This window comes from Maylandia zebra, linkage group LG16 (assembly GCF_041146795.1).
Source record: "Maylandia zebra isolate NMK-2024a linkage group LG16, Mzebra_GT3a, whole genome shotgun sequence".
In the NCBI taxonomy this organism is placed as follows: Eukaryota; Metazoa; Chordata; class Actinopteri; order Cichliformes; family Cichlidae; genus Maylandia; species Maylandia zebra.
The window spans coordinates 5,453,165-5,589,227 of NC_135182.1; the positions used below are offsets into that span (position 1 = coordinate 5,453,165).

The following is a 136,063-nucleotide window of genomic DNA, read 5'->3' on the forward strand; positions in this document are numbered from 1 at the left end:
TATTTAAAACGAGATCTGTGTCAAGAAAATGAAAAGCGGATGTTCAGAATGTAGGTCACGCAAATCAGGTTCGTTAGGTAATGGACTAGAAAGCTGTGGCGGTCTTAAACGTTAAGATTCATCAGCCACGCACAGCTCTTCCATGAGGCTCACATGTATCTACAGATACCTGCGTTACTATGCAGTATAGCTTATCTAGATGGGTATTTTATTAAATCCTCATATTTGGTGCAATATCCCCAAAACACACCCACATCTTGCAGGGGTATATTGAATTGATGACAGCTTTATGATATGGGATTTATGGTGTGTACGATTAGGTTGGATGCTTATATAATCATTATACAGCACCACAGCTGAGAAATTCCTCAGAGGGAGTTTTTTGGACATATAATCACTATTAAACAGTATTTTCTGTTGCACAGTTCTTTTCTACACAGCGTTTTACACGTTTGAGTTCATTAACATTTCCACAGTGTCTGATTGTCCTGCAGAATTAGTTTCAGCACAACACTTGCCTCTGAGCGTACCATTTAAGACACATTAGACATGCAGCATGTTAACACTAATGATTTGTCTACTGCTGGGAGGAGATTGGCTTCAAAATAAGTGTCTCTTTGTCTCAGTTCTTCATATAGCAGGAGTGCATTGTGTTTGCTCTTGGTAACAACAGAGTTTTTTTCCCTCTCTTCTTAAGATGTTTTAGTTTTGGTGTTAGCAGAAGCTGCTCTAGAGGGTATGACGATGGTGGACTGCAGCTGTTCTGTTTACCAGCCAGGGGCCGTTCTTATTCAGTAGATGAGGCATTAAATTTGATCGGCTCATTTAGAAACAGTTTCTCATCTCTACAGAAATAAGTTTTGGTCTTTTAGTTATGTTAGAAAACAATGAAAAGCAAATTTTGCATTTTCCATATGAATTAAAATGATTTATTTCAATGAATCATTTTATTCCGCTACTGAAGAAAACTCCCGAGCCTACTTTTGCCAACAATACAGACGTTAATGTTTGTACTTGATGTGCTGCTGAGGTAAAGAGGAATCTTGCTTTGCTCAAACTTGTGCTGAGGATGATAATTTATTGTGCAGATGAGGGGGAGATCCGTCAGGCGACTGCTGCTTGTGGAGGTAGATCAGTTCCTGCTGAGCTGTTGGACAGTGGAGACCTGGAGTGTTCACTCTGCATGAGGTAAGCTCACCCAGTTCAGTTTCAGCATTTGCAGCTTAAGACCTGTTAAATTAGTGTGTGCAAGTTTGTCATGTTGGCATTCTGCTGGGTGCTTTTGCTCATTTGTCGTCCAGATTGTTTTACGAGCCTGTGGCCACTCCCTGTGGTCACACCTTCTGCCTCAAATGTCTGGAACGCTGTCTGGACCACAATCCCAACTGTCCTCTGTGCAAGGAGAATCTGTCTGAGGTACACTTGTTCATAGAGGGTAGTGATGTCAGTGTGACTCCTGTTTAGTGTTTTTCTTTTCTGTGTTCATAATGTTTAATGTAGCATGTGATGGAAGGTGTTTTGAACTGTCGATTAGACAAAAAAAATGCAGGTTTCACTTATTCAGGAAAAGAATGAATGAATAAAATCTTTAATAATAAATTGACGGTAATATTTTTCTTTGTAATGCTCATGTGCAGGAAAATGTGCTATTGTGTATTTTTACAGTATCTAGCTAGCAGGGGCTACAACAAGACCCTGCTGATGGAGGAAGTCCTGCAGCGTTACCTAGGAGATGAGCTGGCAGAGAGGAAGAAAATCCATGAAGAGGAGATGAAGGAGCTTTCCAAGTCAGTTTTACTAACACACCCGTGCACACATTCACGATTGTTTTAGAAAACCTATTGATTATTCAAACACACACACAAAAAGTAACAATTTCTTCACTGTGTCTCTTGCAGTCTAAACCAGGAAGTGCCCATCTTTGTGTGTACCATGGCCTTCCCCACCATCCCCTGCCCTCTGCACGTATTTGAGCCACGCTACCGCCTGATGATTCGCCGCTCAGTGGAAACTGGTACCAAGCAGTTTGGCATGTGCATCGCTGATGAGCTCAAAGGCTTTGCTGACTATGGCTGTATGCTGCAGGTATTTCTTTCTTCACAGATTTTCTTGTGCGTCCCTGTGAGCAGTCAGATAGAAATCATATGAGTGCTGATATGAAATACTGTGTTTCAGGTGCGAGACGTGAAGTTCTTTCCCGACGGCCGTTCAGTGGTTGACACCATTGGCGTGTCACGGTTCAAGGTCCTCAGCCACGGCCAGAGAGATGGTTACAACACTGCTAAGATTGAGTACCTGGAAGACAAGAAGGTGGGCGTGAGGAGCGATGTGCTGATGTTCTGTCAGTAGAACCATTTCAGACACTTTACATCACACTACTGACAATCAGAGTGGCACAAAGCAGAGCTCGGGGGGGTTTTTTGCCTGTCACTGTTCAGCAGTGCAAAGAAAAACAAACCTGAGTCTCTGCTAGTGTGCCACTGGCAAATGTAGTCCTTTCATATGAAAGGAAAAAAAACATGTCATTGTTTGTTTGTTTTTTCTAAAACGCTTATAAAATATGTCTGTCTGATCAGGTGGAGGGGGAAGAGCTAACAGAGCTTCTGAAGCTGCACGACTCCGTGTATGATCAGGCCAACGGCTGGTTCACATCTCTGAAAGACAACATGAAGAGTCAGATACACAGCCACTTTGGACACCTTCCCAGCAAAGACCCGGACCCACAGGTCTGAAAGTGCAGTGTTGACTCACGGATTTTCATTTATAAATAAAGGCGCAGTTTGATAAACACCTTGTGATGGCAGGAAAGAAAGAAAATCAGCAACGTCTCAGGAATAGTCACAGAAAATTCTTTTTGCTCTTGAATGGATGTGTGCATTTCATATTCGGCAAGGTTCCCAGTGTTTGCATGCTTTTTAATACCCTACATGAGTAACTGTTTTGGCTGCAGATGGCAAAATAGAAGAGCTGTGTGTTTTCAAACAAAGAGTTGTCTTCTAAAGTCACATAAAATGACTCTATTAGAAAACTAGGGCTTTGCTAAGTCATGTGACTACTGAAGGTTTTTCTAATCTGTGTAAACTGTTTCTAAATTGAACAAATCTATGTTGTACTACAGGCCAGTCCCAGTGGTCCAGCCTGGTCCTGGTGGCTGCTCGCTGTTCTTCCCTTGGAAAACCGTGCCCAGCTCACAATCCTGGCCATGACCTCCCTCAAGGATCGCCTCATTGCCATCCGAAGAGTCCTCATCTTTGTCACTCGCAAGAGGCCACGGTGATGGAGGAGCTGCTTGGAAGAACCGCTCTGGCATCTATGCAGTTCAGAAACGTGTTCGGTCATTCGTCGGGTCGCTCCTTGACTGATTCACTTTGTACGTGTTTACTCGTTCATTCTCTCCTGCGTCAGTTTATTCTCAGATGCTCATTCCTGTGTCACGTAGCCCTCCCGAACGCCTGTCAGTTCTGCTGAGAGTATCAGGTGGGTCACAGCGCTGGCATGAAGGTGTTCCTGCTTTCTTTCTTTATCCAGCATCTCCCAACCAGCTTCACTACTCATGAGTGAACCCGACCACAACACACTTCTAAACCAGTGATCTTTGATGTGGCGTTCTCAGTCTTGTAGGAGGAAAAATCAATTGAGCTGAGTAGGAATGCTTTCATTATGGTCAACATGGGCTCTTTTTATGAAGGAACAAAAACCTGTTCTCACATAAGCAGTGTGTTCAGGTTCAAGAGGATTTTTTTCCTATACATTTTAAGCAGTGTTTAACAAAATGGGAACAGAGCTGTGCAGTCTTCAGGATTCACGACTGGGAACCAAAAACAAACGAACCCCAGCGATGTGTGAAGAAAGAAAATGCAAAAATACTGCATGATGGCAGCACATGTGAATGTACTGGCCAGGCTGTAGGTTGTAGATATTTTTCCTCCCCCAAGACTACACATACAGAATCAGCTTTTTGTTTTCTTTATATTATACAGATTTCATAAGGCTCACTTGTGACATTTAGGACCGCACTCCTACAATGCAGTATTTATCATGAAAGGTGTAGCTTATTTTCTAAAGAAGACAGCATGGTGGACGAGGAACAACTCGGGCAGACCAACACCCCGAAAAGGCGGCAAAAAAGAGGAGATACAAATCCACACTTCCTGTCAGAGCTTTCAGAATAAAATCAGTGTGCATTACATTTATAATTTGGCCATTTACCCTGGAGTTAAATTACTCTGGAGTCAGATTCAGCGTTGTGATTCCATCCACTCTTCAATAAAAAGACAGATACAGGTGTTTCTGCCAGGTTGCCCGGCCCACTTGGTAAGGATTAAATAAATAAAAAATAAAAAAAAGCGGACAAACAGCTGATGCCTCGCTTGAAATCTTCCTGAGCCGAAACTCTGGTGCATAAGCATCAGTACCTCAGATTGTGTGAAAGGAAGGAATGAATGCCATGAAAGCCTTTGTGTTGAGACTGTGATTTCACTCATGCTAACACTAAAAACCATCACACACTGCGGTGTGTAAGATCAAGTGCAACTCTACATCTGCACTAGTTCTGAAGAGCGATTGAGCGTAAGACTAAAGCTTAAACCTCCATCACTCAAGTCGTGCTAGCTTTTAGGAAAGAGCAGATAACAATGCATCCTGATGATGCTGATCTGGATATTTTATTTTTAATGTCCTAAATGTAGCATATCTTTGGGACTGATGTAGTTATAGGGGCTGATTGTGTATTTTTATGTTTGTTTCTCTCACTCTGCTATGCCCTTAAGTGTATGTATATGTTCAAATTTAATTTGGGTGAATTTCTGTGTATAATTGTAACTCTAAGGCCTTTTTAATGTTTTATTTAAGGAACGTTTCAACAATCTTTCTCTCTCATCCTCTTCCTGTTCATTTACATGCACACTGTAATGGAATTCCTGGATTTTTCTAATGAGCAGTTGGATATGTTGATATGAAATCACCCAAGCACTTTCTATGTATCTCTGATGCCTGACAGACATGTCGATGTGAACAATTGCAAAGAGTTAATTTTTTTTTTCTTCTTTTGTAAACGTTTTTGCTGCTACAGATCTGTTTCTGTTGGCACTTGGCATCAACAGTTGTTGATTTAAAAATCCTAAAATCGGTGCACAATATTGATCCTGTAACCCAAATTTGCATAATGTTTAAAGTTTTTGTTTGTCTTTTTTGGTTTGTCTTGTTTTTAAATTGGCCTTAAATTGGAGTTTCTTTGTACCTGGTAGTTAAATTTGGGTTTCTACCCACAATTTCAAGCTCTCACAGTGTCTGTTAGCAATAACATATGAAGCATGCCAAAAAGGGGGGAAGAAAACAAGAGCAATGGAGGTTTTTAAAAATTCATGACATGATTTTGCACGTGTGGATTTTCTTAGTGAGAAAATGAATGTAAATGAGAAAATTCTACTTAAATGTCTGAAAGGAGATTTCTGTATATTTATCCTACAGATGGAATTCAGCAGTTGTCAATAATAAAGAGCGTCCTGAGTCTCTTTATGCAGACTTTTAAGCAGATTAGGTCATGGCTATAATTACATTGTCAGTGTGCATATAAATGCATATTCTCTCTGTGTTGCCGTTTCCTCTTCAAATGTTTGTGACTCCACTGCAGTCACGTGCTCTCTGCATGGGAGCAGTGTTCACAATGTGCTGCATTTCCCTGGCGTATTTGTAAAGGGAGCTCTTATACCTATTTTTTATTGCAAATAAAGGAAAGCACATTCAGTCGTGTCCACCTGTTTTGTAGCCGTTTCTGAGTTTGTTATCTCGTAAAAGTAAGGTAGATAGGCATGAAGTGTATGTACGCCTACAATGGTGATTTAAAAATAATAATAATAATTTCTGCTTGATATTATCAGTTGTCATATACAGTAATTTCAACTCCTACGAACAAGATCATTTTTGTATTATGCCCTGATATTTAAAACCTTAGAGGGTGTAGTTTATCTATACTTTATCCCAGTAGGTTCCTGAGAATCCCCATTTCTAGTTGTAACAGGGAACGAGGCCTGACACATCCACATCCTCCTCCCTCAGTGAGACTGCAGATTTGGCTCACTCAATCCAAACAACAAGCATCTACCTGTTTCATTCTCCTCTTAGGCTCCACTGGTGTTTTATTTATATAGTCTGTACGATGTGACTGTCACTGGGCAAAATGAATTGTGGATGTGCTTGGCTCTAGCAGCTGTGCGCCACAGGGGGGCAGTGTTTGTTGGAAGATAGCAGGTGAGCTGAATCATGGGTGCATTGAGTTCATACAGGCCTCCAGCTGAGAGGAGGCAGAAGAATATGGTAGCATCATCATCACATCCATGTAGAACATCCATCATGTTCTGACACGTCTTTGATGTAACACAAAGTGCGTTTTGTCAACATTGCAAAAGCATCATGACAGCACTGCCATCTGATAAACAGCATCGTTTACAACCACACAAATAACCACAGTATGCACACAGATTTTGGTATTTTTAAGAGATGTGGATGAACTTCATATTGAGTCTTTCTCTTGTGCCATCTTCAGGACAAAGGGATCAAAAGTGCACATACGAAACATCATACAGAGACTGAACACACACATAGTGATTCCTTTAAAGGAAAAGAAAAGTGCAGCATTTTAGAAGAAAATTAGCTGTTCCCCCTGTTCTCTGTCAGAAAACATAAATATGCTTAGCCTAGTGATATTTGTCCAGATATGTAATTTCTGCCTCCTGTTTTCTAGGTTCAAAGAGCACGAGGTGTTTTTTCTTCCCACCCCGGCCATCTTTTTCATTCATACACCAACAGGCCTTTAGTGGTGGGAAGCCATACTAGCATTGGCAACAGTTACATGTCCTGCTTCAGGTAATCAATGGGACTGAGGCCTAGGCTGAGGTAAAACTAGTTACTGTCAATCCTGCTTTTACCATTGAATGCAACGAAATGGCAAATCTTGCAAATTCAAATTCATCGACATGCTGACATGCAGTTACACATCACGACTTCAACGGCACAGAGGATGAAGGAGGAAGCTGTGGTAGATCAAACACAAGCAGAGTGTTAGCTCAGTGTTCGACCCATCCGGGTTATGGTTAGGTTTAGGGTAGGAGTCAGGGTTAGGCATTCATCTTTGATTATTAGGGTTAGGGTAGGGAAAGCATTATGCCAGTGGGAGGTCCCCACAAAGATAGCAAACCAGACATTTGTGTGTGCCATTATGTACATAAAGTGTAACAGACCAGTTTAAAAATATCAGTGTGATGAGTGGTGTTAAAGATATTTAATAGCTAACGCTCCGTGAATGGACTCGTGGTTATGCCTCACCCTATAATAAAACTTGGAAAACCTGCTTATTACAATTGCAATTTGTTCTTACTCTTATTCTCATCTTATAAACCATTTTTACTTTCTGAACAGTTAAAACTGTTCAGGCTAAAACTTAGATCTTTTAAAAAGCGACATACACACAAAAGGAAAATATCTGGATCAAAGCCTTTTCTGTAATCCAGCTCTTAGTCCCTGTTTGACCTGATTAACAGCCACGGTTGTTGAGTCACTGTGTGTGAGTACCATCCGATGACATTAGAAATACAAACATGAATGTCCAGTGACAAAAGCCACTTCCTCCACCTCCAAGGTGTGGATCAGTGGCAGTGGGTGTGTTTGTCACAGGGATTAAATGGTATTGTTTGTTATTTCAGGTTCAGCCCGGTCGTGCGCGTCATTAGAAACTTCTCCTTCTGACTTCCCCTTCCACGGCGCTGTTTTTGATTTCATCATTATGTTGGGTAGCAAGACATAACTCAGATACAGATGATACAGATGAGTAACCTGACACATGGAAAATTACCTTGTGAGAAGAGATTGCTAAAAAAAAAAAGCCCACAGACACACGTCTTTGATGCGATCTGACAAGCTCTTTGGTGAAGAACCATCTGAGATAAACATGCATTATGAAAATCTAAGAGAGAAAGCCGAAAAGAAAATACTTGCAAATGGGCAAACACTGAGGAGCCGAGCTTCAGCAAACACTGAGCGGTGCCCTCCATGAGTCACTCTGGGCAGGCTCATGAAGAGTCTGAGTATATTTTCCAGGTCTAGAATAAACTAAGCAGCCTAATTTACATGTCCAGCCTGGAATCTCCAAAATATCCCTTCTATAGATAACACATGAAAGCAGGGCACACCCAGCGGTTGATACTTTGATGTCTTTGGGTCATCCCCCTTCATCACCTTCAAAGGAAAGACTCAATCAAGCGGGCAAGACCATAAGTTTTAGGGCACAGTGCAAAATTATTTTTATCCCCAACAGGATGTGAAACAGCAGCTCATATGACCCAATTCTTGCCTTCTGATGTCTTCATACTTTGTCCTTGCTACTCCATTATGTTCCTTCCCATGTAGTCCTTTCCCCCCCAAATGTAATTGTTGTAAAAATCTGTGAATCTCATTTTCTTATAATGATGCAATCAAAGTTGTGTTTTTTGCTTTTTTATTTAAAGTGCCCCTTTTCACAATGGAAAACATGATACTGAAGGTATGTTTGTATATGTTAACTTGTACTCCAGATTCCTGTGGTTTAGTTTCATGTGGGCTAACTGATGTTCTTTTTTTCTTTGTTTTCCTTTTTTTTTTTTTGGTGTACGTGGATTGACAGTTCAAAGTGAGCGAGGCAAAACTTTAGCATCTGGATTACCAGAGAAATGTAAAACTGTAGCATAGGGATGGACATGGATATAGAAAAGAGAACAAAAATAACAAACAAACAGACAAAGTGAATTCGCTGCAGAAAACAGACTGGGGACAAATTGCAGAACAAGAATCAGGAAACTGAACTGACTGACTGAAGAGCTGCTGATGGATAAAAACAACAGATGTAAATAGAGTGCTGCAATTTAAAAATACAAAAAGTTTGAATTGTCTCATCCAAACTTGCAAATAAAAGTGTCATTATTGGGACATTATTGGGTTTTATGGCTCGTGAAGACACAACAGTGCATCTACCAAGTTTTGTCATTAAGTTTCAGCCTACTAGTGTGTTCTTCCAAGTGCTAAATGGTAAACTTATACTTATAATTATTTATCATATATAACTTATAATGAGTGAATGTGTAAATGTGCTGTGTTGGATTGACATCTAGTCATTTTTCAGGCCATTTGACTACAGTGAACTCTCTGCCTTGTTCATGAAATCAGTTAGACCATCTGGGCTTTGTGACATAGCACATTATCCCACTGGACGCAGCCCTCAGAGGAGTACATAGTGGTAAAAAGTGGATGGACATGATCACCAATAATACTCAGACAGGTCATCACCTTTAAACGATGCTCTCCTGGTATTAAGGGGCCAAAAGTGTGCAAAGAGAATATCCTCCACACCATTAGACCATCATCTGCTTCCTTTTCTGATGACCTCAAAGCAGGATGGATCCATGGTTTCATGTTGTTTACACCCACCATCCAAATGTCACAGCAGAAACTAAAACTAACCTGGCTACATTTTTGTTTTGGTGTAGCCTCAGTTTCCTGTTCTTAGCTGGCAAGAGTGGCACCAAGTGCGGCCTTCTGCTGCTGTAGCCCATCTCCTTCAAGGTTTGACGTCTTGTGCATTCAGAGATGCTCTTCTGCATACACTGATTGTGGTGGGTGGTTGTTTGAGTTAATTTTGCTTTACTATTAGCTTGAAGCAGTCCAACCACTCACCACCAGCAGTGCATTTTCACCCAGAGAACTACCACAAACAGGATATTTTTCTCTTTATTGTCTCTAGTGCATTTTTCATGGTAATATCAATTGTTGAGTTGACCCATTTCAGCCTGGACTGAAGCCGTAAACCAGCAGACCTTTACTTCAGACATTAGTATCCACATCACATCCAGCATTAGTCTAGAGGGATGCTGGAGAACAAATTATACAACATGACTTGTAAAAGAGGATGCTGATATCATCGTGATGTGATATGTTATCAGTATGCAGCTAACAAGCGACATGGCTGCTGACAGGTACTGTAAGAGGGATGGCAGCAGGAAATAATGCAGCTCGTCTGCAGAGCAGTGACAGCAGTACTGAAATATTTATCACTGTTTCCATTTCACATGCTCTAATTGTCCTGTATCCCTGTCTGAGAAATGGGAGGATACAAACAAAAGCTGGAAGAAAAGAAGAAAGTAGGAAAACTGTTTGCGTGAAGGCAATAAACTACTAAATGAAACAGGACTTCCCAATAGGTACGCATTTACAATTACTTACATTGTAACTACTGACTAGATTTGTCATTTATCTGATTGCTCTGATTAGTTGTTGCTTTTCACACAAGGGTCCAAAAAGCTATGTTTTGCATGACGGACTACTGGCAGCTAGGACTGTGCCTTAACCCATTATAGTCATTGATGACGTGTTAATATTGGCCCTTTTTATAAACAGTGTCAAAGGGGAGTTAGTAGGTTCTGTGTAACAAACTATCTGGTTGATGCCAGAGAGATAGTTTCCCTTTAAACATCTTACATGGTTAGATTTCAATTATTGCTCAAGTCATGTTACAACTATAACCCCATCTTTGTTGAGAGGACAAAGTAGCCAGAAGCAATATAAATATGCAGGATGGGGCTATGTCTGCTTAAATGGACTTAAATGGACTAACCATGTGTGATTAGTTTGTGTCTACTGACTTGATAGCTGCGCGCTAGCTTCTGCATAGCAATAACGGTTATCAGCCATGCTAGTATCAACTGCATCCTCATTCTAGCAATCTTGAATATACACAAGAGTTATTTTAGTTTTGTATTTTCTAGTTATTTTTATTTAATTTGAATTTTGGTTTTTATTTGGTTGGTATCAGTGAGTTTCCAGAGTAGATTTCTTGCTTAGTTTTTATTGTTTAAAAATGTTTCTGTTTTATTTTGTTTTGTTTTATAACAATTTAAGTATTATTGCATGCAATGCATATGTCAGAAGCTAAACTAACAACTAAAATGTTTTTTCACATCTAGTTTTTTCTCAGGAGGTGCACGTCGGATTTACGAGGAGGCATATGGTGCAAGGTTAAAAGGCATTTCCATTTACGTTGTAAGTCACCACGGCATTTCCTGCAGAGATTTAAATCAGGCAGTGCTCCAGCGCTAATGTTTAATAAGGTGGGCGTGGTGAAGAAGAAATAAGTAATCCTAAGAGGTGGGTTGTGTTTGTAACTGCTATATATTGTTGAACCACTTGTGTGAATGCGCATGTGCAGAAATACTTCGGGGTGGTGAGGAGGGGGTGACTTTGGTTCCAGGCCCCAGAAAATCTAGTGCTGTCCCTGGGATAAAGGGGCGGGGAATGAGGAGAAAGAGAGGCAGAGAGACATAGGGACTGACTGCGAGAGAGAGGGCGGAGAATAGAGAGAGAGAGAGAGAGAGCGAGCGAGCGCAGCAGGCAGCGGTCCGGCACTTGGTCGGTATGTAGCAGCAGCAGCGGAGCTTCTGTCTGGGACTATAGCGAGAAAAAAAACGCGCCTTGGGTTGAAAATATTAGTAAGGGGATTAAAATTAAAACTACCCGAGGATGAGACACACGCCGTCCGCCTGAAGGAGACTAAAACACGCCGTTATTCCGCTAATTTACCACCTTTTTTAAACGAAAATGGCGAACGACTCTCCGGCTAAAAGTCTGGTGGACATAGACCTGGCATCCCTGAGGGTGAGTGTGCTTCACAGTGACATTTTCACGCTCGCGTTTACCCTCTTTCTCCCTCAGATTTTTTTTAACAAAAAAATACAATCACACAGCGAGGCAGTGCTGTTGTTGACACAGCCCTACGGCAGCTTTTCTTTGTCTATATCCGCTGGCATGAGAAGCGAACCGGGCGCAGCCGGCTCCTGCATCGAACGAACCCGCTTGTAATTGCTACGGGGAATCAATTAATCCGCTTCTGCGGTTTGTCTTTTTCTTTTAAATCCAGGATCCTGCTGGGATTTTCGAGCTGGTGGAAGTGGTCGGAAATGGTACATATGGACAAGTCTACAAGGTTGGTCTGAGCCTCCATCTCTCTCAGTGTGTGTGTGTGTGTGTGTGTGTGTGTGTGTTTAAGCACCATCTGAGAACAAACTGGCGGCGGAAACTGGAGCACAAACATGCATTTATGTTTTTTTCCTCTCTCACGGTCTCAGAAACACGTTTTTATAACATTAACCCCTCCCCTCCTTCACTTGGGACCAGTGCGGTCTGGACTGGATTATCTCTGATAGCGTTTTGACCTCTCTCTCTGCTTTACATCCATTTATTTATTTTAATTATTTCATCTTAATGTTATTCAACGATGCTAACACCATCCCGGTAACGTTAGGCCTATTTTGGTCCTGAAGAGATCCGTCCTCCCTCTTCTCCTCCTCTCCTCATCCACACCCCAGTGAAATATTCCTTGCACAGTGCACGCGTTGCCTCGCACTGACAGGGCCGACCCAATCCGTGCATGACAGGCTTCACCACGGTGACCGACTTGTGCGCCATTGGGTGGGCGGTGTTTCATTGCGCATTTGTGCACACCGTTGCCCGGCAGGCCTTTCTGCTGGAGCGGCCCTGTGCTGCATTAATGGGAGGGGGGAGGAGGTAGGCCTGTTCATCCCATCACACTTAGCGGAAAAGGCATTTGACGGAGACCTGGTACTCTTGCAGCCCAGTTTTCCACCTCCATAGCCTGGCAGAGATGAGCAGCAGAGCAGCGACATCACCCTGTTGTTGTTATTTGGCAAAGCTGAGAGCACAGGGGAAAAAAGGAGGAATGGGTTACAGCTGATGGATCTGCCAGAGCTTCTGTTGAGCTGGCTGCTGGAAAATAGCGTCTCACACACATGCAGCTTTGTATCATATAAAGCTTTTGCATTTCTGAATGTTGCTGTGGTTTGTTTTCAAAATATGTCACATGAATATCATGTAAAACACAAAGCAGGTAAGGCTTGGATGGCTGTGACCTGCAGTCATTTGCAACATCTGACACTTGTGTAGCACAAATTGCAAGTCAAATCTGCAATCCACTCTTATGTTCCTGAAGCTAGAAAATAGTCCCCGTATGTGTATGTTTGTGCGTTTTTTTTCCTTCCCCCTTCTGTGATGCATTCTAGCAATGGCATTGGCCCAGCCCAAATCCTTTTGGAATAACTCCAACTGAATTTCACTGAACAACAAACACCTTGACTGAGATTTGTGGTGCACATTTTCTCTCCACCAGGTTTTTTTGTAGGATTAATTGAAACTGACTTTAGGTTTTGTCGAGCTCTTTTCACACGTGAACACACATGACATTGTCTGAAGTTGTTCTTTCTTACATGTCGCACACAGTGGGAGGAGTGCGTGCCGGTGCTGTGTTTTCAGTGCTGCAAGTACACCGTTAATTTAAGTGTGTTACCTCTCTGGTACGTGCAGGAGGCATGACTTTACTTGCTAGCTGTGAACAAACCAGTCTTATCACATGAACTGTTCTTAAATCTGCGCATCTGGACGTCACACAGATTTTAGAGTAGAGAACTAGGAGGTTATAGTCTGATGGGTGAATGTCTGGGAAAAGTTTGGGGCTGCTATGCATAAGGTAAGCTAGGCAGGGGTTTAATACAGTCAGCTAGCTTAATCAGCTCTTACTAAGCATTAAATCGTGATTTAATTTGGATGACAGAATTGTTTTTGGACAGTACACAGAGGGAGGGGGTAATTCCGCCATTTAAGTATGACTGCAGCTGTCAGCCAGTGTTTTTGAACTGGATAGCAGCAAGATCTCAAATGACAAAACTACATTTTTAGTGTTTGCCTTTATTTTGGTGCCCAAAAAGACTTTAAGAAAGAGTTACATCAGCCTCATAATATGTTTAGTACTGTTGTTATGGAGGTTGTAACATGTGCTAGAAATCGTGAAATGAAGAAGATTGAAAATAGATTAAAGTTATACATAAATATGTTCTCCAATCGTAGACAGTATAAAAAATGGAGGTTGCCTCCCTATCGCAAAAATGAAGTCGCTGCGTAAGTGCCTTAAACCTGCAAGGCCCACTATATGGCGATAGCTGTGGTTGCAAAAAAGGACTTCTGGTCCTGTAGATGTCTGCGGGAAAATATCTTTTTACTTGACCTCCATAAATGTTTCTGAATTTATGGGCTCAGTCACTCATTTCAAATTGAATAAGTCTATTTTATAACTCTTGGTCAAGCCTGTGTTTTAAAATTAAGGACTCCCTGCTCATTGGCTATAAGTTGTCAGTCACTAGCCACTCGGCTACTAAGATAAAGAAATGCTTATCTCAAGGCTTCAGTTGGAACCTCAGAATCTAGTGGGTGACATTATTGTAGCCACGTCCATCTTTTATACTGTCCACACCACCTAGTGGTCCTGCAATCCTGAAGTGGACAAGTAGAAAAAAAGAATGGATGGATATATGCTATGTTGTTTATCTCTAGCTGGTTAAGATGCTCCATATGGTAGCAATGGTATGAGATCATGTTAAAGCCTCGATAGAGTCCATCTGGAACAGTTACTGTGGACAAAGATTTGCTTTGGCTCTGCTAATGAATACAGTCCTAAAGTGTGAATCGAGACCCATAATAAAGGTTTCTTAAGCCTGATTTTAATAAAATATAATATTCCCATATATTTATATATTGTCAATTTTCATTTATCGGCCATCATAAATGTCAATAAGGTCACATCAGCAAAAGGCTAATATCACCCAATAATATTGGCTGGGCAGTCTTAGGACTGGCAGTCCAGTCTTATGCAAGATTATTTTGTGAGCTTATGTTCGTCTGACCTCTCGTATTTACACATGTACGTTAGGCATCGGTGTTCACAGTAGAGTACAAGGCTCTACTGCATCTTTGCTTTTGGGGATTACACAAGTCACTGGCAGCACCGAGCGATTCCTCTTATTGAGAGGAGCGTCACTTTGAATTTCTAGTCGTGGATGGCGAGGCCGGCCCTGAGGCGAGCCTCTATAAATGCACGCTCGGTGTGTGCAGCGAAATTTCTCCTTGTAATTATACACAGTGGGTGTGTTTGTTTGGCTGTTTTTGTTTTTTCGGTGCTGCAAGAAAAACAAGACTGAATGAGATCTCGATTTACTTTGAATTATTATTTTTTTGTTTGTTTCTTTGTGGTTGGCGGGGAGTGGAAGGCGACGGTGGCTGTAAACGTTTCATTAGAGCAGGGGACAAGTGGTTTTGGAAATGCTCTGATGCACCGAAGCACAAATTAACCTTGACATTTTGAGTTTAGTTCCTCAGGATTCAATGAATCATAATTACGTGTGCCAACCAGGGTTTGAGTGAAGCTGAGGCTTTTTTTCCCTGTGCTTGTCTGTGCCGCCTGCCTCGCTAACATCTGACCCAAAAACCTATGTGTGTGCCTGTGTGTGTTTGGGTCTGCACATGTGCACTTGATCCTCCACACTTGGCGATTGGTCAGGTTTCCCAGGCTGGCGAGTAGCTGCAGAGCATGACAGAGTGAGGAGTGTTGCAGCTGTGTGCATCGACAACAGCTGTTGGGACAGAGAAATAAAAACAGGAGAGGGAGTAGAGCGGTTGGGGAGAGAAAGACAGAAAAGATGAAATACGCAAGAGAGAAGATTTCACCATTGAGGTACCAGTGTTTTAATTTGCTTGTAGAAAATAAAGACGAGGGCCTCAGTGCATCATTCACACCGCTGTGCAAGCCACGTATTAAATTGAACATTCCAGACGACAAGTTTGCCTCCACGCGACGGGGTTTCGAGTTTAGCGTAATGTGTAGGTTTCACTGGATTTCTTTGAAATGAAAAGCTGAAACATCTGCAAAAAACATGAAAAGAAACAAATGAATATGCAGAGGTCACAGTGTTTCTGTTTCCATTTAAACAGTGGGAGGTGAGGGAAAAGTTCAATCAAAGTTGAAGAGAGGGGCTGGAGGAAATTTTAAAACTCCGGTGTAAGGCTGCACTCAGCATGTGGGGCTGGGAATCCCCCTCTCTCTGAGGAAATGGTTTAACCCATTTATGACTTTCTGAGCTTTGAGTCTCGCTGCGCTTCTTTCCTTTACTCACTGTTTCAGGCTCACCGGCTCACTCCGTATTACAAAGTTGTAACAAAGTATCTGAGTCGAGTAAACGAATAAGCTTTTTGGCTTTACTCCCCAAAGATGAAGCTTGTTACCTCATTTGTAGAGTGAATGGAAATTTGTGAGGAAGCAGTGAAACAGCGGAAGTCATCAGCATAGTGAGGAGAAGTTAATGGCTGTGCTCTGATGGCTAGATTAGAAAAACCACAGCCCTGTTCCTGTTGTTCTGTCATGTATCCACACGATGTATATCAGAGGTTTCAGATTTATAAAAATTCTGCAATAATATGAGATTTAAAGTGGAGTAGGAGACCACACTGTGGATCATGTTCAGCTTATTATCAACATGCTAGAGGGAGTACAAAATATCAGTTGAAATAACATAATTTCCACAAATGTGGAAAGCCTGGAAATATCCAGTTTTTACATGAGCAATTAGAATTTATACTCTTTAAGGCCTTTACACACCCTTAAGTATTTATTAAAAAGTACAGATGGGCCACAAGATTAAAATGCCCGACAGGCACAGTGGGTAACTTGGCTCATCTTGTTATGGTGCCGTGTTCTGCTGGGAAACCTGGCATTCATGCAGGTGCCACCTTAAGTCATAAATCAAAAAGCAAATTAAACACCCCGCCTCAGTGTGCCTCAAAAATACTGCAAAAACTGCAGGAGGTATACACCATGCAAATGGAGCAGGATACGCTGGGACAAGCCTGATCCATGGAAGACCCGCCCAGCATTCCAACCTCAGAGGATCCAGTGCCCATGAGCCTGGTGTCAGCAGACAGCACAGGATGGATCACCACCACCTCGATGGGTCAGAGCTTATTTAAAGGCATTTAGGGGACCTGCACACTGTTGGACAGGTGTGAGTTAAAAAAAAAAGTATTTATTTATTTTTTTTATTTTAATTTTTTATTGTTGTGGCTGATCATTGGAAAATGAGTGAAAACCTAAGGTAATTAGACTTTTATGTTAAAAAAAGACTTGAACTCTAAGTGAATGATTAGAAAGAGATGTGAATAAAATGAAAGCCAGATTGCACAGCAGGCTGTTCTCCTCGTATCAGAGGTGGAATATGTACCGCCTCACCCTGGTGCAGTGTTTTGTAATCATCGTTCTCTAACCTGCCATTTCAGTGGTATGTGAGGATTTTATCTGTAGTGCTTCCAATATATAGTGTACCAGTGGAACTCCAGTGCCAGATATTCTGTGCAGCTAACAAGACCAAGTGTTCCCTGTATTCTGTTTTTGGACGTAGAAGCATCAGCACTACGATTCTCGATTTCACCTGCATCTCATGACCACGTTATGGGGAAAGATGAAACGCATTTAAAGTTATAACATTGATTTATTCCCCAGTAGGAACCATCATGAATGCTGCTACTTGTTTATAATTTGGTTTATTTCACAGGAAGCCAGTGAAAAGAACCAAGTGTAGATGTGATAACACCTTTAGATCTGATTAAATGTTAGGTTGCAACAATTTTAACAGCTGCAAAAATCAATCCTTTTTTTGATTTGTTGCATTTTGATAATAAATCTCTCTGAAGTTTAAGGTAATGCCTGCAAAATGTGCAATACTGTGATATAAAACACTAAATCATCTCACGGCTGAAAGTAAAACAAAAAATCTGTTTAGATAGAACAGATAATAAACCTCCTGTCAAAGCAGTTTCACTTCTTGTGCAAGTCTTCATCCTGACTTTCTAACAGGAAAGATGCTTGTTTTTCTCCTTGCTGATAAAGTGAAGCTGGGTGTGGCTCTCTATCAGCTGCCTGTCATCTGCTGGGTAGAGCACCATTACTGCAAGTGTCTCAGAGGAGATGCACCTCAGCGTATGACTGAATGCATAGCTGATCTGTCAGATACATGGACGTCTAAGTACTCAGGCTCTGTTTCAGGTTTCCTTCAACCTGCTGCAAGTCTACATCAGCATCTGCATCTTCCACGAGGTTCAGTTTGTTTCAATGAAGTGACTGCAGTGCTGTTTTTGAATATTAAATATTGCCCCACTGCTTTTAGTAATGCCCACAGCTGCAGAACAATTGGATTTTCTTTAAATGTTTTTAAAGTAATTGGTAAATGGCCTGTATTTGTATAGCGCTTTTACTAGTCCCTAAGGACCCCAAAGCGCTTTACACGTCCAGTCATCCACCCATTCACACACTGGTGATGGCAAGCTACATTGTAGCCACAGCTGCCCTGGGGCGTACTGACAGAGGCGAGGCTGCCGAACACTGGCACCACCGGGCCCTCTGACCACCACCAGTAGGCAACGGGTAAAGTGTCTTGCCCAAGGACACAACGACTGAGACTGTCCAAGCCGGGGCTCGAACCGGCAACCTTCCGATTACAAGGCGAACTCCCAACTCTTGAGCCACGATCGCCCCAATCATTAAAAACACCCAGTTCATTTGAATCACCATACCTGATAGGTAGCTGGTGTATCTGGCTTTTTCTGTGACTGAAATAATATCATGAATCTTGACTTGTAGTATCCAGTAGTAGGGCTGTGCGATATGACCAAAATCTCATATCCCAATATAAGACATCTATCGTCCGATAACGATATAAATCACAAAAATTCTACATTTTCTGTAAATTCTGTGAATCTCGGGCAGCTCGACTTGCGGGAAGTGTTTCCAGCTGGGCGTCATGTACCTGGAGACGAGTGTTTTAACCGATGCATGAAACGATACATTTTTAGACATAAGTTGTAACCGCCGCCGTTTTCTTTGTGAGTATTTATTACACAGCGTGCTGCGGGGAAAAGCCTGTTCTAACGTTTGGTTAGAACGCTAAGGTTTATTTTTTTTGCTTCTCATCCATAAATACTCGGCATAATCTTTCACGTGATTCAGTTTATTTTGAAAAGTCTCAACAGGATCTTGAGCTTTATCGTGAAAGGTTTATGTGGAAAATAAGCGGACGGCCGATGGTTTTACCGTCGTTGTTGCTAACGACAACGCATAAAAACAGGCGCTTGTCCGTCCATAGTGTGGTTATATTAAATATAAGAGAAAGAGAGAACTTTAAGAAATTAATATAGCCACTACAGTGACCATCAAAATGATGAAAAAATATTGCCGTAAACAGTTTATTTTGCGACACCACGAAACAAACGATAGCGTAAAATGAAACGATAGACGTTTTTATATCGTCAACCGATATATATCGTTATATCGAACAGCCCTATCCAGTAGTGCTACAAACTAGGACTGTGACTAATGAGTATGCACAGTACTTGACCTACAGTAAATCCACAGATTTGACAAACTGAAACCAAAAATAATTGTGAAAACCTTTACACTGAAAGGCGTGGGAGCAGATCCATCAGCGCTTTGGTGCAACTTCTCCATGAGAAGTTGCAAATAAGTCAAATAATTGACTGACAAAATAATTTTTTATCATCTAACAACTCAACATGATGATTAATCCAAGTGGAAACTTCCACTGTTGTGTGTTTTCGTCACTACAATCTTCAATCTTGACAAAAGCCACTTCCTTAACCCTTTAAGACCTACCATAGAACCAAGTCCGCCAGAGCTTATATTATATTTTTACATGCTGTGGAGCCATTTTTGGGAGCATTTCAAGTTGCTATACATCAATACAACCATTATAGCCCAGATTTTAATAATATGTATTCATTAAGTGCATAGTAATTACATAAATTGCAAAAAAGTGCAATAAACTACAAAAAAATTGAAAATCGTTTTTGATTTTTTAACATATATTTGTAGTTAGAGAAATTTAAGAGGCTTATCCCTCAAAACTGTAAATACAAAAAAGTTGCACAAAATAGTTTCCCACCACAGGAAATTTAATTTGAGTGTCTTCATAGTTTTATTTTTGAAATACACCAATTTTTATACACTGCAGGAAAAACGAAAATAAATATTATACTGCAAATTTGCAAAAAAGCAGCATATGCATCAAAATAAACTATTTCCAGCAGTGCAATATGAGTCCTAAGCATCCCAGAAACGACACAGAAAGTCATAAAGTCAAAGATAACTTTTAAAAAGAGCAGTATAGGCCCTGAGGCCCTGATCGCAAAAAAGACTACATTTCCGCGAAAATGACGTCACTTCCGGTTTCGGCCAGGTAATGGCGGAAATGCAAAAGTTCGCGCTGACGTCTATTCCAACGTAGGAAGTGTTTTGAACAGCTGATCGGACCGGCAAAGCGTGTTTCTGGAATATTATGTTTTTGTTCCTGCAAGCGCTTTTTATGCAGTTTTTGCAAAGCTTTATGTGGAAGGAAACCGTGACCTAGGACAAGCTGATGGCACAATATGTAAGTACAACTCCTCCGGTTTCATATGCAAAAAAAATTTTTGCGCTAGCTTACGTGGTTGCAGTGCTACCGGGATTTAAAAATAGTTACGCATAACAGAGCGTTCCCGCTCCGATCGGCTCTAAAGGGTTAATAAAGGCTGGATGTTTAAATGTGTTAAAAAATAAATATCTACATTTCAGTGACTCAGAATATCCACAGAAATAATGGTGTACGAGCTTAAACCTATTAAAAAAAGATTTCATCAGGAGCACGTTATTATTATTATTATTACCCACCTCCTAAATTTCTCTTGTTTTATAACTTGTACGGGTAAAGCTATTTATAGCCGGGGCCCCGGCTCTGTAAAGTGGAGGAACTACAAAGCTGTCAGAAGGAATAGGCTCATGCAAAGCCGGCTCACCGGCCTTCCGGCTATTCAAACTGGAATGTTAGTCTTGTCTGCTGCGACCTTTCTCAGCACAGGAAGTGAAGCAGCAAAAGCCTGCCACCTCTCTATGGGGAACTTTCTTTACCGTCAGAGCTGCGCTTATCTGCTGTGACCTTTCCAGACAGAAGAAGTGGAAGCTCTGCCACTGATAGCAGTAACAGGAACCCAACTGTGTCACCGTGTTTCATGGAGAAGTTGCACTAAAGCGCTGATGGAACTGCTCCCGAGCCTTTCAGTGTAAAGGTTTTCACAAAAGTGCTTCAACACATTGCTCAAGCCTGTAGTGCTCGAATCTTTTATAAGTTGTAGGTGACTTTCTCTTTTAGAAGCACTTTTCTTTTTTTTTTATTCGACTCAAAGGTGACCCTGCTACTGTTGTTAATGAATCTGTTAGCAGTAGCCAACCGTGCCTGCTAGCTAAAGTTAAGCTAAAAATAAGCCACAAGCCTCAGACAGTATCTGGGTCATGTTCTTTGATGCTCGCACTGGTGCGGACTGATGCAGTGACTGTACTGCTTCTGCTGGTGAATCTCCGAGGATCCTTTCATCCATCAGCAGAAAGATTTAGTTTTTTCTTTTGTATTTCAAGAGATTTTGACATGGATGACATTTGCTTCCATTTGTTGCGTTCATTTTTACACCATTGTCACCAGAACAAGATTGGCACTTTTAACTCTGCTGGAGATTGAATCTCTAGTCGCAAGTTTACCTCACTGCTTTTATTGATCTTTATTTTTTTGTGTGTTCTCTTGAGCACAGCATTGATTGCAGTTTAACTGATCATTAAAACCAACAATATAAAAGATGAGATCGCTGCCTGTGCTAAAAAAATTGATTCTTCACAGAATATAAACACAAAGCAATAGATTAAAGTAAAATGCGACCAAAATATAAAAATAAAAGGATTATTTATGTATTTAATGTTATTATATTAATATATATTAAATAGTTTGAAATGTTTTTTCCCTTTCCTCATTTTCTTACATTTATCAGTTGAGAGAACTTCATTGTAAAATATCTAACTAATTTCAGTTCTTTATCATATTAGTTTTTAAAAAAATTTCAAGCACATAACTCATTTGACCTCACAGGATTGGTAACTGCCTTCAGTCAATTTCCTCTTACTTGCTGATACCAGTCAACCATTGTGGCCGATGTGTTGGTTGACCCAAAACTGGAAAACCTTGGCTTGATTACCTCAAGATGGCACGGAGGAGAGAGAGAGAGAATTAGGACTGATCAGGATAAAGAGAAAAAAGTGGCTACACTTGCTGCTGTTCAGCTCTTAGTTACAGTTTTTGAGATGTAATTGTGTATCAGTCCCTTTGTGCTTTTAAGTACATATTTTATGTTTCTGTTAAAATATTTTTCACAAAGCAAAGGTTTCTTTTTTCAGGAATTCACCTGAAATTGCTGAAGTGGTGTTATCAGTTAGTCTGGAAAAAAGGATTGTTTGTGTGTGTGGATGCTTTTTAAATCGAGACAAATACCCATCAAAGATGCAATCTTTTGGCCCACGTGGGTCCACAGTGAGCTGTCCACAGTGGGCCCCTCTACTGGTTTGAAATTTAGAGCACATCTGGGCGCCGCAGTGTTGGGCAGCCCATTGTGTGGGCTGTCCACATTAAGCAGAGCCCCACAATGGAGCCATGTTCACACTCTTGGTGCGGCACTGTGGTGGGGTAAGCTTTGTATCTGTGTTTTGGCTTTTCGTCCACACGTAAACAGCGTTTTGGATCACTGGAAAAAAAAAACCTCCTTCCAACTCCGTTTCTGTGTTTACAGAGATTTCATTTTGCAACATGAAAGGTGTGCAGCTCCAGTAAACATCAGACTCTACCACTTTATTGTTTGTAGGCTTTTGATTGGCCAATATTTCTGCCTGGTTAGGGTCATATTGCCTCCTGTTTCTTTAACTTGCCCTTGACAGTGCTTGATATGGTTTCTTGGCTTTTCATGTGAACAGAGATATTTTTCAAAAAACTTCCATAATTAGGGCATGAGGGGTGTCTACTGGTAAATCCATCATTCCTGAAGTGAGTAACCAAATACACTCAGACTGACATTAATAGACCCATTAGTGGCCTGCCAATGTAAAATATTGCTTTGATTCCTATTTGAATGCCTCTGAGGAGGATTTTTGATATATTAGATGTATTAAACTATATTTAAACTCCCCATTTGTTCCTCTGGCTCAGCTAAATGTCTGAGATGCCACATGTAAATCCAGACAGTAGCATCAGCTGTGTTTGTCTCACTTATGCATGTCTATAAAAACCCATCTTAGTTAACAAATAGCCCTCTTTTATTTTTTTTGTTTTTTGTCTGCTGGCTCCTGGAAAGGTTGTTATATAATACACTCAGCTACAGTGTGTATGCGGTGTTAGGTGGATGGATGCAAGCGTGCAGACAGTGCAAACAGATGGCTTGTCCAGAGCATTAGCTCTGCCTGTGTGCCGTGTCAAACTGTAGATGCTACATTTCCAAAAATGAGCAACAAAAGAAATGAGCCTTTGTATTGTAAATGAGTGCACCGTGGCAGCATTTGGTATGGACCAAAATGTCTGTAGCACTAAAGATTGAAAACTGCCATGTACTGAAATCTGACATGGAGCTACTGGCCAGGCTTAAAGTTCTCTGTAATCACATTTTTATTTTGTAATTAGTTTTGTATAGATATGATAACGTCTCAGAGTGCATCAATTGAAAGTCAGGGTTTGGCAAATCCCCAATTATTATTTTCACTGACGTTCAGCATGGATGAGGACGGACAGTCTCCACGCATGCTATTAACAGGTTGCATCGGGTTCCAGTTAGTACATAAAAAAAATAAATCAAAGCATAATTTGAATATTTAAATATAAAAAGATTCCATGTGGGTATGTAAACTCTGAGCTTCAATCTTTATTTAAATATCTCCACCTGTTTGACACGAGGTTTCATCTTTACTTCCTCTTTTTCTTCCTCTTCCTCTTTTTCTTCCTCCTCTGCTCTCCCTTAGTGTAATATGTTTTATTTGCTGATATATATTGCTGCAGTGTTCTGTTACACCTCTGTCTACAGGGGGTTTGAACTTCTTTACCCCTTCTTTAGTTTGTATTATTTTCAGTCAAACTCGAATTGTTGTTCCAGCCTTAAATAGATAAACATCCACTTAATCTCTTGTATGTGCTTCTCTTGGCCTGTACTGTGTTGTTTCTCTCTCAGCGTTAGAGTCAGTGAGCCTCAGTTTTCCTTACTCTAAGTATCTACGGATGAGAGCGATAAGAAGGCCAAATGTAATTTAAAAGCTGAGGTGGTGCAGTTGTTTGTCAGTGTGAGGAGGCTGTTGTAAGACTTGGAGTGAAGGTGTTTTGCAGTTTATTAGATTGATTAGGTCTCGTTGTGAACAGATATCCCTCTGTGTTTGTTCCTCTGTTCTCAGTTACAGTCACGCTGACACACACGATAGGCACAAGAGTCCATTTTTCTATGATCCAGCCCATAAACTATGTCACATGCCAGGACTGGCAAGTGATGAGATGTTATTAGTAGCCTTGCTTACTTCAGCTTCACCTTGCTTAATGTTTCCTGTGTGTTACATCAGTCATATTTCCCTAACTGCCAGCAATCTTCGTCCTCTAAAACTCAACAACCACAGGGCTAAAGCTAAAATCCAGATGGAAATTCTGCAGGAAAAAAAATCACTTTTAGGAAAATTTATTCCTCGACAAAAGATAACAGCAGATCCATTTTGTTTTATAGAGCAGGCATCAAATGGCATTCTTTGCTTTTCTTCTTTTTTGTTGAAGTTTTTAAGTAAATGACATTATGTTCAAATCCTCTGTCGTTGGGGATTTATAAAAATAGCCATTCTCTAAAATATTCAGTCTCATGGGTAAATGCCAATGTGGTAATAACACTGTTAGAGTTGCCCTGATTCTGGTTTTTCTGTTTGGATACTGATAACTTGGCTTTGGGGGAAATTACCATCATATATTTATCTTAATTATCTCACTTACATGGATTTCAGCTTAACCTCCTAGGACCTGGCGTCCACATATGTGGACATCACATTTTGGGTTGTCTAGACCACAATAATAAATTTTGCTCTACAAAGGCCTGATATCCACTTATGAGGACATTATACTGCCACTGTTTTATCGAAATTTAAAACAAATGTCCTCATAGGTGGATACCCTTGTAAAGCAAAATCAGGTAAAAAGATAATTGTTTGTTTTTATATTCATCAGGTCCCAATCAGCCCGAATTGCAAGGAGAAATTAAAAATGCATGCCATGAAAGAGTTCGGTTCTTAGGAGGTTAATGTGTGAGTCTTGTTGTGTTCTTGTTTTACCATCAAGCCTTAAACTGAACATAATAAGAGTTGGAGTTAAAAAGGCGAGCGAGAGAAAGAGTTGGTGTAGAGCCTTTAAGAGTTTGTGCTTAAGTGAAAAAATATTAAGCAAAAGAAGAAAAGCTGCTATGTTAAAATCCTGCCAAACTGATGTTCGCTTCTTTCATGCAGTATTCGCCCTCTTATGAGTGCTTGTTTACCGCTGCTGACCGATGACATCGCAAACACAGAAAAACATACAAGAGAACAGACTTGGCACCAATATCTGATCAAGCTTTTTGAGCCAGGATCAGACTGATATCTGAGCCAAATACAGGAGTGTTGCAGCTTAGTCACCATTGACTTAATTTACAATTTGCATCAATTCAATTTCCCAGAAATATTTTGATGCTGCTGCAGTTATTCACACTGTTAATATCACAATAGGTGTCGTTTATGTGTGTGTAAAATCAACAGGAGCATTTTTTTCATCACAGTCTTTTAGTTTTCTCCCACCTTCTTCAGATTGGAGCTCAGCTAAACTGTCGTGAGTACGAACACGTACACACAGTCATATTTCCAAGGTCGGAGGATCTGTCACGCGAGTGTAGTGTACTTAGATGGGTTTCATGCCTCTCTTCCCCCTTTCGCTCTCTCTCCCTCTTCCTAGGACTCCACCTTTATTGATTTCCACATAGCACTAGCTTGCATCTTGTACAAAGGCCCCTTCATTATGTTATCTGTGACCTGTTTCTGCCTGATAACTCTGACTAAAAGCCTCTGTTTAGGCTACCATCTAGGTAGTGGAGCATTTGTGGGATTTTTTAGAGTTGTTTTGCAGTATTTTGAAGCTGGTGCATTGCCTCTCAGGTCATACAACCATCTTTACTGATTATTATGAGGTGCTGCTTTATAATGCCAACAAATGAAAGGCTGTTTAAAAGTCGGAGGAGTTGGATATTCACTCAGGTTTTCCACATCTTTGTTGACTATGGACCTGTAATGCTTTTAGATCAGATCTGAGTTTTTGGAATTTTGGTAGATTTTTTTTTTACTTTATTTTATGCATTTGCAAAATAATGTTAATAAACATTTAATATACTAATGTCATAAGGGAAGTCTCTCATAAGGCCTGTCCTGATTTTTATAACTATGTTTTCTGAGAAAGCTACCGTAAACATAAAGACAGTCAAGACAACAGCGTTGCTGTCATTTCAGCTATATTAGTGCATAATATCTGCTTAGAAGGAGAGTTGGATGCTCTAAAAGCCTTAATGTTTTCTCTTTTATACAGTATGCATCTCTGTCAGGGAATCAAACCACAAAAATCAGACCTGTGTATGTGTGTGTTAGTTGAAAAACTTCACTGAACTACTGAACTAGATTCCCTGTTAAATTCACACTTTAACCAGTGGCCCAAAAATTAGCAGAGGACATTAATGAACTTGGGAGCTTGCTCTGACGGTAAATGATGAGCTTCAGTCTACAGACGTTCCTGAAATCTTGTTTGGAGAGGAAGTAATTCAATTTAAAGGCTTGAGATGCGTCCTTGGCTGGGTTTTGACTGGATAAGAAGGGAACTAACTGCACCTCCGGATAAAGCAGAACCCAGTGGCCCTCCTGTTGGCTTATCATAGCCGCCACCCCCCCACGAAACATACGCGCCAGCTAACTCTCAGTGTCTGGTCGAAGCTCTTGATGACAGTTGTTGGACTGTCTGAGCTTCTGTGGTTTAAACGGGTGCACACGGTGAACTCTGTGTGAATGTGTGTGTAATGTTGAGGTGGGGGTTGAGTGTATGAGTGGCCATCTGGAGGGGGGGGGGTGTCAAAGCTTCTCTTGGGTTGGCGGGAGGGGTGTTTGTCCTGGGTTATCAGAATCAGAATCAGAATACTTTATTGATCCCTGGGGGAAATTATTTTTACAAGCTTAAGAGAAGTCTTGGAGGGCAAACTGATGAAGAAGAACTTTAAAAGCGATGTCACCAGCTTTAAACCTGGAAACAAACATGGCAACTGTTCTGCAAGTTATGCAACATTCAATCAACCAAGATCAGCATCTAATTAGACTGGGGGTGCAAAAACGTTGGCGCATTTGCAAAGCCATGCATGTATTTTATTTTATTTTATTTTACCATTTTATTCAATAGTTTTTGCCTGCCTTGCTTGCTTTAAGTGTATCGGTCAGGCTCTTAGCCACACACACACTCGCTTGTTGCCGCAGTTATAATAAACCCTGTTTTTGTTTAATTGAGTTCTGTAGCTCCTTTCAGCCCTGCGCACAGTGAGGCCGCTGGCTGGCCGACTGACAGCAACATTAGCTTTTGTTTTCATCTGCTTCAAAACACTGTGAGCCGGTCTGATCTGTCACCTGACCACAAACTTTGCCTCATGATTGGACCACAGCGCTGAGCTTCAGCCAGCTGACCAGAAGCCAGGCATCTGATTGGGCTAGAGCCTCTCAAAGCACTTCCTCCTGTAGCCGGGCAGACTGCGAGTTCCCATGAGGACTGAAGTGTTTCAAAACACATATACAGACTGCAGTGAAGAGAGACAGTTACTGCAACTATGTAGAGGGAACCTCTGACAGCCATAGAAGAAAACATAGATGCCTTACCGTTAAGTAAAAATATCAGTATATCAGGAGCAACAAAGAGCATCTTTAGTTATGAGCTCAGCCTGAGTGAAAACCTGAAAATGATGTAACCACAGGATACGAATTTTTTTTTTTTTTCATCTCATCGTGCCAGAACCTGGGAAAACAAAAACCTAATTAATGCAGGCGATGTTGTCGTGACTCGAAATCTGTTTGTGTTACTAGGCAGATACAAATAAATGCATTTCTTGCTCACGCGGGGAGGGAGAAACTGCTGGAACAGAGTTTGAACAGCAGATCAATCTCAGTGTCACATTTGTGCATCCACTCCAAGCATAGGACAGCTCAGCTCATTAGTTTTAGTCGGCAGTTTCAGTGGAAATACAGATAGGAAATGAGAGTGAGGGTGGTAGCACATACTCCTCTAATTCTCAAATTGATGACTGATAATCATATTTCCCAAAGTGCTTTGCTCCTAGGAAAAAAAAAAATGTATACGATAAATCACTTTCTGCCCTTAGATTTCATCCTTGGTTCCCCTATAAATACAATTATGTAATCCAACTTTATTGGAGAAAGGAGAAGCAACCCTGCATGCATTTTACACTCATCCCTGTCACCGGCTTTTTCCTGTATTTGTCTTTCTCTTTGTTATCTTGTCATTGGAAACAAACATGTCACTCACAGTTGGCTCTGATGTGTCACACACCATTCTCATCTGAAAGCACTGCGCAGACACACACATTCTCGATTTGATGTCTTAGTGAGGCCATCTAATTGACATAATGCTTTCCATAGCCACTTACCCTAACCCTTAGTCTAAACCCAACCATAACCTAATTGTAACCCGGACACTAAAACCACATTTTGAGTCTTAAAAATGCCTTCAAACTCGTGGAGACAGGCACCTTTGTCCTTATAAGTGACTGTTGGTCCCCACAAGTATAGTAACGTTCCAGTTTTTGGTCCCGACAAAGATGTCTAAACAGGTACACACACAGATACATTTACAAAATGTGTTAAGAAGCTTTTTTTCTGGTTGTTGTGGGAATGTTGGATGATTTTTGTTCAAGGTTCAAGGTTCTTCCTTTGTCACATGCATAGTTATACAAGTATAACACACAGTGAAAGTGAAATGTTGTGCCCTCGCTGTGTTGAGCTGGCACACAGGTTACTGTAGGATCAGCTCTATACTCTGTTTTCCTAGCACCTTTTATGACCCTTACCACACACACACACCTTCATCGTACTATCCTCAGTCAACTAGGTTGCCTTGGAGACGGGTTTGGAAAGTGTTCGGCAGACTGGTGCTTTATGTAAAATGAGGAGGGGGGTATATGGGAAAAATCTATTGCTGTGTGAGATGCTTAAAAGATGTGATTTCTGTGCTGATTTTACATATAAACTAACCAAAATAAAGTGTTAATGAGGAACATTTCTAATGCTTTTTAATGTTCATATTACTACCTTACAGTATTGTTACTTTTTAAGCCATAGATGACGGCAATCCATCTTAACCAAAAGCTCAGGCCTTCAGACTAGCTGTTAGCATAGCTCCACCCACTTTCTGTTTCTCAGACCTTCTGGTTCCAGTGGGCAGCCAATCACAACAAAGCTGGCTTAAATTAAAGGTGGCCTTAAATCAGGGATATCAAACTTATTTTAGATCAGAGGCAACATACAGCCCAGTTTGACCTTAAGTGGGCTGAACCAGTGAAACTCTCTTTTCTATCAGTATGAAGTTTAAATGCACATTTAATGCCTGAGATATCTCCGTAGAAGAAAAATAAATAAAATTTCAGCAGTGTGTCTGAGTTTTTCTACATGATAAAAAAAAAAATGCAGCTTTAGTAAATAAAAGAAAAACTTTTTGTGCTTAAACTGGAAGAAATAAATTGCTCATTGCCCAGACTGTCCTGTAATTATAAAACCAAAAAACTCAGTTTTTCTTTTTGTCTTTTTCTTTTTCTTTTATTTTATATGTTTTTTTTTTTATTTACTGTGACTCAAAAATAGTAGATGATGAAAGAAACATGCACTGTTCTAATTTAATTATTGATGTATTTCTTATTTACTTTGGTGTAGTTTGGATGCTCATGGGAGAGGTCTTGCAAAAGCTACAAAACCTCAAATACTGTTAAAAGTCCAAAGTTTATGCTCACCTTAACATTTTTCAAAATGTCAAGTGTGCCACATTGCTGAAGTGAGATTACTGGAAAGTAATAATATATTTTATGCACTTTGCATGGAGCAATGTTGCCCCCTGGGCCTTATGTTTGACACCGTTGACTTAAATGGAGAAAAGCTATTGTCAGATAAATCTAGCTACTGAGGAATTTAATGTTTTTTGTTACCATTTATTATGCAGTTTTTGTTAAATATGTTGCATTTAACTAGTCTTTCAGTATGTGAAAAGCAAAACTCCAGAGCTTTAAAGCAGCATGGTTTAACAATAGCAGCAGCAGTTTGTAGACATCTGAAAAAACTGTAGCTTTCTTTGAATCATTTAGCTTCTTAATGTATAAGTTAATGATCCTTTTTTATTACATTATTACTGTTGCCATTTAGTTCCCACAGTCTTACACAGTCTGGGATTCATTACAAGCTTGTTGGTTTAGAGTACACTGATTTTAGCTAGTTATACCTAGTAATTATCAAATGAGTGTTTGTTTCAGTGATGTACGTTTTTAATACATTTCTCACTGGTTGCATTGTTTTCTGACATGCTCTTCTGTTATAGAATACTTCCTCAAATCAAAGTGGGTCAATAGGAACTTTCAGGCACATCACCTGTGTAGGCGCAGGTGTGGTTGCAATTTAAAAGTACTTTCATTGTTCAGTGACCTGTAAGAAAGAGTTGGCTTCAGCTACTTAGAAACACATGATCCATAACTAAGACTTTTCGTTCTCATCAAACCTCACTGACACACCACAGGCTTCCAGAACAAGCCTGGACATGTCAGTGGATAGCACAGACTGCTACACCTGCGTGCAGTGTCCCTGCTGCATACTTACCCTTAATTACACCACACATCTATAGTCAGTATAGTTTCTTCTTTTCCTAACACACCCAAAAGCATATATTGTATACTTTACAAAAAGTAAAATAATAATATGCTTTGTGTGGTTTTTATCTGAATGTTTTGTGTTTATGCCCATTATTGTTTTTGAATTTCTGGCATTCCCATCAAGGTTTTATTTTGACCATTTTAAATGATAAGAGCTGCTATTTTACCTGTATTTATGTGTGTATGTTTTGGTTTATTCTGTTCGGTGCCCTTTGGAGAAAATTTCACCCCCTGATCTGTGTTGGTGGATTGCCTATTTTCTCCAAAATATCAGATCTGAGAGTTTCTTTAGTTTCTCTGAGATGATATCTGAAATTTTTCACACAGGTGTTTTAGCACTTTTTTCTAACTGGCATGACTGCAGCATTACTGGCATTGCTGACCTGCACATAAAAATAATTACATAAAAAAGCGCTAAGACTTTGAAGAGTGTGTGATAATTTAGAAAAACAAAGACTTGCAATTATTCACCCCAGTTTCTACCCACTGTCAACAATCCACTGAAACAGATTTGATTAATGTGAAATTAATTTTTGTTAAATGTCATCAGCTTTGACATTTTGAACACTGCTCTCTGTCATGTACTTTCCTCTCTTTGGAGTGGTATTGGTGGAAGGTGCTGATGGGTGTTACAGGCTTCGCTCTGTGTACTCTGCCCCACATAACTTGGCCTACTTCTGACCGGCTGCTGCTGCACAGCAGTTCAAGGGTCCTTCATGCTTAACAGGCGTCATAAAAAGCCATGTAAACACTCAGAGGAACACTCACTGATTACCTGTGTGTGTGTTTTGTTATGAAAGGTAGCACCTTTTATACCACACAGCAAACAGTCTATAGGTTTTTGATACTTATCTACTTCATTTTGTTAGGTGACAAAAAGGCCAGATTGATATAATAGTTAATTTTTTTTCTTATCTAAGTCAAATGTATTAGACTGAGGTGGCTCGTGTTTTTTGGCTCTCTAAATAAGCTTGACTTGAATGTAAAGGAATGATTGTGCATGCGTGTGTGTCTCTGTGCATTTGAAACGTGTGTGTGTGTATGAAAAAATTTACAAGCAACGAAAACATCTGCGTACATCTGGCACTTTTTCAACAATAGAAAGGACAAAATAAATAGAAGATCTGCCTAGCTATAAAACGCTGTTGTCACGTGGACACACACACAGGCACACACATGCACACACACTCGCAGTAAATCTCTCAGTTAAGCCAAAGGGCTTATTGTTTATCTTTTATCATCTTGGCATTGCTCTGCAGTGAAATCACTCTGTAATCACCCTCACTCCTCTCTTTCTCCCACTGTCTCTTGTCTTGTCTAACTGCCACCATCCCCTTCTCCTCCTCTTCCTCTGCCACCATGTGATTAAAACAAACGCTTGATGTCCACCCCTCCGCCCTGATCCTATGGCAACTTGTGGGCCTGGTTTGCTGGTTATTTTTGGCTACTCGTGATGAGTTCTGCAGGCCTCAGAGAAGAATTACTTTATGTGGAGGTGCTAACAGCAAAGTGATGCTGAGCCGCTGTAGAACTTTACATTTTAGTGGTATGACCTATATTACGTTTTATTTGTTTTTATGGCAGTATAGGTTTGGTTGTTGTGGCTCACCTTCTGATCTGATCAAAGGTGTGACCTTTAGTCTGATCCAGGAGTAATTAGTATGTTTGTTTTTTGGTTTAATGAGCCTGGAGCGTGGAGGTAAATGCCTCCACGCTTGTCTACGTATGTTCTATCTATCCATCCTTTTGCTGAAGTTGAACCACTCCCAGACCTACTGGGAGGTAAACTCTCCAATGCGTCCTGAGCCACCTTCTGGATCTCATCCCAGCTGGGTGTGCCTGGTAGACCTCCATCATCTTAACTTGCTCTTCTCATTGCAGCAGAGTAGCAGCTCTAGTCTGAGGTCCTGCTGGAAAGCTAAATTCTACACGTTGTCAAGGAAGAATAAGAAGAGATTGTGTGACGTAAAATGATTAACTACCCTTATCAGGAGACTAATGTTTTCAAAGATGTCCATTTCTGAAAGCCTGTCATGTAGAGTCTGACCAATATGTGACTTGTAATACCAATATTGATGCCAATATTTGGTGATTTAAAAATCTGACATATCGTGCAATATTTTTCTTAATTTTAGGCCTACGAAAACAAACAAATTTCCCAAACATGTGTAGTTATTTGTGCAATGTCAACACTTATAAGATGGTAGAATGGTGTTCTCCTGTCTCTTCTTTACTGTTTTAACATAAATTTGTCAGCTGGTATAAATACCAATACTAATGGTATGGTAAATAGCTACTGATGATATCAGTCCGCTGAGCAATGGGTCGAGTGCTACTCTCAAATTTTCACATATGATTCAGTATTTATCCAACACCCAGCATGAAAATACTCAATTCACCCTTTTAACATCAACTGGGACTTAGTAGGCTGGACAAAGGTTTGGAGTCCTTTGACTTGAAGTTGTATTCAGTTTGGCAGTTTGATTTGTTCAAAAACCAAAATTCAGGAAAAGACAATGAAGTTTGAGTGGAGATGTGACAAGATGCCAGGAGGCATAACGGATCGTTAATGGCTTCTTTCAAACCGACAACCCAGAAATAAACCCTACACGAATCCTGCAGTAATTATGAAACATGAAAAACTGGGATTGTTGCTGCTAGTTACTTCCTGTTGTTTCAGGTGTGTGGGAGCTCGCGTTGTGTTATTTTCTCTTGGAAAAAATGTCTTCAAAAATGCAATACTTTTCTTTTAATTAGCATTTCCTTGGTGTAAATGTTGTTACCAAATTCCTTTTGAAAAAGACAAAAATACTGTGGCACACTTAATGTCTTTGAAGTGTTCATTTTGTATTTGGCCTTCAAGTTTGCAGGGTTTCAGAACAAGCATTTTTAGATTTGCTTTCCCCTGTTTACACCCATGATGACTCAGCCTGTCCTGGGATCACAGTCTAGATGAAAGGCCCTTCGGCAGGGAGCGCGTCTGTTGTTGGACACGACGGTTGTCCTGCTGCCAGCCAGGACGTCCTACTGTCAAATCGTTCTTTCAAGGCAGGAGAATACGAAGCAAGGGGGTGACATCTTTCCTGATGTTAAAACTGAGCCAGAGGCAGATGTAGAACAGATGATGCAAACCTGTGTCAAGCCCACCTGAGTACAAAGACGAAAACCTGATGAGAATTTATTGTCACTCTGTCAGTTTAAGATTCAGGTTCTTGCAGTCTGTCCCATCCTCCTCTCCTCAGGTGTAATCCCAGCTCTCCCCTTACTTGCTAAATAAATCATACTAGGCTTTCCTGTGTTGGACTGGACTGGGCGAGGGTTCATGTTGTCAGATGAGAGGAGCCAGGCTATGGGGATTATCAACCAGAGCAGAACGAAGGGGCTTAACAGTTTTTGCTCTGCTATGGTTGTGTTCACACTGCAGGCCCTAAATCTTATTTGATTCTTCTTTACAAGAGTGGCACAGGAGTCTTTTTCGACGGGGTGAGGTTGCCTTTTTGAGCTGTGAGCTTCAATGTTGTTAACTATGTGGTATTTTTGTAGTTTGGAGTATTAAATTGTATCTGAATTCTGGTGCAGACATTTCAAGGCATGAGTAATATGGAAACCTACCACCTATCGTCTGTTGACTTCACCTCAGAGGCAGCGGCCAGCGTTTTAGCTTGCCCAGAACTTCCTGTTTAGGTACCAGTTATTGTTCACAGAAGCATATTTTACAAAGCTTGGTCTTTGCCACTCAATCACACAATAGCCAGTTTTTTCTTTTTAAAGAGGTTGCATTTTGGCAAATGTCTTTCCTTTTTAATACTTTGCATGGGCTGCTTAAACATGTTCAGTAGTTCAGACTGTAAACAGACTGAAAGAGGGAGGGAAAATTCTACTGGCAGCCATGTGAAACTCACGATTTGTCTCTTTCTAACAGCACATGCTTGGATTGTTACTGGTGAACAGCCCAGTAATGGATTTTAATCAATTTATAAATGGATGATTCTTTTTGATGGACTTTGTATGTGGTGAAAAATATTCTCAAGGGACAATCCAGACAATAAAATGTAACTAAATCAAAATTAAAATGTTGATGTTTCATTAGTTTAAAATTTAAGTGAATTAATCAGCATAATTATTTAATAGATCAGTGATTAATGAGAATATTTAATTAGTTCTGGGCAGCGTTGTTGAATCCCTCTTTGCTTTATGCATCATTTAACCTTGACGCAGACGTTTTCTTTCCCTTTCATGTCGCCGTGCTTTGGGTTGTCCTAGTTTTGACTGTGTGCTTTAGAAGACAGAATGCTCACTGCTCTGTTGGCAAGCCTCTACCCCTCACTGTTGCTGTCTGTCTGCAGTCACCTGTATTATGAAGTGCAAAGGCCACAGAAGCCACATCTCTGACTAATTTGTCTGGGGGAAATAGACTTCTGTGACTTCCTGTGGTTGCTGATTGCTTACAGGTCTTTTCAAACTTGCCGGCACCTCATGTTGTCATCAGATATGAGTTATATCTGCAGGAAGAAGATCTCTGTGCTCATATTTGTTTCTGCCTTCATCCCTCTTTATCTTGCTGCACTGCACTGCCCTTTTATTCCCTCCCTCCCTCCCTCCCTCGCTGTAGGTTAAATCTCTTTCTATTTATAGTGAGCAGCAGCAGCAGTGGAGCTGGATTGTGGGTCAGTATGTTGAGAGGGAGTAGGAGGAGCTGTTTGTGCTGCGTGGTGCATTACAACTTGCTTTATGTCTTGAAAAGAAGAAAAAAGGGGCCCTGTCATGTTATGAATAAGAGGAGAAAAGTCTGTGGAATTTGCCTTTTGACTTTGGACCAATACTTTCCTTAATTGTTTCTGCTCATGCTTTTGCTGTATAATGCACTGTTGTCCATGCACAATTGCGAACTGTATTTGTCAAATAGCTGGTTGCCAGTGTGTTGATGTTGACAGAAGGAAGGAGTTGGGTCGAGCTCAATCCAGGTCAGCAGGCAACTCACTGTTATTAAAGGTGCCACCCACTGACATTGGTCTGCAGAACACAAAGTCAGCACAGTACAGCTTTAAAAACAAATTAGCAAATTATTAAATATCTGGCATGCGTATGGACGTACTACACCTCTACGTAACACCATAAGTTTTATTAGTTATATTTCGAAGGAGGGTATTATTTTGCTGTGTCCCACGGCTTAAAATGTTGTCGTTTCTATAGGCTGTTTTGGACATGTGGGTTTATGATGCTAGCCAAGCCAAATCAGCCTCCCTCCCCTCAGCAGCACAGCTCATCAAGAAGTGAACCAGCTTTTGTTTGGTTACTGTTGACTTTAGGATTTGACTGAATTACTCCTAATTTCTCATAAGCACACAGCTTTGTGCATAACAGCTCTATATTGCTGTGAAGGAACATTTTTACCCACTAAACTGAACCCTTGACAGTTTCAGCTGTGTGGCCTTTTATTGCTCTCAATAGTCAGTCATGTGGTAATAATTCCTTCTTTTCAATGCATAGAGATTTCAAACAACAGAGCCCTGGAAAAGCAGTAATAATGTTTGTGACATAACTGAGAATGGAGCCAGAAAAGTGGCCGTTGTGGATAAGGTTGACACGCTGTATAGGGGAGGGTGTAAAGCTATCTGACTTACAGAAAGTGATGCAGAATGGAGCTTTTAGATCTGCAGGAAAATTAAAAGGATCTGGCATCGGTATTATGTTCTTAATTTAAATCCATCGTTGTTGACAAGTTGGTATGTGGGGGCACTTTGAAGAGAGAAATTACACACCATTATTACTTTGACCTTTGGCGTCTGTATGTTGACCTTCACTAATGTTTGCCACACAGACCACACTGGAGACAGCCTTCTTTGTGTTTCTAAGGAGCTCGGAAAGAAAAGCAACTTCTTTACGTTTCTTGAAGACGTTTGACCTCTCGTCCGAAAAGCTTCTGGGATGGAAGAAGACCACTCGCTTTTCTTTCCAAGCTCCTTAGATTTGTATGACCTGGATGACTGATTACCTACATAAACCTTCTTTGTGTTGATTTGTTCCTTCTTTAATCTTTCAAAGCTAGATTTTTAGACTGCTTCCAGCCAAACAAAATTTTTGTTTTTTATTTTTGATTAATCCGAAGCTTTGATTGGTTCTGCTAACCAAAAATTGTGAAAAGGTAAAATTTGAACCAATTTTTTTTGGGCTGTGTGGTATCTAGATTGTAGACTTATTGAAGTTGTACAAATATCACTGTGGTATCATTAGACACCATTTAGGATGAAGAGCTTGGTCATTTGGAAGGGGCTCAGAATAGAGCTGTGGCTTATTTGTACTGAAGGGAGCCAATTATTAGGCATCTGAACTAGGATGTCTTCTGAATGCCTCCTAGGAGAGGTGTTTCAGGCATGTCCAGTCCAAAGAAGACCCCATGGCAGACTCAAGTTATGTCTCATTGCTGGCTTGAGAAAGCTTTGCTGTCTTCCTGAAAGACCAGGAAGTGGGAGGCTGCCTCAGCTACCCATTTACTCTCTTGGACCTGGACAGTGTAGTGTTTTTTGTTTCTTTCTTTGTTTGTTTGTTTGTTTTTTTTGATAAAATATTGAGTAAGATCTAAACGAAATTAATCTAACGTTGTAGCTAATCTTGTTTTTTTTAAATCTGTGAATCTCCTGAGTGTCAGCTGCAGACCAGGGATTTATGGTAGTGATTGAGATTTTGATGTCATCAGTGGACATTTCAAGTTGAACTTCTCACTTTGAGGTAAATTACTTCCATAAGCCCTTGGAGGATTTTATGGCTCTGTCACGTGCATAAGTGCAGCAGAACTGAAAAACATGGACCGCAGAAGAGACGGATCTCCGATGACAAATATCCAGTGTCGGCCTACCCTCAGTCTAAAATTTCTCCTGTCTCCTGCGGCCGCCACCTCATTTTTATTTTTTTTTCAGCTGTGTGTTTTCACAGGCGGTTAAAACATCTCTGTCTTAATTAAGTGCGCCTCACCCTTCCTTGCACTGGAAAAAAAGAGCCGCTCTCTTTTATTACAGCCCACTGTGAATGAAACCGCCTTCAGACCTCACTCCTCGCTATTGTAAAGCCCTGTATTTAGTAGCGAGGGGAGAGCCAGAGCCCCCCTAGCTTGCCCCCTCCAAGAAAAACCCCTTCATTACTCTTGCAGGCCCTTTGAAGGGGTGATAAAAAATGCCAGGGTAGAAAGTTCCAGTGGTTTGGATATCGCCCTGCCCTTGTGTCTGAAAATGGAGGGTGTAGTTGGCATCAGTGGCTGCAACCTTGAAGTCATTGCAGGAAACACCAAATCTACAGGTTGCACAAAATGCTACTCATGGCACAATTATACAACAAACCACAAATAGCTTCCTGTCTGGAGGCAGGCGATGTCGAAGCTGAGCATGACTAGGAACTGGGCTGAAGGGATGTTTCAGAAGGGAACACGGTCCAGACTTGTGCTTTAAATGACAGAGCAGGAAAAGAAGAAGAAGATTCATGGAGAGGCACGATCGCTCTCTTTGGTCCTGTTTTAAAAAAACTTGGCACACTTTACACTTTCTTCTTTGAAGATACCCTCCCGTCTTTGTTTCTTCCTTCCTTTCCTTCCGCTTGTACGTTCAGAGGATTTTGTTTATATGCCAGCTCTTCCAGCACACTAAACACTGCAGTACCCTATGCACCATCTATCAAAGGGCAGAATCTCCAGGAGAGCCAAGGTTTGGTTTGGACCCGGGCCTAGCTGCTTTGCCCAGTCAGATGCATCTATATATTACACACTGCAGGGACACAGCCCTCCCTTCCTGTCGTTTCCTGTGTCTTGTTGTGTATCATTAGTATCAGGGGTTTTTCCTGGCTCAGAATGGGGCCTTTAGGGATGACGCTGCAATAAGTATGATTATGCTAGCTATAGTAAAGGTGGTGATTTTGTTACCATTTTTGAAAGAAATCTGCATTTCTTGTTATTTCTGTTTGGTAGCAACTTCCTAGGGGGTCTTGAAAATTCCTCTTTGCGGGAAAAAACGAGGTCACCGTTCTAAAATGTTTAGGAAAGACATTCTAATGGTGTGAATCATAGGTGCTTAAAAGTCCACAGCCTGACTTTTGAAGCAGCGTAGACCTGAGCAGTGTTTGTCTGGTGAGACTGACATGGTTTTAGGGCAACATACACACAACAGAGAGTGTTAAGCGCATCCAAGAACACGTTTATTTGGACAACAAGTAAGCTATTGTCACAATAAGGTGGGTGTTTCGTATTGTGAATGAGCAGCGGGGTGGAACTATGTGGCCACTTGCAATTACACTCAGTCCTGCTAACAACCCGCACTGTATACATGATGTAATGTGGCTAGCTTGGAACATAAACTTGACACAGTTGATACACAAAGCATTGGTGAGTAGTATAATCAACATTATTGGCCCAGAAAGGATCATCAGACTCAGGGACTGATATAGACTGGTGTGCTACCAGTAAAGAAAACTATGTTTAGATGCAAATGTCCGTCAGATGCACCTTTTTTTTTTTTTTTTTTTTTTTTTTTTTTTTTTTTTTAATTAGAAAATTTGACACTTGTGATTGTGATCCCACGATCATAGCCATGCTTCTGATTTTCTTGGTGTGTGGATGTTTTTTTTCCCTTCTTCTTCTTCTAGCCATTGATGTTTCTGCATAGGTGAGACATGTTGCTGACCTTTGACCTATCTTTATCTGTTTCCATGGTGACGCCATGTGCTACAGCTGATGGAAAGGCTGCTGCATCATGGGAAGGAGCACATTAGTTCCCTGCCCCACACACACACACACACACACACACACACACACACACACACACACACACACACACACACACACACACACACACACACACACGTACTAAAGCAAATGCCCTACAGCTTTTTCCATACTGGTAAAAGCTAAAACATACACAGCAGTAACACTGCTGTTGAATTCTCATCAATACAAAACACCCACATTACCTCTTCCCAGTAATGTTACATTTCAGTGCACCTCCTCGCTAGACTAAGCTTTGACTATAGTCTTCATGCCAATGTTATATTTTACCTAGAAAAATTATTATGTGGATTTTTGATTTATTTATTTTTTGTCAGAGTCAGTGTTAGGGCTGTTCGATATAACGATATATATCAGATGACGATATAAAAACGTCTATCATTTCATTTTACGTTATCGTTTGTTTCGTGGTGTCGCAAAATAAACTTTACAGCAATATTTTTTCATCATTTTGATGGTCACTGTAGTGGCTATATTAATTTCTTAAAGTTCTCTCTTTCTCTTATATTTAATATAACCACACTACGGACGGACAAGCGACTGTTTTTATGCGTTGTCGTTAGCAACAACGACGGTAAAACCACCGCGTGTCCGCTTGTTTATTTTCCACATAAACCTTTCACAATAAAGCTCAAGACCCTGTTGAGACTGAATCACGTGAAAAAGTATGCAGAGTATTTACGGATGAGAAGCAAAAAACAGCCGTCAGGTGCTAAATAATAAACCTTAAACGTTAGAACCGGCTTTTCCCCGCAGCACGCCGTGTAATAAACACGCACTAAGGAAACGGCGGCCGTTACAAGTTATGTCTAAAAATGTATCGTTTCATGCATCGGTTAAAACAGCGGTCCCCAACCTTTTTTTGCGGCACGGGCCGGTTTATGCCTGACATTATTTTCACGGACCGGCCTTTAAGGTGTCGCCAGATAAATACAACAAAATAAAACTAGTACCGGTACCGAAAACAAGAAGATTTATTCATAACACACGTGAAAAGACCCAGGAAAACCGAGTTAACAATAAAAACGATAACAAAATAACGCTGAAAACCGATAAAAACCCTGAAAACCATACATTTCACACCTGAGCCTCAACTCTCACGGACCAGTACCGGGGACCGCTGGGTTAAAACACTCGACTCAGGGTACACGACGCCCAGCTGGAAACACTTCAGCAACCCGAGATTCACAGAATTGACAGAAAATGTTAAATTTTTGTGAATTAATATCGTTATCGGGACGATAGAGGTTTTATATCGGGATATAAGATTTTGGTCATATCGCACAGCCCTAGTCAGTGGACTTTCTCATGGCATGCTCCCACATTGCTCTGCATGCACAAGAAAATGTGGAAATATTCACACACAAAAGCAGTCCAATCTCACACATTTACTTTGTGTTTCACTCATGACTATTTGAATTGTAATCATTGTTAAAAATAACTCATGTAAATACTGCTGTGTTATCTAATTAGTCTATAATACACGTACATGTTTGCAGGTCTTTGTTCCTCAGTTGCTAGACTGAATCTAAATAGAGCGCCGTAGCAGTGCCCAAATTGCATCAGTGGCGGTGGAAAGTAGGCCACCGGCCTCTTTCGCACAGCACAAACAGGGACACACAGCTGATCACCACTGCACACGCGTGCCATCAAAACGAGCCTTGTCTGACATGGCTGATCGGATGCACATGCTGCACTTCCAATTGCGCTCTGTTTCCCCCTCAGATGGAGCTGTGCAGCTGAGTGAGCAGGCCGGCTCTGTGTGATGTATGTCAGCCCTTTTGATATTCAATAGAGACGTTTTACAATTGGCTGATTTGTTGCAGAGATGTCTGCAACAAATCACACTCATTAAAAAAAACAAAAAAACATACAGATTTCAGTTGATTATTTATTCCATTATTTTTATCTTGACGATGCAATTTTCTCTTGTTTTTATTTTCAAACAGCATTAGTGGTACCTGAAGTATGTATAACCACAATAACATTAAAGCAAAAAAAAAATTACGAAATGCAAAATATCTATATATTTTTAGTACGTCACAATCTAATGCTACGCATCTTGGTTAATGTACTTCATAAGTAAACACAGCAATCTTATTAGTGCCAAATATAAATATAACAGAATAACTTTACTCACTGAGAAATGACTGAAGAATCTGCTGATACACAAAGGAAGCGTCAGATAATTGCAAATATAAATACTTTTAAAAGGTGGTTAACATGTCCAGTTCTGGGCTTCGGAGTAGTTGAGCCAACAGCTAACTGCTCTTATTGTATTGTAATTATTTTTGCAATCAGGTTTTAAAGTTCTCTTCTCTGTACCTAGAAGAAGTATGCAAAGGAACTTTAGAGTTATATTTCCTAAAAGAAAGCTTTTGGGTGTCATGATGGTAGCTTAGCTCTTAGCACTCCCCCGCCCACTTATTTCAGAGGGTAACCAGACTTAAACCACCTTCAGCTATGAGCTAATTGAGTTTGCATTTTAGACTTCCCTGCTCTGCTCTCGTTAGGCTCAGCATTGTCTTTTTTGCAGCTTCTGGCCCGTGCGGATTATTCGGCCGTGCTTCAACAAGATTTAGTCAGTTATTATCCTCTTGTTCCATAGCACATTTTCATTCACATCATTTGCATTTTGAAGTGTTTTAGGCTGAAATTAGGCTGGGAACCCACTGTGGGACATGAGAGCATTTAAACCCCCAAACTACGTAAAAGAAATTAATAGTTTAAGCTGCCGAAGCCCACACAGACTCCCTGCATTAGAATGAGCTGTTTGGGTATCTAATGGTTTCTGGAAATCAATCTATGGAGATTATTGTTACTTAATATTACGGAGTCCTAATGAATAAGATTGTCATCCGTATTTTTTTTCCCCCTCATTCACTGCAACACATGAACATGTGAAAAATCCCACTTTAATTTTGCTGACTAAAGCTGTGTGAAAATATTTAAAAAGGTTTGAGTCAGTAGCTCTCTGTGTCCCTTAGATGAACTCCTGTTCTAGTTTGTAAGCAAAACGTAAACAGCCACAGTCTCTCGTCTCATGTCGGCTTGGTGGGTGGAGGTTTTGTTAAGCCTGGGAGAAGATAAGAAAAATTGTGGGAGTTATGGGTCACCAAGGGAGCTGCAGAGGGCAGTGAGACAAGGATAAAAACAGATGCTGTAGTTTACATTACCTAGGTCACCTCCTAAATGGTCACTCTGTATATGACCCCCATCAGTCCTCTGTTTTTTAATCACTGCTGTTGTTGTTGGCCAAGGAGTGTTTGTGAAAGTACTGTAAAGGAGATTTTAAATATGGATAGATGGGTGTTTACCTTTTACAAACTTTACAACACACAGCAGTTACAAGAAAGCTTTAATTCAAAAGGCAGAATATAATTTGAGACTAGAGTATTTAGGGCAGCCAACCTGCTTCCTTTAAATTAGTCAAGAAGTTGAGAGTCAAATTGACCCAGTGGAAACAAAACTCCTCCTGAGTAGCTAAGAAAACAGCTCATAACTGACTTTGAATAATAAAACCAATCTTGAACTGGGATTTCCCTAAAATATCATTTGTGACGTTAGGAACAACTGATCCAGTCAACATGCAACATGTGAACAGGCCTCTCTTTAGAGCTGCAGCAATGATGATAATAGCTGGTTATGCAGTTTTTGAGAAAAAGCTTTGTTTTAACATCTATGGCTTTCCTTAGCAACCATAGTGGTGATTTTAAGCAAATACTATGATGCTAAAAATAAATGGTAAATGGACTGGTTCTTATATAGCTCTTTTCTACTCTTCTGAGCACTCAAAGCGCTTTACACAACTTGTGCATTCACCCAAACACATTTTTCTAAGTAACATTCACACTTCGATGGATGCATCGGAGAGCAATTTGGGGTTAATATCTTGCCGAAGGATATTTGGCATGCAGACTAGGGGAATCCAGGAATCGAACCATCAACCTTCCGACCAGTAGATGACCTGCTCTACCACCTGAGCTACAGCCACCCTCATCTCTCTAATCTTATCGCTCTAAACAATAACAAAGTATTCTGAAAAAAAAAAAAGATCATGATTCTGTCCTCGTGATAGGCCAGGGGCCACGTTAGGTGACAACAAAGTCATGTGGAAAAGTCTTCTGGAGACTTTCTGTTAGGGCTGCTCAATTAATCGAATTTTAATCACGATTACGATCTGGGCTTTCAACGATCATTAAAAATGCCTGAGCCGATTATTAGCCCCTCCCTAATTTATCCGCGACACCTTAAAGGCCGGTCCGTGAAAATATTGTCGGGCATAAACCGGTCTGTGGCGCAAAAAAGGTTGGAGACCGCTGTTTAAGAGGACCCGAGGGAAGCTCGGAAAGCTAAGCAGAAGTTATTTGGAGAGTGACTGCCGTTGGTTGAAAAGAGAGTTTAAAAAAAAAAAAAAAAACTTCAGTGGTGTTGCACACTATTTTATATTATTTTTTAAAGTCATTGTTAACCCTTTAAAGCCGGTCAGAGCAGCACGCTCCGTTTTGCGTAACTATTGTTAAATCCCTGTAGAACCTGAACCGTGTAAGCTAGCACAATAATTTGTTTTGCATATGAAACCGGAGGAGTTGTACTTACATCTGATGCCATCAGCTTGTCCTCGGTCACGGTTTCGTTCCACATATAGCTTTGCAAAAATTGCATAAAAAGCGCTTGCAGGAACAAAAACATAATATTCCAGAAACACGCTTTGCCGTTCCGATCAGCTGTTCTTAACACTTCCCACAGTGAAATGATGCACATGCTGTTTTCTTTGCAAACTTGCATCATAGGATTGTTTTTTGTTTTTCCTGCAGTATATAAAAATTGCTGTATCTCCAAAATAAAACTATGAAGACACTCAAAATAAATTTCCTGTTGTTGTAAACTATTTTTTGCAACTTTATTGTATTTAAAGTTTTGAGGGATAAACCTCTTAAATTTCTCCAAGTAGAAATATATGTAAACAAAACAAAAGCGATTTTCAATTTTTTTTGTAGTTTATTGCACTTTTTTGCAATTTATGTAATTACTATGGACTTAATGCATACATATTATTAAAATATGGGCTATAACAGTTGTATTGATGTATAGCAACTTGAAATGCTCCCACAAATGGCACTACAGCATGTAAAAAAATAATATAAGCTCTGGTGGACTTGGTTCTATAGTAGGTCTTAAAGGGTTAAATAAATATCGTCAAATAATCGTGATCTCAATTTCAGTGAAAATAATCGTGATTATCATTTTTGCCATAATCGAGCAGCCCTACTTTCTGTACAAAAGTCCACAGCAGTCCCGAACTTGCTGAGATCTTCCAAGTCTTAGCTCAAAGCGGGGGTTGGTCAAATTGTCATGCATGAAGCCAGTTAGAAGATAATTGAATCCCATTGTAGAACACATTCCTAGATAACCATTTACAGGAACAGTATACCCATGTATTAGATTGTCTTTTAAAGGCAGTTGAACTGTAAACTCTGGTATTGTTAGTGCTTTATTCAGCTAAACTGGAAGAAGTTGTCACCCACTTCTCCGTTTACTCCCTCTTTTCTGCTGAATTTAATTTCCAGTAATGATTCTCCGATGAGGAGTATTATCTTCTTTCCTGCAAACATTGTTCCATCAGTTTATTAAGCTTCATTCGAGGCCTCCGAGCAGGCCTCTCTAACAGGATTTGTTTAATAGTGTGCTATTCCCCGATTCATATCTCTGCAACCCTCAGTCAGCCAAGATCAACACTAATGAGCCTTTGAAAGAGAATAATAAGCTTCCAGCGGTCGCTCTACTGTGTCTTCTTTGGGCGAGGGAGGACAGCGTGTGGAGGCGGAGTCAGTGCCATATCTCAGTAACAACGGGGGTAATGGTGTCCGACAGTTAGCTAATTCCTCCAGCGTGCTCGGCCGCTTCATTGGGCTCCGTCCACAGGCTTCAGACCTGGAGACAGTTTGATGAAGCAAAGAGGAGGTGGCTCCCTGTTTTTTTTTTTTTTTTTTTTTTTAAGGCATTTTTAAAAAATTTAATGTTTATTTAATATCTGAGAGTTGCCTCAAAAGACTCGCTCTAAACTCAGTTTCACATGTTACATTTAAACAGTCATTGTGGGCATTTGTATCAGTTTGGTCCTTATATGCATGTAGATCTTTGTTAGTGCAGGAGACCACCAAAACATTGGTATCTTGGGAAGTGCCTTCATGTGCTCAACTTTCAGTGTTTTTCACGTCTTCATACCAGATCTGCCTCTCCTCTGTCCTTCATGCCGTGCTCTCTGCCTTTGTCTCCTCTGTATCGGTGTGTTTTTCCTGCTGATCCTCCAGGCTCAGAGGAGCTGCTAGAGGAATGTCGTGATGAAAAGGATGCTAAGCCATCTTGTGTTTAGACGTCCTCAGCCTTCACAATCGCAAAATGCTCCAACACCTCCACTCATCTTCATCACTTTGAAGCTTGTGTCAAATGAAGCTGTCTGTCTTTTGTTTGTGTTTTTTCAGACTTGGAGCCTAATTATCATAGGGTACTTGAATTTAATGTGTCTTTTGGAGCAGTAGGAAGCAATGTTTTGCTAATGTCATTAGCACTAAAATTTGGAAGGTTTTGAGGTCTCAGTAGAGGTTTGGGCTCATGAAAGGTTACCTCCACTATACTGCTCGTCTTCAGGTGCAGGATTAAAATTTTTGCGGCACTCAGCATTTTCCCAGCTGCCTGTGAACAGCTTTGGAAAAGCCCTGATGTTGTGGTTTGTCGGCCTGGTCATAAGCGATATCCATTTCAATGACCGTCAGTCCTCCTAGTGTGTCTAAAAATGGGGTGATAGGTCATTACGTTATGGAAAGTTGCGGCACTGCCCAGAATGTAACCCCCTTACTACCACTAGATCTCATTACAGCAGCTATGCAGCGCTGGCCAACCCCCCCCATCCCTCAACTGTCTCCCCCACCTACCTATCCACTTTTCACCGTCTGTCTTTCTGTAATACGTTAATGTCCTCACTCCTTTCTGTTTTCTTTATTTCTTTTTTTAATGTCTGAAACTAAAGATTTGTGGTATCTGTATGTGTGTGGAGATCAAAAGGATAGTGTCAGTCTCTCTGTAAGTGTGTGTGGTCATCATTAGTGCAGGTGCAGACACTCTTTGAATTTTAGCTGGATCACAGCAATCAATGGAGATTTATTACTGACCAACCTCGCTCTCTCTCTCCCCCTCTCTGTGTCTTTGTGTTGCTCCCCAGAGTGAGACTGTTTTCTTGGCCTACTTACACAGAGCTCCCTGTTTAAACACTAAGGCAGAGCAAAGGAGAAGCAGAAACTGAGCTTAACATCTTATCAAGTCTCTCGTTGTTTTCCTGTTTTTGGGAGAAGCAACAAACTGATAAATAGTGATTTTTGTAGATCCAGAAATGATAGAAACAGACATACATTAGACAAAGGAGAAGACAAAGGCGGGAGCCTGGTAGGTACTGTAGATTAATGAAAATCCTCCAGTCTGAATTGATATAGAAATAGCAAAAATGCAGCTCATTCCCCATCTGCGAAGGTGGAGTTTAAGATAAGGGAATAAAAAGAGGAGGGGAATGAATGAGTCACAAACAAAGAAAGCACCACAAATATGACTCAGCTCCGTGAGATTTGACACTGGTTGGTTGTCTGCTATCAGGCAGAAAAATGTTTTTAGTTAAAAAAAAAAAAATCTCTGACTGTCATTATTCTTGTTTCTTTCCATTAAAGATGGCAGCTGCAGTCTTCCTCAGGGGGCACTGATAAAAATAGCTCAAAAATACAAGCTTTCTGCATTAACTGGGTGTTTGTCACAAAGCAGTAGATCAACACAAGTGATGTCTTCTTCATTTGCACGGTACCCTGTCATAACCAGGAGGAAGTGATGCAGATGAGCTCCTCTGCTTGAGCCACACAACCAAACCTTTGAGTGAATCGTGAATGTCAGGTTACAGTGTTGGGAGACACTCTGGGTGCTATAATGGCCAAAATAAGAAGTAAAAGCTGAGCTTTATCTAGGCTTTAAGGGATAACAAAAAGGACTTTTAAAAATGTTTTGCCTGAAGAATAATATCATTTACTGTTAAGACAGTAAATGATATGAAATGCAGGCTTCTCGTCTGCATATTTAATGCGAGCTGATTGGGTGGATTTTCTGAAACAGCTGCTTGAAGTTTTACAGCTTAAAACAGGTGTCCGTTTGTACTGATGGCAGATGGTAGATGGATTTTTGTCATCGAAGTTTCCCAACTGCGACTGTTTGGAGAACAGTTACACACACACATACAGTATTTTGTTTTTTTATGCACTTAATGGACAGATCAATGAGCAGCAGAAATAATCAACTGCCCTGCTTCTAAATAATACACAGTGGTGTGCTTGGAAACTATGTACTGTGACACACACTAACTAAAAAGAGAATTCCTGCCTTATGACACCTTCATAAATTGTATGTGTGCCTGTATTTTTTTGTGCTTTCCCCACGAGAATAGAAGCACCGTAGGGTTAGCGATCGACACTGTCACTGTTGTTGACAAGAGAACTGAGCAGCAGCTGTGATGTGGAAGCAGCAATAAAAGTTTAAATTCCTCCTCTGGCCCTTGTGTTTTCTTCTTTCTACCTTGTTTTGTGTGTGTGTCTGCTGTTATAGCAGTTATGAGGTTGTGTTTAGCATACACCTATGAGCAGCTTCGCTCATAGGTGTCGAAGCCCATCATCGTCATGATGGTTTCAAGACTTTTCAAAACTCCACACGTTGTTGGTTTGATCAATAAAGACTTGTTAGCGAGATGGTTTTCACACTGCCGAGCTGCAGAAATAGGCAGGGTGTTTGCCTGTGCACATCTTTCTATATGTGTGTGTTTGTTTTGGGGGTTTCTCTGTGCATCTGTGCATGTGAATGTGTTTGTGAAAGTATTTGTGTTTGCACTAAAGCTTGCACCTGGCTCCTTCTCTATGCCCCGAAAGCTCAGAGGGGCACAATAAAGGATGCTTTGTCCTGAAATGGATCATGCATGTACACTCACACGTATGCCCAGTAAAATCAGGTATATATTCAGATTAAAGATAAACATGCACTATGTGTACAGTTGACAACAATTTGTAGTGTGTGTGTGTGTGTGTGTGTGTGTGTGTGTGTGTGTGTGTGTGTGTGTGTGTGTGTGTGTGTGTGTGTGTGTGTTGGCTCTAAAATGACTCCACTTCCTTGGCATTTCCTTAAGGGGGAAGTCGCACAGTTTCTTTCCCCCCCCCTTGTCTTAATTCTATCTGGCTTCTATCTGTAACACACACACACACACACACACACACACACACACACACACACACACACACACACACACACACACACCAACTCATGTTGTTATTTCTTGTTTTTCCTCGCCTTCTAACCCTCTGATTCTCAGCCTCGTCTTGCTCGTCTTCGCTCTTCTTTATATCTCTCCAGACTTCCGCCGTTTCCAAGCAGCAGCTGGAAAAAAATGTAAAACCAGATTTCCTGGTTTTTAAAGCAAACCAGCAACACTAAATGTGTTGTGGCCCCCCCCCCATAAAAAAGCAACAGGGGGAAAAAACTAAACAAACAAAAAGTCAGTGAAATAATTGGTGTGGTGTGGTGTGTAATAGTCAAACAGATGTCAATCAATGATAAGAGATGTGTTTTTATTGGTTATAGGGCAAAAAATATCTTAAACCTGACAGGAAGTGGTGGCGCTCGGTCACAGCCTGCTGGTCCCCGTGGTTCCTAGTTTGTGATAAGCCCACGTATATGAGGCAGGAAGTCTAGAGTGTGGTCTTATTTTGCAAGGGTAAAGGGCAGCCACGAGAAAGCAGCATGCACGCTCTGCAGTAAAACCTCTTCAGCTTCAAACTTATTTTGTGTGGGCACTTGTAAAAAAAGAAAAAAAGAAAAATGACACTTTTATTTTTTATTGTAATGTAGCACAGTGAGAACCGTACAATGTTCTCTGTTAGGAGGATTACAGGGTCCAGTGGGTTGAGAAGTCATGATTTCTTGCTTACATATAACAGGAAGCCCGTGTGACTTTCCATCTCTATTGCATGCACTTTGAACACCTTAAACCTGCAGAAAGTCATTTCAGGGAAGTTAAAATAAGTAACCGTCTGATAAATGAGCATCTGGTATATTAGGGCTGCATGATATTAGGAAAATCTGCGATGTGCGACAACTGTGATCAATATTGCGATAACGATGTGACTTGCGATAAAATAAATAGCAAAAAAACAAACAAACCCAGAATACATAATTTCTGTTTTACTGCAACAGTTTTATTTAAAGAAAGCTGCTGTATTAGCAGCGTAGCAACAAAGTGCACTTTAACATTGAAACATTGCCCCCATAAAAAAATTTGGGTCTTCTTTAAGATCCCACCTGGCCAGCACCTCACTTAATACATGGGCTATATTTTCACTAGTGTGAGAGTCTGGAAAATGCAGTCTCTAGACACAGTGTTGTCAGTTCAAAGTCTTCGGTGAGGAAGTGCACTGTGAAGCTCATATATGGTTCCGTTGTACGACTTGACCATAGGTCTGTAGTGCTTGCGTAGTTTTCAGCTTGGCTCAGTTCAAATATGACGGTCTTGCGGCATGTTTCGTACATTTGTGGAATGGCGACATGGGAAAAGTAGTTTCGTGAGGGGATGCGGTATCTCCGGTCCATTTTATGTATCAGACTAGTGAAGCCCTCTCTGCTAACTGTATTTATAGGCATCATGTCTTTAGCCTAAAAATGTGTAATGGCCTCTGTTATTTCTTTGTAGCGCTTCGACATTTTCTCATAAGGAGTTCCACTTGAAACACTCTGATACAGAGACGGCTGTTGGACTGCTGCGCTCTTTGTCTTAACATTAGCAACCTTTGTTTGGCTAGCCCTGTCTTTCTGGAACTCTTCAAACAGTGGATGATCTGATATCGTCGTGTTGGTGTTGTTCCTGGAACAACATTTACTATGTTGATCTGGGAACAACACCAACACGATGATATCAGATCGTGCTCAAACAGTTCTCTGTGGTTGTATTGAAGATGATGGTGGAGATTAGTCGTGTTTCCTCTGGTGGTTGCCACGAGTGTTCGGCAAGTTTTGCAGAGCACCTGTGTTTGGAGAACGTCGTCTTTATCAAATCCAAAGTACCTCCAAATAAGCGAGGTACTATTATTTTTAGCCACGAGTTCATAGTCAGTAGCCATAGTCAGCCATTACAACTCTGACTCGTTAATGCAGCGCTGTTCGCTCCCCACCTACGTAGGAGGCGGGTCTGTAATCCATTGATTGGTTAATGCCGTGAAGGGCTCTATTCGACTGGTCAAATGTGTAAAGGGGTTTCTTTGATTGGTAAATTCTTTAAAGCACGTGTGTAAACATTTTAATGTACCCAATTATCGCAGTTTACGCCATATTTTGCAATGGGCCCGTCGCACAGGCTGATATCGCGATGACAATAAATTTTCAATTTATTGTGCAGGCCTATGGTATATGTATGTCAGTGTATCCACCAGATAATCGTCGACTTTCCAAACATGACCTGGAGCTTTTTTAAGCTCGGATTTTATTTATTGTCTGTAAGTAGAGGGGATGTGTGTTGGGACTAAGCACTTGTACAATGAGGATGACCTACATCTGGTTACCTTGCCTTGACACATCATTTGTGGAAACAGATGGGGCAAATGTCCTGTAAACACCAGGCCTTCTATGTGGACATAGCTTTTCACTTCAGTGAAAATAACCTGGATCCCTTGCCCCTTGAAGTTGTAGCTTGAGGTCAAAGGTCACACTACCTGAATGATCCTTGTGAACTCTAGGGTCAGGTCCTCATTAAACCATTGGTGGGTTCTGGTTGGAGAGATGAACAATGAGAGTGAAGGAATCCCTAAAGGTCAGGCTGCGACTCTTCATCTGTCATGGTGCTCATTCGTCTTTGATGATTGTTGCTTTAATTACCTACTTTTATATTTATCAATGAGTATATGAATGCAAAGCCATTCATAATGCCTCTTAAATTGTGCAAGCTCTTTTGGCATCCCCAGTCTTTGGAGTTGCATAGAACCAGTTTAAGATTGGACGATGGCACTAAAAAAACCTTTAATGGAAAAGGGTACACAGTACATCCATGTAAAAAAGCTCCCAAACCAAGGGTGTATTGTTATCTCAAACTTGCAAAAGTTCCCTTAAGGCTGTCTCAAAAAACTTGTTAAGGAAATATGAGCCGAACTTCATTGCTGAAACCAGCTCCTCTCCACTTCCTAAGCCCTGCAGGCTTTTCCATGATGAAGGAAACTCTGGTCCAAACATCCCACACAGAGAATTGACTGAGCGTTGAATGGATAGATCACGGTGCTAGTCATGGGAGAGTCGGATGACAGAAAGATTATATCATGTTTGAATGGGGCATGGAGTCAGCTGGGAGGTGTTAACAGAGAGTTTCAGTAACTGTACTATTTGCATTCATAGTTAGGCAATAAAGGGCTCTTAAAAAGCAGAATGAAGGATTGACTGAAGTTTAATGTTCCCCTTTAATCTTCTTTTCTTCTCGGAGGAAAAAAAGCAGCAGCAGTCATAATGTTTTTATTTTTTCAGTTTTGATTTAAGTGCTAAAAACCATATGGTTTATACCCAACGAGTAAAGCTTGGTAAATCGTCATCTTTTGTGACGATTTATGTGCTGAAATGAAAAAAACATTGTCTCTAAAGTGGAAGACTCTAAAACTGGAAGATTGGCAACTAAATATATGCCTGAGTGTCTATTAAGGCAGTAACTGATGTTTTAACCCCTAAAATCCAGTGTCCTTATTACTGCAGTGGTATGAGCATCCAAACTATATATAAACTGTCTTAACCTCCGGCAGCGATTTTGTTTCCTTTTCTCTTTGAATGTGTTTCATCTGTGCAGTGACTCAATCTTACCAACACTGAAGATGCTGGGGCTAGCACAATGAATCGTGATCTCAGTAGTTTAGCATGTTTCAGTTTTTATCTAAATAAAACAAAAATAAAAATCCTACAGCTCAGATGTCCATGAGTGCTTCTGCTAGGCCTTAAAGACCTGCATTTGTATGTTGAAGCTGTGGACTGTCAGTAGGGGGCAGTGATAAAAGTTTATAGACTACTCTGAAACATGGGCTGCTCATGTTTTCTGTTTTTGACATTGGTGGTTTTTGAGTTTTTCCACTGCTGTGGAAAAGACCATCATCCTTACAGACAAAGAAATGCTTTATAGTGGACTGAGAGTTAATGTCACTGAAACATTTCACTTGTGCTTTTTGAAATGTTGTCCACTTCTTCTTGGACTCTGCCTCAAGAGCTACGTAAATAGACACAAGACAGGATCCTTTAAGTAAATCATTTCAGATGGGCCTACAAGCAGATTTGATTTGAGGCAATTTGGAGGGTCCACTTTTAGAACCACATGTTTAGATATTGTTGCAAAACTGGACAGCCTGTGTGAACATCTAATTTCTTTCTCTTCCTCTCTGGAAGTCTTTGTTATTTCCAAAGACTGATGATTCTTCCTTCTGGCTTTTTTTCTGTCTTTTGGTTTTTCATAAAGGCCAGGTGTGTGCGTATATCTGTGTCTCGTTTTTGAACAAAAGAATCTGGGAAGAAGATGATGTCATCTTTTAACCGTTGTATGCTTGTCTAGTGCAGGGGGGGGGGGTGTCTGTAATTATAACAGTCTGTGCTGTGCTGAGGTCACCTTTCTCACATGCAAAGGCGAGTGATGCAGACGCGTAGAAATTTGTTAGTAATTTAGTCTGTGACACACACACACATTCGTAATTATATTTGTTCATATTTACACATTAACTGTATGCAACAAAACCTGGGGGGGGGAGATGCATATGTTCTCACACATTCGTTTCATGATTTCATCAGTATCTACACAACTTCTATACAATCTTTGAGCCTCGGGTGTGTGAGTGTATGGGGAATGTAAGGTGTGTGTCTGCTTGAGTTTCCATTGTTTGTCAGGGAGTTAATATAAGACGTTTCAGAGTATTTGCAGTGTGTGCGTGTGTGTGTGAGACACATCCTGCCGCCTTTACAAACTGCATCATCAGCTAAAATGGGCTGGTACCCTACCTGCTATTCTCTTTGACAGCAAATTGTTAAACATGGCTCGGAGAAAAAGAAATGCAAAGTCTGAAATGCAGGTGGTGAGGTCACACTGAGGAGGCAGTAAGCCGGGGGAATAGTGAGGGTTCATATACTTTTGTGCCTGCAAATCTCCTTGTGAGAGCATTTGTTAGTGGCGGTTAGTTTGTGTGCATCAGTACATAATAGGGAAAACCTGCAGTGTGGTTGTGTCATGGCTTAGAAACGTTTGACTCAGCAGCGCTGCAGTAAGATAGATACTTAAGCTTGATGGAGGCTGATAGAGACATTTTCATTCAAAGTAAAAGTTTGGACTTTCTGGAAGTTTCTGTATCGCTCAGTTAGTAGTTAACGAGTTTTTGCAGATAAGTTCACATTTCTATGCAAACTACAGGCCACTGCAGCAGCGTGCTAGCATCCAGACATTCACAAGAAAGTTCATCACAGTATTGGCGATGGATTTAACAAAGTGGCTGACTCGCCAGTGTGTTGCAAAATGTTTTGTTTTTTTTAATGTAACTGATGGTCGAAGTTTATATTCATTGGAGAAAATAAAATAAACATTTGTATAGTTAATTCATGTGCTAGAATGTATGTGGGGCTTATTGAACCTAAATTGGGCTACATTTAAGCAACAAAAGTCTTTTTAAAATGATGTCACGTTATGTAAATGGTCAAAACAGCTTGATCCTTTTGCTGTTTAGTAGCTACTTCATTCTCAGCATTTTCAGTAATGTACTACGTTAATATTCTATCTCCTCTCTGCATTTAAAAACATCTGTTTATTTCTCATTTGTTTGTCCTTTATTTCTCTTATAATATTTTGTTAAGATTATATAAAGAGAAAGGTTTAAGATTTTGAGATAAGAGCCACATTGCCACAAGAAGGCATAAAGTAAAGGTCACAAAATAACAGAATATCGAAATCTAGTACCGTACTATAGAAAAGTCAGAGTCCTCCTTTATCCTTTATTGTGTTCCGTAGTGTAACTCGATAGTCCCCACCAAAAAGCACCATCAGAGATTTGTTTTCCTGTCAGTTTTGCAGTTTGCTGTCTCCATCAGCCTTGACCTTTTTCGTCAGCCCCACACACACACACACACACACACACACACACACACACACAAACACAGACACTCACACACACACACTCACACAAACACACATAAAGACACACACACAGACACACAGACACTCACTCACACACACACACACACACACTCACAGACACACACACAGACACACACACAGACACACTTATAGACACACACACAGACACACTTATAGACACACACACAGACACACATATAGACACACACACAAACACACACACACAAACACACATATAGACACACAAACACACATATAGACACACACACACAGACACACACACACACACACACAGACACACACACACACACACACACACATATAGACAGACACACACACACACATATAGACACACACACACACACGCCCCCCTTGACTAAACTGAAATGGGTTAATCTCTCATCACTCAGTCGTTGGGGCTGGTGGTTCAGGTGTCACAGTGCCTTTTCTCACAAAGGAAACCTGATCAGACGCACACAGGCACTACACACATAATACAGTCATAAAGCATTGCATCATCTCAAATTTTTCCCTTTCTGTGTTTGTCTTTCCTGGAAGAGTTTGTTTATCTCTACACCATTGCTGTATTCAAAAGTGCTTGCTTGTTCAGGCTGTAACAGCTGTGTACCTTTCCTGTAATGCTATGTAGGCTAGTGTGAGAATAAGGTTTGTTCTTTGGGTGTTATTCTGGCATCTGAAAACTACTTGAACGGTGTGTTCTTTTACCTGGAAAAATATGTGAACTGCAAAATTTTAGCTCTCCAAATGGTTGAAATTTAAGTTTTACAGTCTATTTTTTAAACTGCTCAAGTAGCTAGTGCTTCATTAGTATTTGTCAGTGTGAGTATTTATTAGTTGTTTTCTACAGAAGAGGATTAGGGCCACTGGAAAAAAAAGTGGGCAAGTTGTTTTTTTTTTCTTCTTTTCCAGAATTCTGAGAAAAAAAGTCAGAATTGTGACATTAAAGTTAGATTTTTTATTTTTATTTTTATTTTAGAATTCTGACTTTTTTTCTCAGAATTCTGGAAAAGAAAAAGAAGAAAAAAAAGACATGCCCACTTTTTTTTTTTCTTTCCCAGTGGCCCTAACGCTGAATTAATTTAGGGGGCTTTAGAGCAACTGCAACATGTAAGTTGTTAGTTTTTTATCCTTTCAGAGTAATTATTTTTTGCTTGAAATATTTTAAAAAGTCGATAAAAAGTGAAGTCTTCACAATATCTTTAAAATAAGCTATTGGTTTAATTTTTACATGGTATTAAAAAACAAAAACAAAAATTGCTACATGCTAGTTTGCTCCCAAAAGTTATTGTTAGCATATAATCTATTTCCAGCTTCTAGCTCATTTAAAGCCCCCTTCATTTTTCTTTTATATACTTTTGGTGCTGAGTTTCACGAAGTCTCAAAGTATTTCTGAAAGCCTCTCAAGAATGAGATAATACTGCTTTGACCACAAGCTTGCGGTTATCTCAACAATTATTGGCAATAACTTCTTTTCTAAAAAAAAGAAAGGTACCCATCCAACGTTGTGCAAGCCTATTGCATGTTTTGTCACATTCATTCTGAAATTATGAAAAACATGCATGCAGTATGGTGGAGCTGCAGGCTAGTTACTCACACATGTAGTGAAGCATGGTATCATTATTGCCTCTTTCAGGTCACATACTATTTCACGCTGTTTATGTCCTTTAAATTTGGAAAAGCTGTTCAGACTGTGTTTGCTCTGCCTGGATAAAAGGAGTTTACCGTTTTAATTCTTTGCACCAGTCCACGTTGGAAACACTGTGCTCAGCCTGTTTGGAAATGATAAAGGTTTGGATTATTGCCTGTGGTTCTCCACGCTATTGTAGAGACAAATAACTTGTTATAAATGTGGTTTTTATTTTTTGGAACGGCTGAATAAACCTCCATGTGTACTCAGCCTTGGACACTACCGTCGATTTGCATAGTCATATACTTGGCCTTCAATAAAGCAGCAACTTTTATTGTCACATTGTGCTCTTAATTGTCCTATAACCAAGCTTACACTTTAATCACAAACATTGGTAGCAGCTGTTCACAATGCACAAAAATACAGATTTCCACTTTGCTCATCTCTCCTCTCTCCTGTGTTTCTTTGCAGGGTCGACATGTTAAGACGGGACAGCTGGCGGCCATCAAGGTCATGGACGTCACCGAGGTCAGTAACACCTATCAGCATGCGCTTGTAATCTTTTGTTGTCTTTAATCAGGTTTCAATCCCAGCTAAACCACTCTTGCACTGTGGGATTGTTAAATCCTGCAGCAAACGCCGGTCACGAGAAGGATTGAATGAAGTAAAATTATTCTGCCATTACAGAAACAGCTATATTCCACTGAAACAGATGCAGTGGCTGTAGGACTATAGGAATACCTGCCTTAGTAATTGTCAGCCAATAAATTTTTATATAGATAAAATGATGAAAAGAGTCACTCTTTCAATCCAGAAAACAAATTACACTGGAACATAGATAAACACGTGAGATTTGGTGCTGGAAAGGCGTCTTGTGAGGGAAATTTGATTTGGTTCTAACTGCAAGCAGACATCTGTTTAAAGTTACCGTATTTTCACGACCATAAGACGCACTGTGCTAAAAGGCGCAGTCTCAGTTATGTGTGCCATTACTGTATTTAACACACACATAAGGCGCACTGGATCATAGGGCGCATACAAGTACCGTATGCGTATTTAAAAATAAAGCGGGAGCAAACCTGAGTTCGGTACCTTACTCACATTTTTATTCCCAGTAATCGTCATCATCAACAACACACAAGCATACAAGTGTGCGTATTTAAAAATAAAGCAGGAGCAAAACAAAGTTTGGTACTCACATTTTTATCATCAATCAAACCCATCGAAGTCCTCATCCTCTGTGTCTGAATTGAACAGCTGCGCTAAATCTTCATCAAACATGCCAGGTTCACTTTCTTCACTGTCAGAGTCACTTTCCGTGCCGTGCGGCTCCTCGGAAATGATGCCGGCTTTTGCGAAAGCTCGAACAACAGTGCCAGCAGCCATGTTAGCCCAAGCATCTACAATCCATTGGCAAATTGTGGCGTAACTCGCCCGGCGCTGGTTTCCACTCTTGGTTAAACTGTGGTCTCCATCGGTCATCCATCGCTGGATGTGTTTGTCGCCGATGTGTTTGCTGCAGTAGGAGCGGAAGATGGCCAGCTTTTCCTTATAATCCGCTGGAAGTTGCTGCGCTACCGTAGTCCTGGTCCGGATGGAAAAATGGCACCGTTTCATAAAAAGTGAAAGTGAAACTGCTTTTAGCCGAATGGTGACCGTCGAAACGCTTCTCCCGCTCGTTCTTTGCTCGATGATCGCCTTATGTCCGCGGAAACTCAGCTGCGTCTTCTTGACCTGCCGGAGCTTGTTTTCCAGCTTCCTCCACTTGCGAACCATCGATTCATTAATCTTAAATTCTCTCGCCGCTGCTCGATTTCCATGTTCCTCCGTGTAGCTGATGGCCTTCAGTTTAAACTGTGCTTCGTAAGCGTGTCTCTTTGCCATTTTCAGGGTTGTTAAAACAACGATGTCCTGCATAACGCACATACCTGTTCTTTTATACAGGTATGTGCAATAAAGTCAACGCACACACTTCACCCTTTAGCGTTCTCATGGTGTTCTCTACTACGTCCTCCTTACAACACACAGGGCGCACTGCGCTATAGGGCGCGCCGCACTTTTTGAAGAAAATCTAAGACTTTTAAGTGCACCTTATGGTTGTGAAAATACGGTAGTAGGCCTGATCATGAAACCTACTGCACGCGGAAGTTGGCACATTAGTACTTTTAGTACTTTGCATATTTGTAATTGATTCCAGACTAAGTTTTATTGCATGTGATGGAATAAATAGCTTTTCTGAAGCATACAAGATAAACACCAAACAGTTTCCCCACTCCACAGCCTCTCTCCATTCCACACCCTCATGTCAATATTTTCTCTCCAAAAATGGTCAGGAATATAATCACATAGCTTCCATCACTCTTAACAGTGGTCTCTGTTCATTAGATGAACTTTGAGGAGGTCACGTTTGAAGCAAGCAGATTTTTCACTTCTCTCAGGGCACTTTAGCTAATGATGATTTTAGACTCGTGCATGTAAATGTTTTGAGATCCACAGAGTTAAACTGGGCCCCAGAGGGCTGTTTCTGCCTTTTTAGTTCTGTGTTCCTTAATGTGTATACAAGCAGAAAATGTTATTAAAGTAACCTCATGCTGATGTTTTGTTTTTGTTTTTTGGGTTTTTTTTACTCATCATTGAATCAATGGCCAAATGAGCCAAGAAGAAAAATGTTCCTGCAGATGGCTTAAAGAGGAATGAGTGTACCAACAGAGCTTTAATCTGGGTTAACTGTCACACTGAAGAGGATTGTACGGTCTGCCTTTCAGGACCCTGCTGGTTTCATCTGTATCTCTAAAGACTTACTATCTAATGTGCATCCCACTCTATCCTTGTTGAAATTGGTCCTCTGTGATAATAAGAGCTCATTTGTAACAAAGATGGTAGTGCTGTAAACAGCCTCCAGGACTGTTAGAGACCTCAGAAATGTTGTAGTATCAGTTAATTCTGAAATGGAAAGAAAAGAAAGTGTTTCAGCCACTGATTTTTTTTGTTTGTTGAGTATTTAATTTTAATTATCTGTTCAATCATTCTGTAACACCTCCCAAGTTAACTTCTGGGACCACCTCTGAGTTATGGATGAAAGCGACAGTGTTAAAGTCTGTGTCTTTATGCAGGGCTGTCTAAAACATGGTTCCACTCAGAATCTGGAAGGCTGTTTACAGGGAAAAGCTTTAAAGCACAACATTATGTGCACCATAAATGGAAGCAGTGTAGCAGACTGTGATGGTGCAGTATGACATACCTTAAGAAAATTTGTTTTTCTTGTGTTACAAGAGAGCAATAGGGACATATTGCCAGCACATTTTGATGACCCTTTAGGAGGGTCTTTCAAAGTATTCTTCAGACATGGCCACTCAGACAGAGGTACAACAGTGAGTATCTTGTCCAAAAGCATGACAGCCTCCGAGCCAGTGGTGTTGGGAATCTTGTCAACATTGATGGACGTGTGAATGTAGAAAAGTGCAGTCAGATTTTGATCCACCGTGCAATACCATCTGGAAATCATCTGATTGGCAACAGCTTCATTTTTCAGCACGACAGTGATCCCAAACACACTGTCAATGCAGTGAGTGCAGGACGTGCTGAAGAATAAAGGTGGTCATACCAATACTGACTTTCAAGTTTATTAGAATTGTGGAAACTATTATAGCGTATTACTATATAATGGTGGCTTAAGACTTTTGTATAGCACTGTTAATAGATTATAAATAGTTATTCTGAAATTCATTCAAAAAATGTTTTTTGTGTTGTTTTTAAAGTCAGATTCGTATTAGTGCAACAAGTATTCTGGCCTATTTGACAGTTTTGATCAGTAAACAAAAAGATTACAACAAACAATCAAAATTGCTGGTTCTGGATAATCATGACCCAGGAGCAGCTGGAAACCAGTGTCTGGAAGCAGTTTGGGTTATACAGTCCATGGCAGTATTCTCAACAAACATAAGGCTCTTACTCTACAGCTTCAGCACATCTGGGCTCTCACATGCCGCATATTGAAGTTGCCTTTGAAAAATCTAGTTCACGGTAAAACATTAAAAGCGGCAATCACGAGCTCGGGGTGTAACTCTGTGGCCTGCAGGAACAAATCTGCATATCCAGCCTCAGAGATCAAAAAGAAGGGAACGAGGAAGGATCAAGAGCATTTGATGGGGACATGTTTATGTATTCATACAAGATGAATCATTGAAGAGAAATACACATGTTGAGGAGTCTTGGCAGTTACTTTTTTTCCCTCCCGTTCCACCAAAATGTTTTGAGTGGTCCCTTTTCCACACGGTTTCAGCCATTTTTATAAAATAAACACAGCCTGTTTGGCTGGACACTGGCCAAGAATGACTGTCAGGCAGAGGAAGTTGTTTGCATTGGGAAAATTTGAGATACTGCACATGTACGCAAATTCAGTATAACAGTTACTGTATATATGCATATGTATGTCTGTGTGTGTGTGTGTGTGTGTGTGTGTGTGTGTGTGTGAGAGAGAGATGGGAACCACAGGAGCTTTCATGCACTCACAAGTCATGGATGGAAAACCTCCCATTTATACATCTTCTTTCCTATGTGTGTGCGTTTCTGGGAACGCTCTCGATTCCCTGTGCTTATCTCTGCATATGTGCTCTGACCCACATACCACTTCCTGTTCTGTATAGAGAGTGTGGGAGAGAGAGAGAGGGTGAAAAATGGACACTTAAGAAAACAGTAGGGCTATAGAGTAACAGTGCACAAGGTTGGGCTTTGTGATATAAGCAAGTCATTCTGAGCCTCAGTTGCTTTAAAGTTTCTGTTAAACCTTTAAATACCCCATTAAAAGACTGAGAGTGTGAAAAATAGGCCGCTAAAGATGAGCGGGTATAACTGTAAACTAAAATGTTGATTTCATGCAAATTGTCATAATGTGAAGGTTACAGCAGAGCTAAATTGCCTTTGTAACTCAATGACTTTCATCAGCTCCTTATTGGCAGCACGTCTTTTGCAATAAACAGCAACAGCATTGATGATTTCTTGAGGCTAGAACACATTTCCTCAGGCTGTGCTCAGCTGAACTTCCAGGGCTGCATACAGAGATTTTCATATTACTTCATACTTTTTCTGGTTTGATAATTGTATTATTCTTAGACTATGTTTTTAGCAACATTCACTCATATTTGACTGCTTCAGACAGAATGTAACATTTTTAAAGTCATAACATGTCTGTGTTTTGATTGGTTGGACTATAAAGGCAATTTAAGGGTGCCGATTTGCACTTTAAAGCTCTCTTATGAGCATTTTTGTTGTTGTTTTACTTCTGCTAACAATAAAGAATATTGAAGAATAAATCAATTATAACTAAATATTTATTTGCAGTACCAAATTTACAAATAGCTTCAACACAGACTTGCAAACCTCTGAAACCCCAGAAACACTGTCTTTTATTTGGGCTAATGTGGTAGAGCTGTGCAAGCTAAACCGGCGTTTAACACACAGATTCACAGTTGGTTCTGGTTATAACAGGTAAAACTAATTTATTTGAAGCTTTTGTTTTGACTAGAAACATCTGTGTCTTCCTCTCCATCTCCCACAGAGTGAATAAGATGAAAACAGACATTAAAGATTCTCGCTGTTCAGATATAATTGTAGTTTTTTCAAAACCAGTCAAAGTGGCATTAACATAGATTTCTCTTCCTCCTGGCTTTTACATGATAAACTAGAAGTTTCTGTAAGTGGAGCAGTACTCGTGCCTTTTATGTGACACTGAAATACTGCATCCTTTCTCTCCAAAAGGGTTGGAACTGTTTACCACAGTTTTTTTTGTTCATTTACTTTTGAGGAAATTAGCCTGAGCTTGCTTCCTGTGCTTAAGACTGAGAGAGCTGGTGTATGCAGGCTTCTCTGCACCACGCAGTTTCTTGTGATGCCTGTAAAATGCTATTACATCATTTTAGATGTGTGGATGTGCTTTTGTTGTAGTGTGGCGTGCTGGAGACAGTAGTGTGTTGCTTCCTGAGACAGCTGTAATTGCTGTTTCTTTTTTTGTTTATGTTTTACTGTGTGGTAATGCTTTCAGGTGGCAACTCTTTACCTTGTGCTTTACTTCAGACCAGTAATGCCACACCGGTGACTTTGTACATCCAAAGCAACTGGCAGTTTAATGTCCGTCAGTTTAATGTCTCCTGTGCAGGAATCCTTATTTTTGCAGTCTGTTTAAGTTTAGATAGAAAAGCAGTGCCCATGCTGCGTTTTAGGAATGTCTGTCCCCGTAGTACAGCTGTCTGATTAATTGTAAGAAGTCTTTTTGGATGTTTGTCGATTACATAAGAGAGTAAGCTCAGACAAGGAGAAGAAATCAGTGATAATGCCCCCCCTTCCTCCAGAGAAGGTTCATGTAAAGTGCAGTGGGATTATGGGAGGGGCTATCACTGCTTGCAGGCTCAATCACATCCATTCTCCAGATTCTTACATCAGTCGTCTCCTTGCTCTCTTTTTCTTAAATTTCTCATCCTCGCTTGTGTTTTCACCCTTGCTCTTCCAGTTTCTGGCACAAATATGCCCATTGTGTTCTCCCCCGTTTCCATCATTCACCATCTCTCACCAGCCACCACCTCTGTTTTGTTTGCGAAATGAGGGAACGTGTGAGAGAACTGACAGAGGGAGTGAAGTCATCATCATCCCTTATAGGAAATTGGAAAGAAAGCGGAAGAGGTAGAGAGGGAATTGTAGCTGCAGCATGGCTGCATTCTGCATCTCCCACTGCTGCTGTTGACTTGATGTAATACAGCAGGACTCAGAATTTAATGGGGGGAAAAAATCAATCTTGATTAGAGGAAAAACTCAACAGCAAGCATGTTTCTCTCTGCCTTTCGCTTCCCTCGGGAAATAAATTACTATTCTAGACATTTTTCCTCGCATCCTTTTGTCTCAGTAAATTTTGTGCATGAACTGAAAGACATCACAAGCCAAGAGAGCTCTTTCTCTCTCCTCTCACTCACCTCCCTCTCCCACTGCTCCCTGTACACTCAGAGGTGTGAATGTGGGAAGGTGTGGAAGAGTGAATGACATAATAAAACATTTTGAAATGTCTGGCAATATAAAACCTATTACACTGAATTCCAAGTTTGAACCTTTTGAGTTTAAGTTTCTGAAATCGTTCCTCCAGTTTGGATGTGTTCAAGAAAAGAACTCGATTCTGGTTTGAGAAAACTTAGCTCGTCACTTCAGAGTGAAACATCAACATCATTGAAGGATTCCCATACAAACTGATGCAGATATTCATCAGATATTCCCAAGTAGTTAAAACTGAAAACCTTTGAAACAACTTTCAGTGCTTTTCAGTCAGCATTTTCACTTATTCACTGAAATATCTAGAATATCTTTGGTTAAGACTATTCATGTTCAATCTAGGATCATTTTTAAAGACTGATAACATGTAGTGTGATAAATCAATGTATGTAACTCAATTGTTTCATATATTCTAACCTCAAAGACCAGTTTAAAGCAGAATTTGTAAAATAAATCCATTTCCAACAGTTTTAATTTAAGCAATGCTAAAAGTGAGATGAATCAAATTGGGATCTTTCATCCTTTCAGCCTTTTTAGCTTCTCTCAAAGTGTTTCCTTGCTGAGCCACAGTGTTAGCTTACGCAGAAATTGAAAATGCATTTGTAAGACTTTAATACTGTGGATTTTGTCCCTCTATCACCCTTCTTCATATATGAGGAATCCACATGGGGGCATTTTCAGGTATGACAGCCAACCCAGTAATGCCTGGAACAAGTCTCTCCATGTTCCCGGTTGTCTGTTAGAGGGATGTCAACCTTTTTTGGCCTCTGAAGAAGTCTCCCTGCTACTCTGCTTCCATTTTCCATTATGCTTCCATTTTGCGGCTGTCTGCTCCCCTGGGTCGGTAGTTCTGTGAGCGCTGCTCAAATTGTGTGCTGTCATACTTTAGAAGCAATATGGCTGCAACAGAGTCTCCCCACCATTTCATGCCCTGGAATGATAATGAGTAGTTTCAGGATGCCTTGTTTTGAAGGACTGACTACAAATCAGGGAAAGTGAGACAGAGAGCGAGAGATGGCGAGAGTGAAAGAGAGAGGCCGAGGTGAGATGTGTAATGACGGGATGGATGAACGTGAAAGTAAAGAGTAGAGTCATTATAGAGGACAACTGGAAGTGATGTTGCAAGGAGGACAGAGGCTGGACAGGATAAATGTGCAAACAAGATGGAGAGAAGGAGACACGGTGAACATGTGACAAAAAGAGAGGGGGTGATGTCATCTGCTCGTTAAAGCAGCTGTGGCCTGACATCCAGGCTACTTCCTGCTTTTCATCCCCTCTCTCTCTCTCTCTCTCTCTCTCTCTCTCTCTCTCTCTCTCTCTCTCTCTCACACTCACACACACACACACACACACACACACACACACACACACACACACACACACACACAGTTTATGTGTCTGATCTGGACAAACTGATGTTGATGATGATGATTCATTCATAACTGTATATTAAATTAATCACCACCAATCTTGACTGTAAATTAATTGTTTTGATCATTTATCAAAGGTTATAGTAATGTTGTTATGATATAAATAATAATAATAATAATGTGTAAATGATGATAATAGTAATACTTTGGCAAGCGTGAGTGCTTAAAGATCGCATGCATTTGATTAGCTGGTTCTGGCAATTTGTTTTTTAAACAAAAGTAGAATCAACAAATTTAAAGTACAGAATCAATAAAAGTGATTTCAGATTCCCTATTTGAAGTCTTTGCTGTCATGTCTTTGCTGTGTTTTAGTGTAAAATAGGTGCATGTTATAGATGCATTGTTGTATTGAACACTGTTGTGTTTTGTCAGTTTAGGGGATTCTCGTCTTCGTCTCCTTTAGCCGCTGTTTTAGCTGTGATTCATGTCCCATATTGGGTAATGCTTAAGAATGTTCCTGCTGCGTTCCTCCGCCTTCACTCTGGTCTCCGCATCTGTAATTATTCTCAGTTGTTACAAAAAATGTTCACATGACTGACATTTTGTGGGCGAGGGATGCTCTGTTGACCATAGATGGTACTGGTGTCTGTGTGGATCTTTCTCTGCATCCTTTAGCACCCTTTATAGTTTTGTTTTTACTTTCAAAGTATAATTTACTCATCTAACCAACCGACTGGTTGACTGACAGGTTGGCCGGCTCACCTGCTGGGTGAGTAGCTGGACGGCTGCTGGCTAACTGCGGGCCTGCTGCTGATGAGTGGATAAACAGAAGGACTAGCTGGCCAGCAGTCTGGTTTGCTGGCTTTCTGACTGATTGGTTGGCTGCCTGCCTAGCCAAATGACCGGCTGCCTGGCTGGAGCAGTAACCAGCGGGCTGCCTGATGGACAGTGACTCAAGGGATTGGCTTGCTGGCTGTCTGACCGACTGACCCCATCATCTTTATGACAGTCAAAGCTCCTGCTGAAGTCCTTAAAAACTCTCAGCATGTTAAAGTAAAAATAAATATCAGAAAATTTGTCCAATGGAAGCTAAAAGTAAACTAGCTTTCATTTTTAGCTGCAGGAAGTGACAGAGTATATAGAGCTTTACTTAAAAGCTGCTTAAAGTGCAGAAATATTTAAATAGTTTAAAAAAAACACTGCTTCTGAAATACTGTCCACATGACTGACAGCATGAAAATATCTTCTTTTAAAGTGATCACGAACTTGTGCGCTGTCAGTTATCCAAACGTGATGTTTACTGGGTGTTCTGAATATCAGAGATAGTGAAACTGAGCTGCTCGCTTTTATTTACCCAATGGAGTCGCCAGTGAACCCATCTCTTATCTTTTAAATGCTGAAGTCTGGCAGAACTGCCCTTTAACTTCTGGGTCGGATTCAGAAATGGTAGCAGCCGTCAGCTGCCTGTCATTTGTTGCTCCTGCAGTTCTCGATAAGACGTGCACGTTTTAATTTCTTCCAGCGCCAACTTATAAGATTGAACCTGCCGTTAAAATATAAAAAGCCACTCTTATCCCCTTTGACAAGAAAGTTGAATTTGACAACCAACAGAGTGAGGTAGCTACCTGCAGGGATAAATATAAAGGTCTTGGCAGTCATCAAGCGGCATTAACTTGCGAGTAGGAAGAAGATTTTTATTACAGTTGCAGTAAAACCAATGGTGAATTGGCCACTATTCTTATGTAACTACAGTGTGATGTTGGTTAGAAGATTTTCTGTTGGTAGCAAATCATCTGAAAGTGTGAGATGGTGTCCTCAGTGCAGAAATGTATTTGATTTGTAAACTACAGGCTCTGGGTTCTTGTTTCTCTTAGTGTTTTTTAATCTAATGAACGTACTCATTGCTTCTTTTACTTACCTGTTAAACCAAAGCTTTCGTGGTTGAGATCATCATAGTCTGATCTCAAATTTCTTTACCAATTCTTAACGTTAGGCGTCAGTCCATACTAGCTTGTCATTAGCAATGTTGCATTTACAGGTGTTTGGGGAGATTTGATATCCCGGTTGCTGCAGTAAATAGCCTGGGGGTTTTTACCTTGAAAGGTTGTTAAACAGGTACTTGTAGGGTTCGGGGTAATTTAATATTATGCTCAATTAATGTTGTGCGTGGTACAGACAGAACAGAGGAGCTGTATTGACCTAAGTGCATCTCTGCGTGTGCAGTGAGTCACTGTGTACAGCCTATACCACTGAGAGCCGTGAATCATAGTTAACATTTACACATGTAATAAGTGACAGCATACAATATGTTATATTATATATTTTTAAAGCATATTAGAAACCCTATATTAGGAAACCCTGACGGTTATTTGTGGCCTAGCTATAGTTTGCATCGTCACATTTTTGCTCTTCTCTTGCACAAATTTCAAGTAACGTGACGTTTCCACCTTCAAACTCTGTTGTTTTCAAACAGAGGCTGGGTGATTGATGTGCAAATGTGCATTACACATTACTGTTTTTTTTCCTATCTGCCCATCTCGCTGATGTATGAGGATATTTGTAAAAACTTAAGTAATCAAACAAAGGCAGTAAGTGGTTTAACCTCCTAGGACCTGGTGTCCACATATATGGTCATCACATTTTGGGTTATTTAGACCAAAATACTCAGTTTTGCTCTACAAGGGCCTGATATCCACTTACGAGGACATTATACTGCTACTGTTCTATCGAAATTTTAAACGAATATCCTCATATGGTCTTATTTTTCTTAAAAACAAAAATAAGGTAAAAAAAATCTGGTAATTCTTTGTTTTTACATTCAATCAGCCCAAATATCAAAGAGAAATTAAAAATGCATGCCGTGGAAGAGTTCGGGTCTTAGGAGGTTAATGAGTAACTGTAATAAGGGCTACTATTTCACAAAGGTCACTCCACATGTTTCACATGCTTCACGCATGCGCAGGACTGGAACGTAAGCGTTTTCGGCTGTTTCAATGTGGACGCACAACTCTGTGAAAACGACTGAAAATGTTAGTGTGAAGCGTTTTCAGATGAAAAGGCCGTTTTCATATCTATCCGGGCTAGTGTGGAAGTAGTCTAAGTAACCGATTGCCAGATTACTCACAGACAATGTAGTATGATTATAGATTAGTTGAAGTTCTTGGGTAAAGAGCATCCAGACACATTGTGCAGAGTGATGAAGTTCTTCTTTACCAGCGAAGGACAACCATTTCTTTGTGGAAAGTCCCCAAACGGTCACCACAAAAATTGTTGTCTTGCACTGTATTATTATAGATGAAATATATGAAGTGGTGGTAGCCTTCTGGGTCTAAAAAGTGAACATCATGTGCCTTAAACCTGCATTCTTTCAAACGGCCAGCGGGAGGGACTTTGATGTTTGCAAAAGGTCTGCTTGTATGGACGTTTATGGGAAAATCACCCTCGGCTACTTTGATCTGTGTCCTCAGTAGACACTTTCCACATGACTTAAGGCTGCTCAATTAATCGAATTTTAATCACGATTACGATCTGGGCTTTCAACGATCATTAAAAATGACTGAGCCGATTATTAGCCCCCCCTCGTGCTTTACTCTCGCGCTGCTCCGTGTGGCAAATCGAGCGCACCTCTCTGCATTTCGAACACTCACAACAATTAAGAGTACCCGAGGGAAGCTCGGAAAGCTAAGCAGAAGTTATTTGGAGAGGAGAGTGACTGCTGTTGGTTGAAAAGAGAGGTAAAGAAAACTTCAGTGGTGTGGAAACATTATGGGTTCGCGGAGTCAGACGTGGATCAAGTAGACACTAGGGCTGCCACAAACGATTATTTTGATAGTCGACTAGTCACCGATTATTTATGCGATTAGTCGACTAATCAGATCATCATCCACTGGACGTAAAACTACAGCTTATTGCACCAGCAGCATCTGCTCTTATATAACTATCATTAGCTTACAGCTTTAAGCTTTTAAGGTGCTAACTAAAAATAAAGACAGGATGATAGTTTATTCAATTTTAATGAAATTTGCAGATTGTTTCGGTAAGGTCTAATAAACTCCTTGCTATCTAAAATATAACAGGACACCAGAGTATATTCTCCAGCATCTCACACTTCTGATAATCAGCTGTCTGCTTGATGTTTATTCAGCTGTGTAAAAACTATAACTTTAATCTCAGCCAAACCGATTTACTCAGGAACAAATAAAATACTAAAAAAAAGCCAAACAATAACATTTTTAATTTATCTAAGTGACTCATATATATTTAACCTGAGTAGCGAAAGACGGCGGTGGGTTTGAAAACAATTTGCCGGGAGTCCGGTGTTCTCACGGCGCTAGTGACCTAGCCCCCGGCTAGCTATCGAGCTAGTGGGTAACAGACGTCTCCGAAAACGTCGGAGCGCTTTTGAAAATATGTGGTGTCCTGATAAACTGAGCAGATATTTGAAGTATGCACAGCTACATTCTCGCCTGAAAATATGTTAAACGTTTATTTTGTGACCCAGAAAGAATAATAAGAGTAATATTAAAACTAACTAGCTACCGCCATTGTTGGAAACTAAGCTGGGCCGCGCTATGAATTCTGGGACACAGCTGCTTCTTCTTCTTCGGGGTTTAACGGCAGCTGGCATCCTTGTACATGCTGTGCTGCCATCTTCTGTTTCAGTCCGTTATTACACTCTTAAATCCTGCTATTATTCCTGCGTCTTTTGCGATCTTACAAAGCTTCAAACGACACGTCGACTATTAAATCAGTCGTCGACGATTTTGATAGTCGACGTAATCGTGACTAGTCGACAAATCGTGGCAGCCCTAGTAGACACAGTGTGTAAACTTTGCTACAGTGTCGTAGCTGCACCACAGAGCAACACTGCAAAGTTCACTAAACATAGATGTTTACATTTTTCATTCATTTTTTATATTGCAAACATTTGCACTGTTATCAGTATTTGCACACTATTTTATATTAAATTTTGACAATCTTTAAAGTCATTATTCAATACATTGTTATTGTTAAATAAATATCATCAAATAATCGAGATCTCAATTTCAGTGAAAATAATCGCGATTATCATTTTTGCCATAATCGAGCAGCCCTAACATGACTGTATGATCTTAGTTTCTAATTTCTAGTAGCATGATCATCATTTTGTGCGATACAGTCTCTATTGGAGTTGTAAACGGGGTTAAGGGAGGGCAGGCCAACCTGATTGACAAGTTTCTACCTTGTATATGTCGTAGTATGAAGATGTACCTGGATTATTGTGTGGAAAAGGATTCTGCATATATTCTCCATAAAACAGAGCAAATCTTAATCTTATTGCAACACAACCAGAGTGCAACAACAATAAAGAGAATGGTTAGTAGAGTTGCAACATCAGCAGTGTTCATGTTAAAATGTCACCATCTTCGATATGAAAAGCCAAACAGTTTGCCCAGCACTTCCTCGGGGCCTTTCCTCCGTGGACATATGATGCTGCTGCAGTTTACTAAGGAGTCCAGGCTGCAGCTCCTGCTTATCAAGCAGCCGCCATTGGAAAGAAAATGTCACGTCATGTCACTCCCGGTTGGGTCGCTAGATCAAACGCACGTGCTCAGCTGAAGCAAAAACACTCAGGAACAAATGTCACCCAGCTTTGTCACCGTGATTGAGAAATAATCACTTGATCTTGTTATGTGCCTGAACGTGTGTCTGAGCCTGTACTGTAATATCCTGTGAGTGTGACGGGGAGACATGGGGGGGGGGGGTTGTTTGGCTCAGTTATCATTTTGAATTCAGGCTGTGTCTCCATGTTTGTTTGGAGGGCTATACATTTATTAGATTTTCTTTTGGACACTGTTTGTGTTCTTGCCTGGCCCTGTCTTTCACAAGTAGATGCAAAAAAACAGCAAAATTAGCTTCTCTTTTAGTTTTCACTACCAACACAACAACCTGGTTTAGTTACAGCCCATTTTATAAGTTTCCCACTGAGACCAGACTTTCATATAAGTATGAAAACCAGTTCTTGCATAGCAAAGAATCCTCAAACATAGTCAAATGTTTTCCTACCATTTAAAATAAGGAGTCAAATAAAGACTTTGAGAAGTAGACTAAGAGTTGTGTAGATCTCAGCTGTAAATCTGCTATGCAGGAACACAGCAAAAGGTGGTGCTGTAAAAGCGCACAGAACAGCTCTGCAAGCCTTCAGACAAAAAAACAAAACATTTAAGCCTGCACACAATAAGAACTATTTAATTTATGAATACATCAGCTGACACTACTGTCTGGCAGATGATAGTAAATATTCCTCTAGATTGCTCGTTGTTTTGTTTGGCATTTTTACAGCCCAGCTGAGACTTTTAAAGTCTGCACTTTAAATGCCGTCAATAGATGCCAGTCAATTTATACACGTTCAAATCATGTCTGTGTTACCGTAGTTCTTTCAAACAGTTGGCACCGATTGGCTGTAAAAGTGTTACATGTACGTGCTTACAGGTGCTCCTGTTACTTGTGTGTGCATTCTGGCATGCTTTTGCCTTATTAACAATATTTAGCAGTGTGTAAGCTGAACATTTACAGATTCAAGATCATTATCATTATTATCATATGACACTGATACCCCCAGACTGCCCTGGGGATTGTCCACACTCGGAGAGTGTTGACTGAGCCCGAAGTCTGAGCGCTGGAAAGACAATGGTGATGTTTGTGGAGAAAGTGCTGGGAGAGACAGCTGTTGCACAGCATGGCCCTCTCCTCTCCAAGTCTGGGGCCCCAGCTTTGCCCGAGTCCGAAGTCGAGGAGTATCTGGTCGATGTACCTGCAGTTAGCTGGGCTGACCACATGAAATAGCCGTGGTTTGTCAGAGGATGAGCAGGAGAGCCTATCGTCAGCCCAGCGTGCTGCTGCTACTGCGCTGGCCAGCTACGATGATGCGTCTCTTTATCCCTGTTTCGCCACTGGCCCTCTCCTCCACCAGTTTGTAGAATTTTTCCTTCCACCAGAGCCCATGGGGCCAAAAATTCATCTTCCCATGTTCCTAGAATTTGTTTGCAAGCTAACTGCATCATGGAGCAAACCGCCATCCAACCATATCACTGTGCCTGCCTATTGACAGTACATGGAGCTGGGAAGCATGGAGTACATGGATGACACCAACGAGGCTGGCTTAGCTAACACACCTGGTATGGAGCCATCCCTGGCTGCTTATCTGGCACCGTCCCACAACCATGGTGTTGGTGGCCCCACAACTCTGCCGTACAAGCAGTGCAGATTCTCCACGTTGCAGCTGGACAGTTTCAACTGGAATGCAGGCGGCGTTTCTGTGGATTCTCTCACCACCTGTGTGCATCGTGTCACCTGACAATGACACGAATCTTGCATGCTAGCTGTCTGTCCCTGGAGGGAGCCCAGACTGCACCAGGGCTCTCAGATTGGGAGGGTGTTGTTTCACAAGGTGGTATCCACAGATGGGGATGGGGAGCTCTGTGCGATGACGCATCAGTGAGAGGTGTCAGGACCACAGAGCAGCCTGAGCTGCACATGAATCACTTAGAGCTGCTAGCAGTGTTCTTAGCTCTCAGGCATTTTTGTTCTGAGGGTCCAGCATGTCCTAGTGATGACAGACAATTTAACAGTGGTCTCTTACACAAACAGGCAGGGAGGGATACGCTCTCTTCCCCTGTTAAAGCTGTCTCGCTCTCTGCTTCTATGGCGCAGTGTTCATTTTCTGTCTCTAAGAGCCACCCATGTTCCAGGCCACCTGAACCTGGGGCCAGACCTTCCCTCCAGGGGCTGTCCCCTGGTGAGGGATTGGAGGTTGCACCCTTTCACAGTGGCCCAGATTTGGGATCTATTTGGCAAGACGAAATTACACCTTTGTGCCTCCTGGTATAACACAAGGCTGCCCTGTTACGTAGCTTGGCTCGGTGAAGAGCGGCTATCGAAGTCGGGGTCATTGTGATTACAGGGAGTGAGTGCAGGCCGGGCCAAAACCATGTCATTACAGGTCGTCTTTAGGGTTTGAATAGAGGTTTCTTCAGCCAGGACACGGGGGCGTGATATGTACCTCGTTCCTATCCTTCAGATAACAGAACTAATAGACATGACTGTTTGTTTGGATCTACTCTGTTAATTCAAATAATTGCTTCCCAGCTGATCCACAGTCAATGATAGTGTCCTAACTCTGTTTTTCCACCTTTTTTTTTTTTTTTTCATAGGATGAAGAGGAGGAAATTAAGTTGGAAATCAACATGCTGAAGAAGTACTCCCATCACAGAAATATAGCCACCTACTACGGAGCCTTCATCAAGAAAAGTCCACCAGGCCATGATGACCAGCTCTGGGTGAGTTTAACATCCCATTTCTATAACGAGCACAGTATTACACACATTACAGGTTCAATTTAAACTTTTATATATATATATATATATATATATATATATATATATATATATATATATATATATATCTCTCTTAATGAACTGAATCTTGAAGAATCCTAATTTAGAACATTTGTGGAGTTATTGAGCAAAGGGACGGAGTAGGATTAAATTCATATTCAAGCAGGAACTGTAAGATCACGTAACAAGATTTGATTTTGCATACATTCAGTGTGTTATCATCACACGTTAGAAGGTATTTTGAGACTGTAATGAAAAGATTTGCCAGGCTAAAAAAAGACAAACTAAACAATATTAGGGATTCCTGTATAACAGCCAAAGTGTACACTGTTATTTTTAGAAAGTTATTTGATTGTGTGATGACAGATAAGAGAGATATTACATACCATGAAGTCAGAAAGCTCTCCAGCTGATATGGAGTTGAAGTTGCTTTATGCATTTTCCTCATTACAGCCAATATGCAGTTCTTCATATTTGAAGAGCAGTAAAAGAAATGACAGCAACACAAAAAAACAAAACAGATTTCTAGAAAAGAGCAACAAGACTGTGGAATTAAATAAATGGTGCATAAGTGAGACACAAAAGGAAGAGAGTCAATCAGAGAAGGGAGAGGTGGGGAGGATCAGGAAGTAGAGAACAGCAGCAGGAAAAATTTAGAGCTGGTCGTTTGTCCGAGGCAGGATTACCTCGTTTTATGACCCGGAGGCTCTGCTGTTCCTGGGGAGGAGGAGGAGGGATCTCACTCTCACTTCACAACACAGTCCTGTATTTGTTTTTACAGCTGCTTCCACTCCCCGTTTACAGCCTCCACTGTTGTGGATTCATGCTGTCTGCCGTGCGTGGGGGTGACATACAGAGTGTGTGTCTGTTTTATGATATTCAGGTTCTGTGCTGACACCACTTAAGACTACTGTCTCAAGAAGATCACTTTATGTGTTTATGAGGCATATATCCTTTAGTAAGCAAGTAAGAGACACGGTATCAGAGGCTTAGTGACCATTAGAGAGCCAGTCTTGACATATTTGTTTGAGGATTTTTTATGTTTGTCACATATGTAGTACTAAAAATGAATCGGATCAGTCCCCCAGGTCGCAGCATGACAGCTGCCACCTGTTGAGGTGCACAGAAAATGCTTTCCAACTTTAAATTTATTGTAAAACAGTGACGAGGGCACCCCATGAGATTCAACAGATGCACTTCTGTATTTGTATTGTCTCCAGCTTCCTACACTTGTGGTTTTGCTAATGCTTTTCTCTTTTGCGTTAAAACCACATTTCCTAATAGCCGTTGGCTTCCTGTCTCAATCACAGCACAGGGTAAACTAGTAGAAGTGATTGCATTTTTTCCTTCCGCATTCCCTTTTATTCTTTCTGCCGTCTCTTGTTGACGGCAGAAAGAATACTCTGAAGTGCTGCACAGCACTCCAGATGATTTGCATTCACATGAGGCGTGGTGGCTTACAGAAGGAAAATGCAAAGTTAACTGGGACCACTGAGTTTCTCAATAACTGCTCTGTTTGCTCAAGGTAGCTCTAATACGATGAGATAAGCTACCTTATTTATTCCCAAATTTGGGGATTCCTATATTACACAGGAATTTCCCATTAAACTCAACAAGCTGCAAATCTTAAAATAAACTAGGATGGATTATTAAAATAAAATACAACATGATAAGATTGTCAGAGCCCAGTAAGCTAGAATAGCTCAATAATGAAAAATTAGACAAAATCAAAGGTGTGCAATGAAACACATTAAAGTGAAATAAAATAAAGAAGATCATTAAGTAATAAATGTAAATAAACACAATAAAGCACATTTGAAATCTTAATATTGCATTACAGTAATACATAACTAATGTCTTAATGGTGTATCGATAGTAAAACGCTGCATGGCGTCTTACGCTGATGGTAGAATGATGGTGAGCGTTTGTGTGTGTGTTACAAATGCATCTCTTTCTCACCTCCAGCTGGTGATGGAGTTCTGTGGTGCCGGCTCCATCACAGATCTGGTGAAGAACACCAAGGGCAACTCGCTGAAGGAAGACTGGATCGCCTACATCTCCCGAGAGATCCTCAGGGTCAGTTATTTCTCACAGTCTGCTGCCAACATCTTCACTAGATTATATTATTTGTGTCCGAAATGTTGCTAAAAGTATGATTTTAAATAATTTAACTTTTGCATTTAAACAAAACAAACACTTGTTTGACCGTCTGATACAGCCCGTGTTCCTAATAAGTTGTTTTAATTTATATTTTATCCCACCAGGGATTAGCTCACCTGCATGCTCATCATGTCATTCACCGCGACATCAAAGGACAAAACGTGCTGCTGACTGAAAACGCTGAAGTCAAGCTGGGTGAGTCAGTTGGCTTTAGACCGGGCCTGTAGACGGGAAGTGCTCCCGCGCTGTGGTTTTGGACCGGTGCATGGAAAAGCGATTGCACCAGCAGATCTGAGTCAGCACTGTGGCGATGCCAACTGGAGCTTTCTCATTGCCAGTGTTTTGTTTTCGAATGTTTCACATGATCGCACAGCTGCAGGCCTGTGTAGTCAAATCCTTATGAAACATAAGGTCTATATACAGCTCCAAAATTGGTCTTTATTTAGATTTCTTCTGATTACAGTGTCACAATAATTTCTCGCAACAAAACTACCTAGACGTTTGATTTCACTTATGATATGTGCACAAAAAGACAGAAGAATCTGTTCTGAGTTTTGGAGATTTAGTGTCCAGTTGTGCTGATCTGTAAATCAGCCTCCACAGTGTTTTTAACTTTCAAAGAAAAGCTTTAACTTCTGTATAAAAATCGCTTCTTTTTCACCAAACCTTTGTGTGAAACCACCGATCAATGTTGTTTTTATTCCATTTAATTATCCACAATTCAGTTGCAACTTGTAATCAGGCCATCCTGTGTTACCTAGCTTAATAATGTCCCGTGACACAGCATTAAACAAAGTGTCTCCACCGTGGTTAAAATACAGCAACCTGACCCTTTACACTCTGAGGCAGACTCAAGTTAACTTGAGGGGCCCCTCTCACAGTTGTAGTTTGCCTTGGTGCAGGATCTGAACGGTTTTAGTCTGTTTTCTTCATTTGAATGCTTCGTGTTTCTTTCAGTGGACTTTGGTGTGAGCGCTCAGCTGGACCGGACGGTAGGTCGAAGAAACACCTTCATCGGGACGCCATACTGGATGGCTCCAGAGGTCATCGCGTGTGACGAAAACCCTGATGCTACCTACGATTACAGGGTGAGCATGCAAAACTGCATCTGGTCGCAGATGTTAGTGGGATTCATGGTGCAGAATGAGTTTGGAACCAGTCAAATAGGAGCATCATCCATGTGATAGAAAAGATTATAGTTTTAATCATTAATATGACCAATGAGAAGACTGCTCTGTCATTTCCATCACATGTGTTACTCAGAGAAGCACACAGACTCTAACTAATCGTATCTCTTTGTGTTCCAGAGTGATCTGTGGTCCTGTGGAATCACAGCCATTGAAATGGCTGAGGGAGCTCCTCGTAAGTACAATACCTGATTTCAATGATATCATGAGTAGAAACTGGTACTTTTATTCTAAACAAATTTACTGGTGTATTTCTGTTTCAAACCTGCATGATCAGAAGAGAACTCTGTTTACTCTGTTAACTGTAGCTTCACTATAGACTTACATTTTCTATTTATACCCCTTATTTTTATGCAGGCAATACAGATGCACCCCCCCCCCCCCCCCCCCCCCCCCAATCATCTTAAATGTATGACTTTGACATTTATATTAGTTTTTTCTGATCTCTCATTTGGTTTCTCTTCTGTTGTTTCCTTTAGCTCTGTGTGACATGCATCCAATGAGAGCCCTCTTCCTCATTCCCAGAAACCCACCTCCTCGACTCAAGTCCAAAAAGTGGTGAGATGTTTTCCATCTTTTATTCTTGATATCAGTAAACCATGCCGATCCGAACTCTGTACATGACGTCTAACTGCCATCATAGGTCAAAGAAGTTCTTCAGCTTCATTGAGAGTTGCCTTGTGAAGAATTACACCCAGCGCCCTCCCACTGAGCAGCTGCTGAAACACCCCTTCATTCGGGACCAGCCCAATGAGAGGCAGGTCCGCATCCAGCTCAAAGACCACATCGACCGAACCAAGAAGAAGAGGGGCGAGAAAGGTGAGTCCAGGACAAAGCTCTGTCAGTGTTAACGTGCAAAAATGAACTTATTGATAAAAATCAGAAGCTACTCCCTCAAAAGGGCATATTTTGTGTCTTTAAAAAAAATATACATATATTATGATGAAGGTTTAATGAGGACTCTAATTTTTAGACTTTGTTTTTGTTAACTATCTGCAGATGAGACAGAGTATGAATACAGTGGCAGTGAAGAAGAGGAGGAAGAGTCATCTGAGCAAGAAGGAGAGCCAAGGTATCGATCCATCTAACAATACATAGTTACAGTACATAGTTTTAGCTTTTTACTATAAGCTAAACATCATAAAGTGAATTCTGACCATGTTTTTGAAGTCATCTTAGTGATTCCTTTATACACATACATATGCACGCTACAGCCTCAGTACTTGTGTAGCACAAGGTCACATGATTACACCCTTGATATGAAAAGTATTTTATGATGTCATACGGGTCAGTTTCTACATCCTTTTCATTGGGTCATCTGTACAGTTCCATAGTCAACGTGCCGGGCGAGTCGACCCTGCGTCGTGACTTCATACGTCTGCAGCAGGAGAACAAGGAGCGTTCGGAGGCCCTTCGCCGCCAACAGCTCCTCCAGGAGCAGCAGCTCCGTGAGCAGGAGGAGTACAAGCGCCAGCTGCTGGCTGAGAGGCAGAAACGTATCGAGCAGCAGAAGGAGCAGCGGAGACGGCTGGAGGAGGTTGAAACCTCATAACAAATTAATAGGATTTCTATGTTAATCGAGTAGACACAGTGCTGTGGTAAGACTGTGTGTTTAGAAGAGGCGATAGACTGCTGTTTGACTGTTGTGTTCCTGTAATGTAATAATCCAGTGTAACTGGATCTAAAGTGGTGATATCACCAGAACAGAATCCAGCAGGACAACCTAACAAATCATAGATGTTAAAATGCCCAGCTCAACAGCAGAAGTCAGTATATTTACTACCAAAATGTCTCCATAGCTAACTTGCCTGTTTGCGACCACTGCACAGGAGGTTCAGTTTAATGTGAGTCGTGTATTTGAGTGACTCTTAAGGCTGAAAGTTCGGGCCTGACCACACTGTGTCACAGAGTCAGAAAAATGTTGGCAAAATCTGTGAGAAAAAAACGAAAAAGAAAATGAGGGATGTAAATTTGCCTAAACAAAAACCATATTTAAAATATGAGTTATTTATTATTAATTAAGCATTTACCCTGGAAGTTTCAATAGGACTAAAAATAACCCTGTTGCAGGGAAAGATTTTAATTATTTATGAAGTTTAGTACACAGAGAGGTTCTCCCATGAAAATGAATGGCATCACTGTTTTTACAAAACTGAAGGGTTTTCAGTAAATTTTGATGTTTTCTGAAGTTTTCTTAAGTGTTACCTTCTATATGTTTGTTTAAAATACTAAGGAACTGATGTGGCTCGTTGGATGCAGGGAAACTTAATATATTTATTATGCTAAATATATTATTTAGATTATGGATGTATAACATGACTCTGGACTCTCACGCCCAAGAAAAGGACATTTCTAACCTATTTGACTTCATCTGCTTCTCCAGTAAATCTTGATTTATTTTGACATCATAAAAAAATCAAAAGATCAGTCTTAGATCTTATCATGGCAACAATATCCAAAGTACTGCTCACATGTATACTACTACTACTTCTTCTTTTGACTACTCCCATTAGAGGACGCTACATCCTCATCCTCAGCCACACAACCCTCTGCTTGTCCACCTTCACTACATCTGTAAACCACCTCTGTGGGTTTTTTCTCCTTTTCCTCCATTATCCTCTATCCTCCTTCTTCACATGCCCAGACCACCTCAGCCTTTCCTCTCTAACTTTAATAATAATAATAATAATAATAATACATTTTTAATAGCGCCTTTCAAAGCACCCAAGGACACTGTACAACAGATAAAAACTGGAAATATACACAATGATAAGAATAGAAGATAAAAGTTAAAACATACAGAAATTTAAGAATAGGCAATTTTAAACAAATGAGTTTTAAGGGTGGACTTAAAAAGAGAGAATGAGCTAATATTTCTGAGGTCCGGGGGTAGGGAATTCCAAAGTCGAGGGGCAGAGCAACTAAAGGCCCTCCCTCCCATTGTGATCAGACGAGCAGAGGGAACAGAGAGAGAAAGAGAAGATGAAGATCTGAGGCAGCGGGATGGGAGCTTCATCTGTAATAAGTCAGAGATGTACGTTGGAGAGAGAGAATGAGTAGCCTTGAATGTATACAGAATTATTTTAAAATGGATGCGAAATTTGACCGGGAGCCAGTGAAGTTGCTTCAGGATTGGGGAGATGTGGTGGGTAGAAGAAGTCCTAGTAATAATACGGGCAGCAGAGTTCTGGACACGTTGGAGCTTGTTGATAGATTTTTGTGTAAGGCCAAATAATAATGAGTTGCAGTAGTCAATTCTAGAGATAACAAGATTATGGATGGGAATGGCAGTGGCGTAAGGTGTGAGGAAGGGGCGGAGGCGATTAATGTTACGGAGTTGGAAATATGCTGCACGTGTAATATTATTGATATGCGAGTTAAAGGATAATGTGCTATCGAGAATGACACCCAAGCTTTTCACGGAAGGAGAGGTAGGGACCAGCGAGTTATTGATGGTGAGAGAGAAATTGTTAATTCTGGATAGCAGTCGTTTGGTGCCAACCAGAAGAAGTTCCGATTTATTGCTGTTGAGTTTAAGAAAGTTGGAGGAGAACCAAGAATTGAGTTCAGCTAGACAGAGGATGAGGGAGGGTGGAGGAAGAGTAGAGTCAGGTTTGGTAGAGAGATAGAGCTGGGTGTCATCGGCGTAGCAGTGGAACTGAATATTATATTTACGAAAAATATATCCGAGTGGAAGAAGGTAGATGATGAAGAGAAGGGGCCCGAGGACAGATCCCTGGGGCACCCCAGTGGATAAAGGAGAAAGTTGAGAAGTGAAGGATTTTAATTGAATGAACTGAGTGCGATCAGATAGATATGATTTAAACCAGGCTAGTGGAGTGTGAGAGAGACCAATAGAAGCTAATCTGCTAAGGAGAATGGGATGAGAGATGGTGTCAAAAGCTGCACTCAGATCAAGAAGAATAAGGATGGAGAGGAGACCAGAATCAGCTGCTATAAGAAGGTCGTTTGTTATTTTTATAAGAGCAGTTTCAGTGCTATGTAAAGGACGAAAGCCGGACTGGAACTGTTCGAACTTTGCCTCTAAACTTCTGAACCTGAGCTGATATTGTCACTTTCACTCACAATGCACATCTTTACATCTTCAACTCTGCCACATTAAGCTTCACCTGCTGTATGTTTGTTAGTGCCACCACCTCCAAAACCATCCATCGTAGCAGATCCCACTTCTCTCTTGTAAATCTTCCCTTTCACTCTATATTTGTCACACATCACCTCTGACACTTGTGGTTTATTATAAAAGTAATTTGACTCGTCAAAACAAGACTTTGGCAATCAGAACTGCTAACTGAGTGATCTTCTCGGCTTTGATTCGTGTCATTTTAAATTAAATTTGGAACTGACTGTTGGTCCTTCTTGGGCTTTGAATTATAAATGAAAAAACATAAAATTCAACAGATCTGAATCAGTAACACTTTACTGTTTTTTCAAAGCGACAAATTCAGCAGAAAGTTAGAATGACTAAGTAGAAAAGTCCTTGTTCCTTTGATTTCAGCTCGTCTTGTTTGGGCAGTGAACCCTGGGGGGTTAGCCAGTTTGTCTGCTGCAGTTAATATGTGTGTACATTATGTTGGTGAGATTAAAGTTGTTTTACTCGGGGGGATAGCAGTTAGATTTTGTACTTGATAATTTCATATAATGTTCCAAAATCAATTTTTGACTAGAGTGGGAAAAAAGTTAATTGGTTTCCCCAGAGAGTGAATTTGAACACCTTTGCTGTAATTGTCCTATTATCTCTTTAAGCTATAATCACTTTTCTGAACCTGGCTTCATCCTCTGTTCTTAAGAAGAGAGAGAAAAAAGTTCAGTAACACCGGAGAGGAGTAAAGGAAGTGCAGGGAGGAAAAAAGCTTCAAATAGATGATTATAAATTTGGACACGACTGAACTAAATTCTCTGGAGGAAAAAGAGAAGAGACAGCTCTAAATATTAAAAGAGGGACTGGGGAAACAACCCACCCCCACTCACCCAAAAAAAAGCAAATTTAAACACGCTCAAAAATTCACTGAGCACATATAAATGCACTGCACAAGTGTAAGGCCTCTGTGGGAAGAGAGAGAGAACAAAGTTGTATTTCTGCTCGTGTTTTCCCACTGCACTTACAGCTCAAGGCTCCGTTTTTGATTCATGACGGTGCTTGTGGATGAATCAGACAGCGAGAAGCCACAGTTGAACGCCAGCCACGTCAGTGAAATATCGGCGTACATGTGCTCTCCTGTTCTGATAGATCCCCACGTTTGGAAGCTTGAATGCTGAGCACAGAATCTGTGCAAACACGATGCGTCATCGTACGCAATCCGTGACCTGCAGTCTCGCAGCGTTCACCGCACCCTGTCACAACTCGCTCACAGACAGAAATCAGTGTAATTTCTTCATGTGTCTGCTTAGAGAGCCAAGCTTAAACAAAAACACGCTGCCTGTCAGGCCTGAACTTTCACACTGATTAAGATATCCAGTGTTAATGCAGTCCTTGAAATGTTGACATGTTATCGTCTTTTTACTTGTCTGTCCAGCTCATACACCTCCGTAGTATTTATGTTTTCTCTGCTCACATCAATAATACATTTTTGCCACAACCTATACTGATGTCTATCTGTTCAAAAATACTTGCAAACTGAGTTTAAAAGGTCCCCAAAACCCCCAAATAAAAAAACAAACAAAAAACAAAACAACACAATTTGGATCGCTGTTAAAACGAACTCTGAGCCACATTGGTAGAGCTGTGTAAATCCTTGACAGCCGTGAATAAAATAATTAAAGAGATGACCTGCAACATAGTGCATTCCAAATTAATCTATAACTCATCCTGTTTTGAGCCCTGCAGGGTTAAAATTCATCCTTGATGGCCTCTAAAAAGTCAAATTCATGGTTTTATCTTTTTATATCTGTGTGATAGAGAAATCTTAACATAGCTGAACTCAGAAAATGATTGAAAATTGATTCTCTTGAGCCTCTTGATTGTTTTGCTTTGAAGGTGTAACTTCTACAGTGGGGCAAAAAAGTATTTAGTCAGCCACCGATTGTGCAAGTTCCCCCACTTAAAATGATGACAGAGGTCAGTAATTTGCACCAGAGGTACACTTCAACTGTGAGAGACAGAATGTGAAAAAAAAATCCATGAATCCACATGGTAGGATTTGTAAAGAATTTATTGGTAAATCAGGGTGGAAAATAAGTATTTGGTCAATAACAAAAATACAACTCAATACTTTGTAACATAACCTTTGTTGGCAATAACAGAGGTCAAACGTTTACTATAGGTCTTTACCAGGTTTGCACACACAGTAGCTGGTATTTTGGCCCATTCCTCCATGCAGATCTTCTCGAGAGCAGTGATGTTTTGGGGCTGTCGCCGAGGAACACGGACTTTCAACTCCCGCCACAGATTTTCTATGGGGTTGAGGTCTGGAGACTGGCTAGGCCACTCCAGGACTTTCAAATGCTTCTTACGGAGCCACTCCTTTGTTGCCCGGGCGGTGTGTTTTGGATCATTGTCATGTTGGAAGACCCAGCCTCGTTTCATCTTCAAAGTTCTCACTGATGGAAGGAGGTTTTGGCTCAAAATCTCACGATACATGGCCCCATTCATTCTGTCCTTAACACGGATCAGTCGTCCTGTCCCCTTGGCAGAAAAACAGCCCCATAGCATGATGTTTCCACCCCCATGCTTCACAGTAGGTATGGTGTTCTTGGGATGCAACTCAGTATTCTTCTTCCTCCAAACACGACGAGTTGAGTTTATACCAAAAAGTTCTACTTTGGTTTCATCTGACCACATGACATTCTCCCAATCCTCTGCTGTATCATCCATGTGCTCTCTGGCAAACTTCAGACGGGCCTGGACATGCACTGGCTTCAGCAGCGGAACACGTCTGGCACTGCGGGATTTGATTCCCTGCCGTTGTAGTGTGTTACTGATGGTGACCTTTGTTACTTTGGTCCCAGCTCTCTGCAGGTCATTCACCAGGTCCCCCCGTGTGGTTCTGGGATCTTTGCTCACCGTTCTCATGATCATTTTGACCCCACGGGATGAGATCTTGCGTGGAGCCCCAGATCGAGGGAGATTATCAGTGGTCTTGTATGTCTTCCATTTTCTGATGATTGCTCCCACAGTTGATTTTTTTCACACCAAGCTGCTTGCCTATTGTAGATTTACTCTTCCCAGTCTGGTGCAGGTCTACAATACTTTTCCTGGTGTCCTTCGAGAGCTCTTTGGTCTTGGCCATGGCGGAGTTTGGAGTCTGACTGTTTGAGGCTGTGGACAGGTGTCTTTTATACAGATGATGAGTTCAAACAGGTGCCATTCATACAGGTAACGAGTGGGGGACAGAAAAGCTTCTTACAGAAGACGTTACAGGTCTGTGAGAGCCAGAGATTTTCCTTGTTTGAGGTGACCAAATACTTATTTTCCACCCTAATTTACGAATAAATTCTTTACAAATCCTACCATGTGGATTCATGGATTTTTTTTTTCACATTCTGTCTCTCACAGTTGAAGTGTACCTCTGGTGCAAATTACTGACCTCTGTCATCATTTTAAGTGGGGGAACTTGCACAATCGGTGGCTGACTAAATACTTTTTTGCCCCACTGTATAAGCAGCCATCACTATGTATCTCCTTGATGTGATGAAGCAGAGACACTTCTGGAGTCCCATCACAGTGACACTGCAGACTTTACCTAAAACATGAAGATTATCCAGTAACCCATTGATTTGCCTTAGATTAAGCCAAATGATGCTGTAATGTTGGGCCTTTTAGCATAGGAGTGTTTGAGGTTGAGTGTGGCAAAGAACCACTTTCATACACTTTTAGAGCGGCTTCATTTTTCTGCCCCAGACGCTGCCACTCGAGTGGCACCAAAGGCAGTTATCGTTATGGAGGAAAATTCAGAGCAATAACCATGTGCGCTATACAGCAGTGTGCTGAATGTTTGAACAGGGTTTTAACCGTTTCGTGTGAGTCGCACACTTTGTGGTCTCACGTTGCTTCTCTTACCAATCCAGGTCAAATTTAAATATTAATATTGTGCCAGTCATGCAGATTCTAGTTCAGCACTGATTAGGAAACATGAGGTCAGTGTCTCGTATGACTTGACAAAAATCAGAACTAGGACGACGAGCAGTTTCTTTCTTTTTTTAACTCCTCCAGCAACAACGACGTGAGCGCGAGATGAGGAGGCAGCAGGAGCGTGAGCAGCGCCGGCGCGAGCAGGAGGAGAAGAGGCGCATCGAAGAGATGGAACGACGCCGCAAAGAAGAGGAGGAGCGCAGGAGGGCCGAGGAGGAAAAGAGGAGGGCCGACCGCGAGCAGGTAGGAGGGAATCGACTGGGCAAGACACTGAAAGATTTGTTTTATCAACTTTAATTAGGATTTGTATTAATTTGGATGAACTTTTACACCCACCTTTCTGATATTTAACTAATGGCTGTGGACTCTGACTGACAGGAGTATATACGTCGACAGCTGGAGGAGGAGCAGAGGCACCTGGAGATCCTGCAACAGCAGCTCCTCCATGAACAGGCCATGCTTCTGGTGAGTCACATTCAACTTCATTTTTCCCCCTTTTATCATTTAAAAAAAAATCTAAATGAGCTTAATGCTGTTTCTACTTTCATGCCCCAAGTGATTTTAATGTTTCTGCAGCTCCCAGGTTGTTAAATTTCCTAACGCAGGTACTTTATTCCTCCGTTACATGAGTTTTCCTGAGTCCATTTGCCTTCTGTGCTAAACTTCATCAAGTTTTTAGAAATAACTTTTGACTTTAGTGAAGCCGAGGGGAGCCGTCAACGGTTGAGGTCAGAGTATAATGAGCGTTCTCAGATTTTGCCGGGGAAATCAGGATGTTTACGAGCCTCTCAGTGAAGGTGATGTCATCAGCAGGAAACTAGTCATCCCACGGAAAGAGAGGGCTTCCCCTCTTCCAGATGTTAAAGGGTCAGGGGAGGCGATACTGATACTCAAACCATGTTGTTATTTTCTTTTTCTTTTTAAAGGATTCTGTTCCTTTTGGGGTTTGGAGCGGATATTCACATAATAAAAGGATATGACCGTTAACATCCTCACTTCCAGTTTCAACCATTACTTAATCTCTGACCATGTGGTTCCTGCATAGTCACCATTCACAAACTCATGCAAAAAACAAGCTGACTTCTATTTAAACTGCGAAACACATTACTTTGAGCTGTATTATAGGGATGAATGTTACATGTTTGAATTAACAACCTATAATTAGATGGAGCCTCTGGCAATGGGCACAACTGTCCCACTGCATAAAACTGTATTAATGCTTCACTGGTTTAATTGCTTTTCACCACAGCGGTCTAACAGGCGTGCAGTTGGACATTTTTTCCCCCACCAGTATCCATCAGATGGTTTAGTTTTTTTGTTTGGTTTTGTTTTGTTTTCGTTTGTTTTTTAGTCTCCTCCCATTTAAATTCTCCACTAAAGCCTGACTTAGCCTGAAACTCAATGTTTTAACAGAGCACATTTTTACACAGTCAAATCACACTGTGAGTTGAATTAGCAGTGTTTCAGTCATAAAGGGTGCATTTAACATTTTTAGGACCTGAGACACTCAGCCTTATAGAAACTAGAATATAAAGCTATGTGTGCCGTGTTTGTTAACAGCTGTGATGTCATTGCTCACAGTTACAGGATATATATTAAATATAAATATATCCTTATATATAAGGATAAATAATATGTAATAAAAGTAAGAAATTAGTTAAAAGCCTTGCAATATTATAATGCCATTACCACCAAGAGCCTTTCAAAACAAAGTGCTCTCTCCATCTCTGATGCTAGCTTCTACACAATAGTTTTCATACAGTCGTATTCCTACAGTCACTGCTGGCATGTGACTCCAAACGGATGGTTGGTGTAACTGTATGGGGTCATCTAAATGGATTCTTAATCCCTTAAAGTATCAAAAAGGACTTTTTTGGACATAGTAAGTGTCGACCAGCCTATGTGTGCTAGCGGTTTTGGTTCAACTTGACCCTCCCTGTACTCAGGAGTACAAATGGCGGGAGCTTGAGGAGCAGCGGCAAGCTCAGAAACTCCAGAGACAGCTGCAGCAGGAGCAGGCCTACCTGCTGTCGCTTCAGCAAAACCAGAACTTGGACAGTAGCAAAACAGCCCAGCAACAGACCCCCAAACCCCCACAGAACCCTGAACCTGACAGGGTAAAGCCTCTGCAAGCCCCTGAGCAGGAAACAACAAAACAACCACAGAACACTGACAGTGAGAAGACACGGCCCAGTCCAGCCTCCAGTCTGGAAAAAACTACAGAAAGCAGGCTACCAGTGGCTGACCTTCAAGGCCCCGCCCCTGACTCTGAGCCAGTCAGAGAGGTGAACCTCGTTAGCTGATCAGTCACAGTGACTGCTTTTAAAATGCTTCCTTTGCTTGTGTATACTCACTCCCGCTGTCTTTAGTGTATCGTGTGTAGATGGTGACGGTGAGCTGATGGTGTGGGGTGAATGGCTTTGTAGACGAGCGCTGTAGCTAGACTGTTTCTAAACTCACATGTCTAATAATTAAACAGGTCCATGACGCACATATATGCCTGTGTTACAGGACCAACAGCAGTTATTTTATCTATTTAGGTGAACTTAAATATGAAGTTCTAATAAATTGAACTCAACTTGAGACCAATCTTTAAAGCAAGATTAAAGCAGGGCTAACTGAGAGAGAAACAGAAACAAAAGGGAGAATAATGGTTAACGTAGGTCCAATATGGAGCATGAAACTGATGTGCTGCACATAGAGTTTATAGTATTGCTAATTTCCAATACTTGTGAAATCCTCATAGGAAAAAAGTTGGGAAACTAAAGAAATTATTATACCAAATACCAACAAACTAATATCTAGATGCAGCATATTCATGTTCACTTCGAGGATTCCTTCAGACTTCCTGAAACATAGAATAAAAAATACAGCCTCTGAGTCTGAAAAGGGCTGCCAATGTTGAAGTGCCTTAAAGGTGCATTCTTTCTAATGGCCAGCAGAGGTCAACTCCTCTGGTTGCAAGATAAGTAAGATTGTACAGAAGCCTGTGAGAAAATGAACCTACTTCTCCCTTTATGCATGAAATCAGTAATCAGTTTTTTAGGGTCTCGATTGCCAAGTTCACATTTTATTAAATAAATCTTGATGCTTCCTTTGCAAATTATAGCCCCATTTCAAGTACAGCAGATGATAAACCAGGGTACAACTTAAAATCCCTGGTTTCTCAGTCAGATCCACCCCCATGCTCCTATCATCTAGTTTCAAAAACACAAGACATCGATATTGAAAGTGACAATCTGGCCTTCAAAGCAGAAGCCCAAACGTTGGTGTCATGGTGGCTATGTCAGCGTTCTGTTTACAGTGTATGAGCAGATGTCATTTGAGCTTTTTCTCGTGAGTTTGCAGTGAAATGCTCACTTGAACAGCTCGTCCCTCTAAAGAAGGACACAACTGGTCTCTAATTATCCTCATGGTAGTCCTTGTCCCCACATTAATAAAAACGAGCCACCTCATTAGTGCTCAGCGTGACTTACAGTCTCTTTCTTCTTTATGGCATTTGGTATCCTTTTTAGTGCCTATTGGGAAGGATAATGACAGAGACGCTAGCCAAATAAAAGCACATCATTGGCCAAAACAGCTCAGAAGCCCTAACATTGGTGGAACAAACAGGATAGTCATCTTTTGATAGTTCAGCCATCATATTTGTCGTAATGATAACACTGTAATCACAAAGTTTCTGATAAAGTGGCAACATGAAGAAAAAAAAATCACAAATGGAAAAGATATCCAAATATCCATTTTGAAGAACAACCCAAACAACATTTCAAAATCTGACTTTCTATGGTGAACCGTGTCCTGGACCTCAGTGTGTGACCTAACCTTTCCTTTGTGAATGTCTTCTCTCCACATGAAAATGCATGACAGTCTTGCTGGTTCCTTCTCGTAGGGATGTGGGAACACTGCGGTGCCAATAACACTGCTGCCTTTGAGGAGGTGCTTTGTTGTCCCTGCTGGTGTGCCTGTATCAGCAGATAACTTTCTGATGTGCTTGAACTACTGCCAGAACAAATCACCTCTTCTCTGTTGGAAGAAACTAACAAACCATAGCGGCTGATGGCTTCTGTCTTTTCTCCTCTTCGTGTACTGACCTGTACCCACCTGTATTCTCAACTTGCTGCTAATGCTGCTGTTTGCACGTGTCCTTCTTAGGCTGACGAGCGATATCGGAAGAACATCCAGGGTTCTCCCCAGGCGGCTCAGACCAAACCACAGCAGCCTCCGGTGCCGCCGCGATCTGAGTCTTCATACCCCAATGGGAACTCTGCTTCTGAGGCCATGCACCGGCCTGTGGAACCACAGGTAAGAGTGACTTCAAACCATTTCTTCTTCTCTTAAACTATTCTGCTTTTACATTTACAGCTGTGAGTTGGTGTCCACTGGATCACTGGACTAGGAACAGTCCACTGGTGATTTACATCTTAAAGGGTGTTGGAGCATATTGAGCAGTGGATGGGGTTATGAGATTATGAGAGAGAGATTCATGTATTTGACAGTTTCATAATGTTTGCATGACACAAGATCTGATTGTAATATCGACTTCCCTTTTTCTACATGGAAGTAGTAATAGTGGAGCTTGGTCGGGCTGAGCATGCCTGAGGACTTTATGGCTGCTAACCTGTCATTCAGTTATGTGAACAAGCCAAATTAGGGCGAGAGTTATTCGTTCCTGGGCCACAGTGTACCGGACGTGATCTGCAGTGGGCATGATAAGCAAAGTCATAGCGTAATGACTTACTCAGTTTTCCCCTCCTTCCTGCAGTCAGTTCACTGTCACTAAAATGAAACATTACTGTCATAAATCAAAGAGCCAAAGCTTAACCACCTTATGTCACTGTGGTATTGTAACCCATAGTTAACATCTTTGTCTGTAAGAAGGCTGTAAAATTAATAATGAATTAATAAGTTGAAACGCACCCTTTGGAGAGCTAGTTCTGACCCTCTGGCCATGTGTTCGACACCCCTGGTTAAGAGTATGCTGTCAGCCTTATATTGCCAAATTGCCTTGCCAACTTTGAGTGGATTTATGATGCTGAAATGTGTTATAGACCCTTGCATGCATGCTTTTGAAAAGCTCATTTTTCACAAAATACCGGTTTATTCGAAAAGTCCATTTACCTTCTTAATAACCTGAACATTGCTTCAAGATGTTATTTGTGATTTTTTTTCCCCCGATAATAATTCATTAGGTTTCTCCTTCAGGTGACTCGAGGAAAACTGAAATCTTTGCACTTTGGAAGATTTATTGTTTCTCAGTTTAGGAGTTGTTCTGCTTTTTTTCTCTGCCTTCATGGATTGTATCTTTAGCTTTGAGGTCGTTTCATCTGAATAATGTTTCCAACTGTGTGCTGCTGCTGAACTTCTCATGACTCTTTTTAGCCTCGGGCTTGTTATTACCTCAATTTCATTTCCCTCGTTTTAACCAGTTAAAATGTGGAACAGCATAAAACTCTTGACTGATTTGAAAAGAAATCTCCCCTTTTTCACCCAGCTTCCCTGTGGTAATGAAAATCAACCAAGTCCAACCTTCTGCCATAATTAACTCTTGGACTGACAAGTTGTCCTCCCAATATGTAAATGCAAACAAAAGCCCTTTCACCAGATGTGTGTTTACCACAAGGTGTGCAAATGTGTGTGTTTATGGGATTTGCCTGATGCTGTAATGGGGGGTTTGAACATCTCTGCTCTACATGCTGTAACTCCTTATTGTGTGTTGGTGATTAAAACATTCATAATTCATGGGCATCCAAATTTTGCAGGGTGACTCAGGCAGTATTAGTCATTTTCCCAGTGAAGGATTGAGCACACGAAGCATGAATAATCACAGTTCATATAAGTCAATCTGTTTTGGATATGTCACACAGATTACATTATATAGAAATGATGCTGTTATTCAGTAGGATGGGGGTTGTGTTGGCCGCGGGTGTGACGATGTAATTCACTAGAGCGTTATTAACCCATAATGTTAAAAGTGGATTACTCTCATTAACAGAGAGCCTATAGAGCATTCACCACACAAAGGTCTCATATCATGATGCCTAAGGACCGACGTGAGGTATTTTTATTAGCTGCCTTCCTAAAGAAATCTCACTGCTGTCAAATATGGAAACAAAAATTAGTTAAGGTTAAGATGGTGATTATGAATAAGGTGAAAGGCAGGATGTTCAGTGCCCACTATCAAAGTCACATGTTTTCCTCCACTCCCAGCCATGAATGTGTGCATGCTGCGTGGACCGTTGTGGTTCTGTCGGCACGCTTGTTTGCATGTCAGCCTGTTTTTACTCCTTATTCATGCATCATCTCCAGATAATTTTTGAAGGTGATCTAAAAGGACCGTGTAGTATATCAAAAGGACTAAAATGTCCAAAAAAAAAAAGCTGACTAAAAGCCAAGCCAGTAAAATCATGACTCAATATTTTTTTTCCTGGATCAATTCAGCTTAATCTCTCCATTCCCTGTGAATTATGTCTTCTTTTATATTTTCTGTCGTTCCCTGATTTATCCAGGCTACCCTTCTTTTTTTTTTAGTTAAAAGCTTTTACAGTGAAATTTCTGCTCTCCAAAAAAAGGGTGGCCCAGGTGATAACAGGTATGACGTGCAGATATGTCTATTTCACAAGTGCTCCTTCTCCCCTCCTGTTGCACTCTTGGGTTCTTAAGGGGATTTGCAAAGATTTGAGTCTTTGCCTTTAAAATGTCTACAGCTCTTCTTTGATTTTACAGACAAGCTGTGTCAATTTCTAACTGAAATCAGCTTCTGTGGCGTTAAAACGATCTAGTATTTCAGAGCAGTGGTTGTTAACATCGTGTTGGCTTCTGCCAAGTTGTCAGATCAACTCGCCACATCTGACACCGTGTGTTTTTATAAATCATAAATGCTCTGTGCACAAATGACCAAGACTGAAAATCCTTGCATCTGAGCTGAAAGAACATTTCCATCTAGAATCCCTGATTGAACTTAATGCCACTGGAAAAAGTGAATACTGTAGCAGCAAAAGGTTAAATATGTCATCTTCCATCTACTTTAAGAGCATTATAATAAATCTATAATGTAATTATATCCTCTCATTTACATCTATACCAACTGAATGTGCAGAAGAGCTCTTCAGCTGAAGCCTGGCAGCAAGTAGGAGCTAAATGACAGCTGCAGTGTATGGATGTGTCATTCTGTTAAGTCATCGCAGCTTTTCTTTGTTGTTTTTACTTTCTGCTCATTGCTGGATCCTTTCGTGCTGTAAGATCCCTCTCACTGTTCCACATCTAATTATGAATGACCCAAAATAACCTTACAATAACCAGTAGGACCTGCATCGCCCTGATTTCCACATTTGAGAAGTCTAATGTTAGTGTTACTAACATTAGCTCAAATGTGACAAACCCCTTAAAATACCCTACAGTCCCTGAGCTTGTTCCTTGTCTGAATACCCTGCATGCAGACTGACCTGCGCTCCCCCATTGTGTTCTGTTTTGTGTCGTCCGCAAGGTTCGTTCTCATCTGGCTGCTTTAAAGAGCAGCAGCAGCGTGGCCTCATCAAACTCCACTGCCACTCCGCCTGTTGTGTCGCGATTGCACTCCTTCACAGAGCCACTTACCCCTAGCTTTGAAAATCTCCACCTTCAAAACAGCCACGAATCCCGCCGTCACCTTCCATCATCATCATCACCACTATCATCCTCATCATCAACGCCTGCTCGCACTGACCCACACCCCCATCCTCAGCCTAGGCCCCATGAACCAGCCCCTTCAGCGGAGGTCCCACCGAGGGTAAGGACTAGAAGAAAGAAGCCCAGTGTGGTAGCATTAGTTGAATAAGACAGTCTTCTGTAATTATTTCCCACCATTTTTTTTTTTTTTTATACAATATCAGAATTTAAACAGCTGTTATTTTTTTTCCTTGTATGGAGACCAAGAAACACGATATCCACTGTATGTGAGGAAATCGGATATTGCAGGGCATTTTAGTCCAATTTTTGCACACAATATCTGACAAAAGAGGAAGTTACTGTGTGGTGAAATTTCTTGTTCATGCAAAAATAGCTGTTAGTTAAAATGCATCACAACATTCAATCCGTGACCGTTCTATAACTCGACTGTTGTTCCACTTATAGGATGAGTCGAGACAGTCTGCCTCATGCTGCTTTCTTCTTCCCTCACCACACTAATTTAGACTTTTGCTGCACCACCGCAAAAAAACATAAAAATAACAAGATGAGGAATGTAAGCATAAGAAGACAGTCGTTTCCTAAGAGAATCCACCCTGTCAATGCAACACAATGGGAAAGCTTCAAGTAAACAATGGTGGACCTCACAAGCAGGTTCAGCCTTAAAATAGAGGAAAATGCTACTGAGAAAAGATTGACCAATCAGTAACATCAGCTCATACTGTTTCCATGTTGTCCCTAACTTAAACTCTTAAATAAATAAATGGCTGAAGGTTCTGTTGTGCATGGCTGTGCTGCTCTGCTCTGCGTTGGCTTCACTGAATTTACATGTGACTGATTTAGGGGAAAATGTTCCTCACATGCGTGACCTGTGACTACGATGAAGGCTTTAGTTGGCGTACCTACATTTATACATTTCAAGTTAGATACTGTAAGAACACAACAGGCAGTCACGTCAGAGATGCGCAGCTCATAAGCAGCAGAGATGCAGTACGCATAGATCCTGTGTTTTTGTTTCAGTCACGTCATCACCAACCTGAAATGTGAGCTTGTTGGTGCGTTGTTTAAACAAACCCAGCTGTTTAATTTAGTCTGATGTGAACACAGTTATTGTGTATTCTATTAGAAGGCAGTCTACTCCCCCTTACATGAAAGATAATAAGATTACTTATCCTGACAGTACCAGAACAACATTTAAGCTCGTTACAAGATTTGTACCAACTGTCTAGCTTCCAAAGCTGCTACTTTTTATTTTAACACTTTTGTTTTATGCTTGCTAAACTCATGAATACTAAAACACTTCAGTTACTCACACCTTCCCCCTGATAATTCTGATATCCTTCTAATATGTGACAATTATTACTTGTTGGACATTTTTTAAGCTTTGGGTGTAATTTTACTGCCAAGTCAGACTTTAAATTGACTGACTGGAGCTTTCATCTCTGGGCCAGAATTAATTACACACAATCTGTACTTTTATATCACTGAGTGAAAGGTATCTCTACAAAATCAGTAAAGGTTATGAATCTCTATTTTCTCTAGTTTCTATTTGGGAATCCAGTCTGACGATTAGTCCAGCCAAATAATGTGTTTACCTTAGTCATCCTGACATGTTGTGGTATAGCTACTAGTTCTGAAGTTTTCCAGTGGATTAAAATGGTGACACACTCATGTGACGGTGAAGTTTAAAAATATGTGATTTGCATATTCAGGGCACATGACAGCACATCGATGCCTAAAATGTGTGTATTTGTAAGCTGGTTACTGTTTTTATCATGAAAAGGTTCCCGTCAGGACTACATCAAGGTCACCAGTGTTGCCGAGGCGAGATTCGCCTCATCACCTTGGCAACGCCGTACACAGCAGCCACGCAGCACAACACAATGCTGCCAGGTAAACTTTAGTAACCTGTGTTGTGTAAATGTGTTTCCTTTCTTTGCTTTACTACTGCATTCTTCTTTTTGCAGTCTTTGTTGTTGTTTTTTTTTTCATTTCCAAAATTTGGAAACGTGCCCTTTAAACGATATGGCTGACATTCTAGATATGTGATATTTAGAAAAGAAAAGCCAAGCTTGCTATTTTTAAAAAGCATCTGTGTAGTATGACACGTGAGTCTTCTTTGAAATAACAAAAATATAATTCGTTAAACGACAGGAACTGGGCCCAGAATAGTACCCTGTGGCACTCCACCAGTGTCTTAAGCAGGAGACTGGATTCAACGTGCTTCAGAGCACGTTGAATCCAGTCTCCTGTTTTCAACTCTGCAATTACAAAGACATCCAGAAAGAAAAGACTTTCACGAAGGCTGTGCAAAAACACTTCATTTAGTGATGGATCTGATCTGACAAATTAATTCAGCGTCTTCACTGTCTGTGCTGTTGCAGTCCCAGTCTGCGGAGTTGTGTGGGAGGCTTTATGTAATAGTTCTAGCTGTCTAACCTTGTTGTCTCTACTTCTATAGTTGTGTGTAAATGTGTGTCTCTATTTTCAAACCACAAACCTTTTCATGGAGTGCCATCTCTCTTCCTTCCTCTTTACCCTGCAGTGCTGTTTTTAATATCTAAAACTCTTGGCTTTCTGTAATTTCAAGTGTTTAGCGTTTTTACACTGCTCATTAAGAACTTTAACTGTAATCCAATAACATGTCAGTAATAATTAGCAAATTTAAGAAGTTAAATTAGCTGTGCTCTATTTATAACATTTTAATTTGCTGTTTAAAAGTTTCTATATCTATGATAGTTTACCTGACTCTCTTGACTCTGTTGCCTCTGCAGTGCAGCGGAGCCTCGGCTGCTGTGGGAACGAGTGGAGAAACTGGTTCCCAGAACGACCAGTAATACTGGCAGCGGAGGCTCCAGTTCCTCTAGCAGCTCCAGTAACTCCAGCTCTCAGCCCGGTTCTCACTGTGGCTCAGGAGAGAGGTTCAGGGCCCGCTGTGAGTTCACACATATGTTAACCAAGTCAGCAATTAGAAACATGCAGGAGGTGGACAAAACAAACAACTAAAAAATCACCTCAAAAAATAGCTGTGCTAAAGTGTGTAATAACATGTAGGTGAAATCACTAACAACATTAGTTAAACGTGTAGATTTTATTCCAACATTTTCCAACATGCTGACCTTATCACCTCCACCTCCTTTAGCCTCTTCTAAATCGGAGGGTTCACCCCTCCAGCGGCCAGAGAATGCTGGGAAAAAACCAGAGGAGAGGAGGGACGTGCTCAGGCCGAACAGATCAGCGGTGAGAGTGGACCCGGAGCTGACTAGCCAGTAGCTCACTAGGCGGGATGGGTTTAGTTAAATTCTGTGTGCGTGGTGACTGTTACGTGTTGCGTCCAGTTAGTTGCTGTTAGATAGATGGAGAGTGTGATTATTAACAAATTGTGACAGGGATCTTGCTGCTTGAGTCTTTTTTGTGTGTGGGTATATGAATGAAAATAAACTGACTGGTCTGCTCAGGCTAAGAAATGCTTGTTTTATCTTTGGATTGAGCTTATTGGCTGAAGGGGTCTACTGCACGTATTATTCGCATTCTCTTCTCAGCGGTCTCTTCCTCAGCGGTGGTCTTTTTAACTCATGGCTTCTCTTAACTTAATAAATTAACTATTTTTTCTGAGCTGGTTTAATTTTTCATCTTTGCAGCTCTAACAACTGTTTCATTATTAGAATTAATCCACTAACCTTACCTACTGTAGCTTGAGGAGCACCAGCTGTACTGCTCTGGAGTCATCTCTTTTTTCTCTTTTGGCTTTGCTCTTCCGTTGGTTTCTCATTGGCCGGCGCACATCTATAACCATTCTTCTTCTCCAGCAGCTTTCTCTTTCCTGCGTTTCTTAAGCAAGATTAACAGCAAATCTTACGTAGTGCCCCTTGCTATTTGCATGTAATATGCAGTGATGAAGAACGGACAATACATCAGCAGAGCAAGAATGACTGAACACATTAAAACACGGTTCACTTTTTATGTCTCGGCTTCTAGGACCTGACGGCTCTGGCCAAAGAACTGCGTGCCGTGGATGATGTTCGCCCCCCAAATAAGGTGACAGATTACCCTTCATCCTCCAGTGAAGACTCGGACACCACTGACGAAGATGACGATGAAGAGGTGGATCAGGAGGCAGGTGAAGAGTCGACCTCTGGCCCGGAGGACTCCAGAGCTGTGTATGTACACAACGTTCCTGCAGGCTTTACACTTTCAGAGAAGAATTCATCGGTTCGGGTTAATGGATGAGATTATGCTCCTGCTTAGCAGAGATGCATTTTGATTTATCTGAAAGTTTTTTTAGGCAAGTTAAGCCAGACTGCAGTCGTCTTGGTAATGCCTGCAGGCTGACAGGACCAGCCCTGTCTAAATAAGGAGGAGCCTTGTGTGCATAAAACAAAGCAGAAAGTCTGCAGTCACCAGCCAAATCACATTTTATTTTCTTTAATCAAATGCTGTACTACTATTAAACATTTAAGCTTTAAGTCCAGATACTATCTAAAGCACAAGTACACACTGGAGTAGTTGCACACTCTTAATATCATATCCTCTACAAAGAAAACAACAAATGTATTGATAAGAAGATCACCTCAGTTTTAACTATATGTATTTAATTTGTGTGATATACTGGGATATTTATAATTGGAGCTATTTTTTTATATTCTGTTACATTTTGTAATATACTGGATTATTTCATTTCATTTAGTTATTGTTCTTACTGTTCTGGAGCAACTGTGACCACATAATTTCCTCTGGGATTAATAAAGTAATTCTGATTCTGATTCCCGAGATGATCAACATGCCACAGGACTTAAACTAATGTCACACTTAGTCATATTATGGGTGTAGACAGCACATTCACCTACACCTGTATTACAGCGAGATGTAGAAAGCCTCCTAGAGCACAGTAGAGACTGCTTTGAGCCTATGTGCAGAGGACATTTGGCTAATTTGTTGTCAGGCAAGCTGTTTGTTGGCTCGTTGGGTAAAGTCCGGGGCAACTATCACCTTCGGCTCTGCAGAGTACCTTTGAGTGCCGTGTCTGTCTTTTATAAAGCTGCTTTTTCTCATGGCTTGCACGGGTGTGTAAAACCATATTGGAGCCCAAACATGATGTGTTTGTGTTGAACTTCTCCTCCCCTCACCTGCAGTTCTTCTCGGCTGAGTAACGGAGAAACGGAGTCTGTGAAAACCATGATCGTCCACGAAGAGGGCGAGAGTGACGCGGGCACAACGCCATGCAAAGACAGCACGCTGATTGTCAGACAGGTACTGGGAGATCGGAAAAAGAACAACCAATCGTTCACCTCGTACTTTTTAGCTTTCCCTTTATTTGTACATTTTGTTTGTTCATACCCCGACAGTTTATCCATTTTGTTTGTATGTTTCGTTGGTCATGTTCTTACTTTTTGGCCAGTGGATAGCAACTCAGTGTTAAGAAATGAAGCATAAAAGGCTGACAGAGTTTAATAATGCATACAGAGAAGTGTTGAACAATTTCAGACATTTAACTTTTAAAAAGCCATTTGATCAGGTGACAGAAAAAGAATCAGGTACGTAGGTCATCTTCACATACATTTAGGACCAATGCACACTACAAAAGGTCAGTTTAAGTAATTTTGGGGCATTACGAAAGTATTATCTTACCATGTAATCAACTGCTAACAAGAGTTTTCTTTCCGCCTGTAGAATAGCCGCTCTAGTATACCCTTTGTTCTAGCTAATACCTTCCCTTCCCCTGAACTCATCAGGAACACATCTAGACCCAAAGCTGTGTACCCCTCTTTCTACTTCCAGAGTGCAGGTGACAACAGAAAGCGTACGGGCCCTGGCCCAGGCCAAACGCAGACACCTGGCATGCATGCAGGCTTTGCCCCGAGCCCCGGCTCGGTGTCGCTCCAGGGCCTCGCTCACCACACCCCCAGCCCCCACCACCATCATCATCACCATCATCACCCCATACAGCATTCGGACAGGAATGGCTTTGCTGGTCGCATCCACCATCTCCCAGACTTGATCCAGCAGAGCCACCATTCCTCCCCCTCCTCCTCTGCATCCAACTCCCCTTCCTCTTCCAGCCTTGCCAGTCCCTCGTCCATGTCCCCACAGAGTCCCTTGGACAAGCTTGGCATCCTCACAGAGGTATGTCTTCAAGTCCCAACGCAGACACTGGCTTAGGGTATTCATTTCTTGCACAGGAGTGTCAAAGGGAGCTTTTATAATTATTGCCATCTATAACACTGTAACTCCCCAAAACAACTAAAATCATTCAAATAAATAAGATGAGTGCTCGTTTTTTGTTTGTTTGTTTTTTCAGTTTTTCAGATTTTGACACACCATCTCTCTACAGAGAGATGCTCGTGTTGGTGGAAGCTTGCATTTTTGTGAATATCTCCTTGATATATTTATTATCGCAACAGATGTGTTAGCTCAGTTTTTGGGGGTTTTTTGTTTTATTTTGTTTTTGCCAGAGTTGTCTTTTGTCTTAAAAGCATTCCTCAAAACATTTAAATCAATTTTTATGCCTTGATGTTGCCTATTTTCAGCAAACAAGCTATATTCTCACATTCTCCAGACAATAGATGGTAGCACACATGGCAGTTAGGAGTGAAACCGCAAGTATGTTTTCCAAGGAAACACTTTTTAAACGGCATTTTTTCCCTTTTGTGTTGTTATTGTTTTTTATTTGTTTTGTCAGCAGTATTCATATTTTTTTAGCCTTCATCATCCTTTTTGCCTGTTTCACTGTTTATAAGTTTACCTCCTGAATGACTGTCCACTGTATTTGCATGCAACACATACCAAAATCCTCAGTTTGCCTGGCTGTGTTTTCACTGTGTTGTTAAGTGTTTCCATTTATCTTTGTCCATAATATCTGCATATGTTTATGGTCTTTGAAAAACAACACTTAAACATTTACAAAACTCCTTCTTTGCAGAGCCAGTCTAGTAACAACATGCAGAAGCACAAGTCTTCTTCCTCCTTCACTCCGTTCATTGACCCACGACTTCTCCAGGTCTCTCCATCCACCGGCAGTGCCCTCAACAATGTCGGTAAGGTCACTTTGTCAACTTAGGTTAAATTAACACTTCCGTGAGAGATGACACGGGGATAAAGGTCACAATAAAGGTCTGCAGGCTCCAGAGTCAAAGAATTATTTCTTAGGCCCACTGAGAAGAGCCTAACTAGATGTTTTATCGCAGGCATAAGACAAATCCAAAAAGCATTTCTGGTTGTTGAATCAAACTTTGAACAAACTATGAGGAAAAGTTGTCACTCTGGAAAAGCTCAAACACAATGACTTCAATTCTGACACAAGCCAACTTTTTACTCACAACTCAAAGTCACTGAATTGGAATAGAAGCTGCAGTTCTGAGGTTTGACTGTCGTTCAGGAGGGAACAGCCCTTCTGAGTACATCCAAAGAGAAATCCCAGAGTGCTTCCCTGACTGAGCTGCACCACTGATCTCATGCTCACACGTGGAGTTCAGGTGCCTCAAAATATGATAGCAAAAATTCCTTAGCTGTTCAGATTGGGACTTGAGTCTGTGATAGGGCTGGGTGATATATCAAAAATTTATCGTTACCGATCGTGACTCTCATCGACGTCATTTTGCCCATGTCGGTAAATTCGGTATTCAAAAAAAAAAAAAAAGGAAAGGCATGTGCAGGTTGGCGATGTTCATGTCCCTTTAAGACGCTGTGCTACGTTACAGACTTGACGGGGTGGAGTCACATGACTCTACTACCTGTAACAAGACGAGACACGGGTGAACAAATGGAGGACGATTTAAATGTTGAAGCAGCAGCGACGGAGGTAGAGCTGGTGGAGGAGGAAGAGGAGACGCTTGTTAACAAAAAAATGCATCATCAATCGTTTGGCAACATTTTGGATTCAACAAGGATGATATTGATCAAAAAATTGTTAAATGTAAACTCTGCAAAAAGACTGTTGTGTCAAGTCAAGGTAACACAACCAACCTCTTAATAAATAATATTTATTATTAAACTATTTTGTTTACAAGGGATATACATTTTTTAGAGAGCATGGTTACATATTGTGTCCTACACTTTTTATTTTGTTCAGTTAATAAATCTTAACCACTAAAAGTACTTACTACTATTGTCTTCATTTATTTTCAGTGACATTTTACAGTCCTTTAAAGTGGTAATAGTATAATTGCAATGAATAGGTCTGGGGGGAATAATATTATCAAAATAACTGGAGGAACTATGCTGCCTGCCACAGCCCCATCAAATGAAAAAAAACCAAAAACGTTTGTTTTTTTGGCACTTGGGGTGGTTATCGTCCAATCATCGTTATCGAGGTTAACTGCTCAATTTATCATGATATTGATTTTAGGCCATATTGCCCAGCCCTAGTCTGTGAGCTTTCAAACAGTTGACTCATATGATGACTGACGGCTGGTTTTCTTTACTTTTCTGACAATTTACAAATGTTTGGGACATTTTAGTCATTCGGATGAATTTTGGTAAACTATTAGTACAGTTATTAAACAACTGAATCAAGGTAATAATGAAAAAAATATAATAATAGTTTAGTGAAATTCATCCAAAACACTAAATATGAAAGAGGGACAGCTCATGTTGAGCAGTTTGGAGGCAAGGCTGAGATGTTTGGAGATATGTAGAGGAGGGAGAGTGGATATATCGGAGAAATGATGCATCTGCCAGCAGGGGAGAAAAATCAGAGAGAAAGATGTAGTGAAGAACATGCAGAAGCTTGGTGTGACAGAGGATGATGAAAGGGACAGGGTGAGATGATGAGCAGATGATCTGCTTTAATGACCATTAATGAGAGCAACTGGAAAAAGAAGAAGGACTGAAAGAGGATAAAAAAACTACTAATGAGGAGCTTTGCAAAATCGACTTTGCCTAAAGGTGAGGTCTTTGAGGCAGTAGGTGTGTGATTGACCATAATCAACTATAATCAACACTAAAGAGATTAATACATGGAGATCTGCTTCAGAAATTAAGGCTTGGTTTAAAATAATATAACTGAGTTATTGTAGTTTACAATAAACATTTTCAAGTGCTGGTCTTTCCCTGGATGCTGAATAAGCATTTGGCCAGGTGAGCGGTAGTATGAACATATAAATGGCTGCAATGGGAATTAATATTAATATCTTCTTGACGACTGGGACTTTTTCTCATATTTCCTCCTCCAAAAGTCATAAAAGAGGTTCATATTGTCCAACACACTTCTTTCAGTAATCATAAGTGAAACAAAGAGATCTTACTTGAATTTTAGTGTGCTAAAAATCATTGTTAGGAAGCTTTTGGTTGTTTATCTTTGTTGATTTAATTGATGATTATCATTCATCATTATTAACAACCAAGTTCGACACAACTTTCGTCCCCAAGCCACCCCCAGTGGTGGCTCTCTGAAAACCGTTCCTCTAGGTTAAACCCACCGCTTCAGTTTTGACTTCGTCTGACTAGCCGCCAGTGTCCACAGCTGCAAACTTGCACTCAGATACACAGAAGCTCTGACAAACACAGCTTCTTCTTTTCAAGGAGTAAAGAGGCTGAGCACATGAAAATGTCATTATCATTAACAAACAAAAAGAGTTGGACTCTGTTTCACTCAGGTCATAGAGTTCATTAGCTATCGTCATTAACAAACAAAGCTTTCTTATCACTACAGCCCTGTTCTCTCATCGTCAAGGCCAAATCTTAAGCCAGTACCTCACCTGATGCAGCTGGTGACCAGCCATTGACCCCCTTAAGTATACTAGATTGTTCAGTCAGCATTTAATCACTGATTTGAGGCAGTTAAGTTTTCCTACAGATGCCTGAATCTAGAACCAAATGCATGTAAGAGAGCCGGGTAATGAGTAATCCACAACAGACACCATAAAAACTCACATCAGCTCCGTTTTTTACTGGTTTGAGCGGAGCAGTAGTGGGAATCATTACATTGATATTTATATTTCTGTATCCCATTCCAAACTTTCATACTTACAACATGACCAATTATTCACAGTAATATAAAATGTACATCAATCACACAATATTGATATTCCATTCTTAAATATCACAGTTCACTACACAGCTTTCTAATGCTGATCATGTGACTGACCCTCACCCCGTTCGGTAAACTCTACAATCCTACGCCATCCTACCTAAGCCCTTCCCTTTGACCTTTTAGGCTATGGGAACGATGCCCGGCTGGCAGAGGCACTGAGAGCAGATCCATCCCGGAAGGGCTCCGTGGTCAACGTCAATCCGGTCAACACCCGCCCTCAGAGTGACACCCCAGAGATCCGCAAATACAAGAAGAGGTTCAACTCTGAGATTCTTTGCGCTGCCCTCTGGGGTAAGAACAAAAAGATAGGGCTTAAAAGAAAGGATACTTTAAAATAATTACCCATCAGTTGATCAGACTATGATGTCACTTTGAATAACAGGGTGGGGGTGGGGGGATAATGGGTTCTTAAAGAAAATGCTACTTATTTAATAAGGATTTTTTTGATGTAAATTATTATTAAAGGTAAATTTGTTGTGCCAATGTTTAAGTATTTGTATTAACATTCATCAAAGTCCAGCTTTTTACCAGAAGTTGTAGTTATAAAGGCCTTCACCACATGGTGGCAGCAAAGCTCTAATAAGGCCACATATTAGCGCCGTCAGGCCAAGCAGCAGACCTCCAGTTGAGCTCAGTGGCTTTTTTTGGACGTTATCCTTATGGGCATGTTTGTGCATTTATGTGTAGGAGTGAACTTACTGGTGGGAACAGAAAGCGGCCTGATGCTGTTGGATCGCAGTGGTCAGGGGAAAGTTTACCCTCTGATTAACCGCCGACGCTTCCAGCAGATGGACGTCCTGGAAGGACTCAATGTCTTGGTCACTATATCAGGTACACAGACAGGCACACTTTAAGCACCCTGATTAGTGCAACTAGAATTAGGAACCGATGAGAGATGGACTGAAACCAACGTCTAAAATTGTGCAGTATAAAGCACAAACTTGCACACAGAGTTACCTTGAAAGTACAGTGCTCGACAAACACCTTGAGCCACCCCTCATTATATTTTGCTAGGAAAATTGGAATTAGGTGTAATGATAAAAGATGTGAAAACAAAGTATATACGTTTTCAAGTAGCCTCAGAAATTAGTATTTAATCTGACCACCTATTAGAATTGAATAGAATAGAATTCAACTTTATTGTCATTGGACATGTCACAAGTACAGGCGACGAAATGCAGTTTGCATCCATCCAGAAGTGCTTTAGCCATGATATAGATATATTACAAATATATATTAGCAATAATATAGATATGTGAGTATATTACAGAAATGGGTCTGTTATAGGTATGAGGGTACAAAATATGGGTCTATTATGGTATGTTATAATGTACACATAATAATGTAATGTAAAAAATAATGTATAACTATAAGTATGTACAGGCTGTAGTGGTGTACAAGCTATGTACAGGCTATGAACAGGATATAAATATGAAAGCTATACAGAAATATGACCTATGCAAGTTATAAACAGTTGTAGAATTAAAATTATCGTATGTACAGAATGATTATTTATACAGAACTATACAGTAGTGCAGGTAAGATAAGTGAGGGTGTGGATAATTTCTACAGAGGTATATAAAGTGCTAGTGCTTGTGAGTGGTGGTTCAGTCCATGTTATTATTGTGTGTATGAGGGTACAGTTGTCCATTGTGTGTGTGTGTGTGTGTGTGCAGGTGGTTGTGGGTGTGTGTATGTTCAGTCCATGAGTTAACGTGGGTCAGATGTCAGGAGGCAGAGTTCAGGAGTCTGACAGCTGTGGGGAAGAAGCTGTTCCGGTACCTGGTGGTCTTAGTCCGGAGGCTCCTGTAGCGCCTCCCAGAGGGCAGGAGGGTGAAGAGTCCATGTGATGGGTGACTGGGGTCTTTGATGATTTTCCCAGCCCTTTTTCAGACACCGCTTCCCGTAGATGTCATTTATGGCAGGAAGTGGTGCTCCGGCGATGCGCTGGGCAGTTTTCACGACCCTCTGCAACGCCTTCCGGTCCGAGGCGGAGCAGTTCCCGTACCAGACTGTTATACAGTTGGTCAGGATGCTCTCGATGGTGCAGCGATAGAAGTTCACCAGGATGTCTGAGGACAGGTGGTTCTTCCTCAGAGTCCTCAAGAAGAAGAGGCGCTGATGAGCCTTCTTGACCAGCTTGGAGCAGTTGGTCGTCCAGATGAGATCCTCGGAGATGTGGACTCCCAGGAACTTGAAGCTGCTCACACGCTCCACAGCCGTCCCTTTAATGTAGATGGGTGGATGTGGGCCAGCATTCCTCCTGTAGTCCACGATGAGCTCCTTGGTCTTCTCGGTGTTAAGCAGCAGGTTGTTCGTGTCGCACCACTCAGCCAGACGATCCACCTCCTCCCTGTAGGCGGCCTATTATTCTTCAACATAGTCTGAACTCTTCTCCAGGCTTCTTGAAGGACATTCAAAGCTCTTCTTTGGCCACCTCTCTCTCTCTCAAGTTGATACCACACTGCTTTAATGATGTTGACGTGCTATGACTGATAGTGTTTCATTGTGTTTTTTTTGTCCAGCTATGCTTTTACTGCATTGGCAGTGTGCTAAAAAGTGAAGTCACTGCCAATAATGTTTAACATATTGCATTGTGGTTGAAAATCTGGTGGTATTTTCATTTTTACCTCAACTCTTCTGTATGTATGATGATGATTTGGACCAAAATTTTCAAATTTATATTTATCTCTCCATCAGACCTGTTTCCACTGATTTTCAGTCCAGTTCTTGTATAATTTGTCCTTAAGAGTGGCTTCTTGACAGCCACACTTCCACTGAGACCGCTGGTGAGGCTTCATTGTAGAATAGATGGATCAGCTGAAGGTCCAGATACATCTTTCAGGTCCTGTGTCAGGTTTTGCTGGCCTTTTTTCCTGTTTCTTTAAGACTTGACTTTCAGCTATCTGCAAATTCTTTTGTTCTCTACTTGTCAAGTTTTCAGGTAATCACTCTTAAGAATCACTTTGTAGATGAAAAAATATTTTTCGTCAAATATTTTATCAAAGAGCAACAACTTTATTGACTGACTAATGCGTTTCGAAACGCGTTGGTCAGTCAATAAAGTTGTTCCTCTTTCATATTAAGTGTTGCTGGAGTTCCTGCGTTGTGAGTTTTTCATCCCGTCCATGCACCTTGGAAGTAGGCGAAATTGTTCCAGAAATTTCTGCTGTCAAATATTTTATGCCAAACCATTTTATGTTGTGTTTCATTGTATTCATTTTTCCTGGATTCAGCTTCTAGTGACAAAAGATACTACCGTAATTGTCGGGCTATAAGCCGCTACTTTTTGCACAAGCTTTGAACCCTGCGGCTTTTAGTCAGGTGCGGCTTTTCTATGGATTGTCCATGATTTTTGTCATATCGTAAGACGATTTGTTTTGTTTGTTCCGCTGTTGTACGGCACTACGTTGCCTGGCGGAAGGATCGGGGTTCAAGAGTGGTATGTTGGTCACATGTCCGTCCACCAGGCAACATAGTGCCGTACAAGTAGCGCGAAAAACAAACTTCAAAGTAGCGCTACGCGTTCAGCGGGAGTCGTGGATGATGAGCGGCGATAAACTTGCGAAAAGCAAGTTGTGCTCAACTCTACCGGTGGATTCTGACAGCGTGGAAAAGTGTGCAAACATCCACGATCACCAACGGATTTCGAAGGGCTGGACTGCTGCATGATGAAGAGGAGGACACCGCCACGGCCCTTCAGAGGGTGTTCGACTCCGACACTGACAATGACAATGAGGATTATCTTTGGTTTTGAAAGTGACAACGAAGGAAAGAAGCTGAGAGTGGATGACGAAGCCATCCTGAGCCTGTTCGTTTCCGACACTGGAGAAGAGGACTTTGGTGGTTTTAGTGCGCAGGAAGAAGAGAAAGATGGTGAATGACTGACTTTTCTTCTTGTTAAAGCCGTGTCACTGCACCTGAGCCTAAAAGGTAGTCCGAATCTATTTTTCTGGTGTGCTGTAGGTTACTGTTATGTACTACATTTGTTACTCATTTATGAAGCACAGTACATGTGCAAATATGTACCCATAACTTGTTTTTCAAAATATTAATAAAAGGGGTGTGTCTCCAAACAGCCATCTCTTTCCTGACAATTCGCTTTGTGCATATTCTCTTACATATGATAAGTCAATATTGAAACACCTGCGGCTTTTAGTCAGGTGCGGCTAATGTATGTACAAAACAGGATTTTCCCCTGATTTTAGCTTGTGCGGCTAATATTCAGGTGCGCTCTGTAGTCCGGGAAATACGGTATTTAAAATTGAATCTTTGCAAAGCTGTCTTTTATGTTTAGACACAACACTGGCACATCCCAGGAGTTAATGCTTTTTTTCATGCTTGAATGATTCACCGACCAGTGATAAGTAGCTCAACAAACAAACTCAGCAAAGCAGCAATTTCAAAATCCTACATTGTCTTGTTTCCAGGTAATTGCATTTACAAGATTTCCAGAGAACTTGACCTCTGACCTTGAGGTCAAGATCACTGAGATTCAAAGTCGTCTGAGAGTTTTAGCAGCTACACCTATGGTATACATTTGAAGCTCCTACATTGCCTTATCTTGAGTTATCGCCTTCACAGACTTGGGTGTCGTTGCTGCCTGCCTAGCGGGGTGATGACAATACCCAATCAGCCTTTTATGACTAAGGAGTAAAAGTGAAAAATTTGGCTGCTTGGAAGTAAAATATTTAAAAAATGAGGGGTGGCTCAAGACTTTTGCACAATACTTCAGTTTGTACATTATGTGGCCAAAAAATGTTCACTTTTCTGCTTGTTCAGCTTAGTCTGCTCAGTATCTGTTTGACCGTCGTTTTCTAGTCTGCTTTCTACTTTCGCACATTGAAAGAGCACCCGCACTCGTACTTCTCCTTTCACAATTTCCCAAATGCACAGAAATGACACAACAGATAATCTGAGTGAAAAGGATATTGAGTAAAACTCTGTTAGCTGAAACCACGTCATGTATGTGCATGCTATGTAACATTGACACACAATTGAGATTTCCATGATGGACGGAAACGTTCTTCCATGTAACTGATTTGCAGTAGATTTCTAGGAGACAGTGTGACAGAAGAAAATTACCAAGATTTCAGCACTCATTACTCTGCAAAATGTTACTGGGTCTTCATAAATCCACTATTATAAACACATTCTGACTAAACTCATAACACAAACACTTACTAGTAAAAGCTCTTGAGTGACTACTCACAGCTTTAGCTGAAAAAGGGACGTGAATCTTGGATAATATTCAAGTTAGGAGTATGAGATTGGAAGTGTGGATTGTAAAAGTTTCCACATCCCTATAAATAAAGGCACATTACAGAGCCGTGAAAAAGTACTGGCTCCCTTCCTGATTTGTTATTTTTTTTGTATATTTGTCACACTTGCATGTTTCAGATCATCAAACAAATTTTAACGGTAGACAAAATGCAGGTTTTAAATGAAAATTTCATGTTCATTAATTCTCAATAAGACAGATTGTCCGAATAATTCAGGGCTACTTCTGCTCTTCCTAAGATCTGGTAGAAAATCAGATCAACAACACGACATGCTGTCCTGCACAAAGGAGAACGAGAACTAGCTCACAGAAATGTTTGGGTATCATTATATTATATATAATCTTTGTTAACTTTACCACAATATAAAACACTTTGCCATTGCTACGTGTCTGAAGCCAGAGATCAATTGTATTGTTCCACAATCAGATAATATGTAAGTTGAACTTTTTGGCAGGCGTGCACAGCGCTGTGTTTGGAGGAAAAAAGGGAAAATCCACTGCAAAGCAAAGCCAAGGCCTCAGTCCAGACATGTTTGAAACTCTAAAACTCCACCATGCAGACATAAAAGACATGCATGTTCTTGTGTGCTCTTCAAGAATTTGGTCATAAATGAAGTGACACAGATGCAGGAGAAAGTTTTCTTAATATCACAGCTGTATTTTTATATAATCGAGGCAAAACAAAACAGGAGCACCAGAAAGACAAAAAACAAAACACGAGTCCAGCACCAAAAAACAATGAAATGAAATACACCATAGCCAAGAAAATGGAGTCCAAAACAGAAGAGTTCAGGGGGCCGACAGCACAGGAGTCCAAACAGTTCAGGGGGGCGACCGTGCGGACGGCAACGGCAGCGACGTGGAAACAGTCCGGGAGGCCGACCGTAAGGAAGGCAACGGCGACGACGACAGCACTGGTCCGGGGGCCAGCCGTGCGGAAGGCAACGGCGGCGACTCAGGCGAAGGGGGTCCGGGGGCCGGCCGCAAGGAAGGCCACGGCGGCGATGTGGAACCAGTTCAGGGGGCCGACCGTGCGGACGGCAACGGCAGCGACGTGGAAACAGTCCGGGAGGCCGACCGTAAGGAAGGCAACGGCGACGACGACAGCACTGGTCCGGGGGCCAGCCGTGCGGAAGGCAACGGCGGCGACTCAGGCGAAGGGGGTCCGGGGGCCGGCCGCAAGGAAGGCCACGGCGGCGATGTGGAACCAGTTCAGGGGGCCGACCGTGCGGTCGGCAACGGCGGTGACCCCAGGCGATGGAGGTCCGGAGGCCGGCCGCGCGGAAGGCAGCGGCGCCGAAATGGACACAGTTCAGGGGGCCGACCGTGCGGAAGGCAACGGTGGAGACTCAGGTGAAGGGAGTCTGGGGGCCGCCCACGACGGCGATGGCGCCTGGCCAGTGGCCTAGAAAGTGGCCGTTTAGCTGCAGACCCAAACGAGGCTGGACCAGGTGACGCTGAAGGCGGAGACACGGAGGCTGGGCCAGGCGAGGACGAAGACACGGAGGCTGGGCCAGGCGACGCTGAAGCAGAGGCTGCAGCTGGCGTGGATGATGAGGCTGCAGCTGGCGTGGATGATGAGGCTGAAGCTGGACCAGACGAGGCTGACGGCTCTGAAGCTGGACCAGACGAGGCTGCAGGCGGCGGCGTGGAAGCCGGAGATGGAGGCACTGCAGACTGGACGGATCCCTTTGACCCTCCAGCGACGACAGGAGACGAAGGCCGGAGCGGTCCTACGGACCCTCCAGCAGAAGTCATCACTAAGCCAGCAGTCATGGAGGCCACTAGCTGACACAAAGGCGACTGGCAATGCACTGAGCACTGGCTCTGCCCAGGCAACGCTGACATGGTGCAGTTCTCAGGTGGCTGCTTAAACTTCAGGGGTCCAGAATGAGCTGGGGACTGAGACCTAGCCTCTGGGGAAGCCCTGGAGCGGCAAACTGTGCCAATGGCGGCTAAACTATGAAAAGCACCTTGAGTTGAAATTAGACTTTCTCCCTGCATGGAGTGAATGAGTGAAACTGGTAATACTGGAGCCTGAACTGCAGGTGACACTGGAAGTGCAGGGGCCTGAACTGCAGGTGACACTGGAGGCGCAGGGGCCTGAACTGCAGGTGACACTGGAGGCTCTGGAAACTGAACTGCAGGTGACTCTGGAGACTGAACTGAAAGTGACGCTGGTGACTCTGGAAACTGAACTGAGGGTGACACTGGAGACAGAACTGAGAGTGGCTGCTGGGCAGTTAACTGAGCTGAGAGTGGCTGCTGAGCAGGTGATATGCTGTTCACATAATCATCTGCCGCACAGAACACCGCCCCTGAATGAACAGTCACACAGTCCGAAAACGGAAAAGAGTCCTCACTCACCACAGCCGGCGAATTAGAAGCCCGAACGTCCGGCTGTGGGGTCGCGCGCCGGCGGCGCGATCTGCGTTTCCTCCCCGCAGCTGGCTCCGACGGGCCGGGCAAGATCACATCCGGCGAGTCGGGCAGCGAGGCAGGAGTGGCTGAGAGAAGGTGAGGTGTGTGCCGGAGAAAAGCCTGCATGGTCGGAGGAAGCGATTTTAGAAGCCATGGCAGGCCGGAAAAGAGCCGTTGTAGCCGGTTTTCAACGGTGCGGCTCGTACGGAGGATTCTCCAGCCACAGCCCGAGGAGGATCTCCACATTGTAGCTGATGTCATCCTGGAGCTCCTCGGACGGATTGAGTGCCGCAGGGTCCATGCTGGCCGGTTCGTACTGTCACGTCCGGTGTGGCAGACGTGTGGAGTTGTAGAAAGGACCCAAAAGGCGGCAGCTCTGGTGCAGGTGAGTATTTATTTACAGGAGTGGGTACAAACAGCAATGGTGGGTGAACATGAAACCGGAAACCTAAACTGGGTAAAACTAATAAAACAAACCAGAAACGAATATGCAGGGAGGTCCGGGGAAATACATACGGAGAGACCGAGGGGAAACAACACAGACGAACCAGCAACGACTAAGACAGAAGACAAGACTTAAAAACACTCAGAGAACACAGGGAGATCACACACACAGGTGGGGGACAAAACCCAGAATAATAATAACTACTAAAACATAAACACGGAGTCACAAACTCCGGATCATGACAACACCTTACCTTAAATGTAACTTTTTATTTCAGGTTAGGTTGGTATTAGGGGTGGGTTTTAATAATCGATTCATCGATTAAAATCGATTCTGGCTTGGATAACGTAATATCGATTCATTAAAATCCTGAATCGATTTTTTTATATAAATGTATTTTGCCCAAAATTCCAGAATCTCAGGTGAAACGTCACAAAATTTCAACAACCACCAAATACTTCTGCACAAAGACGTAAACGCAAAGCCCGGACCCGCGGATCAGAATCGGTGAGATGTTGCCTTTCTCACCCGACGGCACGGACACGCTCGGGGCTGAAAGCCGACAGCTCGCTGATTCTGATGTTTCGGCGGGTCCACGCTTTGTGTTTACGCTCTTTTTGCGCTGATTCTAAAGCTGTTAGTTTGATCTCTCTGTGGTGAGAATAAGGCACATTTTTAGTCACACTCACCACAACAACAACCACACACACCTGAGTCCCTGTGTTTTAACCCAGCGGGCGTGATTATGAATGCCGTGCAGGTGCGTCCGCCCTCCCTGCACAGCACCGCAGACCACGCCCCACCACACTCTCTCCAAACAATATTGACCGAACCAGCAGAAGAAGATCCAAACTAGGCTTCACATAAACATCGTCATGGATTCCCTCTTACTTTTGCTGTTTTGCTTCCACCACAATAAAATCACACTTCATGCACAGCTCTCTCTCTCTCTCTCTCTCTGTACTTCAAGAACAGTTTCCCATCTAAAAATCTGTTTTCTGTATTATTTGCTTGCTTGTTACGCACAAGTCTACCGTTATTTACAGGCTGTCGGCCGATGTTTTTTTTTTTTTTCCTTTTACTTACTTCCGAAAAGAAAACCTAATTTCTGCCGTTCAACAGGCTTCTGAACAAATTTAAACTTTTAAAATTTATACAAAATACAAAACGCTGTGTCTCTAATGAAACCGCTGTAACGTCAGAGGTGATGTTCATAAGTTGATTAAAGATTTTCTTTCGTTTTTGATCTACTGCAGAATATTTTTATAAAATTCCAGGCCAGGAAAATCACCTTCATGTTTTTCTGTGTTTTATCTTCAGCTACTTTGACACAAAGGCCTCTGCTGTGATGCTCACACCTTTGATAAAGTCTGGAAAGTGTCAGCTTCCCTTTTATAGATACAAAAATATGTAAATGTACTGATCTGAATTATAATATTTCTGACTGTCTGAGGCAAAATTTCCCAGATTCGAATCGAATCGAATCGTGGATCGAATCGATTCTAGAAATCAGTGGGATACCCAGCCCTAGTTGGTATGTGCTAGTAAGTGGGATATGGGAAAAAGGGACCATAAGTGATCATATATACAGTAAGGGCAACAGATTTGGATTATGTCTGAGTTTAGGGCTATTTTTTTACCTCCAAATTCTGGAGTCGTTGAATGAATCATGAATAAAAAAATTTGAAAAAGCATTTTACAGGAGAAAATCAGAACCACAGTCCATGACTTGAAACTTAGAAAGGTTAAGTGGTGCAAGATAAACAAACAGAATCACTTAAAAAGAACTAAATTCATGTTTTCAAATGGTCAAGTCAAAGTTCAGACCTTAAGGCAACTGAAAAAGGCTGTTCCATCAAGATTTGATGCAGAAATGCTGCCAACCTGAAATTATTTTGTAGGATGGTGCAAAATTCCTCTATACACACACACACACACACACACACACACACACGCACAACCTCATGAGTTTCAAGCAGCTTCAGACATTTCTCAGAGCCTCTGATAAGATCAACCGCATAGCAATTCTTACATTTTGTTTTTGCTCTTCTTTACTTCAGTGTTTCTCAATCAATTACAGGTAAGAAGAACAAGCTCCGTGTATACTACCTGTCCTGGCTGAGGAATAAGATTCTGCATAATGACCCAGAGGTTGAGAAGAAACAAGGCTGGACAACCGTAGGAGACTTGGAGGGATGCGTCCACTACAAAGTTGGTACGTTTATCACAAAAGGACATGTTGCATTTAAGAGTTTGGGAAGATTTCACTGTATTTATGAGCATAAATACTCATAACAGACTACCAAGGTGGTAAGTTTGAGATAAGGGCCTTCCACAGTGCAAAAGTGCAAGTGCATGGGGACAGTGTGTGTGGAGATCACAGCAGGGACTGGTGTTGTTTTTTTACTGACTTCACACCTAATGGGGGGTTACTTGCACACCACTCCTAAATGAAACTATTAACTGACCCACTCACTAGATTGCAAAATACACAAAGTCACAAAAAGAAAACCAAGAGGCCAACGTGCAGTGAACAAAGAGACAATCTGACAAGGACAAAAGGGATTAGTAGAATCTATAGTTTTTACTGATTGAATAATTACTTAGAAACCTGCTGGCAGCTGTAGACATGATAACTGGTCCCTGATATTGGTCACAGCCACCTCTTAGCTCACTGCCTGCAAAACAAGCAGCTTCTCCCCACCAGTTTTAACACAGACAGATGCTCATTCTCATGTAAAACTCTGTGAACTACTAGGAGAGGTTACTCTCTTCTGGGAAGTTGGCTGTAGCTATGCAGCTTTCTGAACAGAACAGATCCATGTACATAATACTTTTTAATTATTCAGTGCTTTAATAATTAATAAAATAAATAAAGTGATTCCCAAATTTTTCTGAGTCATGAAGACTAAAATTAAATGTCACAGGAGAAATCTCTGACCTGTCTACCTCCCCTCACCCCCAACCACTCACAGGAAATGGCCGGCTCTCGCTGAACCTGGCTCTGCTGAAGGTTTCTTCCTGTTAAAAGGGAGTTTTCCTTCCCACTGTCGCCAAAGTTCTTGTTCATCTAGTTTTGCGGTCGTCTGATTGTTGGGGTTTTCTTTGTATTATCGTAGGATCTTTGCCTTACAATATAAAGTGCTTGAGGCAACTGTTATTGTGATTTGGTGCTATATAAATAAAATGGAATTGAATTGAAACTACAAATACAAAGAAACACAACAAAACAAAAACTTTAAATTGACAGGGATCAAAAGGTCAAGGTCATGTTTATTTATATAGCACAGGGGTGTCCAACTCCAGTCCTCGAGAGCTACTGTCCTGCAGCTTTTAGATGCATCCCTACTCCAAGACAGCTGAATTAAATGGTTCAGCATGCCATCAAGGCAAAGGCCTAATAAGAAGCCATTCAAGCTGCAGGACAGTAGCTCTCAAGAACTGGAGTTGGACACTGATATAGCACATTTCCAAACAGTCCATGCTGCACAAAGTGCTTAACAATGCAAAACAACAACAAACACACTGCAACAAATTGGGAACAAGGTTGCCAAATATGTCTATCTATCAGTGTCTGTGAATATCAGCCTTTAGTTTCCGCTTTGTGCTTTTCATATGTAGGAATTCAAATCGGATATGTGCTTCGGGAACCTACATGCCATTGATAAATCGTAGAATGAAAACCCTTGATTAAGTAATAATGTGGTAAAAGCATCTGAGAAGACATGCAAGTAGACCTTCCTGTCTAAAACTCAGAATGTCATTCATGATTTTATTGCTTTGCGAAGACTGGCACTTCCTGTTGGAAACTCCTATGTAGTGATCAGAGCTGTTGGCTGAGGAATCCGTTTCCCGTCCAACAGCTTTATTCATGCATGTTCATTATTTTCTTGAATCAGCACTTGTGGAAAGTACAGGGCTTTGCAGCAATGATGAGAAAATCAATATTGGAAAAGTAACATTTGTAACACTGTTGCCAAAACAGTGGGTTTATGTGGACGTAGGGGAAAAGAGCTGAGAGTGCACATTTAACTGTGTTCCTCAGATGGTTTGCAAAAAGTAAGCTTGTACCGGGGTTGGGTTTAGAGGGCATTTATCTTATTCTACATAGATGTAAGCTGAAAGCAGCACTTTCTGTTAATTTAATTGTGCAGGCATTCTGGGCTAACCGTTTTCTTTTTAAGATGCCAGGAATTGTTGTTTCTGTGGTGCAATACAAACTGCTGTGAATATTTCAGATTAAACCCAAATAAACATCAGTTAAAATAATAACTTTCTCCCTTCATTTGTTGCAATATTAAGTTAGTAAACAGAGATGAGCCCACACTACTCTCCTGCCCTGTGGTAATCATGCTATTTTTAAGTGATTTATTCAGATTTTTATTTCCCCAGTGAAATATGAAAGGATCAAATTCTTGGTTCTGGCTCTGAAGAACTCTGTGGAGGTCTACGCTTGGGCACCCAAGCCCTACCACAAATTCATGGCCTTCAAGGTAAATAAACCGGCCAGCTAGTTGTTGGTGCTATTGCTTGTTATTGTGCTCTTTGTGTTTTTTCTTTTCCAAATGATAGCAATCTATCATCTCTGTGTTTTGGCAACTATCTACTGATATTAAGCTGAAAGACTAAGATTTCTGATCTGTGTGCGCCTCAGTCTTTCGGTGATCTGGTGCATAAGCCGCTGCTGGTTGACCTGACTGTGGAGGAAGGTCAGAGGTTAAAGGTAATCTATGGCTCGTACTCAGGCTTTCACGCCGTGGATGTCGACTCTGGGGCCGTTTACGACATCTACCTGCCCACACACGTAAGAACACAGCTGTAAAATAACGCACATGCTCGTTTGTTGTATGTGTTAAAAGAGGAGTCACTCTTATAATGTCTGTTGTTTTTCCTCCAGATCCAGACGAGCATCCAGTCTCACGCGATCATCATTCTGCCTAACACTGATGGCATTGAACTGCTCGTGTGCTACGAGGACGAGGGTGTTTATGTCAACACCTACGGACGCATCACCAAGGACGTGGTGCTGCAGTGGGGGGAGATGCCCACCTCAGTGGGTGAGTAACTGGGTGAAAAGCTACACAAACACCTGCCCTATAATGTTTTCTTGTCTGTCTAGGTCAGTGTTGCCCAGCCTTTTTGCCTCACAACCGTCCAAGAGCTAAAGTGTCCCTGCACCTACACCTTTACACCTGATTTTTTTTTTTTAAAGTGGTGCTTTTTTTCTTTTAATGATTAAAAATCATCAACAAGTCGATTGTTTTAGCACATTTATGTTTGACACCTCTGGTCTAGGGATTTAACATTTTCTTCGTCTTGTTTTTAAATAGAGTTAGATATCCGTAGACTAACTAAAACATCTCTTCACAGCCTACATTCGGTCTAACCAAATCATGGGTTGGGGCGAGAAGGCCATCGAGATCCGCTCTGTGGAGACCGGTCACCTGGACGGCGTCTTCATGCACAAGAGAGCTCAGCGACTCAAGTTCCTCTGTGAAAGAAATGACAAGGTGAGATTGGCATGTCAGCACCGCTGCCAGTGACCTAACAGACTCGTGCACATCTTTGGGATTAGTCAACTTTGTGTTTGCTCGATAAAAATAAAACACAAGAAAACCCTCCTCCAAGCAAATAAGACCAGCTCCTCCAACTTGACTGCAGGCCATCTGAGAAGCATCTTTTAAAATCAAACTGATTTTGTTTACAGATTTTAAGTGACGAAACATGAAAAAGGCTCCCCTTATGTCTTCAGTTACATGCAAACACACAGTGACTACCTACATCAGATGTGCCAGGTTAGCTGTGAAGCTAAATCCTGGCATCAAATTTGTTTGCACAATTTCTGTTGACTCAGCTGTGGAAGTAACTTAAGGCCGCTCTAGTTTCTCTTCTCTCTTTTTTTGGACAGTTTTTCTCTTTTTGTGGGTCTGTATTTTTGACAGCATGTGCGGTAAATAATGGGAACTTTTAGAGTACGGTAACATATGACAAATGAATGAAGAAACTTTTAACCTTTTTGAGTGTTAGTGACTTGTGAAATCATTTAAGACCTCCCCAGATAATTTTATTTGAATATTCATATATACAAGTGTATACATATATATATATATATTTAAAGGTTAGGGGTTTTTAACACTGTATTTAATCACCGGCACTTTCAGTTACAACATTTGTGCTCAGATTGTGCTGAGCAGTAAAATCTCACTTTGTCTCCTCAGGTGTTTTTCGCCTCTGTACGTTCTGGAGGCTCCAGCCAGGTGTACTTCATGACTCTGGGCCGAAGCAACCTGCTGAGCTGGTAGAGGTCCACGGCCTGCCCTCTTTCTCCTCCTTCTCCTCATCTTCCTCATTGTCCTTCCCCTCTCTCTAACACTGGATCTCAGAAAACCACCATTGATGTCTTGTCAGCCCTCGGACAACCAAACGAGAACAAACACAGCAACCTACCAGCCGTCTGGAGCAGTCGACAGCAACGCCCTGTAGCTGCAGCCTTGCTGGGTCTGCCTGCGACGCAGAGACAGACGGTCAAGTCGTCGGTCCCTTCCGTAAAATCCGAAGCGACGGCTTATAACGCGCATAATGAAATCAAAGGTTAATAAATGAAAGGAAGTAGTAATACTGTAAATGTGAATTCAAGAAAAGGGAGGGGCAAGCAACGTTTTGTTTCCCTCTCAGTTTTCTTGGTGCTCATCGGATGCATTGCGATGGGATAGATTTTTGTACCTCTGCATCCTTTCCCGGGTTGGTTAGTAAGCTTGAGGTCTTCTACTACTATTGCTACCGCTATTGTTCTTACTACCACTGCTACTACCTTCTGCAGGTCTGCCTCTTGTAAGGGAGTCCCCCCCTTTGCCCCATGTTCCCACCATCCGCCCCTTCTTGTGAGCGTGGGGCTGGTGGGGCTCTAGAGTGTGTTGTATTAATGCTACAGTAGTGTGTGTGTGTGTGTGTGTGTGTGTGTGTGTGTGTGTGTGTGTGTGTGTGTGTGTATGTGTGTGTGTGTGTACTTCTGTTTGGTCCACCTACTGCTAACATGCTGGTTTGTCCAATGAGCTGGAGGCTCAGTGACAAGCATGAGAAAGGGACCTAATATTGAAGGTTTTTACCACAAAGGTCAGGTTGACAGGACTCAAACATGAGGGTGTGTGCGTGCGTGTGTGTTTTAAGTATAGTGTTGTATCGGACAGGCGCTTTAAAAAGAAGGGGAGGGCGGAGAGAGTTGGTGTAGGTGATGGATTTCAGAATAGTATTTTTTGAATCATTATTATTCCTTGAAGATAAGTGTAACTATGTGGAGTTAAACATGTCTTTTACCTTGTTTTTTTAATCATTCACACACATCCACCTACACAACTTGCTTGCTCTAAAACCACAGAAGTGTAAGGTGTGTCCGTATGAAAAGAATGCAATGCGGGTGTGATCCAAAATATTAAATAAAGTGTCTATGTACAAATAAAGCTTTGGGAACTTTTGTCGTGTCGGACCGGCGGCGGGGAAGCATGACGACCTGATCTTAACTCGAGAAACTTGAACTGCTGTGAATAAACAGATATAACGTGGAGAGAGGGGAAAAAATCGAGAGATAATGTAGATGAGAAAGTTTAGTACGTGTATGTGTGCGCGTGTGCCGTCAACAGTTCGGCATCGCTTTGGGTTTAAGTGGCAGAGAGGTAAACACGTGGTCGGCGGGTTTGTTTTGGCACAGGAGGCGGAGTTCCATCTTCCATTTCATGATTTCGACTCATTTCATGCTTCATTTAGAACATTTGTATGTATTCAATGCACTAAGTGTCAAGAATGTAGAAAGACTTATTACTGTGTGGTGGTCCAAGGCATGAGATGACGTTTTTGCTTTGTATCTTGTCACGAGTGATCAATCCTAGGTGTTCGGTTTTGGAGTCGAAGCTGCGGCGGCGGCAGCAGAGCCTCTGCGTCAGATGTACATTTTTCGATTCCGTATTTGTTTCGCAGCCTTCGGCAATCTGTGTGTCAGAGCCGAGGAGCGTTTCTCACGGCTTTCCCGTTCAAACGAGAACACGCGCGCCTTTATTGATTCAGCACTCAGACTCTGGATTTCAGTGTTACTGTGATGAAGTGTCTCCAAACAGGCAACACTGAGCAGAGATTTTTCCCTCACTCGGCTGTTTGTGAAGGAACTGACGAGAGAATCCCCATTTTTCTTTTTCTTTTTTTTATAGGAAGGAATAGTTTGTCTATTTTGTGCCCCTCCCTAACCCCCTCATGTCCCACTCCAGCTGTTATTGAAGTTCCCTGTATGCGAAAGACTGAGCAACAACCTTCGGCATGGACGATCTTTGCCCAGCTGGATTTTTTCCTTTCTTTTTTGCAATGTTTCTCATCATTTGCTCACAGGAAGAGCAAGGGGAGAGTCCGATCTATGACGTCATATCCAAACACACCTTTTGTCAGGACACAAACAAGCTTATCTTGGGTGTTTTCCCTCCTTGACGATAAGGTTACTGTTGGTCACTTAGTTTATGTCTCTGTATGGAGAAGCCGTTCGGGCCCCAGTGAGGTCTGCGTGTGCAGTAGTGCTCGGTGTGTGTCTCTTCTTGCATCAAGGCCTTGATGAGTGGCTGTATTGAATTCATGAAAATAATTTGTGGCTATTATCAATATTCTTATTGATCTAAAGAAAGAAACGCGCTCTTCGGCCGATTGAGACGAATCAGTCGTTTGCAGGCTTGTGTTGGAAAAAGTGCCAAGAGGGCAGCATTTAAAACGTGTAAACCTGTTGTTATAAGAACCACTACTTGGAAATCCTTTCTTTCAAAAAATAAAAACAACAAAAAAACTTAAAAAATCACTCGAAGCATTGTGTATTCTTAAGTTTTAGAGCTAGTTGAGAAGCTTAACAATAGTTTCTGTTGTTTCTGTAAGTCTATGTAAACGTAACTATGCGACTGCGGTGGTTTAATATTATTACACTCACCTTAGGTGGAGAAACTGTTTACAGAGGCAATGTTTTGTTACACTAATGTGCATCATGGTATTTATGTTTGAGAGCATAATGCATCTTAGTTCTTTAACTCATACTTTCTGCTTTTTGAGCCCACTTTTTATTGGATATTTGAAATCTTTCGTTAGTTTTTATTTATTTTTCTTTGTCATTTCTCCCACCCCTGCTAACTTTTTCCACAACAAAGAACACACGTGTTGTTCATTTCAGGTATTCACACAACGCTGCTTCAACATGGAAACATTACAGTAACGTTCCTTGCAGGCTTGGACGTGAGGCAACGTGTTTTTTCCTCTGCTGTTTCTGCCGTGCTACTCTAACTTATGTCCTCTCTGTGTATGACAGGAAGTCATGTATTTTCCTGAAAGTTTTTTGTTTTGTTTTCTTTGAATAAACTTTAAAAGTAATTTTAAAACAACAATGTTGTGCCCTTCCTTCTTTGGCCTCTCTTGATGGTGATGTTTGCTCCCCAAGTACACGCACGCACATTGAAAACAGACATGTTGTAACAGGTGTTGGCCAACAGACCAAAATGGAACACATCAGTTGCATGTATGGGGCGATTTCGACAAATGCTTTGTTTGTGGAAATTGTGCATATTGTTTTCAGACAAAATTACCATTTCCGCTCAGCTACACGATGCAATGCACTAAAAAAAGCTTGGATTATATTGATTGTTCCTTTATTCACGACACGGTAAAGTCCAGTTATCTTACTGGCATGTTGTAAATTCTGAATTCTTGTTGAGCTCAGCTAAAAAGGGAAGTAATAAGAAAAGGTAATTTTCTCAGAATATCTTGTGCAAGAGGATATTCATTCACACGAACAGCTTACTCTCTGAAAGATAACAGCTTTTTTAATTATTTATATTCAATTCAATTTTATTTATATAGCGCCAAGTTATGACAGTCCTATCAAGGTGCTTTATATTGTAAGGTAAAGGAACTACAGTAATACAGAGAAAACACAACAATCAGACAACCCCCTACAAGCAAGCACTTGGCGACAATAGGAAGGAAGGAACCTCCTGCAGAACCAGACTCGGGTAGGGGCCGATTGGGGCTGTGTGAAAGTGTTGTTTTCTGTGCAATCACGTGCACCACTCAGTGCATTTAGGCATATATCAAGATGTATTACATATCATGACTTCCTGCTGAAGCTGAACATTTGAATGGCAATGTTATTAATGAAGCTTATGCGCAAGTTCAATAAGGAAGATCTCAGAGGCTTTCCCACGTATACAACATTCACCCATATACTTGTTTTTGTGTCCGAGTGCTTTCTGCATCACAGTAAGACACATTCACACTCTGTTAATGCAGTGTTGAACTCCCATACCCAGTCACCGCAATGATGCTAAAAGTCAAAAGTGAATGGCCAGACTGTTTTGAGCCGATAGGAAGGCAATAATAATAATGCACTCATCTAAGAACTGGAAACTAAGACTTCATTTCTCACAGGTTCACTAAAAGTTGAAAATTGGAAGAATGCTGGTCGGCTGAGTCTGCTGGATGGTAGGTGCATTGGTGTGGGTGATATTTTCCTGCAACACTTAGCCCAGGGGTGTCGAACTCCAGGCCTCGAGGGCTGGTGTCCTGCAGGTTTTAGATCTCACCCTGGGTCAGCACATCTGAATCAAATGATTAGTTCATTACCAGGCCTCTGGAGAACTTCAAGACTTGCTGAGGTGGTAATTTAGCCATTTGAATCAGTTGTGTTGGATCAAGGACACATCTAAAACCTGCAGGACACTGGCCCTCGAGGCTTGGAGTTCTACACCCCTGACTTAGCTCATGAGCACAGTGTACTCCTTGTCTGATGGCTGCTTTCAGCACAAAGCTCAAATCTTCTCAACTTCACACTACTCCGGGTTTGGGGTCAGCTTTAATTTAGTTTAACTGCTCTGGCCAACTCCATACAACCTGTAGTTTGTCTAGTTTGTCACACTGGGTAATGAAACAATGGCATTTATTGTGTGTGTCGTTTCCTGTGAGCAGCAGATTTTACAGCACACGGGGAGTCGAATCTCACCTTCTTAGATGTTTTTTTAATGTACAAATGTCAGTTTACATACTTGGTTCACAGATGGTAGCCCTGTAAATAAATAAAGGTGAAAAAATATGAAAACAATTAAACGTGTTTTTAAGCTCACTTCTTGGTTCTGCATTTGTTCTGTGCCCCCATAAGGAAGTGCTCTTTTCAGTTAAGCACGACATTGTCAATTAATATTCAGCTGCTCAACAGGTTCTTAAACAGAAATTGGCCTGTTGCTGGATGTCGACTCCCTAGAAGGTGGATTTCTTAGCACCGGACAGGAAAGCCAACGTGTCAAACTGTTTAGTCATCTATCCAGTACTGCTATCTACAGATGCTGAGGCGAACTCGAAAATTCCCAAAACACGCAACATCTTCTGCTTCCTCAAAGTCCGGTCATCAAAGGAACGGCATGTTCTGTCTTGGTCTCCTTTTAACCTGCATGCGTTAAAGATACTGGCTAATTTGGATATATGCGTTTGTGTGTGAGTGTGTGTGTGTGTGATAAAGGCCTGTGCATAGCTGTGCATTATCCGCCCTGTTCCTGTCTTCTGATACCAAGTGTGTAATATTTACTGTTATTTTTGTTGGATAAACTATTTGGAAAAGGCTACAGCAACCAAAAAAATGTGTATCTCTGGCCTACATGTCAACGCTCATACGTTTGCATGTTTATTCATTCCATTTCCTGAATGCATAAATATTACCTTAATGGGAAACTATCGTAGTTTTACACAAAATGTCACACGTGACACAGCTGCTAAAGCAGGTTTTGATAAAGGAGATGGTGGAGGATAATGGGACTCATGAGTTTGCAGGTGGAGGATTACAGGATTACACATTATATGGATACACTGGGCTAAAGTTCAAAAGGACTGTGACACAAAGTTGCCATTTTCTAGAATGTAGTCAAGTACTGTTATTTACATGTGCTGGTCTCACTTGTAATCAAATACACTGAATCTAAACAGGAACCTTTTCCTGTGTTGTGAACACTAGCCTGATATGGGATTATTTCCCATCACTTCCATCACTTCAGTGTTTTCATGTCACACATACGCATACTTCTACACTGGAAAATGTCCAGTCAGGATCAAAGTGAGCAATGCAGGAATATTGGGCAAGAGATGGACGCTGTATTTGCTACGCAAGGAGATGTCAGAGCAATGAGTCACTGCAATACTACGGACCTGTGTTTGATTAATAACTGCAAAGCTGGATGCCAATTTTCTCTTCTAACGAACACAGTTTATATTTGTGGATTTTGGAAAATCGACTGCAATGATATTTCTGCTTATAAGACTGGATGAAATAAAATAAAACTATACTGCAATTGTCTTTTGTTCTAGTTATACGGAGGGCAAGCTTTGTGGACATGTGCAGAACTTATGCATATCATTTTCTAAATGTTTGAGTAAACAAATTTGGCCGAGGGAAACAAAAAAACCTCAAAATGGACGAGTTTGGATCCTTTCTTTTCTTTTTTCTTAAACAAATTACACTTTTTAAATGTAAAATAAATGTATAATTTTTAATACAGAAATCTAAGTAGGTTTCTGTTTTTCAGTAGTATATAGTGTGACCTAATGTAAGCTTATTGTGTTAAATTGCAAATCAGTTATTAGAAAAAGCCTTTAAAACTATTTCAGTGCTAAATCCAATAACACCGCCAGGCTGATTGTCTGAGGCATCCACCTCTGAGCTAGATTATTCTCTCAAAATACATAATATAAACAAAAGGTAATACTTTAATAATGTATTAGCAAGTACTTCATTCAGCATTTATATATCATTACACCTCCTCAGTATGCCATTTATAAGTACAGATATATTCATCCATCTGTTACTGTTACACTTTGTACAGCCATGAGTGCTACACCATCACTGCTAGTAATAATCATAATCATAATAATATCTGTATTTATAAATGGCATACTGAGGAGGAGTAATGATATATAAATGATGAATAAAGTAGTTGGAAATGTCTTTGGATCCCTCGAAGAAAAGTTTACATTTCTTATAATAAGAACATTGAAATCCAGAATTCCAGTAATTTTATGACTAAAGGTTTAGATCCCAAATGAGTAACAGTTTCAGCTACGCTAACATTAAATCGTTTATCATGTCGACATCAGCAAAACTGCTGCTTTTCTTGTTTCTGCTTAGTGAAATGTCAAACGCTCCCTGCTTATGTGAAGGTGTGCACGCTCACATACTGTAGAAGGCGTCGCCACAGCTGGTGAGCTGTCCTACTCCACCAGTTTAATCACAACTGTGAATAAACAAATTGCCTTATTGTGTCCAAATTGCTTAGACCTTGTGAGAAAGAGTGGTAAGAAAGCAGAAAGGTTTTGAGGGTCTTTTAAATGACAGCTTTTCAATGAACACAGTTTTTAAAAAGTAATTTCAGAACCACAGTGAAAGTACAAACCCCTTTATGACGGGGTGGCTAAAGGCAGCTCAATATCTCAACAGGGGGAACTGCCTGCATGGCTCCACACAGCATTGCTGGCTGTGAGTACATTGTGACGCTCGTGATGATGTGTGTTCATGTGTTAAAACAAACAGAGATGTCCATGCAGACACAAGCAGCAGCTCATTCCAGTGAGCGACAGCTGTAAACAGATGTAAGACAAGAATGCTGCCTTTAGACTCGGGAAACTGTTTGGAAATCATTATAGGTCTTTTCCCACAGTGCATCTGAGTGGGTTTGTGTATATACTGTGTGTTTGGAGTCACCAGACTTGAGTGGTGAGCTGTACATCACACTGCATTACATTGGGAAACCTGAGAAATTTCCACCTCAGAGGGGTGGGAACATTGAAAAGAGACTGCAGGTTTCCCCTGAGCTAATAGGAAACTGATCATTTGCTGCTTCAGTCCACGCTGTCACCACATCTACCTGTCACCAGTGTCACACTGCCAGGACCACCGCCACGCTCACCTTTACACCGTGAGTATACTGCATTGCTGTGTATGTAATCATAGGAAAGTAAGGTTAGGTACACGCGTGTGCCGTATTTATATGTACACACATATGGTTGCTTATATAACAAAACTGCCTAACTATAATATATAACTTTTTAACAATAATGCGCTTGTTATGTACTAATAAGTACTGAAAATTCCATATTTTATTCTGTTTTGTCATATTTGCAACCATTTACATTGCAGGGTTTTACTGTCACAGCATGTTTACTTTAAATATTTCATTTGCTGCACAAATGTTTAAATCTACTTAGTTTGCAACAGATCGAGACTTTAGAGTTTATCCAAAACTACTATAATAAAATATTTGTATGGGTGCACTGTAGGAAGAAAATGTAAATGTTTCTCAGACCGACAGTTCTACTGAATCAAACGAGGATGTGTATACTTTTTTTTCTTAAATAAGTGATTTTCACGATAAATGCAAAGGCATCCGCAACTTAATGTCGAATTAAGTCGCCATCATTGCGTTAATAATTTGAGATATATTTTTGAAGTGGAGGTCAAATTCTCTAGTTTCGTCGTAGACTGTGTGAATACAAAAGGTTCATTTAATTATGAAATATTGAGCTTATCATAAGAGCACATGCAGTATTTATAATATTATACTTAAACTGAAGGAAACTACAGATAGCATTGTAAGGTTTGGCAGTAGCAGTAAAAAAAACGGTCATAATAAATGAGTTATAAAATTGTTCTCGGCTTTAATGGAAACTCTTAATCCTGGAAAATGTGTCAGTGCATTGTGACTTGTGTATGCATATTCATTTACAACACTGGCACTCCCACACTTTATGGGCCTTCCTTTTAATGACACATGGAGGATTTCAGTGTGGAAATGATTTATCACACCCGCATGTGTGTGGCACTCGTGTCTGTCTGTCTGTGTGTAAGAGTGAGCGAGAAAATGTTCACTTCTCTCAGCTGATCCTTGTAATCGGAGGAGAAAACAGAAGCGAAAATCCACTTGTTTCCACGGAAACAAAACTATGGAAATCTTACCTAACAAAATGCATTTAAATACGATACGGAAAACTTTCAAAGTATGCTATATACTACTATATGTGTGCAAATAGGATACAGTAAACGGACTATATTTAGAAAAAATTAAATACAAGTAGGCTTTACACTAATGTTATTATGCAGCACTTTTATGCGTCTTTAAATCACAGGTGTCGAACTCCAGGCCTCGAGGGCCGGTGTCCTGCAGGTTTTAGATATATCCTTGATCCAACACAGCTGATTTAAATTACTTCTCCAGAATCCTGGTGATGAACTAATCCTTTGATTCAGGTGTGTTGGCCCAGGGTGAGATCTAAAAGCTGCAACAACTGGCCCTTGAGGCCTGGAGTTCCCCACCCCTGCTAAATGTATATTTATTGTTGACTGAATATGCAATATATTACCAAATTGTTGCCCTGATCTTAATAAAAAATTGCTATAGGTTACACCTGTCCTCACTACTAGTTTAGGTCTTTAGTATTGGAATAAAAAAATAGTAGCTAAACCCCAATTTATCACCAAGCCATTCTGTTCATTCGAACATCAAAAACATATTTTAATACTACATCTTTAGTCCAGTTACTATTGTTATTCATTTTACTGACCTATGATGTGAGTGACTTTAAAAGGTTTAATATGAGTCATCCCATGTGGTGCCATTGGTAAACTCCCTAAATTTGACTCTAGGATGTGGGGGCGAGATGAAGTGGATTGCCGACATCTTTGATGACGATGTGCTGATGTCACAACCTCTACAATCTGAAAAGAGTTTGCATAAAAGCCGATTTGGTTAAAGCTTTATGAGGCGAGGACACTTATACCTCAGCAGCCCAGTGTTTAAAGCCTCATGTCCAGATAACATTTGAAGTTTTTCCTTTGTTATTTTTCTGGCCTTCGATGCCCTTTTTTATCCTCTCTGTGGGTTATTTTTTCTCTTAAGCCTTTTCTTTAATGTTTTACTGGAAAAAACATTTAAGCTGGAAAGCTGGAAGCAACTGAACCGACTTGTTTAAACATCACTACAAGTTTTGCTGGTGGATGTTTTATTTCAGACGTTTGTCTCCCTGCAGACTGCCATCATGGTCTTTTTGCCTTTAACATGTGCTGTGGTCATCATCAGCTGTGTTTATGGAGGACCTCCATTACCTCCTTTGCCAACGAAAGGTGAGCTTGCAGCAGCTACACTACACACACTGCATACTGTAAGAGGCAGTAGTATTCATCACAGAGAGAATGCATTGTGATCATTACAGTATTACAGCGGGGTGATCTTGCTTTTTAGACAGATATCTTATTACAACCGACTCCATGATCATCACCCACTCTACATATGTTTACATGTAGATGCTGTGGCGCGATCTTTCAAGCCCTACAGGTACAGCCGTTACCAAAATTATTAGAACGAGAAAACACAAAGAAGGCTGTCAAAAAGTTCTTTAAAACTAAAAATTATAGCTATATATTTGGCAAATTATTAGGTACGGCATCTTCATCAAAAAATTATAATGTGCTTTTTCGTAAAAGTGTAAAGAAAAAAAAATCTGATAATTATTTTCTAACATTAAAAAGTAGAATTTGGATCTCAGAGCTTGATCATACTGGTTGCTTAACCATTGCAGAAACATCAAAAGTGTTACTGTAATGGTTAAGCAAGATCAACCTTTCACCGGGTGGAGGTCTAATGTTGAGCACTGTAGGTGGTGTGTTGGAGGGACTGAAAGAGGTTTTTGATAATACTGACTTAATGCTCATGTGACAGTGTGACTGCCTTGTGAGAATCACACTTTATGAGTTGCACTGCTAGATTTTTTTGCACGTGTCGTTTCTAATCACTACATGGCCCTAATATGTACTTGCAGATGGCTGCTACCTGGTCGATCCAGAGGTGGCGACATTCAGAGTGGAGGGTGAAGCAGTAATCCTCTCTTTCCCGATATTCAGCCATGTTCTTGAAAAACGCAACATTGCCCCCCCAACCGCTGAGTACTCCATCACCAAGGACAATGAGATGGAGGGCACAAACTATCAGGGACGTGTTCAGCAGCAGGATAACCAGCTGTGGCTCCTCCCAGCTGTGGCTTCAGACTCAGGGAAATACACCTGCACATACAGGTAGTTAACCAGAGTCAAGAGAAATGATCTCTCCAAGTAACAAGACCGTTCTTTCCACAGGCGATGCTGGTAAAACTAGCAAAAGCTGATAAGTAATCTGATAGGAACAAATGACAACATTGTTTAGTTTTTATGTCCAACACTTAAACATGCAATGATTACCTAAAATAAAAGTATTATTTTTCACATTTCAATTTTTACAATTTTTTTTAAACTACTTGCTGTTTTGTTAGAAATTAGATGGAAAACCGCCCCCCCTCCAATTTACAGACAGGGTGGCTACAAAGCAACATATCAGAAACTAGCAGAAAGTATGTTTCTTTTTATACTTTCCTCTCCGGATTGAAACTTTCAAACTGGAGAAAACTTGGTCACTTGTAACACTTTTGTTTCCAGAAATGAGACCTACTGCGTAACTGGAAGTATCAAGCTGCACGTGTACGAGCCCACTTTAGTAGACATGAAAAAGCTGACGCATAAAGTGACAGCCGCAGTGGGAGAGACGCTGACATTAGAGTGTCCATCTCTGCGTAACTTCAACAAGACGGACAGCATGATAGAGTGGTACAAGGTGAGTGAACGAACCTGTCGGCGCTTGGCAAGGAACTTTCTGCCTGATGCGGTTGACAGGGATATTTTTTTACACTCTTTTGAGGTAATTGGCTAAGGCTGGTAGTGATGAGTCATTTAACCACATGCTGCCTTCTTGCAGGACTCCAACACCACTGCTTCTCCAGCAGGCAGAGCAGGGTCCTTCCAACAGCACAGAGGCAAACTGATGATCCCAGCTGTGAAGCGAACCCATGCAGGCATCTACACCTGCAAGCTCAGGGTGCGCATTAACAACCAGCAGTACAAAGTCAGCAGAGTCTATCTTCTCCATGTGCAAGGTTTGTGATCTGCAAAGTCATGCATGTGCTGAGAAATGTGGGTTAAATAAGAGTTTTTATCTATTACATGGCTATTACTGCATTTATAGTTTTAGATTATTAAGTATAATACAACTGTCAGGCTAGAGGACAGATCACACTTATGCTTCTTTTTAAGTAAACATGCAGAGCAAATGAGAAAAAAAATCTTTAAAAAAATTCATTAAATTAATACTTAAATAAGCAAATCACTTTAATTTTATGACAATGTGCAACGGTCAAGTACTTTACATAAAGATCATCAATTTACTTCTTTACAACTAGAGCGTTGTGGTGCACTGCCCTCTACTGGCCCACTAGGGAAATAGCATGGGCCGCACAGATAACTCCATCAAACACATTAATGATTATTACTGTGCCAAATAGTCCACTGTTGTTATTATTTAAGGAGCCGTTTGTTTGGATGTGTCTTCCAGGCCCTGATCCTGAGATCACAACCAAATCCACTGTGCCTAACATCTCTGTGACCTCTGACCTTGGGTTAATCAGCACCAGCACTGTCAACAGTGAGTTTTTTAATAGATAGATAGATGTTTTATTTTTTTTTATTTGATTAATTCAAATTCCCCAGAGGGACTGTTCATGAAGAAATGCCTTGTTTATGTTTTAGCTCCAATAGTTCAGCCACCTGTGATTGTTTCACCACTAAATGGAACCGTTTTTGAAAGTCCACATGGTGAGTGATAAAACTCTTTAGTCCTAAAATAAATAATAACAATACAACCTCATTCTTAAATAAACATAGAACCAAACAGACTGTAAATATATATTAAATGTCTCATCTAGATTTGCCTCTGACTTTCTTTAGGTTCAGGACTGAAACTGTTCTGTCAGGTGCTCACCGAATGTCAAACAGCAGATTCTACTGAGGTCACGTGGTTGGTAAATAGCCAGACAGTGGAGTCATCGTACCTTGACAAGCGTGCTCTGCAGGGGGGAAGAAGGTAATTTTTGATTTTGTCTGCACTGGTTCTAAAATTACACGTAAACCTTATCTAACTTAAATGTAAGTTTATTACGAGTTCAACTGATGCTACTTTGGAATGATAATAGCTTCTTCGATTTTGACTGCAGGTTAGAGAATAAATGGATGGAACCATTATGAGAAAAATTGCAAAAGAAAATACAAATGAAAGGCCAGCAGACAAACATGTGTATGTGCATGCTAAAGATAAGCCCTGTAGCCGGAAACACGGGTCATCGTGGTCTTCCAAACCCACTTTGCGATCGTGCCTATTTCCAACATAACCTTTTGCGCTCCTACAGGATCTGGTCTGTAAAAAACTGTGATGGTGTCTTGCCTCTCAGACAAGTTAAATAACACATTTCTGAGAGGTTGTTATGGATATTTGATCCACCAGTATTGAAATAATCTACTACCAGGTGTTGCTAACAGCTCTGACTCTAATGATTACTCTTTATGTGAAATCATTAGAGACACGCCTCGTTCACAGCATTAAAAACAGACGGCTGCTTGTCTCGATGTTTCCAGGGTTACCAGGGTGTCCAAAGGCTGCCAGATTGAGTTGAGGCTAATTGTCGAACCAATAACAGAAGAAGACGAGAAGTCAGAGTTAAAATGTGTCACTCAGAACAAAGGAGGAAGACGAGAAGTTGTTGCACAGCTTCGACTAGAAGGTGAGCTGTTCTTCACATTAGGCTGCGAACTCTCGCAAAATTGACGACACACACAGTATTAAGTTATATTTTTTGTCTTTGGTTTGTTGAGATCACCTCAACAAACCAAAGACAGGACAACTAAACCTTGATATGTAAAGACACTAATCTACCTTTGCCTCTCTGTCTACAGACTCCACCTTTACATGGGTGGTTGTGGCTGCAGGGGCTGTGATCTCATTCCTCACAGTGGTCTCTGTGTTTCTCTACGTCCTCTTCAAACCTAGAAGGAAAAAGAACAGGGATTACTTTCTGGCTCGGCAGAGCAGCACCTTCTAGCTCTGGCGCTGTGCACGCTTCCTCATCAGAGACCTCCTTTTAAACTTTACCTTTTACATCAGATTATTTTTTATGCATTACTTCCGTGTGATATCCAGGAGCAGCACCACGTCTTTCTTAGGGTTGTCCATAAAATTCACTGCTAAAGGCTGCTAATCAGCGAATGAATAACTTTATGTTTGTTATTGATGTTATAGTTTTCTGGGGGGATTCACTGGAATGAATTAAACAAATACCTCTCTGACACTCAAAGGTGAACAATGTTTTTTGTAAGGTTAGAAGCATGTAAAAGATGAGCCGTTGTGTTACCTAGTTCTTTTACACCGATTCAAGACATGAAATCCAATTTAAGACAACACGCCAGATGTTTGAGATACACACTGACATCACTGATGTTTTTACACATTTGGATAATGATATATCAAGACGATGAGTGGAATTTTAACTATTTCCCACCAAAACTGTAATAATGTGTTTATTCCAATTCAGTTGGCTTCAATTTCCTTTTGCGCTCAGTGTCAAGCATCAGGTCCCAGATTTCAGGTCCATCAAAAACATCCATCCATCCATCCATCCATCCATCTTCATCCGCTTTATCCGGGGCCGGGTCGCGGGGGCAGCAGCCTAAGCAAAGAGGCCCAGACCTCCCTCTCTCCAGCCACCTCCTCCAGCTTATCCGGGGGAATACCAAGGCGTTCCCAGGCCAGCCGAGAGATATAATCTCTCCAGCATGTCCTGGGTCTGCCCCGGGGCCTCCTCCCGGTGGGACATGCCTGGAACACCTCACCCAGGAGGCGCCCAGGGGGCATCCTTGTCAGATGCCCGAACCACCTCAGCTGGCTCCTTTCGATGTGGAGCAGCAGCTGCTCTACTCTGAGCCCCTCCCGGATGGCCGAACTTCTCACCCTATCTCTAAGGGAGAGGCCAGCCACCCTTCGGAGGAAGCTCATTTCTGCCGCTTGTATCCGCGATCTCGTTCTTTCGGTCACTACCCACAGCTCGTGGCCATAGGTGAGGGTAGGGACGTAGATCGACCGGTAAATTGAGAGCTTCGCTTTTACACTCAGCTCCCTCTTCACCACGACGGACCGGTGCAGCGTCCGCATTACTGCAGCTGCAGCCCCAATCAGTCTGTCGATCTCCGGCTCCCTTCTCCCATCACTCGCGAACAAGACCCCGAGATACTTGAACTCCTCCACTTGGGGCAGGAACTCATCCCCGACCCGGAGTGGGCACTCCACCCTTTTACGGCTGTGAACCATGGCCTCAGATTTGGAGGTGCTGATCCTCATTCCCGCTGCTTCACACTCGGCTGCGAACCGTTCCAGTGCGAGCTGGAGGCCCTCACCCGATGAAGCCAACAGAACCACATCATCTGCAAAAATCAGAGATGAGATTCTGAGGCCACCAAAGCGAAAGCCCTCCGCCACTTGGCTGCGCCTAGAAATCCTGTCCATAAAAATTATGAACAGAACCGGAGACAAAGGGCAGCCCTGGCGGAGCCCATCACCCACCGGGAACGAGTCCGACTTATTGCCGGCAATGCGAACCAAGCTCTTGCAACGGTTGTATAGGGATCGAATGGCCCGTAGCAATGGGCCAGACACCCCATATTCCCGCAACACCTCCCACAGGACACCCCGAGGGACACGGTCGAATGCCTTCTCCAAGTCCACAAAACACATGTAGACTGGTTGGGCAAACTCCCATGCACCCTCGAGTATCCTGGAGAGGATAAAGAGCTGGTCCAGTGTTCCGCGACCAAGACGAAAACCGCATTGTTCCTCCTGTATCCGAGGTTCGACTAGCGGACGAACTCTCCTTTCCAGCACCCTGGCATAGACTTTCCCAGGGAGGCTGAGGAGTGTGATCCCCCTGTAGTTGGAACACACCCTCCGGTCCCCTTTCTTAAAGATGGGGACCACCACCCCGGTCTGCCAGTCCACAGGTACTGGCCCTGATCTCCACGCAACATTGCAGAGGCGTGTCAACCAGGACAGCCCTACAACGTCCAGAGCCTTCAGGAACTCGGGGTGGACCTCATCAACACCAGGGGCTCTGCCACCAAGGAGTTGTTTAACTGCCTCAGTGACCTCGCCCCCGGAAATTGGCGGGTCATTCCCCTCATCCCCAGACTCTGCTTCCTCCTCGGAAGACGTGTCAGTGGGATTAAGGAGGTCCTCGAAGTATTCCTTCCACCGCCCGACAATTTTCTCAGTCGACGTCAGCAGCGCTCCGCCAGCACTATACACAGTGCAGGTAGAGCACCGCTTTCCCCTCCTGAGACGTCTGACGGTTTGCCAGAATCTCTTCGAGGCAGTCCGAAAGTCTTTTTCCATGGCCTCTCCGGACTCCTCCCACACCCGAGTTTTTGCTTCCGCCACTGCCCGAGCCGCATTTCGCTTGGCCTGTCGATACCTGTCGGCTGCCTCCGGAGTCCCACAGGGAACAAACCCTCTCGTCCACCGGGAAAAATCCCAATGTACCGGCAGCAAGCCGGGGGTATATTAGGATACCCATCCCAGCCCGCCACCTCTCAACCTCACGCACTAACTCAGGCTCCTTCCCCACCAGAGAGGTGACATTCCATGTCCCTATTGCCAGTCTTGGCAGCCGGGGGTCAGTCCGCCAGGGCCTCCGCTCCTGGCCGCCACCCGGCACACAATGCACCCGACCCCTATGGCGCCTCCTGCGGGTGGTGGGCCTGCGGGAGGATGGGCCCATGTCTCCTCTTCGGGCTGTGCCCGGCCGGGCCCCATGGACTAAGGCCCGGCCACCAGACGCTCGCCCTCGGGCACCCTCCCCGGGCCTGGCTCCAGGGCGGGGCCCCGGTAACCCTATCCCGGGCAGGGTAAACTGTTCCCTCGGTGTCCTTTTCATAAGGGTCTTATGAATCGCTCTTTGTCTGGTCCCTCACCCAGGGCCAATTTGCCATGGGAGACCCTACCAGGGGGCAAAAGCCCCCAGACAACATAGCCCCTGGGATCCCTGTGACACACAAACCCCTCCACCACGATAAGGTAGCGATTCAAAAACATCTTCCTTAATTTTGGTTTCACTTTTCTCAGGACTAAACTTATTTCTTAAATGCTGAAGTGCTGTTTCTGTCCAGTTATCCTCTTTGTGTAATACTTGGAACATCATCAAAGTTGGCACAGGTGAAAACATTGCAGTAGCAAACTGCTTTTTTACCACTGTTACTGGTGTGTTTATACTGTGTATGTGTTAAAAAGTGCAATAAATGTTCTCAGGGAAGCATCGTGTTCTGTTGAAGAGCTTAATTTGCAAACTTTCATATCTACACATTTAAATGGAAAAACTGACTTGACCTATGTCAAGTACGTTACACATTTTTGTTTATCATCTCCATCCACTGCCATGCCTCAAAATGCCTGTGTATACCTTTTGAAGGGGTGAAACAGAAACGCGCACCATTTCAACGAGATTTTAAGATGCAAGATTTGCAAGTGCCATCCATCCATCCATCTTCTTCTTATCCAGGGCCAGCAGAGAAGCTCAGACCTCCCTCTCCCCAGCCACCTCCTCCAGCTTGTCCAGGGGAACACCGCGGCGTTCCCAGACAAGCCGAGAGATTTAATTTCTCCAGCATGTCCCAGGTCTGCCCCGAGGCCTCCTCTCGGTGGGACATGTCCGCAACGACTCACCCAGGAGACGCCCAGGAGGCATCCTTGTCAGATGCCTGAACCACCTTAACTGGCTCCTTTCGATGTGAAGGAGCAGCTCTCTACTCTCTCTCTTCACCGCAACAGACCGATACAGAGTCTGCATCGCTGCAGCCACAGCACCAATCCCTCTGTCGATCTCCTGTTCCCTTCTCCCGTCACTCGTGAACAGAGATGGGCAGTAACGCGTTATCCGATTACTTTTTCAAGTAACGAGTAAAGTAAGGGATTACTATTGCAAAAAGAGTAATTAGATTACTGTTACTTTCCCATAAACACGCTGCGTTACTGTGTTACTAAAACCGTGATTTTTTGAGAAGGGTCTGGCTGCAGCCACTGGGGAGGGTCATATTGGGACCTCCACAGTAGCCGGAAACACGTGACCTCCACAGTAGCCGGAAACACGTGACCGCCACAGTAATTGGAAACACGTGACCTCCACACTAACCGGAAACACGTGACCGCCACACTAACCGGAAACACGTGACCTCCACACTAACCGGAAACACGTGACCTCCACACTAACCGGAAACTCGTGACCTCCACACTAACCGGAAACACGTGACCGCCACAGTGGCCGGAAACACGTGACCTCCACAGCAGGCAGAAAGACATTCCTGCATGGATCATCGACTGTGGAAACCTTGTGGCGTGTCTAGAAATTTTTTGTTGGGGGGGCCAGGTAGGGGCACAGATTTGGAGAAGGGTGGCAGATGCAATTGGCAGATAATGTTAAAAAAAAATTCTACCAACCGTTCACCATAATTCAATAACCCTGTAAACCTAATAACCGAATGCGCTTTTAACTCTTATTAGAATGAGATTTTAACCACTACGGTGTTACAGGGCAAAAACATTTTTGAATATTAAAATACGAACATTTTTAACATACAATTGGCAAATTAGCCAATGCCAATGTAAAACTTCATCTGCCTATTAAAAGATAATCTTCCTACAAACTGGTGTTTGATTTTGAAACAGGAAAAAAGTGGGGAAACAACTGAAAAGACTAACATTTGAATAAAACCTGAAAGCAAGTAAATACTTTCTATGCTGCCTTATGGTAAACTTTGGTAATATTGATCAAGAACAACACTGGCTGATGATGAAATACAGTCAGCTGGCATGGTGACACTTCCAGTATTAACCTGCAGGGCTGGACTGGGACAGAAAATCGAGCATTTTGACTACAGACCGACCCACCAGGTATTAAAGCCATGAAGCCTTTGACTGAAAACAAACCCTGTTGTGACAGTGATGTACAGTCTTGTTGGTATATGTATGATTTCTATACATTTTACGTCAGATAAAAACTTTGTTCGCATGATTCAGATAATTATTTAATAAAAGCTAGACATTTTAAATGAGAATAAGAAAGAAAAGTATTTCTTTGTGCCCCCCTCTCCCTGTTAATGCCCTAACAGCCCCCCTGGCAAAACTTTGCTAGACCCGCCCCTGCACAGTTACCAGCTGTCAGCTACATAAAAAAGGATCCTGGTGTTATTTGTCTCTCAGAAACAGCTCATAACTTCCCTTCAACTCATTCATGTCACCTAAAAGGTAAACCTATTTCTCCATCACCTGTTCAGCTCTGATGATTCAGTAAGGACATCTCCTGGTTTCATCTTCATGTTTCCCTCTCACCACATATCCAAACCGACATCATGACCAGCAGCTTTACAGCTGTGGCTCCAGCAAACATCAGCTGATACTAGAAATTAATATTAAATCAATTCTAACAACAGCTGATCAAGCTTGAATGTGCTGCTGTTGTTTAGCGCGACATCTGCTGGTTTCCTCTTTCTGGCGCAAAGTGGGCATAAATAAACAAGAGAGAAAAGCCGATCAGCTGATCATTGATCAGTTTCATGATTGAAGTAGGAACAGGAGAGGCAGGGGAGAGAATGAGAGAAGAAGAGGCAGCTGTGCAGCGTAAAGACAG

At 41.5% G+C, this 136,063-nt stretch overlaps 3 protein-coding genes across 5 annotated transcripts in view; all 3 read left to right on the top strand.

Moving 5' to 3' along the window:
• Window positions 1–5,745, top strand: part of lonrf2 (LON peptidase N-terminal domain and ring finger 2) — a 14,853-nt gene extending 9,108 nt beyond the window's left edge. Inside the window, exons 6-12 of the mRNA XM_004568982.6 lie at window positions 1,089–1,188; window positions 1,302–1,416; window positions 1,666–1,787; window positions 1,899–2,085; window positions 2,176–2,310; window positions 2,577–2,726; window positions 3,119–5,745. Of these exons, the coding sequence (XP_004569039.1) occupies window positions 1,089–1,188; window positions 1,302–1,416; window positions 1,666–1,787; window positions 1,899–2,085; window positions 2,176–2,310; window positions 2,577–2,726; window positions 3,119–3,277 (968 nt within the window). The 3' untranslated portion in view covers window positions 3,278–5,745. The remainder of the gene's footprint in view (window positions 1–1,088; window positions 1,189–1,301; window positions 1,417–1,665; window positions 1,788–1,898; window positions 2,086–2,175; window positions 2,311–2,576; window positions 2,727–3,118) is intronic.
• A 5,650-nt stretch (window positions 5,746–11,395) lies between these two features.
• Window positions 11,396–119,838, top strand: LOC101483446 (mitogen-activated protein kinase kinase kinase kinase 4). 3 transcript variants are annotated; one of them, XM_076874758.1, is made up of 32 exons: window positions 11,396–11,676; window positions 11,939–12,004; window positions 56,857–56,913; window positions 72,980–73,105; window positions 75,128–75,238; window positions 75,427–75,517; window positions 76,280–76,410; window positions 76,630–76,684; window positions 76,989–77,067; window positions 77,153–77,328; window positions 77,509–77,581; window positions 77,836–78,046; window positions 84,680–84,841; window positions 84,977–85,063; window positions 86,545–86,883; window positions 88,751–88,900; window positions 92,082–92,363; window positions 94,044–94,153; window positions 95,035–95,195; window positions 95,403–95,500; window positions 96,239–96,420; window positions 97,393–97,510; window positions 97,931–98,383; window positions 99,180–99,294; window positions 102,414–102,581; window positions 102,978–103,121; window positions 112,518–112,652; window positions 114,830–114,930; window positions 115,092–115,241; window positions 115,335–115,494; window positions 115,808–115,947; window positions 116,656–119,838. In XM_076874758.1, exons 1-32 carry the CDS (start codon window positions 11,620–11,622, stop codon window positions 116,737–116,739), a joined length of 4,572 nt encoding a protein of 1,523 aa, XP_076730873.1. In that variant the 5' UTR covers window positions 11,396–11,619; the 3' UTR covers window positions 116,740–119,838. The 3 variants fall into 3 exon arrangements, with proteins under 3 accessions (XP_076730873.1, XP_076730874.1, XP_012779507.1); XM_076874759.1 differs by lacking the exon at window positions 92,082–92,363 and having other exon boundaries at window positions 11,397–11,676; XM_012924053.4 differs by lacking the exons at window positions 92,082–92,363; window positions 97,931–98,383 and having other exon boundaries at window positions 11,397–11,676.
• Window positions 119,839–124,318: 4,480 nt separating this feature from the next.
• LOC101484472 (interleukin-1 receptor type 2) lies at window positions 124,319–130,684 on the top strand. Its single transcript, XM_004568988.4, has 10 exons — window positions 124,319–124,404; window positions 126,512–126,605; window positions 127,301–127,553; window positions 127,950–128,124; window positions 128,266–128,443; window positions 128,899–128,988; window positions 129,093–129,158; window positions 129,291–129,426; window positions 129,975–130,120; window positions 130,293–130,684. Exons 2-10 carry the CDS (start codon window positions 126,521–126,523, stop codon window positions 130,436–130,438), a joined length of 1,275 nt encoding a protein of 424 aa, XP_004569045.1. The 5' UTR covers window positions 124,319–124,404; window positions 126,512–126,520; the 3' UTR covers window positions 130,439–130,684.
• Window positions 130,685–136,063: the final 5,379 nt, after the last annotated feature.

Excerpts from the sequence above, each read along its gene's own strand:
- LOC101483446 (XM_076874758.1), top strand. The coding sequence starts at position 11,620 with ATGGCGAACGACTCTCCGGCTAAAAGTCTGGTGGACATAGACCTGGCA. Across the intron at positions 98,384-99,179 it reads AGCTTGGCATCCTCACAGAG|AGCCAGTCTAGTAACAACAT; the intron begins GTATGTCTTCAA and ends CCTTCTTTGCAG. Across the intron at positions 112,653-114,829 it reads ATGCGTCCACTACAAAGTTG|TGAAATATGAAAGGATCAAA; the intron begins GTACGTTTATCA and ends TTATTTCCCCAG.
- LOC101484472 (XM_004568988.4), top strand. The coding sequence starts at position 126,521 with ATGGTCTTTTTGCCTTTAACATGTGCTGTGGTCATCATCAGCTGTGTT. Across the intron at positions 128,125-128,265 it reads GCATGATAGAGTGGTACAAG|GACTCCAACACCACTGCTTC; the intron begins GTGAGTGAACGA and ends GCCTTCTTGCAG. Across the intron at positions 128,444-128,898 it reads CTATCTTCTCCATGTGCAAG|GCCCTGATCCTGAGATCACA; the intron begins GTTTGTGATCTG and ends TGTGTCTTCCAG.